This window comes from Myxocyprinus asiaticus, chromosome 34 (assembly GCF_019703515.2).
Source record: "Myxocyprinus asiaticus isolate MX2 ecotype Aquarium Trade chromosome 34, UBuf_Myxa_2, whole genome shotgun sequence".
In the NCBI taxonomy this organism is placed as follows: Eukaryota; Metazoa; Chordata; class Actinopteri; order Cypriniformes; family Catostomidae; genus Myxocyprinus; species Myxocyprinus asiaticus.
The window spans coordinates 20,340,445-20,484,623 of NC_059377.1; positions in this window are offsets into that span (position 1 = coordinate 20,340,445).

The following is a 144,179-nucleotide window of genomic DNA, read 5'->3' on the forward strand; positions in this document are numbered from 1 at the left end:
TTCATAACTAAAAAGGTTTGACTATCTTCCACAAGCGACAAAATTGGCCAAAAAAGTTATTGATATTTAGATAGAAATGTACATAGTATTGCTAGCTAATGTTTATTTGGCAAGTTTCACAGAAATTTGCTCAAAAATAGAGGCTAGCTGCCTGTCCGATGAACGACGATGGTCATGTCATTTTTTCCAGAAAAAACTAGCATTACTCCTACAAATAAATGCTTCGTAACTAAAACGTTTTGACTTTCAATAGACAATACTGACAACACATGTTAATAACTTGTCTTACCTCGAAAGATCACCTCTGTTTTCAGTTTGAAGCAATAAGTCCAACACTGGAGGTAATCTCCCGGGATATCCTCTCTGGCTCTGCCCAGGCAAATGGAGGATGTCGCGGATGACGATACATTTATTATTCATGCCCAGTAACCCCTTAACCAATCATATGTGCTTTTAGCTTATATTGTCATGAGTATCTGGCAGTTTTCAGAAATAAAATCGGTGATTGGACGGAGAAGATACTGAGACAGGAACCATGGGAATAATTGTTCCCAAATTTGAATGCTCTGGCTGGAAAAGGTTAATACATTTTATTTGTATTTAAAAACCACAAAAGACATCTGGTGGCTGTGAACATTCATTTTGCTATATTAAGATTATCATACTAAATCCTAAGTAAAGTCCATAATATACTTTTGGAGAAGTTCTTCTTCGTTCTTTCTTCAGGGGTAAAAAGAAGTTCTAAACAGCTGAGTAATGGTATACTGTTTGCGAACATTCAGACACCCACCACACCGCTGTAGGAGGCATTTGGAAGTACATTTACAAATGAGGACGCTACATGTAAAACCTTAAAAATGTGTTATGAATGAGTAGAAGTCACGGTCAGTAAAATAAGTTGTTTTAACTGCTCGATGATGATTTAAAGTAATATAGGTATTTCATTTGTCTTGTTTATATTCTGTTTACATGACGCTATTGTCCTAACATGCTATACACTGTCATAATATCTGCCAATTACACTCGTTTGTTGTAATTTATGATGACACTGATACTATTGCAAAGATGGATGTATAAAAGACGAGTGTTATTGTTTATAATACAGACAAAAGAATTGTGATAGAGGCATATCTTACTTTGGGCAAATGTTTTAATGGCTTTCGCTGCAGATGGCATGACTGAATGGGCACTTGAGAGTATTTGAGTAGATTTGATTCCTTTTGTAGACTAATAAAAAAAAATTGCATGACATGCTCTTGGAAAATTTTTATATGCGAACAATCGTACTGATGTAGGTACATTTGCACGTTAATAACTTCGCACGCCAGTGTGTTCATGTTGAATGCTGACTGAACAATGTAAACAAAGTAGTAGGTGGAGCTTTAGGTCACACCTACCGATGATGTGGACCAATGTCAGTAAGAAGGTGTTTAGCAATCAGTTCCTAAAAGTTTGCCCAGGCGAGCTGGTACGAACCACCGAAACAAATGCAAAAATACCTTCTTTTTGGCCAGATTTTGTTCTAAATTATGTCATACCTGTTCAGTTTTTGATTTCGTATAAAGTATATATTAACTCATACTTACCCAGGACCCAGCCTTTTAATTCTCAAGTTCATTCATACATACACACATATTTGTATACTATAAATATACTGTATATACACCGATAAGCCACAACATTAAAACCACCTGCCTAATATTGTATAGGTCCCCCTCGTGCTGCCAAAACAGCGCCAGCCCGCATCTCAGAATAGCATTCTGAGATGCTATTCTTCTCACCACAATTGTACAGGGCGGTTATCTGAGTTACCATAGACTTTGTCAGTTCAAACCAATCTGGCCATTCTCTGTTAACCTCTCTCATTAACAAGGCATTTCCATCCGCAGAACTGCCACTTACTGGATGTTTTTTGTTTTTGGCACCATTTGGAGTTAATTCTAGAGACTGTTGTGTGTGAAAATCCCAGGAGATCAGCAGTTACAGAAATACTCAAACCAGCCCATCTGGCACCAACAAACATCCATGCGATTATCTAATCAGCCAATCGTGTGGCAGCAGTGCATAAAATCATGCATAATGGGGAAAAATGTGATCTCAGTGATTTGGACCGTGGCATGATTGTTGATGCCAGATGGGCTGGTTAGAGTATTTCTGTAACTGCTGATCTCTTGGGATTTTCACACACAACAGCCTCTAGAATTTACTCAGAATGGTGCCAAAAACATCTTGTGAGTGGCAGTTCTGTGGATAGAAATGCCTGGTTGATGAGAGAGGTCAACAGAGAATGCCCAGACTGTTTCGAACTGACAGAGTCTACGGTAACTCAGATAACCGCTTTGTACAATTGTGGTGAGAAAAATAGCATCTCAGAATGCTGTTCTGAGATGTGGGTTGGCGCTGTTTTGGTAGCACGAGGGGGACCTACACAATATTAGGCAGGTGATTTTAATGTTGTGGCTGATCGCTGTATACATAGTATACAAATATGTGCGTATGCATGGTTTTAAGGTGTAAATGATGTAGCTACTACATTCAATAGGAATGCTTATTTTATTAACTATATGGCTTAACACATACCAACTGGTGCAAAGATGTCTGATTAGAGATGGTGCTTGTTAGAAACTTGGAAGAACATTTGATAGCAACATGTTAAGTACCTGTGTGATCATGTTAAATGAGACCTAGTGTTTCAAATAATGATAGTGACATTTGTTGAATGTTAGATGCCTGGTCAAATCTTCACCCTGCAGCTATTTTGGTGTTCTGGTGCTTCTACTGACATTTTAAAGGTACAGAAATTTCATAAACTGTGCCTCTCTGTGTGCTTGACTCTCTCATATGTTTCTAGTTTGGAATAATGAGAGCATTGGATAAACCTGCAGAGAGAAGAACAAGAGACAGACAGACAGAGAAAGAGAGACAATATTATTTGTTTTTTTATGTCATTAATTTTTCTTACATACTTTTTTTTTTTTTTTTTTTTGGCTTGGCTTGGCAAGATACAATTAACACTGAAGAGTTGATGTAAAATGAACACACCTTGGAAAATGATAATCAAAATGAAAAAAGATAGAACAAAAACCCTACATTTCCAAAAATTCAATTTGCAAATGTTTTATGTTGTTACATTTGTTTCTCTCTCTTTTATTTTTAATCTCCAATCTTGTCATCTCTTGCTGTGCAATTAAATATGACAGGTAAAGGTAACAGATTATTGCAGTGACACAGGCTGCTCAGCTGTGCGATACAATATTACAATATTGATCCAAACTCTCATCAGATTCACAGATGGAGCTAAGGGTCAGAATGAAATAAATGTCTGCTCTTCAATCTCAGTTATTATCACTTTGCATGAATACATGCCTTAAAAAGCCACAGATGTAAAGATGTCTATATATGATGGACCTTGCAATAAAATAATAATAATAAACTGACCCAATCAATTAACCAAAACGGCTCCCAATGTCTTCTTATAAGAGATACTCAAATGTCTGAAAAATTATGCTAGATTACTAAACAAACTCATTTGTAAATAAACTCATAAATAATACTCAATAATGCCAAAAGTATGTGGACACCCTTCTATTTAACAGATCTGGCTATTAATTCCACTGTAGACAATTCCTAATGCTGCAGCACACAGTGGAGTTCTAGAGAATTGTGGGCTACCATCTTTGTGGCAACAGTTACACTTGGCTCTTTCTGTTCCAGAATGACAATGCCCCTGTGCACAAAGCGAGATTCATAAAGAAATGGTTTGCCATGTATGGTGTAAAATAACTTGACTGGCCTACAGAACATCCAGACCTGTGCCTTTGGGATGAATTGGAATGCTGACTGAGGGTCAAAATCATTGCCTGATCTCAATGATGCTCTTGAGTCTAAATGGGAATAAATCTCCACAAACAATTTCTAACAAATAGTGGCAAGCCTTACCAGAAAAGTGTAACCTGGTAGGGAGAACTAACTAATACCACATGTGATGTTTGGGCATCCACAAATAACTCACAAATTACAGGACTCCTACCCCCAACCCTGTGGTGGACCAACAACTGGCTGACGACCTGAATGTGTTCTACTGCAGATTTGAAAGGCCCAATCTCACACCCCACACCCACTCTGACCTTCACTTCACACAAACACCAACACCTCCTGCAACCCCCCTCCTCCCCCCTCCTGCTACTCAACCTGCACTTAAGATCTGTGAAGATGATGTGAGCCATGTCTTTTGGAAACAAAAGACGAGGAAAGCTTCAGGCCCAGATGGCGTCTCACCTGCGTCTCACCAGCGTGTCTTCGATCCTGTGCTAACCAGCTGGCCCCCACCTTCACACAGACCTTCAATAGATCACTGGAGCAGTGAGAAGTCCCATGCTGCTTCAAACGCTCAATCATTATTCCTGTCCCAAAGAAACCAAAAATCACAGGACTTAAATCATTAAATCATTAAATTGTGGTCATGAAATCATTTGAGAGACTGGTGTTGGCCCACCTGAAGAACTTCAGTGGACCCTTTCTAGACCCCCTTCAATTTGCTTATCAAGCAAACAGGTCTGTGGATGATGCAGTCAACATGGGATTGCATCATATCCTGCAACATCTGGACAGACCTGGGACATATGCAAGGATCCTTTTTGTGGATTTCAGTTCAGCTTTCAACACCATCATCCCAGCTATACTCCAGAATAAATTACACAAACTCTGTTCCCATGTCTATCTGTCAGTGTATTACCAGCTTTCTGACGGACAGGCAGCAGCTTGTGAGACAGGGGAAACTCACTTCCAGCACCTGTACAATCAACACTGGTGCCTCCCAAGGATGTGTGCTCTTCCCACTACTCTTCTCCCTCTACACCAATGACTGCATCGCCAAGGACCCCTCTGTCAAGCTCCTGAAGTTTGCAGATGACACCACTGTCATCGGCCTCATTCGAGATGACAATGAGTCTGCATACAGAAGGGAGGTTGAACAGCTGGCTGTCTGGTGCAGTCAAAACAACCTTGAGCTGAACATGCTCAAAACAGTGGAGATGATTGTGGACTTTAGGAGGAACACCCCAACACTGATCCCCTCACCATTCTAAACAGCACTGTGGCAGCAGTGAAGTCATTCAGGTTCCTGGGCACTACTATCTCACAGGACCTGAAGTGGGAGACACACATTGACTCCATTGTGAAAAAGGCCCAGCAGAGGTTGTACTTCCTTCTCCAGCTGAGGAAGTTCAACCTGCCACAGGTGCTGCTGATACAGTTCTACTCAGCGGTCATTGAGTGTCTCCTCTGCACTTCAATAACTGTCTAGTTTGGTTCAGCTATGAAATCAGACATCAGAAGACTACAAAGGACAATTCGGCCTGCTGAGAGGATTATTGGTTAGCCGCCCCCCCCCCCAGAGTGAGGAAAAAGGCTGGAAAAATCACTCTGGACCCCACTCAACCTGCCCACTACCTTTCTGAACTGTTGCCTTCTGGCCGATGCTTCAGAGCTCTGAGCACCAGAACCATCAGGCACAGGAACAGTTTTTTCCCTCAGGCTATCCATCTCATGAACAGTTAAATTGCCCCATTGAGCAATAACTATGTGCAATACACAGTTTAGTCTTTTTTATATTTATCCAACACTTCCAACCTCTTCTGCCATTCTGAGAAAAAAAACAAAACAAACAAAACAAACATTTGCACTGTACATAACAGATTTGTATTTGCACTGTACATAACAGATAACAGATTTGTATTAGATTGCATTACGTATGTGTATGTGTGCATGTGCGTATGTGTGTATCTGTGTGTGTATGTACGTATGTGTATAACTGTTTTTTATTTTTTATTATTATCTATGTCTTGCTGCTGTTTTTGTATTGTTTTTGTATTGTTGTACACTGGAAGCTCCTGTCACCAAGACAAATTCCTTGTATGTGTAAGCATACTTGGCAATAAAGCTGATTCTGATTCTGAAATGGGCATGTGGTATATTTATAAATGTCCTCAGGGTCCTATGTTATTTATTTATTCTTAATGAGTGTGACATGTTGTGTTATCAGCATGTGTTTTTCTCACACATGGAAAGAGGACACATATCAAGACCTGGGGCAAATGACAAGCAGCCATTTTGCCCATGCCTCTGCCATGTACAACCTCTCATAACGCATAGCACATTCTTAGCTGATTGGCACGGTGCACACATGAAAGCTGCAGGGACATTCTTCTTATGATCAGACATGTCTAATGCCAATAGCCTTCTACATCACGTGCCATGCAGTGGCACACATACACGTGTCTCTGGCAAGTCTCTTTGAGTTAGAAACACCCTGAGGATCCTTTACACAAAACAGCTCAGTCCATTTTCACTGCATGACAGGCTATGGCAGTTATCCAGTCCATGACCCAAGGAAGTAATGAGTTCTTAGAAGTGGTTTGAATGGGTGTATTGTCTTAACAACTGCAAAGACTGAAGAGACCTCCCATCTTCCATGCAAATGCATGCAATAGCTTTGAAATGTTAAAGGAATTTGTTTTGCTTTTTTATGGCTTAAAGCAAAGTACAGTATTATTTTGAGTTCCTGACCTAATACCCAGGGGACTTGAGCTATTTTATTATGATAGACGCAACACCTGACTATACAAAAACAAAGATGATACAAGAGGTCTGAATAGCAATAATGACCACAGATACTCCTATATATTTAATTATTATTTAATCAAATATGTATTACAAACATGGCTATCATTTAAACTAATATTCGTAATAAGTTGGAGGCATTCTAGATTGATACCATACCTGACTACAGGTATGGCTACAATGCAAATCAACAAGAGCCTGATTATTGTAATCTGGTGTGTTAGTCAGAACCAAGAAAAGTATTCAAAGGGCTGTCTATAAAACACAAAATAGCTGTTTGTACAATGAGTGCTTGGTATAGTAAACATCAAATTGTATGTAGATGGTTGGTGGAGGAGTAAAGGTGTTGTGTCAGAGGTTTGGGATGGAGGTAAAATTTCACCTGAGGTGAAATTCATACACCACGAGCTTGTATGTGTGACATAATATCATAACATCAATCAGCTTGCGGCCAGGACCTGGGCTACACATGCCTGAGGTATAGGTGCAATAATGGAGTAGGCCATAACCACAATCACTCAATTACTTGGTGGTATTGTTTTACCAAAAATAACATGAGTGCATGCCTCAATGTGAACCAAACCCCAAACCCTTGCACTCTCTGCTATAATGGCACCCATAAAGAGAGCCATTTCAGTTGAGCAAGCTTTACGATGAATTACATCAGACAGACTCTCTGTCAAGGCTAAAACAAAATGGATTTGGTTTTGGACCATGTTATTAGATTCTGTGAGAACTGGTTGGTTGTTCATCCCATTGAACAGGGATTTCCTTCCTTTAACTACATGCAACTCTACGGCTGAGTCTTATCTCACTCCCCAGTTCCTTATGACATGAACCAGTATATCATGAACACAAATTGGGCACTAGCAAGGGTGTTGATCCACTAAACATTGGAACACCGATGACTCTATTATCTGCGACACAATTACAAAGTCAGCTGTTCAAGCTACTCAAAAAATTTAGCTAGCTAAGCAATACTTTAGAGAAAGTAGCTAGTTACACTACAAGCTAAACAACAAAAGTAACTTGCTAAAATTTTTCAAAACATTTTCAAGACAATTAGAAAATAATAGAATAGAACATATTCTAATATATTTTGATGTTTTATTTTTCATGTATCATAGAGATGATGCAACAAATCTAGTACAGCATTCATTACTTCCACACTGAAATTTTATGAGACACAATTGGCTGTCAAACACATATTGAGCTACACATGAGCTACACATAAGCTACACGTGTTTTCTCAGGCAATTTTTGAGTCTAAATAGAGGTACAAATTACATAATTTCAGTAGTACACCCAAATGATAGTAACCAGATCATACTGTTCACTTACTATACTTACACCTTGTTTTATCTTCTTTTTTTTTTTCTGTCAAATAGCAATGTCAAATGTAAATCAAGTCAATCACTGAAACAACAGTGCCACCTTGAGTAAGAAATAGCATGCATAAAAATGTATGTGTTTACACACATATGGGATACTGATAATTCACCATTGTTGCACAGAAAATCAAAGTAATATAATATTTATTTGTATGAACATAGTACTTGTTTTGTAATTTTTTTTTATTATTATTATTATTATTTTTTTTAATAAACAAAGAAATATATATTATGTACGGAAGCCCTGAACCGCAAGGTGAAAAAAAAAAATAAAAAAAATAAAAAAAAAATAAATAGTGTCTCAGTTCCTTCCTGAGCCTAAGTCTTAATTTTTTTTCTCTCTTCCTAAAATTTGTTTTTCTCTCTTCAAAAAAATTTTTTTTTTCTCTCTTCAAAATTTGTTTTTCTTAAGGTTTACAAACCCTTAAATAATAAATTTATTATTCAGCTATATAGCAACAGAGAAAGCATTAAAAGCATAAGATTACATGTTTACTGATAGTGGCACCTGGAGGCCAAGGTTGGTACCACATAATTTTTTTTGAAGAGAGAAAAAAAAAATAAAAAATTTTAAAGAGAGAAAAAAAAAATAAAAAAAATTGGAAGAGAGAAAAACAAATTTTTTTGAAGAGAGAAAACACATTTTTTTGAAGAGAGAAAAAAAAATTGAAGAGAGAAACATTTTTTTTTTGAAGAGAGAATTTTTTTTTTTTTTAGCATACCTTCGCAGTCAAAGCATCTAAAAGACTTACTCACATGATGTTTATCAAGGCCATACTACACTATAGTACAATATATTGCAATACAGTACATAAGTGTACAGTATGGTGCATGTAAATTCATATTTATGCATACTACTTATATAAACCCATGTGTTCAATAAGAAAAAGCACTTTTTATATTTTATTTTTCATATTTATACTATTACCTGTACTAACCCATACCACTGCACATCATTTCCTTTGCACATTTCAGTAAATAGTAACTCTATTTACATATAAATTGCATATTATCATACAGTACTTTAAAGAATACCATGGTACTACCATGGTACTTTGATATATGGTTACAATATTCATATACTATTGTATTTACAGTACATAATGCTTCAATGTAATGGTACATGTCCAAAAAACATGGTAATGCCTTTACCTGCAGTTGTCATTAACAAGCTGCACATGTGTTAAACTTAATACAGACATTCTTCATCACTGGCAAGAGATGTGAAAATTAGCAAAGCTACCACCTCACTACTGAGAATAAGCTTATAGCTTCGCTCTTTGTTGCGAAGGATGAAATGGAAGATAATTACAAACAACATCTCTTTTAAAAAGAAATGAAGGCTTTGAAATCATACATCTATACTTGTGTAAATCTTCTAAAAACTTGAGAGACTTAAGAAAAAATGGACAGTGCCCTTAATACTGATCTAGGGAGCTGATTGAAGTGCAACGTATGACTTTCTTGTAGTGCTCCTGGAGGGCTTTTACAGCTTTGAATTGGAATTTGAAGAATCTTATGAATTTTTAGGTGCAATATGGAAGCTATGTTTCATCTGAATATCTATGAGTCAGGTATTGCATACAGTATTTGTTGTATAATTAATACCACATAGTTGCGAAAGAGAGACTACTAACTCTTCTGAATTAGCTTGACTGAGTTTGCTAAGCAGCTTTTCAAGTAAACTAGAATGCCAAATTATTTGTTCTGCATCAGAGTTACTTTGAAGCTCTTGGATTCTAGCACGCCAAATGGAAAACTGTAAATGCCTTGTATATTTCAATACATTCAAAAGGCATTTTAGCATCTCACAGGCAAATACACACAAGTAATGTAGCTCACATTTCATTCCTCGTATGTCATTCTGTTTTTATTATTGCTACTATAGCTTGCACAAACCAAAAGGTAATTGGTAAACACTCAAAATTGATTATATACTTAATTTCATTTACTAAAGCATACCAATCTGTCAAATCTAATGCATGTCTGACTGAGCATGCTTGTTGGTCTGCTCAAGATAAATGATTTTAATGACCCCCCACCCCACTGTGTGTGTGTGTGTGTGTGTGTGTGTGTGTGTGTATGCGTAAAGGTTATATCTTTTATTTCTGTCTTCTTTCAGATAGGTGGCTGAAATGGTTCTGATATGAGTAGAGCTGTTTAGCATTGGTGTTTGCATTTGTGGTCAATCTAATTCCGGCAATGTCTACAGCTCCAGGACCATTTCTTAGAAGGCAAAACCCAATCCTTCCCAGCTTCTACAAATATAAAATCTCAGTATAGAGATTATCTTGTCTTGCTGCATCACTTTGTGGTATGGAAACTGCTCCACCTTTAACAGAAAGCCCCTGCAGCGGATGGTGAAAATGTCCCAGTTCATCGCTGATACCAGTCTTCCTGTTATCAGGGATATCTCTAATGAGAGTTGTATAAATTCACACCAATATTATCTGAAAAAGGGCTAAGTAGCTTTCAGGACTGTTCATTTTTCCCACAAGCTGTCAGAGCACTTCAACAATCTTGCCTGTGAGTGTTTCTTCTTGTGTGAATTAACTGCTCTGCAGAACTTCAATGCTGTTCAAACCTACAACTTCTACAAACTTTCTCAGCCTTTTTTACATTGCTCTATAAATATATATTTTGTATAGTATTTGTTTTATTTATTTCCCTTTTTATTCAATGTTTGTTGTTTAATTTATGGTCAGATACTACTGATGTTAGCTGCATGGTCAGTCCTCCTCCACAACAAAATACAAATGAGAGAGTGTTGACTGGACTGATAGTAGTTTTCACTGTGCTAATGATTTACAGTCATTCCAGTATTCAGCATCAGTCTTCAGCAGCCTGGGTTATCAGTGAAAGGCCAGCTCTGTAAGGTTAGGAGCAGACAGGAGGGGATGTGCACCACAGCGAGAGGGTAGAGGAGAAGAGGCAGGCAAAGGGTCTCTGTTAGCATTTTCAGTCAGTTTCACTAATGGAACAAGTTACAAAATAAACACATTTTTATTTTTTCCTCACCCTGCTGGGCCCTTTGTGGAATACAACAAACAACAGAAGAACTATGTAAATCTAGACATTGTTCTTCTATTACCCAGGATACCTCAAAAATAATAATATGTATGAATTAATCTCTCAGCAGTGTATTTACATCACTGGTTAAAGTGAGGGTGAAACTGATGCTTTGTTGACTAGTTGGGGGGTGCTACCTGAAAGCGTTTTAGGATTTCTGGAGTTCCACACAGAAAAAAAAAAAAAAAAAGGAATTATTCACAGTAGTAGCTACTCTTTAAAAAGTGTGACAACAAATTCTAGATTATTTTTAATTTACTTGACCGGACACAAAGTGATCAAGTGGTAGAAGATAAAATCTATGTCTTCCATGTAAACTGAGTTTTTGTCCTAACCAGCTTAGCACAGTTGCAACTGTGGTGAGTGATAGGACATTTTATTGGTCACTTGGTTTTCATTTCTGGTGAGTCATGCTGGGTAGCCCCACCCATATTTTAATTGCCACATAGAAAAAATAAAAACATTTCTAATTAATTAAATTTTTGGTTACTTTTAAAAATCCCTACTAACACTTTTCACAGAAAAGATTTAGTTTTTCAGCAACAAAAATGTAAATGTCTGTATCGTCCTCATCCATTGGCATACATAAGTCATACATTCTCCCTTTAAATTACTTATCAGGGGGCACACACCCTTCAGTGGTCAAAGAAATAAATAGATGTATGTATGAACGTAATTCATGTTTTACATTAGTTCTCCATAAAATTTTATTTTAGGAATATGTGTAACCAAAGTAATGAATAGAGCAATTGAAAGTCAGTAACTGATTACAAGAGTTTAAAATGTAATCTACCACACTACTTTTGACTTAAGGTAACTGGATTACAATAACTCATTACTTTGTAATCAGTTTACATTCAACTGGATTTGTTGTGTTTGTGTCATGCTGTGCAGCAGTTTCGATTCAGTGTGGACAAATAATTGCTTGTCACTGGAAACTTGATGCATCATGTCTGGTTAGAACATCGTGTTAGTTGTTGCACACCTGCTTATATGCTAAAGCTATAATATTTGTTCCTTCTAAATATTTTAAAGAATTGCACAAATCCAGTGTATTCACCCATGCATTGAATGCACCTTGTCATATCACTGGGTGTGTGACGAGACTAGTTTGCAAATCTACGTATTTACACAATATGTTTTGCTTTTCATTTTGCTTGGCCCCTGCAGATGCAGTCAGATGTGTGCACACATTTCTGTGGGTTATAGCACTCAGAATCACCATTCATACTCTAGCTCAATTTACCGTGAAATGGGCAAACAGCAAGGAGTCGGCTCTGTTACAGTTTTTGCATTGACTGAAACTAGACGTGTGATACAAAGACCATTGACATCACTGGCACCCATCAAGAATTCTTCTCAGGCTGGTGCAGAGGAGCTTATATTTACACAGTAAAAATGGACCCATCATACTCTGCCAAAGGGCTTTCACTGTGTTTCAATGTTTCAGTGAGAGGAATTTTAAGGCAGCTTTTGCAAGTGAGAAGAATAAATTGATGCACTGACCTTGGGTTTATAAATGCATCTTTAAAAGCTGATGTTTGCCACATTATCCATTTTACTAACATTCCTTTGCTTAGTGAGTTATCCTCATTAAGACCTGGAGAACATGTTGACAGACCAGCACAACCTGGGAAGTGCCATCATTATACAATTCATACACATTCATCTAGAAAATTTAATATAATAAGTATTTATATATATAACTTTGTAGTTTATAAGTCACAGTCACAGTGTTCATGGTCTTCAGAGGCATTGCGATATATATATATATATATATATATATATATATATATATATATATATATATATATATATATATATATATGGTATTATCATGCGCAATAAAAATGGAGAAGCAGGTTGAAGTGCTTTTATATTAAACTCAGAACAAGCCTCAGGCAAGTGAAATGTTAATCCTACCAGATTTGGTTACACCTCACTGACCAGCCTATTATTTATCTAAAGAACTCCAATTCCATCATTTTAGCCTCTTGGAAGTAAAGGTCAGATTCCCTGCATTTTCATTTTAAGACATACTTTATTGTTATGCTTAAACCTGGATTGTGCATCTGTCTAAAATTAACTGTGCACAATTATGTGTTAGTCCTCTAGTCCTGCTAGTACTCAAACAGAACAAAATGTCATGAATTTCACTGGGCCCTAAGGTGTGTCCCTTATTAAATGACAGATGGACGAGCTCATCTAAGTGCAGCTGAGCAAGATGTATTCAGAAGATGTACATTAAATTACAATGAACACTTTGGCTGAAACTGCAATAACTGTTAGGGCCATTAATCTTGCCTAGTTGGCATGAATACAAATGGAACATACACAGCTCAAGTCTTTGGACATGCTGAAAAATTTTAACTCCAACAGAAAGTTATAAAGTTGACCAAACGTCATGAAACCACATTGCAAGAACCAGTGAGGTCAAGAAGTTTGGTCATAGGACATACAAGTACTAATATGGTTTGATGTTATCTACGTAGATATACGTAGATTTAATGATATCTTAATGAACCCGGATTTCAGCACTTTTTATGTAGTTTCTTAATGATTTGAGTTTATTTGAGAGAGAATCACGACATATTAGTTTGTTCATAATACAAAGTGATTGTATGACTCCAGTAGACTTGGTATGTGACACACAAGCCACATGGACTACTGTTATGACTGTCATTGTATTGAATTCAGCCGACGGGACATTCATTAAATTATTTTATTTTGTGTTTCGCAAACAATTGATTTGGAACAACATGAGGGAAAGTATGCAAATGATGACACAATTTTAATTTTTGGATGAATTATTCCTGTAAGCCTTTAATAGGATGAACATCATCATTTGCAGAACAAATAAGACAAAGAATCAGTATAGAACAGGTAAAGAGTAAAGATAGCAAAGATCTCTTCAAAACATCAGATCTAAAGAAATTGGATTTGATCAAGAAGAGGAAATAATTCCATCAGAGTTATTAGTACTTTGTATGGTATTGAAATATACACGACATAATTACAAAGTAGTTGAAGATCATTCACAGTGGACTCTAGAAACTGCAACAAGCTTGGTAGAGATGAGTAAAGATACTGCATCCTTCACTACAAACCTTGATCAATAACTATATACAATACTCTATAATGTGAGATACAGTACTCAGCAAAACTGCTTTCTGCTGAGAGGAAGAGCACACTGTCATATTCCCTAGCTGAGAAGTTTAACAAAAGGTAAATAACCATTTGTTTGGGGCCCGAGGCATTGATGCTGTCTTGTACAATTTCCTGTGAGACCAGAAGCAGTAATATGGTTCCTCTTGGATTCCTCATGAGCCATACAAGCCCTTGTTTTCCACCTCCATGCTAAGGATTTACTTGCAGAGCAGCACCTGTGAGGCAGTGTAAATCTGCATTGAACTCGGCCTTATGGTTTGATAACCAGGCGTTTCTTTAAGCACCCCAGACAGCCTTTATCCTTCAGCTTAATGTCCTTGCAACTGAATGTAATGTGAGGAGATGGATGACTCCAGCCCTCTACCCACACCACGCAGGGATGTGAGATTGCATGCCTGATACCATCAGGCATTGTTCTGATCAATACGACTCCCTGATATGCCATCCGTCAAGCCAGGGAGTTGAGCAATATTTCCAAAGACTACGGAGACAGGCAGGGATAAGGGCAGGAGAGGTCTCTACAACAACCTTCTCACTCTCGCTCAATCTATCCCAAGATTGCTGCTTGTGAAGGAGGGAACTCTGTTTTTCTCTGTCCTTTTCCACTCTTTCCTAAACTGTCCCCACCCATCTGACAGTTTGTGATCTACTGGGTGCTTTTGGAGTTCAAGCGGTGACCTGGACTCTGCGAGAACCCCTCTTTATCTCTGGCTCCTTCATTTCTCTTCACCTCTGAGGGAAGAGCTACTTCTACATTCCCTCTCATCATGAAATCAACAGCTCTCACAAAACATCCCATTACATTTTAGGAAGAGCCTAGAGGGGAAGGCGAAAGAACAACAGAATTTTTTGGCCGCTGGCAATCTTTAAACTCAGAATATGGCTGCGGATGTAAATGAGAATTTTTGACTCACATGAATGGTCTCTGAGTAAAATGACTGTTCCTTTCACCTTAAGGGTAACAGTCCTGTTCATGTAGCAATAAAGTAATGTCAATAAATCAAGCACAAGATAATGTGACAGGAGAAAGTGGTGAAATGTGGAATTAAATAACCCCAAATACTCGCGCATTCTCGTCTTTTAGCATGACAAGAATGTAAAAGAATCTGTGCTAATGGTTTCGACCTTATCCCTAAATTACAATACAGGAATTGCTGCTTAGTTAGTCTGTCTGCTTCTCCCTAGGCAATACATTATGCAAAAGCACAATTAGATCTTTAAGGCTACAGGTGATAGTGGGTTCATGGAATGTCCTGCTTTGAAAACAAGCATTGTTTTAATGTAAGAAGTGTGCTGAATTTATTGCAAGCTGAAAAAGCACATTGACTGACATGACACAATGAACATAGAAATATTCAGATTTCTTCAAATGAGCTAACAGTTAACACAAAATGTGAACATCGTAAATACAGCTTTTGGCTTTTTTTTTTTTTTCTATAAAATTTTTAAGATGTGGAAATTAATAATATACATTACATATCACTTATTGACTATACCTGGTGAAAAAACCTGCTAACACTGGCCTTCGGTGTTTAGCTGGCCTTCCAGCTTATAAGCAGTTTGTTCAAACTCGTCTGCTTTGATTGATTTAGAGGGGTCTTGGGCACTTATCAGCAGGCTGACTAGCTAAACCAACTAAACACCAGCTAGGCCAGGCTGGAAACCAGCTAAGGCCAGAAAAAAAAAAAAAAAAAAAAAACCTTTGTCTTGATGTTTTAATTTATTTATGCATTAATTATTTAATTTATTTATTTATTTATTTTCAGCAGGCAAGTCAAAAGCAAAAGGAAGTTTGAACAAATAAAACCTAAATAACAAAACAGGGCATCCTGAGGTGTCAGTATTTTTATTGCCTCTACCTTTGTTGACCTGTTAAACAAGAAATAATAAAGCCTATTGCTGTTTACGACAAGACAAAACGATTCTGCGGTGGGCTGAATATGCACTAGTGGGTTTTTACTGGGTATCTCATCACATATGGTTTCAGAAATTACAGTTCATTTTTGGCCTCTAGGTGAGCTAAATAAGAGGAGGAAAAGCTCAAGGGGTGATGCTGATAATGTCAACCGCAGAGCGTGTTGTGAAAAAGAGATATTTCTTGTAAATCTCCAGCAGATGGGAGGCCGATAAAAATTACAAACACAATCACCAGCATCTTTATTACAGCCTACACATCTGTTCCTGGTGCTAGCCTACCTCTCCATCTCCACAACTCACAATGGAGCTGTGTAATATTTCATATTTTTAATACCGCTGGATAGCTTTGCTAGGATTCCTGTAGCTCTATGGTTGCAAAAATCCAATCCTAATCATGATTAAAGCACTATTCCACTGTATCTCCCTCAGAAGTTGCATAACTGTGAAACCCATTAAGATAGCACATACAAATGAAGCATTTTTTTTTTTTTAAAGCTGAAGTTGAACTTTTCCAGTGTTAAAATTCCTTACTCCTATCCCAGCTTAATATGCAGAGACAGCTATTAATAACACACTGTCTACACCGGACGCGAACGGTGTGTTGCAGCGCGTCCAAAGCATAATCAATAATGCTGTCTACACTGGAACACAAATAAACGGTTTTGAAAGTTCGTGTCGACATGCCTGGTGTAGACAGGGTGTAAACCATTTGTAGGTTGTACTGCTGCCATTTTCTCAAAAACTGTAAACACTGTACATTTATGGCACTATTAAAATTCCTATTTTTTAAACAGAAACGAAGATAGGTGTGGGTGAGAAACAGAACAATATTTAAGTCCTTTTTTACTCTAAATCACCACTTTCACATTTTGAAAGTGGAGGTGAAAGTGGAGTTGTATGGTAAAAAATAAATTAAAAAAACTTAAATATTAATCTGTTTCTCACCCACACCTATTATATAGCTTCTGCAGATATAGAGTTGTTTGTATTACTTTTATGTGTCCTTTATGTGCATTTTGGAGCTTCAAATATCTGGCCACAATTTACTTGCATTGAACTGAGATGTTCTCCTAAAAATCTTTGTGTTCTGCAGGAGAAAAAAAAATCATACACATCTGGGATGGCATGAGGGTGAGTAAATGATGAGAGAATTTTTATTATCGGGTCAACTATTCCTTTAAGTTGGGATAGGAAAAAAAACATTTTAACATAAAAAAATGACTCATATCGGCTTTAAGGATTAAAGCTTAATCTTGTTTTCCCTCAATCAAAGTAGGCAGAAAGGAACTGCGTTAGCTGTATCTTTCATCAATATTCAAATAAATAAAAACAGAATAAGAAGCTATTTATACTTACACAAGATGTAGCTTTCAACAGTTTTGACATAAGCAGCAGGGAGTTATGACTTTAATTGTTTCCATTTCCTGTGACCCTGAGGAGGAAGCAACAGCTTAGGCAAGGTGATGCGTCAGAGGCAAAGCTAGGAGTGAAGGAATGTGGTAAGTGGAGAGGATGTTAAACCACTGCAGACAAATGGAAGCCTGCTGCCGATGAAGGTAAGCCTGTGCCATCTGCAGCTCTCTGTTGAGCTGACAGCAATTTCTCACCCCACTGATGCATAGCTCCTCTTTTTTATCTGTTTTTATGTCCCCTACTGCACCTCCCCCTGACCCCACTCACCATCCACAACTGTCTCAGTCTCTGCTGACATAAACATATTCTGCTTTAATGAAATTAACGTATTTTTGCCTGCGATGCTGCTCTGTGTTAAAGTAATGTTCCAGGGTCAATACAAATTTAGCTCAATCGACAGCATTTGTGGCATATTTCCAAAAAATAATAATAATAATAATAATTTGTTTGTTTAAAAAAATTGCAATATTTTAAAATACACATTGTTTCAAAAGTATAGCCACAAGATTTAAACATACGTTTTAACCTGTTTTAGTGTGATAAAATAGCTAACTAACCTTATATGTGTACAGTATCACATTAAAATAATGTTAACACATATAATGTTTATGCCTTGTGGCTATACTTTTAAAACAATGTGTATTTTAATGTTTACACACTAGCCTTATTTACATCCATTGTCAGTGTCTTACCAAGATAGTAACCACGATTATTGCTTTCTGTTGTAATCTTTTTCTGCTGTTATCTTTTGAAGCATCAGCTAATGATTACATTGTCACTTCCAGCGCTAAAAGCAGAACAAAACGTTCTGTGCAGTGATTTTCATGTGGAGTTCAAAGTGACGCTTAACACTGGAATGTGTTAAGCGTGGGTAGTCACATCTGATAAATATTGTGGAGGATGAGAGTTTAAGAGATTTAAGATTCTGTAAGTGATTTTAGCCGTTCTGGAACTTCCACGAGACTGAGCCATTCAATTAGACACGCCCCTTCTTTCCAAAATGCCGGCCTTTCAAAAATAGCACTGAGACGGAGTCTTCTAACTGTCGTCACACAACAGTAGCTAAATAAAGCCCTCTGCTGGCAACTGTTATGAATCTGAAAGACAGAAAGCACATCAAAGCCTTCTGATTGGCTGATCAATGAATGTGTCCACGGCCCATGGTCATATTTTTGTTTGCTGTTTAAACAGTCTAGTGCTGATATCCACTTACACTCATTTCATAGATATCTTTCAAGGAGAAGAAACATTTTCTGCACATACCATTCCATAAATTTTTTAAAAAAAAATCAAGTACAGCACCTTTAATGCCCATTGCAACGAATACCCATCCTCTCGGGACTAGCTCTTTCTTTTAGTCAACCTCTTATTTAAGAGTAAACAAATAAAATAAGAGTTTAATTGTCCTGAAAATAGTCACAATGCAAAAAGATGTTAAGGGTCCTAATGCTAGACTTTCTTTTCTTTTCACTCTCTGCTGAAAAACATATATTCTGCTGACCACAAATGAACATATTCTTGCCTATTCATGCCATGCTGAGTTATTCCTCGCACAGTTATTCATGGGCAACAGTGCAAATGCAGGAACATGCTTACTGCTGCATTTGGGAAGCAGGGACATAAACCGGAGGTAGGTCAAAGTCATATGCTAGCAGGTTAGTGTAATGACCTGCCTGGGGGAATGTATGTCCAATCTCCACTACATATAGTAGAACTGTGACACTGAGTTAAAGTGAATGACCCACTCTAAGAAATGTAGCTTGTTGAAGTCTGATAAACATCCAGTAAGGCAGAAAGAGTGCTTCTCAGAGGGAGATTTTATCAAGAGAATAAAACTGTCGAGGGGATGATTAGACTTTCTTCTACACTGCTACATTTACCACAGGCATCTCTCTCATCCAATGCCTGTGTTAAACATCTTTCAGTTAAGATCAGCATGTACCACATGCATTTTTAGTTTGTAAACATCTTGCGTATTATGACCGTTGGCTCAGAAGGAATTGTTCCATATAGCTTTTTTTTAATTTTTATAATTATTATTTAAAAATAGATCCTGAGTGAAACCGTTCCCTTACATTTCCTAGCTTTGGAACAGTAGTCAGATTAAGGGTGAGATGTTTTGCTCTTGATACCATGCTGCACGCATTCTCAAGAACTATCCATGGATGTGAAAATGAAATTTTATAAATTGAGTGGCATTTTTGTTACTTCACAAGTGTATACTTCAAAAAAGTAAGATTATGTTTTTTAGAGCCCTATAGCAGCTGTGCCAGCAAGACGACAGGTCATTCAAACCTTATCAATTCTTCAAGTTTTGCTCACGGAATTGAAAGATTGAAAATCTAGCAAAGCATTCCTTGCCACAACATAGCTTTATTGAAATGGTTTTGATTCAAAATTGAAATCCAACCTGACACAAACAATTTTACTGTGTGAAGTGGCTCTGAACACTATCTAAAGAGATAAAGAGATTTAACATTGAATAGCCTTACAGCAATCTATGCAAACAAGCCAAATGTGGACATAGCTGAAATGCTGAGGGGTGCTGTGGAATACATTTCAGAGGATTGTTTGGTTCCTAACATCTAGAGGTATCATATCTTACACTTTTACCTACTTTATCTGAAATGATAAAATCATGAAAATATAATGATTGTAACAATATGATAGAAGCTGATTAGAGTGATATTCTGTAATGGCTGGCATTTTATCTTATAGATTCTATCTTATATCTACCTGACTCTGGGTCTATTTTGCAGTTGCAGATCTTCAAGGTTATTGAGAAAACCTTTTTTTTATTGGTGTGTTGCATAATTGACTCTCTGATGAAGGATAACTATGATTTACTGAGACTGTCCATACATATTCTTTCATATCTCAACTGTGATTAACAGCACGGTATACTCAGACTGATGGGTGTATCATACATCATGCAAAGTAGTCAGTCATGACCAGGCCATTAGTCAGTATGAAACCTGACAGGACAGTCAAGGAGAAAAATCTTCGCTACTGTAGATCTTTTGCATCCACTACAAAAGTGGATGAACTACATAAACTGGGCTCCTTCAAATCATGCAACCCAATATACAGTACAAAGTATCTTCATGTATTTTTAAAGTACATTGGTATTCCACTCACAAGGGAAACAATCTATCTATAACAGCCTGTAGACTAAAATATTTATGCTGATCAGTATTATTAAGCATTATTAGTATTTATAATCATTTAGTAGCATTATTGATCATTTGTATTACATTATTAAACTTATGTCTTTATGTTATGTTGTGTAATATGCATGCCTAAAGCCTAGTGTAAGTCAAGGTTGCATATGTAAGCTTTGTATAAGTTGTGTATGAGTTGCCTTATATGAGTTGCATGTGTGCATGTGTAAGTTGAAATGTGTGTGTGGCAGCGGGGGCGTGGTCAAGCATCTCTCCGGAGAGAGAAAAAGCGGTAAGGGCGCTTACACCTGAGCTAAATTATGTATAACACCTGTCTCTAATTTCAGTGAGCACGGGGAGAGCGGCATAAATAGAGACACACCGCAAATAGGAGAGAGAGAGCCTGGGCACGACAGACCCGAGCAAGAAGCAAAGAGTTTTTTATTACAAATGATGAGAGTTTATTTTTGTGAAGCGGTGTGTGATTGATGATTAACTTTGTGCATAACGCAAAGACTGGGAGACTGTAATTTGTGCTGCAGAGAGAGAGAAAATAAACCCTTACCTGAACCAGGAAAACTGCTTCTCGCCTCCTCTTTACACTGGTGCCGAAACCCGGGAACTGAAGTTTTGGGTCGAAGATGGATGGAGGTCATCCCGTAGAGTCCTCCCAGTTGGCGGAGATCCTCCAAGCCCTCGCCAGCCTACATCGGAACCACCAACAAACGCTGCTTGAGCTCCGGCAAGATCAAGACCGCCGGTTTGTCGAGCTCATGCATGCTCAAGCCGAGGACCGGCAGGTGATCCGGAGCCTCCTCAGCCAGGGGGCATCCTCAGCCGTGACCCCGAACACAAAAAGAAAATTGTTCGGGAGGAATTGGATGCGATGCTTGATATGGGGGTAATAGAAGAATCCCACAGTGATTGGTCCAGCCAAGTTGTTCTAGTGCCTAAGAGCGACGGGTCTGTGCGATTCTGTGTGGATTATAGAAAAGTCAACGCGGTGTCTAAATTTGATGCATATCCAATGCCTCGCGTTGATGAGTTGCTTGATCGGTTGGGCACTGCTCGTTTTTATTCGACATTGGATTTGACGAAGGGTTATTGGCAGATCCCCTTGACACCAATTTCCCGTGAGAAAACCGCCTTCTCCACACCGTTTGGATTACACCAATTTGTCACACTTCCGTTCGGTTTGTTTGGGGCCCCGGCTACGTTTCAGCGTCTCATGGACCGAATCCTCAGGCCGCATTCAGCTTACGCCGCTGCCTATTTAGATGACATCATCATTTATAGCAATGATTGGCAGCAGCATATGCAACATCTGAGGGCGGTTCTGAGATCGCTGCGCCGAGCGGGACTCACAGCGAACCCGAAGAAGTGTGCGATTGGGCGGGTGGAGGTACGGTATCTGGGGTTCCACTTGGGCCACGGGCAGGTGCGGCCCCAAATTGACAAGACAGCGGCGATTGCGACCTGCCCGAGACCCAAGACCAAAAAGGGAGTGAGGCAGTTCCTGGGGCTGGCTGGCTACTATAGGAGGTTTGTGCCTAACTATTCGGACGTCACCAGCCCGCTGACTGATCTCACTAAAAAGGGAGTTCCAGACCCGGTCCAGTGGACAGAGCAGTGTCAACAGGCGTTCACGCAAGTTAAAGCCGCACTTTGCGGGGGGCCGCTGTTACATTCACCTGACTTCTCTCTCCCTTTTGTTTTACAGACAGATGCTTCAGACAGGGGGCTGGGGGCCGTACTCTCGCAGGTGGTGGGGGGGGGAGGAGCGCCCGGTGCTGTACATTAGCCGTAAGCTCTCGTTAAGGGAAACTAAGTACAGCACCGTGGAGAAGGAGTGTCTCGCCATCAAGTGGGCGGTCCTCACTCTCCGATACTACCTGTTGGGGCGGGCCTTCACCCTCTGCTCGGATCACGCCCCACTCCAGTGGCTCCACCGCATGAAAGATACTAACGCCCGAATCACCCGTTGGTATCTGGCTCTTCAGCCGTTTAAGTTCAAGGTGGTCCACAGACTGGGGGCGCAGATGGCTGTCGCCGACTTCCTTTCCAGGAATGGGGGGGGAGTGGTAGGCAGGCCGGATGTCGCCCCGGCCTGAGTCGGGCGGTGGGGATATGTGGCAGCGGGGGCGTGGTCAAGCATCTCTCCGGAGAGAGAAAAAGTGGTAAGGGCGCTTACACCTGAGCTAAATTATGTATAACACCTGTCTCTAATTTCAGTGAGCACGGGGAGAGCGGCATAAATAGAGACACACCGCAAATAGGAGAGAGAGAGCCTGGGCACGACAGACAACAAATGATGAGAGTTTATTTTTGTGAAGCGGTGTGTGATTGATGATTAACTTTGTGCATAACGCAAAGACTGGGAGACTGTAATTTGTGCTGCAGAGAGAGAGAAAATAAACCCTTACCTGAACCAGGAAAACTGCTTCTCGCCTCCTCTTTACAGTGTGTTTTACATTATGAGGGGAGGGGAAGTAATTTTAAACTGCTAGGTTATGCTTAAATACAACATGCAAATGTATTTTGTTCAGAGAAAGACTAAGAAATCCCCAGCACAACTGAGGGACGATTGAAAAACCATTTACCACTCTTCAAATAAAAATTTAGCTGTCTGATAATGAAAAGAATGAAGAAATTTGTTATTTCTTGGCAAGTAACTGATGTATGGCTCCGTGATTTCACAACAGGGAAAAAGACATACATTTAAAGTCTTCACAGCCCCTGTTTAACTCTCAGCTATACAGTTTTAATTATGCACATTGTAATTTTTGTTCATCTATTTTTTGACATTTAGATACAGAATATGTTTTCCTCTATTATTTGCCAACTTAACCTTTCTCTCTGGGACTGTTCCAGCTAGTACAGTAACTGCAGAACAGCAGATGCAGAGGTCATTTTTCATTTGCATTCCATGCGTTTCTGCTCCATACTGATGGAAAATATCATAATTAATTGCTTAGTTAAAAAAAAAAAAAGAGTCAATCAGTAAAGCAGTAAAACAGATGAGCACTGTGGATTACAGAAGACACAATATTAGTATTGAACAAAATGATGCATCACTGTCAGAAAAAAGGGTATGGTCGGGGTCCATTTGTGATCACATAGGGTACAGCTTATGTGGTTGTACCCTCACTGGGTCAAAGTTACACCTTAAGGTACTAATATGTGTCACAGTTATTCACCGTTCTGTTCGTAGGACTTTTTTTTAATTTTTAAGTTTTACCCTGGACTACACTTCCCATAATGCACTGCCCTCATCACTGTCATCTGTTCCCAATATTCCTCACCTGTCCTCCATTTCGTCATCAGCACCTTGTTGTATAAATATCCTTTATTTCCTTGTTTTGCCCATTCCTTGTCTGTTCTTGAATTATCACGTTGAGTTAAGATTTTGTGTTTGGTCCACTCCAATGATTATAATTAAAAGATTCCACTCCTGCGTCTCCTCTCTTCCTCATCCACTCCAAGACACCAATGTTACGGAAGGACTGACCTACAAATGGCCTGAGCACCCCCAGCTTTCACCTGAATCATGGAGTTTACTGGCTTATTTATGGACTTATTTAAACAAAACTTTCCTCTCCCGGAATACACTGTCAAGTTGTCAACTCTCCACTTCCACCTCTGTCTCAGACACCTATCTCTGTGCCATCTACGAATGGGCTTGAACTTTTATCGACCCACTGCTCTTCCGCAAATGGAGAATCTTCCCTCTTCAGAATACGTATGCACCACCCTACCCATACGTCATCCCTCGCTCGTCATCTTCCAAGACAAACCCATGCTCCATTCTCCACACCTTCCATGGCCCCTGTCACCAAGGTAACTCCACTCCTTATTTCTTCCCCTCACACTGTGAATTATGGCGGGAACCCCGGGCCAGTATCCATGCCTGCCACGGTTAACGAGCCAGAGCCCATGCCTGTAGCCTTGACCATCCCCTGTTACCACACTCCCTGCTGGCCGGAACAGCAGAAGGAGGACACCGTCTCTCCAGTCTCTGCCCATATTCACGACCATGGAGGTCATTCCCCAGTCACTGCCCTTGCTCTCAACCACAGAGGTTGATCCCTAGTCTCCACCTGTACTCCCTACCACAGGAGTCACTTCCCAGTCATCTAGTAATGTCAGTTATTCACCATTCTGTTCCTAGGACTCTTTTGAAGTTTTACCCTGGACTACACTTCCCATAATGCACTGCAATCTGTTCCCAATCTTCATCACCTGTCCTCCATTTTGTCATCAGCACCTTGTTGTATAAATTAAAATATCCTTTTAGTTTTGCTCATTCCTTGTTAGTTCTTGAATTGTCACATGGAAGTGTTATGTTGTGCTTTAAGTTTTCGAATTTGTTCCACTCCAGCATATTGTTCTACTCCAATGATTATAATTAAAAGATTTAAAGATTCCACTCCTGTGTCTCTTCCTCATCCACTCCTAGACACTAGCGTTACAATATCTACCCTTTAGGGATAGAAAAGATACAAATACATTTCTGTCCATCATAGGGTCCGTGTACGTACCATTTGTACCTCTTGGGTGAAAATACAGTGATATTTGCCTGGTGGGGGATGGGGTAGTTAAAGGCTGTCAAAGCCAAACCCTTCAAGTGCATGAAGTTCACTTCATTGTCCCATATGTGATCTCAACAATTCAATAAACATGCAGTTGAAAGTCACCCAACATAAACTTAAAATAAATGATAAAAATAATGTTATACAGTAAAATAATTCATGCTCTCAATACAACAGGTTAAAAAAAATCCATATCTGACCTCTGGATTTAGTGTTTATTTAGTGTCGCGGTTATCTTGTAATTTTATTTTTTATACATAAAACATTCATTAAATGACAAATGATTTTAGAAACTTATGCCATTTTATCCCATATAAAAAGCTGTTTCTTTAAAATAATTGAACTTTGGATCTTTTGGACTTTTAATTAATTCAAAGACTGCAAACTTATGCACGATTAATACAAACTTTTTAAACAAGAAAAACTGAAGAGCTGCAAGTGCGACAGGTAATTTCACAGTGTAGGGCTTTATTCAGATTTGTCCAATGGTATTGATTCACTGCACGTGCCATGCGCGGGAAGTTTGGGACCAACGCTCGCAACATGATGATGGATCTCTGACTGTCAACAGAGGATCTTAAGTTAAAAGAGCCTGGAAGTCACTGAAGCGTCACATAAATTCAGAGATACATTTAAACTTAAGTGTTGTTATAATTGGTATTTCGCGTATTTGTCCGCTTGTTATGTGTTTGTAGGTAGTAATTTTCGTTGATAGCTGTTGACATGTTTGCATGCTAACCATATTTGCTATCCCACCAAAATACTTTTTAATTATACAGGCTTGAGAAAGCCAACATATTGTTTTCTTCAGTTTAGTACAGAATAACTGACGAGGGACCGTTGAATTATTTACAATTATTGTACACCCCGTATTGGTAATCGCGTTGCGACCGTTACACCTCAGGTTTGCATTCATTTTCAATAACTCAATGTTTGAGAAAATCATTCCGCTTATACCAAAGCTACTACACCTCAAGATGTTTTTGTCATGTTTTCTTCATTTCAATCGCTCAACGCCGCTTACCACACCAGAGAGCTGGTGCTTTGGGCTGGTGTACAGCAAGTGTGTATCAGCTATGATTGTTTTCCATCAACAAGCAATAATATAATTTTCAATATGCGCAAGTACAGTTGGAAAGATGCCAGCATTAATTCCGAATGCCCAAAGTATTAAAAAACATTGTTGATTTATTACACTTTTGCTTCCCCAACCACAGTATTGTCACAATAAATCCAAGTATTATGACATTTATTGCCTGTAATCCTTGATCATGCTTATGTTTCTCTGTTTTTGTTAGCATACTTGGCACCAATCTCTTGGAGCATGTCCCTTTGATTCTTGAGGAGGAGAGGAGTAAGGAGAAATTTGGACACAGTCATACAGTCTGAAGATTCTGAAAAGAGCCTGTCACAGGTCTGTGTCAGGGGTGAGTGGATTGCTGTAGTATAACACATTAGCTAGCCAAGTGCACAATAATGTTTTAAAGGACATATATTTGAAGTCTTCATTTTTATTTGTATAGTGCTTTTCACAATACATATAGCTTCTAATCATTAATAGCATTAATACTCTTTATAACTGAAGAGTAAAAGAGTATCTTGAGTGGTTGCAAAATTTAAGTTCAGATTGGAAAACGTTTTGTACATTTGAGATTGAACAAATATTTTCCTCTGCACTTTTTATTTGGCTCCCACAGGAGTTTGCTGTCATTGATGAGGATGCACCTTTGAGGGACATGTAAATATTTTGCATGAACTGTATGGCAAGATGCTACCAGATACCTTGTTTGTTAAAAACCGGATGCAGCAAACTTTTTGTAAGTAACAAAAGTGTAAGTAATATCACAGATAATTTTGTCAATTATCAACTTAAAATACATTTTTGATTTCAATGTTGCACATGGAACACTAGGTTAGAACTACACTGTAAAGACAAGGGGGACATGAAAATGAGAGGGGCACAGAATTTTTCTGTTACTTGGGCATTTTAATATTTTTATATTGCTGAAAAGTTGTTGAATAGTTTATCCAAAAAGGAGAATTCAGTCTTTTACTCACCCTAATGTAATTTCAAACCAATATGACTCTTTTCTTCTTTGTAACACAAAATGTGATTTTCTGGTGGCAGGACATAAACCACAATAAAATAATTTGAAATAAAAGGTGCGATGTATTCCAAGTTTTCTGTAGCGATATGGTCACTTTGATGAACAGAACATAATTTAAGTTGTTATTTACTATCAAATTAAAGCAATAAAGCTCTGAAAACCTCACTGGTTCTTACTGCATCCTGTGAACAAACTTGGAATATAGTTTAAGTAGCATTGATTAATTTTGCTGTGGTTTTATGGTATTTTTCCCCTTTTTGAGCTTTTTGTAAGTCACCATCCACTTATATTATGGTGAATAAACACTATGAAGATTTCAAACATTCACCTTTTGTGTTCCACAGAAGAAAAAACATACAGGTTTGGAGTGACATAAGGGTGAGTTTGGACATAATTTTCATTTTTGGATGAACTACAGTTGCAATTGAAATTATTCAACCCCCCCCAAAAGAGTAAGGATTTACAAAGGTAAGCTTTTCTGATGACCCAGAATTTTTTAACTTTACATCTATATCAGTTGAGTGACACATTCAAAGTCATAGATAGAATATATAACTGGATTTTTTTAAAATACAGCTATGTCATAATTATTCAACCCCTACTGCATGTAGCTGTTCCTTAAATATGTAAGGCTACACAAGTAATTGTTTTAAAACAAAATTAAGTCATCAATCTGCAATGGCACTTATTTAAGTTTTAAAATTTAAGTTTAGCGTTGTAAGCAAAAATGTATTTCTATGCAAAAAATGCAATTAAAAATAAGCTGTCTCAAAAGCTAATGAGATTATTTCATTACACAAGAAAGGTCATGGTTAAAAGTACATTTCCAAGGCACTTCAATTTCCAATAGACAAAGTTGACAGCATCATTCATACATGTTTTAAATATGGTACAACAGCAACCTTCTTGGGGTGTGGAAGAAAGCAAAACTTCACCAAGGGAAATGTTGATTTGAATATTCAAGAAGTAATAGGAAAGAAGCAGGAAAGGCCTGTGGAGTCCTGGAAGAAGGTTTTATAGATGTATGACACTAAACTGAAAATGGGTTTTAGACCCGTGTGCCAGCAGTACGTCTGGAGTAAGATGACAAGGTGATGACAAGAACGACACTGTGGGGAAACAGTATGTGTGAGCTTGGAATTAAATTAAACTGTCCTTATTCTACATTATTATGTAAGGAAATTTATAATGGAATTAGTCACGTTCAACAACCATTATCAGAAAGATAAATGACAAATAACTAGATTTTTGACTGAATAAAATTCTCCACCATTAAAATCATAATACAATGTCTGGTTGTATCCGCTCACAATTTCTATTGTAAGGAATTAGCTTTAATAAGGGAATTATGATTAATTCACTTATTGGAGTAATATTATTCTCATGGCTTACTGAAAATAATATCACACATATTTAGGTATAGCTTTGAAGCAAAATCTTTTAAAAACAGGGATGAGATTATTTATCAAAATATACCACAATGAAAATATCTTTGAATACAGACAAGCTTTATTGCTATTCTAAACATAAAACTAATCTAACACATACAACATGAAACAGGTTGGTGAGTATTGACAGAATGTGAAATAAATGATCAATACAGAGAAAATGAACTTTATAGAGTCTGTTGACAATGCCTTAAGAACCATTTTTCCTTCTTTGAGTCCAAATCGATTTGCAATCGCATTACACAAAGTATTTAACTAATACACCAGCACTTTGAGCAAAAGTCTAGAGATGTACTTGCGTGCCATTGCATTTCCTTGCATTGCGTTTCCTTGTGTTGCTTGGTTCTTTGGCGTTTGTAGAAAGTTCGTTCCGTCGATGTCTTGGACTCTGTAATGATCGCAGATAGTTATTGTCTGGATGGCTGATAAAGTGGGCTTTGAAGTGAGGCCTTTGACAAGGAGGACTTGTGACTCCTGTTGGGTGTGTGAAGCATAGAGCAGAGAGTGAGAGGCTTCCTCTTGACTTTTGTGTCCCGAGTTTTCCTTGGACTCTACATGGCACGGAGGATTAGGGAGAAGCAAGAGAGCCGAAGAGAGGAGACCAAGCGACGGTTCCAAGAGAGGATTCAAGAGGGAGTTTTAAGAGGCAGTTTTAAGAGAGCATTCTTCTTTGGAAGGAAAGTTTTGAACTGAAATTGGCCACACCCCAAAGGTGTCCTGAGCCAATCAGAAGTGGCTTTTCAGAGTCACATGGTCAACTGGTCTGTCCTTTTCAAAGTTGATTTACAATCCTTTGTGTGGAGGATTCTTACACATTCCCGCTCAAAATATTGCATGTTTAATCATGAACTTTTATATCTTGAAAACGGTGCAAGAGACATGACATTCGTTGTCATCAACATCCTCTACGTAAACGAGCAAGCATTTACATACTAAATATGACATTCTTTCATGAATATTATACGTGAAAGTAACAAAACATGAAAATCCCTGATTACAAATCATACTGGTTAATTCAAAGGTTTTACAACATGGATAAAACATTACATGTTATGAAAAACCTGATTATCAGGGTATATTATCAGGTTAAGCCTTGAATAGTTATCATTCTTAGTAGAATGAGATGAATAATACAAGATTTAGTTGGGACGGTTTTATTTGTCCACAATATCGTGGCAAATCACGGATAAATGTCTAATTTGCATGAGGCTTTCTGAACGCTCAATGAATTCATGGTAGCTTGTGAACGAAAATCATAAGGAGTCAATCCTGATATAATGCCATTGACTTTCTTGCTGGTTAATTGGATTAGCTTTAGCATTTTGCCTATTGAGTGTGTCCTATCATAATGTGTGGGTAAGTTACATAACCAGTGTTGAGTGGTTGTAAGTCCTTATGTCCTTGTATGGACTTAGTGTAGGGTAGCTAGGGTTTGAGTACCTTAAAGTACTGTTGGGTGCTTTATCTATGAGAAAACAGTTTGATATTTCTATATAATGTTTTGGTGTGTTAAAGGTGTGTTGTAAGAACAGTTCGAACTATGTCAGACTATTTTAGCTGTATGCTAGACTATTGTAAACTGTGTCAGACTGTTTCAACCTTTGTCAGACTGTTTCAAGATCCCCCCTTTTCTGGTCTTGGAGCTCTTTTCTGTCGACTTGGTTTCGGTGGACCCATTTGAAGATTGGTGCTTTGTGTCTTGGCTAATCTGGATCCTCTAGGTGACTGTGGGTGCTGATGAAGCCACAGTTCATAGAAGTCTTTCACACAGTTCTTGATGTCTGTATATGACTCGTCATGAGCTGCTGTATGACTGAGTTTCTGTCATGTTGAATTAGGATGTGGTTGAGGCTAATGGCTGAGTTTTCAGTCCATAAGCCACTGCCGTGTCGGTCACTGTTCCTGTCACCTGTATTCCTGTCATTTTTCGTGACAGAAGTATGAAATGTCTTTATGGTCGGCCTCGGGTAGATTCTGTTTGAAGTATGCTGTGAGTAGCTTCAGCGGTTCTGGTGAGTTTTCTGCAGTTGCCTTATCTGGTTCGTGTGCAGGCTTAGTTATGTGTTCATGTGCAGGCTCAGTTCTGTGTCTGTCTGCACAGTGTTGCAATGGTTTTGTCATCGGTTGCTTTTAAGTGTCCATCTGGGTTCCCATGTCGTCCTTTCTTTTGAATTGCTGCAGGGATGTAGTTTGTTCCACAGTTTCTCCCAGTGGCTGGACATGCATATGGGTCTGGCACTAACGTGGGGGTCACGCTCTTGAACGCCATGTAGTTTACTTCACTCTGTGCTGAAGAACCTGGCTTTGCTGTGATGCCACATATCTTCTGATGCCAGCCCTTGGTTTTGAGAGGTAAGACTTGAGACTGACAATGCCTTATGGGCCTTTCTCAAGGACATTCTTTGTTTAACATAAACCTTGTATGCTAAGTCACGCAGTTGTTGAGCTGTCATCATGTGAGGACAGGCTGTGACTCCTAGATGATATCTCATTGTGGGATGCAGGTTTCTGAGGAAAATGGTTTTGAAGTTGAATTCTTCTTCCATCTCAGGTTCGTTCCGAGACTGGAAGTAGTCTTGCCATAGTCTATGGTAGTAAGCTTGTATGGTTTCTTTCTGTCCCTGTTTGGTGTTCAGGGTGGTAAACAGTTCTTGCTCAGACTCTGGGTCTGAAAATTCTTTAATCAGGGCCTCTCTCAGAAGTTGGTAGTTAGAATTTGTGTGGTTTGACTGTCTGTCAAGAAAACTTTGTACCTCACAACTGGATGTTATCCATAGTAGGTATAAAGTGTCTCTGTTAGTCATCGGAGGCCTCATATTCAGGTGGAAGTCTATGTCACCCAGGTAAGCATGGATCTTGTGACCCTCAGCAGGATTTGGTGTGAACTTGTCAATGTTCCTTGCCAGCTTGTCAAGGTCCTTAACACTCTGGGGTCTGAGGGTGTTTTGGGCCCTGGAGACGTTTTGACATGCCTTGATATTTGTGCTTTTTTTCAGTTGCTTAAAAACATATTAATGGCAAAAGTCTGATAACACCGTATTCAGCACAAACTGGGCTACAATAATATGTAAGCAACATGTATGTACATGTTTGTATTTTTGAGAAAATAACGTTTATGCGTGGTTTAAAAAAAAAAATGTAAGTAATTGAAATAAGGCCATATAACACATACTAAACATTTGTTCACAAGACTTTTGAGAACTGGATCTTGTAGCCTAGAGTTTTTGCTACAAAATGATGTGAAAACTATCCTGATCACTCATTCATACAAAACAATATAGTCATTTAACTTTTGTAAGACACTTTTAGTGTTAGAAAGGCCATATGCGAGGAGGTGTGGATGATCATGAATATTGATGTGATTCACACCTGAAGAGACAAAAACCCCTTCCCTGAGAGAGAATGAATGTGAGGAGACTTAATGATTGAATGTATTGTTTGTAGTTTATTCACAAAATCAAGTTTAAGTTAAAATAAGTAATCTGACTATACATTTCCTTTACATAAAGACTTTACTTAAAAACTTTAGACCTACACTACCATTTAAAAGTTTTAGATCAGTAAGATTTTTTAATGTTTTTAAAAGAAGTCTCTTCTGCTCACCAAGGCTGCATTTATTTGATCCAAAATACAGCAAAAACAGTGATATTGTGAAATATTTTTACAATTTAAATTAACTTGATATTGTAAAATGCAATTTATTCCTGTGATCAAAGCTGAATTTTCAGCATCATTACTGCAGTCTTCAGTGTCACATGATCCTTCAGAAATCATTCTGATATGCTGATTTTCTAATATGGGCATATTTACAGCACATTTTACACATTTACACCTGAAAGATATTTGCAAGCACAAGCTTCGTTGATGATAATGAGGCAGCATAAACACTAGTTAAAATATAATCTAAACATTCATATTATTTTTATATCATATTATATACCATATTTATATCATACAGCTGTAAGGGGCAAGTCACCCACTGGTCCAAGGATGGTATCCAATGGTGTGGCTGAAGGTCTCCTGCGTGTTCTATCTTACTGTGCACAATATTAAATAATACTTTGATTATTTGATTTGAGTTCCATGTTTTATTAATCTTATCATTAATTATTTTCTTTATTTCATCTGACTCCAATTATGAAAAACCTTGTTGATGTATCTATGCTCTGAATTTTAGTAATTCTCTCTTCTAGACTGCATTTGTTATTTCAATGTTATTTGGGTCCTGTGTCAGCCGGACACAGGTCCTTTAACTACAAATTCATCAGTTTTAGATATTAGTAAGTTTTAGACTAAGCCCTTATAGGTTCTCGGCTTTATCCGTTTAGTCTTATTTGGCTAAGTTCATATAGATTCTTGGTTTACCGTTTAGCCCCTGTCAATTAAGTTCTGTTTTACAGATTCTCAGTCCTACCCTTAGTATTCCCATTTAATTCTACTTGGCTAAGTTCTATGATAGATTCTCAGTTTACCATTTAGCCCCAGTCAATTAAGTTCTGTTTTACAGATTATCGGTCCTACCCTTAGTATTCCCGTTTAATTCTACTTGGCTAAGTTCTATTAAAGATTCTCGGTTTACCGTTTATCCTTTTACATACTTAACTAATGGGTTACTTTTGAAGTAGCTTAATTAAGCCAACGCTGACCATAGATTTGTAGTTAATAAGAAATATACTAGAAAACAGCCCTTCAGATTGAAACATAATAACAATTTATTTACCAGGTAATAGCAATATATTCAAACAATCCAATTAAAATAACATATCAAACTCAAAGCTATCAGTGAACCAAGCATAATAATATAATTAAAGTTGCATTCCATTCAAACATTTACCAAACATAAGAAATACAAATTGTAAATACTTGGTAGAGAAAAAACTACACACAATGTTTACATTGTGGATCTTCTGGCTACAGAGAAACTTTGATAAATATAAACTACATGCAGCGGTACAGCATGGGAGATCTGCTTACAGATACCTTCAAACATTTATCAATAATAAGAAATACCTGGAAGAGAAAAAACTACATGCAAACGACGAAGCATGGGAGATCTGGCTTACAGATTCCCTGAGCTTCTCTGCCATCCTTCCTTAAGTACCAAACGATTCTATTGTTGTTTCAGATGTGTATGTTTGATATTATTTAGGATTTGGTTTACAATTTAGGGAGTTGTAAGTCGACCTTTGATTGAGTAGGTTGTTTGATGTTTACAAAGAATGCACCTAATCTGCATACAGCATCTGGTCTCTGTGTGAGACTTGGGAGGGGCATGCCCCGGATAGAATACAGTATTTTACTAAGTTCTTAAATCTTACTTGCGATTTGACTTTGCTGAAAGGGAATGAGACCGTTTTACCAGTTGCACTGTTACATCTTGAATGATACCAAACATGTATGATCAAAAAACATTTTACATTACAGAACAAGATAAGTCATAACTTAGTTTTTAGTGTCCTTAAAGTGACCTGAGGTGAGAGAGAGAGCAGATGTGAGTGTGATTTGCGTTTTATGGTCCTCAATCAGTGGGGTGTGTTTTCTCAGGTGGAGATGCTCCTCTGTGTGAGAGTTTTATGACGTTGGTTCTCGCAGAGTTCTTTGACTTTCCCGGAAGTGATGCAGACAATTTTTGTGACAGTCTTACACGGCATACAATTTAAATACCTGCTTGTGGCAGCGGGGGTGTGGTTGAGCGTCCGTTCGGAGAGAGAGAAAGTGGTAAGGGCGCTTGCACCTAAGCTAGATTATGTGTAACACCTGTCTCTAATTCCAGTGAGCATGGGGAGAGTGGCACATAAGCAGCCACACCACCAGCAGAGAGTGAGAGAGTCTGGCACCAGGAAGGCCATGGTGCTTCTGAAGCTGCTACGTTTAATCTGTTATGTTTGTGAAGCTGATGTGTTTAAGTTACTAGTTCCTGTGAAGCTAATGAGTTTAAGTCTACGTGCCTGTGAAGCTAACGAGTTTGTGAAGTTGTAAAACACTGAAGTGGCCGATTAAAAGTCCTACCTGAGCCTGGAAAAACCTGCTTCCCTGTGTTCTCCTTCCCTTCTTCTGTGAAGTTATGTTACACTGCTTTATCCAAAACAACATTTAAATGTAACTAAAACTTGCCTATTAGGACATATTTCAAATTTCAATACTTTGAATACTGACTGGGAAGTCTGGAAATAGTAAAATATGTATGTTTATATAAAATAGCATGTCAACTAATGTACTGTAAGTAAAGGCTTACTCATCCGAAATTGTATCCTCGGCTGGATCAAGTCACTCTTCAAACGTTCATCGTCGAAGTCCCGCTCTTCTTCATCTGAAGAGCTTCCTCACCTGTGTAGTGTGCCATCTTCCAAATGTGCAGGAAAGTGAATGAAACTGATGATGAACTTGATGCTTTTTAAAGCATTTTTGGGGGCGTTTACCATTTGCATTGCCTCAGCACATTACCGTATGAATAGCGCCCTCTGCGCATGGGTGGGATCACATTAGGGATAATTAGCTGAGCCAGGAGAAACTGTACATCGCTTTGTTTCATACAGATTACATTGCAGGAGAATATTTGTTTTAAATTTGAATTGTTTTATTTAAAAGTAGACATTAAGCTTTCTTTAGACATATATTTCATGTTTGTCAAGTTTTTGTTGTTATTGTGAGTGTACACAAATAAAAGTAGACCTTTTATAGTCTCTAATGATGTCTTACACTTTTCTGTATGCCCCAAAATGAGTATTTTAAGTTGTTTCCGCTCTTATGAGGAAAAAATCCAGCAGGACGCGCCTGCGGTCCGTCGACCCCTGAGGGTTAAGATCCATTCCATGTGCTGCTTCAGGGTTCGTTGGGATGTTTACCCTTTCATTGCTGTTGGAGAGGGGTTCTTGGAAGAGGGCCACTGAGGTTTTGTGCTGCGGGCCTTCAGGTCTCTCATCATGTGGAAGCTTTTGGTTGTAGGATGCTGCTTTGTTGACCAGGGGTGCTGCTATGGGATGCCTGTCCATCTTAAACTGTCGTCTTAACTCGTAAGAGTGTTTCAGTTCATCTCTGACCATGTCAAGCTCATCTTTGGTGAGGTCAAGTTGCTGGGTAAGGGTTTCAATTTCAGTTCTGGACATTTCCAGAAGGCCTTTCAAGGCCTTGTTTTGAGAGTTCATGTCTTTCAAATCAAACATGGCCTTTTCCAGTTGTGCTTCGGTGTGCTGGAGTTTCTTTTCCAGGCCCTCTTGGGAGGCTTTAGCCTGCTGCTCTCTGTGCTTGGTAGCTGGCAGGGCTTCCTGTTGGCATTCGATTTATCTCATTGACACTTGTTCCAGTTGTTTGGACACCTTGCATAGTTCTTGGGCTTCAGCTTCTAGATTGTCTGTGTGGCACATGGCATGCATTAGCACCTTTTGGGTCTTTGTGGACTGCCGCTTTAGGTTGTTTACTTCCTGTGTAAGATGGGGGGCATTCTTGTTGCTCGGTTTCATCTGGCCTATGAGGTTGTGGGCCAGGTAGTTGGTGAATTTTTCCAGCATGTCACTCGGTATCGCCTTCAAGTCTTTCCAGTGGGCCGTGGGGTCAGTCTTCAGCCACATGTTGGCACACTGTAGTGGAGGTTAAGGGCCTAGGTGTAGTGTTACAGCTAGATGTTGTCTTCAATGTGTGGGGACACAAGTGAAAAGTAGTAACAACTAAGTGTTGTTTTCAGTGAATGTGAACAACTAGTGAAGTGTAATTAAATATTTATTTATTTTTCAATCTGTTAGGATTGACACCATACACCTGTTTATGTGGTACAGTTGAACTGCTTATCACAGATGCCTCAAGGGCACGCTCGGGGGCGGTGATGATTACCTGGTGCTTCTCTCTGCAATTTATTTCCGGATGTGGCTGTGTTTGGATGCCGGGATTTGGATTGCATTGATAAACACAAAGAAAGTTGCATGAGGTTAGACTAGGGAGAACACACAAAATTTGGTTAATGATTTGACATTTCAGGATGACTCATATTGAAATATTTTATCCAGAATTATCTGTGGTTCCATAGGCTTTGTCTCTAGACAGTAAACAGTAGAGAGAGAAAAGTTAGAGGAGACAAGAGAATTAAAAATGAAATGGAAAACAAACAAAGACTAAATCAACAAAATACACCAATAAATATTCTGTTGTTATGCTTAATAGCAATAACAGGGATTCTGATTGAGGCTTGGTGCTCGTTGATCATGATTGTGTAACAGAATTTTATTGGAGGGATTGTATCAATTTAAAATTCCACAATGGGGAAATCTTATTCTGTATGGCCGGGAGATTGTCAAGTGGGGGCCCTCCACATAGAACAGAATCAGTTCAGTGCCCAACACACAAGTATAATAAAATAAAAACAGCCGATAAGTAATTAAAAATAAGCTGGAAACTGATGGGTGGCAGACAATAACAAGAATGAGAGGCAGCCGTAAGTTTTCTGTAAACTTACACTGTTACAGACTTATTATCATCAAATAGTTCAACTTTGATAAGAAATTGATAAGTGGAAAAAAATTAAATGTGATAAGATCAATTTTAATCAGCTCTCCAAACTCAGCTTAAATTAACTACAACTCAATTGCTCATTGAGAGATAATAATTTGTGTTATGAGATAAATTATTCACTGAGAAAAACTGAATAAAATGCATAAGCAAAAAAAGTGTGTTTAAAGTTTGAGAAGTTAAAGGGTTAAATCGCTTAAAGTTTGTTCAAACCCAACCTGCATTTAACTGTAACAAGCCACTGGATGCTAACTGCTAGCTTTTGATGCTAGGGTTTAATATAGGCTTTCAATGAAAGACCGCTAACTTGTTAGTTTAGCTGTGCTATGCTATTAGCTTAGCTGTGCTGTGTTATTAGCTTAGCTTAGCTGTGCTATGTTGACATTATGCCATCAGTAGGTTGCGCATGCGCGGTAAGTTGCCCCGGAAGAGTTTCTTTAGGACTTCCCATGAACTCTTGTCGTCATAGCAACCAACACCAGTGATTCATGATCTTTCTCTAGCACTAATGAAAACACAGTTTCATCGATTCACATGAACGTCAGCGCATTCCACAATGCATAAATCACAGCCGTCACGTCCAGCTCGTAGCTCAATATGGCACTTGTGATCTCAATGCATTCAAGGCGAATCTTAATGAACAAATAAAGTAACATGCTTAGCCATTTGCAGTGTGGTTTTATCACTCTAGTTCTTTTAAAGAGCAGTTCTTCAGCAATGCAAGTTACAGACAACTCACGTAATGGCTTTACAGAGTGGAGCTTATACTTTCAACTCGTTTGGAGTGAAATTAATCTATTTAAGTGGCAGGTTCTCTGCAGATGTTTCAATACAATGTAATTTGATCAGAGCGGATTTTGTGTCAGTTTCTGGATATGCAACAGGGTCTGTCCACTGAAGTTAAACAGATTTACTGCAAATCTCTAGCATGATCAAACATTTACACTCCCGTTCAAAATTACACTCGGACAATGATGCACATTACACGAGTTACTTTCAATTCGCTCAGCAAGCAGGCACAAAAATGCGAACATCTACTTCAATGATTAAACCACAGACAGTAAAGATAGGCTAGTTGAATGCACTACAACATCACAATGTCATCAATCTAGCTATTAAATAAGGCCATTTAGAAAGAGATAGAGGAACATCGCTCGAATCTTTTCCTTCCACACTGCGAGGAGATTTCTTCGTCCTGGCAGGGGGAAATTCGTGGAGTTTTTAGTTTAACTGGAACTTTATTCCATAAAGTGTGTCTGGGTTTGTTTCATCAGATAGTTCAGTTCAATTTCTGTGTTCTTTTCATGAGCGCTGATGTCGGCGTTCAGCCTTTAACTTATAACGGAGGTAAATATGAGTTCTAGCTTCCTCGTTGTCATGACAACAAACCGGCACGTAATATATACGTCACAGATGCAATACTTTAGACTAGTTTCTCTGTTCTGTTTCTGGATTCAAAGAAATGAATGACTGTGTATAAAACAACAAATAACTCTGTCCTTATTCTACATTATTATGTAAGGAAATTTATAATGGAATTAGTCGCGTTCGACAAACATTATCAGAAAGATAAATTACAAATAACTAGATTATTTGTCTGAATAAAATTCTCCACCATTAAAATCGTAATACAATGTCTGGTTGTATCTGCTCACAATTTCTATTGTAAGGAATTAGCTTTAATAAGGGAATTATGATTAATTCACTATTGGAGTAATATTATTCTCATGGCTTATTGAAAATAATATCACACATATTTAGGTATAGCTTTGAAGTGAAATCTTTTAAAAACAGGGATGAGATTATTTATCAAAATATACCACAATGAAATTATCTTTGAATACAGACAAACTTTATTGCTATTCTAAACATAAAACGAATCTAACACATACAACATGAAACAGGTTGGTACTGACAGAATGTGAAATAAATGATCAATACAGAGAAAATGAACTTTATAGAGTCTGTTGACAATGCCTTAAGAACCATTTATCCTTCTTTGAGTCTAAATGGATTTGCAATCAGATTACCCAAAGCATTTAACTAATACACCAGCACTTTGAGCAAAAGTCTAGAGATGTACTTGCGTGCCATTGCATTTCCTTGCGTTGCGTTTCCTTGTGTTGCTTGGTTCTTTGGCATTTGTATAAAGTTTGTTCCGTCGATGTCTTGGACTCTGTAATGATCGCAGATAGTTATTGTCTGGATGGATGATAAAGTGGGCTTTGAAGTGAGGCCTTCGACAAGGAGGACTCGCGACTCCCGTTGGGTGTGTGAACCATAGAGCAGAGAGTGAGAGGCTTCCTCGGGACTTTAGTGTCCCGAGTTTTCCTTGGACTCTACATGGCATGGAGGATTCGGAAGAAGCAAGAGAGCCGAAGAGAGGAGACCAAGCGACAGTTCCAAGAGAGGATTCAAGAGGGAGTTCTAAGAGAGCGTTCTTCCTTGGTAGGAAAGTTTTGAACTGAAATTGGCCGCACCCCAAAGGTGTCCTTTGAAGTGGCTTTTCAGAGTCACATGGTCGACTGGTCTGTCCATTTCAAAGTTGATTTACGATCCTTTGTGTGGAGGATTCTTACAAATTCCTGCTCAAAATATTGCATGTTTAATCATGAACTTTTATATCTTGAAAACGATGCAAGAGACATGACATTCGTTGTCATCAGCATTCTCTATGTAAACAAGCAAGCATATACATACTAAATATGACATTCTTTCATGAATATTATACGTGTAAGTAACAAAACATGAAAATCCCTGATTACAAATCATACTGGTTAATTCATTGGTTTTACAACATGGATAATACATTACACGTTATGAGAAACCTGATTATCAGGGTATATTATCAGGTTAAGCCTTGAATAGTTATCATTCTTAGTAGAATGTGATGAATAATACAAGATTAATGATTATACTTATTGATTTGTTAGTTTGAAGTGATTACAAATCACTACACATTTTAAAAGGTACATCGGCTAAAATCATTAATTTGTCAGTTATAAAAGTGATCACAGGTCATAAAGTCATTTTCAGGATAATCTAGCAAGGCTAGCTTTTGTATACATTGTGGGTCCATGCGGTCTCTGCTGAGCTAAGAGAGAATGTCTTTGGAATGTGCAGATGGGGAGAGGAGGTGTCCCGGTGGAGGAACAAATGTCAATGTGTTAGGTCTATGTTGATTTCGGGCCTTGGGACTGTCTTCACGTGTCTCCATTTCCTAATATGGCCGTGGATTTATGCATTAAGGTCACAAGGTGTTACTTGGCCATTTGGTCTTACAGAGGGTTTAAGTTTGTGGAACAAAGAAGGGTCATCTTTATTGGTCAGCTCTGTCATTACAAATCCTAGTTTGAGATTAAGCAGGCATATCCTTCAGCGATTTAGGCGCCATGGATTCGTTTTTATGACTCTCTGATGGTTCGGTGGGGGATCTCTCTGATCTGGGGAACATGGTGTTGTGTATATTTGATGGCTTCATTCATGGATAATCCTACAACACCATCCCCACAGTCAAGCATGGAGGTGGGTCAGTCCTGTTATGGGGGTGTTTTGCGGCTGCAGGAAATGGCTATCCTGACTATGTGACTGACACCATGGATTCTTTCAGGTATCAGGCCATTTTGGCATGAAAAATGTGATGCCTTCAGTGTGTAAATTGAAGCTCGGTAATTAATGTACTTTCCAGCAAGAAAATAACACCAAGGATACATCCAAGTTGTCCAAAATCTGGTTCAGGGATAGGTCGTGGAATGTCCTTAAATGGCCCTTGCAGTCCATCATTAAAATCCCATTGCAAACCTTTGTTGGGATTTCAAGGAAGCAGTGGCAGCACAGAAACCAAAGAATGTCAATGAGCTGGAAGATTTTGCTCATGAGTAATGTGTAAAAATTCTAATAGAGAGGTGTCCAAAGCCTGAGAACACTTACCTGAAACATTTATTTGCTTTTATTAAGGATAAAGGATGCTCCACAAATGATTGACTTTGGGGGTTGAATATTTTTGACATGACAGTTGTGGAGAGAATCAGTTATTTTAAAATTTGGGTAAACTGAACTCTTGTTCTCAACATCACTCAAATGTGTATTAAAAACTTACTTTGACTGTTTACTGAGGTTTTAGTTGATGTGTTTTAATTCACATCACCAGAATGTATTGCTGGTCAGGGGGGGTTGAATCATTTTGATTGCAACTGTATTTCTATTAAGACTGGTGTGACAACTTTAATATCAATTTAATGTTAATGATTAACTTTCCATTACTATAATTATTATTATTTTTATTTTTTCAGTTAGGTGATGAAATTTACTGAATCCATTCATCAACTGTCCAGTGCTTCAAAGATGGCTTCACTAGTAGTGTGCATGAGCTTGCACCAAGAAAAATCTTTTTGGCCAAAATATACATTGAAGCAAGAGAGTAGATGCTTGCAGAAGATCTTCCAGGTATTTACTGTGGCATTACTGCGGATTATATGAGAAGTAAACATTGTCAAACAAATGTTTTTGTATCATCAGAATGATGTAATACTGTAAATTTTGTCATAGCAAATTAAGTAAAGCTTGGAAGGTTGTTTTTGCAGATGTTGCATGGCTTCAATACTGTTCTAACATTATGTTTTCCTCTTACAGTGTGATGCTGATACACCATATGAAAATGGCTTTCACCAGGATGGTTCAAATCCTGATCAAATGGATAGTGTGCAGGGGAATAAGGATCAAAGATATGAGTCAAGAATCAATCAAAGTTGTCCTGTGTTCCAGAAGAGATTATTAACACCGAAAAATAAAAATGGTCATATTAAACTCATGATGTTTCAAACCTGGATGACTTTATTTTCTTATGTGGGGACAGAAAAGAGATATCATAGCCTGCCCTTTCAATGCAATGGCAGTGGACAGAGGCTCAATTTAAAGATTAGAGGATCCAAAAGATGTCATAAAAGTAGTCCATGTGACTTGTGCACCTAAATTCAAGTCGTCTGAAGGCATACAATAATTTATTTTTGTGAGAAACAACCTGAAATGAGAGAAGCTCCTTTGAAGTGGTTTGTGTGTTCACATGTTCGTTTTGTTCTCTTTTGTTTTTAAGGTATAGAGTGAGGTACTGTCAACTGCCGTTGTGTTGAAAAGATAGCCTGTGATGTTCATTAAAACTTCTCCTTTTATGTGCTCCTGAAATTTATTTGTATTAAAGTGAGTATTAAAGGGTATTTAAGTTAAAATGAAATGTGTAGTAACATTTTTTTTAAGTGAAATGGCTAAAACAACATGTGGCATACTGTATTTGATGACAAATTGCGATTCTGAGATGTTTAAAGTGTTAATTCTGTGACATTGTGAACAAATATGAGAAAAATGTGAAATTATTGAATGTTTCATGTTATTAAACATGATTAAACATCAAGTTGGCAGTTTTTAATATGCTTTGAGTATAAATTTGCCATTCATAAGGTACAAAGTGCTTGTCACTGGGGCAGTACCCTTAAAAGGCCAAATTTGCACCTTTTCCAAGGGTACATTTTAGTATCATATCACTGAGGTCCAAGTTAGTCACCAAGGGTACATATTTGCCTCTTAAAAGGTACAAGCTGTAAGGGTACAAAAATGTACCCACGTTTAAGGGTACACGAATGTACCTTTGAGGGTACTGCCCCAGAGACAAGCCATTGTACCTGTAAAGGTACAAATTGTGCACTTATTTTCTGACAGTGATGGAAAGTGGGCTGGTGTCTTTTTGCATAATATTGTAGTCATGTCTTTTTTTTTTTTTTTTTTTTTACATATGCAGGAATGTGAATCCTAATAAATGTATTCAATATCTGAATGTCATGCCATAATGAAATGAGTACTCCTATGCCTTTATTAAACCGGTTAAATGTTTCTAAAATCTATCCACTTTTTAAATGTTGCAGAGGTTAATGAGGGTACTGTAAACCTCACTAATGATGGGCATATGAATGAAAAAAAAAAAAGCATAAATGTATTTTACTTTTAAAATGAGCTAATAGCTTAAATGTGAAGTGTGTAACTTAAAGCTTCAAATGTCTTATTTACAGTTGTCTGCATATTAAATGGCATAGGAGTAGTATTTGAATAAATAAATTACACATTTCACCTTTACAGGTGAAAAACTGGCATAAGTTTTGGTTTTAACAACTTTTGCCATGCAAATAATTTAAATATTCAAACATGACTGCTGCAGATTATCAACAAAACATCCAATGAATTATGGAACCAATACAAGAAACAGCCTAACCAAATACTAAACCTCTTACAGATGCTTTCCCTCCATGTGGTAATATTACTGGAGCAGCGTACAATGTAGCAGCTGTCTGTGGTCAATGCAAGCCTGTAGTGAAATATTTCAGAGTGAGACGGAGTAAAAATGAAAGCAGGGCCACTGACCCCACTTGGGGGGAAACGGGAAACACAGTGAGCAACAGAGTGACAGAGCAAAATACACATCTGTCATCAGCCCAGCAGAGGTGAAAGACTGATCTTGACATTATCACATCCAGAAAAAAAGAGAGAGGCTCTTTCTTGTGTTTTCTTTCTGTTTGTTCTTTGAACTCAAACAATGTTTTCTCATACCAGGGAAATTCATGGAGATGCTTCTTCGTGTGCCAATTATGGAGATGGAACCCTGTGAGTCACTTCAACAAACTGTTGTTTATAAGCAGTAATGATGTGTGTATCAGGCTGGAAAAATAAGGTAACGACACCAGTAAACAAATACTTGTAGAAGTATGATACAGTTTCACAATGTATATGTAAGCTATACATAATGTGAATTAGTGAGACATATTCAAGAGGACAGCATTCAATACTTAAAATAAATCTCAAACTTAACCATAGCTTTTGCAAAATTTGGTACTTATAGCCCTTTTAAATTACATACCACTTTTTTGGCATAGCCACAAATTGTATTTCTCATTTTTTTGATCCTTCACATGATTGCAATCTGAGTAATTGCTAGACTGCAATGAATCTCATCCTGTAGATTAATATTTTATACTGAAATCTACTTAAAACAGTTATTAAGTTAAACCAGTCTATAATTTTATGGAATGTTTATAAACATCAACCCAACAGACCAATGTAAGGCAAATGTTAAATCATTAGAAATCTTTCAAAATGTTAATTTTATAGCAATTTATACAACAGTCAGTTCCAGTCCAGTCTCTAATTTGATTCAACAAGCAGCGTTCTAAGATGCATGCTGATATTTAGTTGTTCCAATGATTTAAATAAATAGAAAAGGCATGTTTAACCTTGCTCTCAACACTGGCTAATGCTATTCAAACATGCATTTGTCTCACATTTTTTATTCATATCTCTGTGTTGCTATATGCATAATGATCCAGAGTCAGGACAAAAGAGCTAGGGGTTCAGTACAGGAACACATTTGTTTCCATTTATTTTTCTAGAAACAACAGTAAATTAAAAGTAAATCTGTGCTCATCCTTTCATCTTCATTATTTGCGTTATACATTCAGTTGTTTCACTAACCATAGCTGCAACAGAATTACAAAACCAGAAGAACAACAATCCTAGCATGTTAGCCTATTATATTTAATGAGAACAAATAGTGAACTTTTAAATTGATTAATTTATAATTTTAATACATTGGCTAATTTACATCCATTTATCCATCTTTTGTGAATGAGGAGCATCTGTTTATGACTTCCTTAGTTTTGTAATTTAAGTTTTACAGCCCATTAGAGCCAAGAATTGAGACCAATGGCCAACATAACACAATCAAGGAAAAGCAATTAAATCATTTGTTTACAAAAATAATTGAAGAATGCATGCAAATGCAGTGTGTTTGCACACGAGTAATTAAAGGGAGCTCTTCAAACTAATCTATATATTGTGCGTTTTGATTGAAAGTTCATGAATATTCATGAAGATGGTGAGACTGTGTCTCTATAGATGGTCTTATAAATATGGATCTGATTCCTCTGGGCACCCCTATATACATAGGGTCTTGTCAATCAGATTAGTCCTGTTGGGTAGATAACTTATTAATTCACTCTCAATTGCACATGTAAGGAAGGTGACAAAATGTCTAATAAATGTGTGTACAATGAAGACTACTTATCCACCTAAATGTGTGTGTTTTATAGGAACTGAAGCAATAGGAAAATGTAATAGATCCTACATAAAATCCACCACAGAATGAACAGTGCACTTAACGGTAATCATTTTGATAAAGATAAAAGAGATTATGATATGGAGAATAATATGTTTTAACCATTCTCAGCTGATGTGACTATTAAATTAAAATGGCTATATTCTGTGGACAAACACATCTAATAATCCATGTCCTATGCTGTACATTGACACTCATTTGGAACATTTCAAAGGGGCAAATCTAATTTATATTTAAGTTTATAACTGCTTTTCTGTTACTGAAATGTTGAACTATGCAATGAATTTCTATGTTTTCTGGGATTTGGACCTAACGTGCTAATGGGAAACTGAAATACAATGTCAAATGGAATTATCTGGCTGCAACAGTTATCAGTCCATTAAAGTCAGCATGAACTGATGTTAGCCATAAACAAGCACAATTTTTACAGCAGCCAAATCCACAAATTATTAATCATATCAGAGGAAAGAATTGGGTTTTGTATTCTCCTTTGTATAAACAAAATATGTATTCATGGTAGTAAAGCATTACATTGCTAGGAAAATAGTCGGTCACAAGGTGTTCATGGTAAAATAGCACAAAACAATGCCAGGTGTATGTGATTGCAGAGCAGATGGATTAAATAAATTGGCATCACAGAATATTTAAAATTGTTTTAGGCAAACACCTAAAATAACTAAAATATTGAAAATGAAAATGGATGTCTTCAATAGACAAGAGTATACCTCCTCAAAAGAAAGATTATGACTTGAATACATCATTTATAAAATATAACTGGTAAATATTTGTAGCCAGGTGTAATGTGGGAAGTAAAATACACCAGACAAAAAAATGTCTTTTTGGGGCTTTTTACTGACTGCTGCTTATTTTAAGTGACAGCGGTCAATGGGAACTATAATTATATAAAGTGTCTCCATGACTTTCAGAAGAAATTTAATTACAATTCAGTAGGTCCAACACACAGCTGATCACCATGAAACAAAGCAAAAAAATAAATAAAAATAAAGAAATAAATAGCTGTATTGAAATGTAGTATTTGAAATACGGCAGTGGCTAATATACAAAGGAAATACAAATATACATTAGTCTACCCTATTTGTCTCTGAGTTTTCACATGTATAACCATGAGTTCCAAAGAAGTTTTATTTAACACATAACTCAGGTATCATTACAAAATATTGCTTCTCAATTAAATAATTGACACAAAAATACACAAAATAACCAAGTAAACACTGGGTTACAACATTTGGTATGAAATAACGTGAATTTCACATACCCAGTCCCCACTCTGGTTCACCACGAAATCTACACATCACACGTGCGATCCAAGCACATCTAACAAAATTACACACCATCCATATTTTTAGGATTAACAGGTGAACACATTTATGCATATACCAGATATAAATTGAACATTTTCAAAGAAAGATGATATTTACCACATGTTAGGATGAAATCACGCAGCACTCCACAACATGAAGCTCTCTCATGTCACGAGCTGGCTTCTCTGTCAGCGCAGGTGCACCAAAAGGCCAGAGAACAGTAATGCAAGAGGAGAGAGAGAACCTCTTAAAGGGGTCACATCTAAATTTATGTGTCACAGAAATTATCTCTCTTTCTGCCACCTGGTCACATTCTCCCCTGCTAGAGGTCATTGTCCTCAATGACTTAATACAAATTCTAAACTTCCTTCTCTGAAAAAACACACTACCAAGGCTTGTCAAAACCTGGGAGAAAACTTCAGGACTAAGTGAAAAAGAATTATACGCTGATCTTGGCTCACAAAAAGGGTTTGAGTGAATACCAGCATTTGCTCTCTTGGTTCGTCTTGGTGCTGGCACAAGCCTCCTAACCTCTGGTTCTTCTACCCTAGGGGCTGTGTCAGGTACCACCCTTTCTGGTTCAGAACTTTATTATTCCACACTATCTAAGACAAGATCAGGTTCAACAGCGAAGATTTAATCAGCTGACCTGGAGACTTCAGCGTCCACATACTTTGTCTCTTCCAGACAGGGATGTGTGACTTCTTCCAGCACCACAAACTCAGGATCAGAGGGTTCAACTTCCACTTGCTCAGACAAAGACCTAGATAGTGGAGATGACAAACAGTTCCCTGTCACCACTGGCTCAAGAACAGGGTTCACGTAAGGATGCAAGTCGACCCTGTGGACTATCTTAATAGGACCACCCTCCAGGGCTCAATAGTGTGTGTAGTACCCTGTATCTCTATGACCTTATATACAGTAGGAGCCCATGCATCCTCTATTTTGTTTCTACCAAAAGGTCTGTGATGTAAATACACCATCTGACCAACATCAGTGGTAGGACAATAAACGTTGTCATTTAAGGGGCAAGTCTTTCAGTAGCCTTGTGCTCTGCAAATTCTCTTGCTTTTTCATGAGCTTCTCTGAGCCTGTCCTGGTGAATCATTAACCAGTCATGTCTTTTGTCCACAGCCTGCTCCTGACCTAGAAGTGCATCTACTGGAAGACGTGGTTCCCTATCTGTCACTCACTCGATGTTGTGTCGATGTAGTGACACTAGAGGTCACTCCTGGGAGCCCGAGACACCTCTGGTCTTTGATTAAAGGCCAATGAAAATTGGCGAGTGGTATTTGCATGCCACTCCCCCGGACATACAGGTATAAAAGGAGCTGGTATGCAACCACTCATTCAGATTTTCTCTTCGGAGCCGAACGGTCATGCTCACTGAGCTGAATTCTCACGACTGTTCATTCACCTCTGCTTGATCTGACGGCGCATTTCAGCGGCTTCTCCCTCCTCTGCACTGGTGCACTGCAGAGAACGCCTCTGGGCGCTTCGGTAGAAAAAAGAGAGTATATTTTCCTGAAAGAGTATATTTCTCTAAAAGAGCGGCACACACGGAACGTCTTTTTAAAGATGCCTTTCCAATTGTACGTTATTCCAGGATGCGGTCATTACCTCTCAACTTCAGATGGTCACGATCGCTGTCTTTCATGTCTGGGCGCGACCCACACAGAAGCAGCGCTCGTGGATGGTTCATGTTCTCACTGCGAGAACATGACCATGGCAACGTTGCAGTCGCGGATTGCTTTCGTAAGAAAGCAAGCCACCCCAGCGGCTCCCCGCCTCGGTCCTTCTACCTACGGGTTTGAGGCCAGCGCGGCTAGCACTGGGGGCGATTTGGGGACCCCAACTGGACCGCCTCCACCGGGTATCCCCCCGCGGACCTCCCATTCCCCAACATGCTCGTCTGCCCTGATCAGGCTTCCGGATGAGTCCGCCGGCTGGTCTCACGGCGAGTTCAACCTCTTGTTCAGAGCCCGCGAAGCTGATGAGCTCTCGAGCGCAGCATCAGACTTGGGCTTGTCCAGACAGATGCAGAAGCCTCAGCTGGGCTACCCCCTTCGGTGACGATTGCCCAGTCACAGGCTGATGCAGAGATGATGGACATGCTTTCCTGGGCGGCCGCCCAGTGACCACTCAAAGCAGCCGAGCCCCGCTCCAGTGCCTTTCTTCCCGGAAGTGCATGAGGAGCTGACAAAATCGTGGGAGGCACCTTTTACTGCCCGGTCCCGATTTCTCAGTTCCCCCGCCCTCACTACCCTCGATGGTGGGGCGGCCAGGGGCTATACAGCGATTCCCTCGGTGGATAAGGCACTCGTGGTGCACCTATGCCTGCAGAGCTCCGCCACCTGGTACGGACACCCAAAGCTCCCGTCCAAACCCTGTAGGTTCACGTCGTCCCTGACAGCCAAAGCCTACAGCACTGCTGGACAAGCCGTCTCTGCCCTGCACGCCATGGCTCTCCTGCAGGTCCACCAAGCCAAGGTGCTAAAAGAACTGCATGAGGGTAGTTCCACCCCAGATCTGATGCAGGAACTGCGCTCGGAAACCGACCTCACTTTCCGAGCGACGAAGGTCACAGCGTGGTCTCTCGGGCGGACGATGTTCACATTAGTGGTCCAGGAGTGCCACCTTTGGCTCAGCCTGGTCGAGATGGGTGAGGCCAACAAGACACGGTTCCTTGCTGCCCCCATCTCCCAGGCTGGCCTATTCGGCGACACCGTTGAGGACTTTGCCCAGCAGTTCTCGACGGTGAAGCAGCAGACAGAGGCTATCCGGCATATCCTGCCCCGGCGTGGCTCAAGATCCTGCACCCCATCTGCTCATTGCTAAGGGCGTCCCCCTGCGGTGACTTCACCGGCTCCACCGCAGCCTGCCTCTTCGGCCTGGCCCCGGCGTGGAGCCCACCACAGGAAGCAGATGTCACCCATCTCACGGCTGGCCGCCAAGAACCCACGAAGATCGTCAAAATCGCCCCTGAGATGGGCGACCAAGGGTCGACGAAACCCACTGCATTGGAGCTGGTAGTAAGACCACTCCATCCCCCGGTGGAGGGCCAGGTGGAGAATCTTTTGTTGCCTTTTCATTTGATTTTGCCACATACCCAAGTGGCTGCGGTACCCAACAGTTCAGCAAAAGAGCAGTGTAAGGGGGTTTAGAGGAAAGGAGGAGGCGAGAACCGGCTTGACAACTTAAATAATAATTTATTAAACAAAAACCCAACCAAAAACACACAACTAAAAGCACAGCACAGCTGTCTGTAATTCTCTCTCTCTCGAACTGTCGTCCCCGGCCGCCTTTATCCCTCGCGTGCCCCATCAGGCTGATTGGGGACCGGGTGTGTCTCATTCCAACCCGGCCCCGCCCTCCTCGGCTCCACACTCCTCCCGGCGTTGCCTCAGGCCGGGGAGCCCCCGGCATGACGTACATCCCCCCTCACCCTTCCTCTCCGGGTGGGGGGGCGTGCCTTATGCCCCGACTGCCGGCGGGTCCTCCCCGCCTTCCTCGACCTGGGAGGAGACAGGAGGGGAAAAAAAAACAACAACACAAAATGGCGAGGGAAAGGCCAACACGGAGCGGCAGAGAGAGAGAGAGAGGAGAGAGAGAAAAAGAAACTCACCGGTTCTCTGATGCGCCGTCGCGTGGTCCTCGATCACTACTCCACCCTCTCAGGCGGACTGCAGCCGCTCCTCCCCGGGCGGACCGGAGTCAGACCTCCGACCCCCAGCGGACAGAACGCCCCTCCGCGTTCCCGGCGTCCCGTGGAGACTCTCCTCCGCCCCTGGCAGTGGCCCTACCACTCCAGGCGGTCGGGGAGTCACTTCCCTCCTCCCCCCGCGGACAGCGGTCTTCTCTCGACCCCTCCGCGTTCCCGGGGGACGGCAGGGCACTCCTCCGCCCCCGGCAGCGGCTCCCTCGCTCCAGGCGGTCGTGGAGTCCCGTCCCCACTCACCTCGCGGACGGCGGCCGTTCCCCGCGTCCGGGTAGTCGGGCTACTCCGTCCCCCGTCGGACGGCAGCGGCGCTCCCCTGGGTGGACGGCAGTGTCGAGGACTCTGCGATGGGAATCCCTCCTCCTTCCCGGGTTTCGGCACCAGTGTAAGGGGGTTTAGAGGAAAGGAGGAGGCGAGAACCGGCTTGACAACTTAAATAATAATTTATTAAACAAAAACCCAACCAAAAACACACAACTAAAAGCACAGCACAGCTGTCTGTAATTCTCTCTCTCTCGAACTGTCGTCCCCGACCGCCTTTATCCCTCGCGCGCCCCATCAGGCTGATTGGGGACCGGGTGTGTCTCATTCCAACCCGGCCCCGCCCTCCTCGGCTCTACAAGCGGTTTCCTCCTTCCCTGGGTCACATACCCGGTGTGCACGGTTATCATCATGACCACCGTCCACCTTTATTCCCTTGCAGGATTGACGCTCCAGCGGCGGTCTCCCCGCCCCTGCGCACCCAGCTGTGGCACACATCCGCCCCTGATGTGACAGTCTCCGCAGATTGCGAGGACAGGCCTCTTCCTCCCCTGTCCCAGGCTGTTCCGGGGGTGGTCACAAGGAGCAAGGTAAGTGCTTCAATGTCCCTTGATTCAGCACGGCCACAACATGGTGTGGCACCTCGAGCTCCGCCCCGCCGCGAGGCCCCAACTGCCGGTACGTCCAACGACGTTGTCCCTTTGGTCCCCCTCTTGGATGCGTGGCTTGCGCTTTCCAATCCGTCATGATGGCTGGTCCGGACCATCCGACACGGCTACGTGATTCAGTTCCCCAGGCATCCGGCCAGGTTCAGCGGTATCCACTTCACCTTGGTGAAGGACGAAAATGCTGCTACCTTGCGCGTGGAGATCACCACCCTCCTACGGAAGGGTGCGATAGAACCTGTCCCTCTGGCCGAGATGAGGAAGGGGTTTTACAGCCCCTACTTCATCGTACCGAAAAAGGTGGTGGGTTTTGGCCAATCTTGGACCTGCGAGTACTGAACCGGGCTTTACACAGACTCCCGTTCATGATGCTGATGCAAAAACGCATTCTGGCGAGTGTACGGCATTTTGGTTCACGGCGGTAGACCTGAAGGATGCGTACTTTCACGTCTCAGTTGTACCTCGACACAGACCCTTCCTGTGGTTTGCATTCAATGGTCAGGCGTATCAGTACAAGGTCCTTCCTTTCGGCCTGTCCTTGTCCCCTTGCGTCTTCACGAAGGTCGCAGAGGCAGCTCTTGCCCCGTTAAGGGAAATAGGCATTCGCATTCTCAACTATCTCGACGATTGGCTAATCCTAGCTCACTCTCGGGACATGTTGTGTGCACACAGGGACTTGGTGCTCTCGCACCTCAGCCAATTAGGGCTTCGGGTCAACTGGGAAAAGAGCAAGCTCCTCCCGGTTCAGAGCATCTCTTTTCTCGGTTTGGAGTTGGACTCAGTCTCATTGACTGCGCGCCTCACGAACGAGCATGCGCAGTCGGTGCTGACCTGTTTGAAGGCGTTCAAACAGAAAACAGCGGTTCCACTGAAACTCTTTCAGAAGCTCCTGGGGCATATGGCATCCTCAGCGGTGGCATATGAGACCACTTCAGCACTGGCTTGAATCCTGAGATGGGCATGGCGCTGTGGGAAACATCGTGTGGCCATCACGCCGGCATGTCACGTCTCTTCAGGACCGACCTCTCATTTCTACAGGCAGGTGTTCCCCTAGAGCAGGTCTCCAGGTGCGTCGTGGTCATGACAGACACCTCCAAAATGGGGACGGTTTGCAACAGGCATGCAGCTGCTGGCTTATGGACGGGCTCGTGGCTGCATTGGCACATCAACTGCCTCGAGTTGTTGGCAATTCTGCTCACTCTGCGGAGGTTCCGGCCATTGATCTAGGGCAAGCACGCATTAGTTCGGACAGACAACACGGCAATGGTAGCATATGTCAACCGCCAAGGCGGTCTGCACTCTCGTTGTATGTCACAACTCACCCTAGCACTTCAATTCGCTGTGAGCCACTCACATCCTGTGCGACCTCAACACTGCAGTGGACGCACTGTCATGGCAGGTTACCCTCAGGGGAGATTGTAGACTCCACCCTCAGGTAGTCCAGCTGATTTGGAGTCGATTGGGACAGGCACAGATAGACCTGTTCGCCTCCCAAGAATCCTCCCACTGTCCGCTCTGGTACACCCTGACCGAGGCACCTCTCGGCATAGATGTGCTGACACACAGCTGGCCTCCTGGCCTATGCAAATATGCATTTCCTCCAGTGAGCCTACTTGCACAGACTCTGTGCAAGGTCAGGGAGGACGAGGAGCAGGTCGTCCTGGTAGCACCCTACTGGCCCACCCAGATGTGGTTCTCGGACCTCACATTCCTTGCGACAGCCCCCCCACCCCCGGCGAATTCCCCACCCGCGGTGGTAGACATGATCACTCAGGCTAGGGCCCCCTCTACGAGGCGCCTGTATGCCTTTAAGTGGCATCTGTTCGTTAAGTGGTGTTCTTCCGAACAGGAAGACCCCCAGAGATGCGCAGTCAGATCGGTGCTTTCCTTCCTGCAGGAGAAGTTGGAAGGGCGGCTGTCCCCTTCCATTTTGAAGGTGTATGTTGCTGCTATAGCAGCACACCACGACACAGTGGACAGTAAGTCCTTAGGGAAGCATGACCTGATCATCAGGTTCCTGAGAGGCGCCAGGAGGCTGAACCCTTCCAGACCGTGCCTCGTTCCCTCATGGGACCTCTCTTTAGTTCTTCAGGGTCTACAGAGAGCCCCCTTTGAGCCTTTGCAGTCAGCTGAGCTTAAGACACTCTCCTTGAAGACTCCCCTCCTGACTGCGCTCACTTCCATCAAGAGGGTAGGAGACCTGCAAGCGTTCTCTGTCAGCGAAACATGCCTGGAGTTCTGTCCGGGCTACTCTCACGTGATATTGAGACCCCGACCGGGCTATGTGCCCAAGATTCCCACGACCCCATTTAGGGACCAGGTGGTAAACCTGCGAGCGCTCTCCCAGGAGGAGGCAGACACAGCCCTGTCGTTGATGTGTCCAGTGCACGCTTTATGCATCTATTTGGATTGCACATAGAGCTTTAGGATCTCTGAGCAGCTTTTTGTCTGCTTTGGTGCACAGCGGAAAGGAAGCGCTGTCTCCAAGCAGAGGATCGCCCACTGGCTCATTAATGCCATAGCTATGGCATATCACACCCAGGATGTGCCGCCCCCGGTAGGGCTACGAGCCCATTCTACCAGGGGTGTAGCGGCCTCCTGGGCCCTGGCCAGGGGTGCCTCTCTAACAGACATTTGCAGAGCAGCGGGCTGGGCAACACCCAACACCTTTGCAAGGTTCTACAACCTCCAGGTGGAACTGGTTTCGTCCCAGGTAGTGGCACGCAATACAAGTGGTTAAGCCCGGGATAGCCTGCCAGGTGTATCGCTTGCACATAGCACCTTTCACCTCCTCTGAACTGAAGACGTGCACCATTAATTCCCAGTAGTGTTCACAAACTATGTTCCCTGGTTGACTTCCTCCGAGCCCTGTGGCAGTCGAGTTTTCGGAGAGACTCGCTGCTGGTCCAGTACACATGCTAACTAAGATCCCTGTTCTGGGGTAGGTGCTCCGCATGTGGTGGTTCCCTGTAAGGTAACCCCATGCGATGTATATCCTCCGCTAATTTGTATCCCTGTTGGCAAACTGCATCTTCCTTGGGAAGAGCCCCTTCTGCCACAGTCTCCATGTTTGTAGTAACTCCTCCCCCGTTGGGTAGGATCTACCATGAGATTTCTCCACATGGTCGGCAAGTGACCATGTGACATATTTTCCATTTAAATATCCCCCCCTCTCTTTGGGCAAGGTGTGGTCTCCGTGGTTCGGAAAGTTGTTTTGTCCTCTGCTTTTTCTTTTCAGGGGGTAGTGTTCATAACAGATTGTGGAGCATTCTGTTGAATCGCTCACACTGAGCATTACCCTGAGGCCGGTAGGGAGTTGTGCATGTTTTCCTTACCCCATACAGTCTACACAGCTCAGCTATCACTTTACTTTCGAAGTTTCTTCCCTGATCAGAATGTAACCTTTCTGGTATGCCATACTTCATGAACCATTCTTTCAGTAGAAATTTGGCATGTCAGCCTTTTGATCTCTGGTGGGGAAAGCCTGTGTGAATTTTGTGAATACATCAGTTACAATTAACACTTTTTCACGGCCATCAGAGGAAGGTTTGAACACTGTTAAATCCACTGCCACTACTTCAAGAGGCCTTGAAGCTAAGAACGGCTTCATAGGAGGATGTATCCTTGGCTGTGGCATCTTGGTTAAGATACACCGCTGACACTTTTTAATTCATTGCTCTACATCATCATACATGCCAACCCAGAAGCATCTCTGCCTCAACAGGTTGAGCATGAGTTCAATTCCCTGATGTCCCATGTTGTCATGGACACTTTCAAGGACTTGTTTGTTTAAACAAGCAGTTAAGAGCAGCTGTTGGCACTCACCATGACATGGATCATCCACAATTCGATTTAGCAACCCCTCTGACTCTCTAATGTATTTCCACTGCTTTAACAGGGACATACAGGCTTAGATAGGCTGGGTCTTTCATGCTGGGTCTTTCATTATCACATTGCAATACATCATATTCAATGTCCTCATTGCCATGGAAATTCTCCACCTGGAATTCACACGAGTGAGTGTTCCAAACACACACAGGGCACAGGACTTTTCCTCAGTGCTTTATTCATACCACCGCGCCAGGGGGAGAAGCTCCTGTGTCTTCTCCCCAAACACACACATATGGCAGGCTTATATAGGTTGTTCACAAGTTATTTGTTATGTGATTTGACCTCAGCAAAATGTTTGTTAGGGATATATTGTACAGTATATCCTTGAGCAAACAAGTTGTCATATGATCGGACTTCAGCAGTATGTTCGTTATAACAAGGAGATATTGTCTTTTGCTTAAAAACAGATTGGTCATCCATTTCAACTCATAGGGCTGCTCTCATACTGCATTTTCTAGCTTAAAGTATGTTATACATAAATAATAATGTTCTAATATACCTAACTATTATAATTGCTCCCCCCTTTAATTAATTTTGTTAATCACAATTAAATAGCATATGCTGTTTGTTTGTTTGTTTTTTTTTTTTGTTTTTTTTTTTTTTTGCTAATATATTTGATCAAATATTTAGGGTTTGTTTCATTTTATATAATCATGTGTAAATAAGATCTTACCCTCCTTCATGCATGCCTCATGTTTAACAAGCAGTTTGCTCTAAAAACATTTTTTTTTACCAGGGTAGAGATGCTGGACTCCTATTGATATTCCAACCCCTCGCCTCTGGACTAGCTCCCCACAAGGAATATTGAGCATAGCACTAGTTCTCGAAGTCATACAGTATTTATTTCTGTTCCTCTGCAAATGGCGGTTGCCATTCTTCTTCCTTTTCATCATCCTCATTATTCACCTGTTGGTATTGTATAAGAGAAAATAGCCCAGCAACTATTCCACCTACCCATCTATGTATCATTGCTTTAGCACAGGCTAGGGCACATGTGCAGAAACACAGGAAAAGGCCCAATACCACAATCATAGGCAGGAAGACCTGCGCTATTAACGGCCCCCAAGGCCCAAAGTGTTCTATTAGCCACATATTAAAGCTAAATCCTGCAGATTCAGATGGGCCAAATGCATCCCTAATTTTCTCTAGGGCTGTTATCACATTCGTGATATTATCTGAATTGTCTAGTATCAGAGTTAAACATGAATTCTTTTATGGTTTCATTAGTGAATTCTGACATAGTGTAGGTGATTGTCTATGTGGTCAGCGAGGAATGTTACTCCATACCACAGAAAAATCCCTAATCCCTATTTTCCCCCTAAAGATATTTGCCAATAGAACGACTCCATATTCCTATTTTGTTTAACTCTTTCGCCCCTCAGCATCATTATATTGTGTAGTTTAAACTTTATAAAATAACAACATCCACTCCAATCAGTTTAGTAGTATATAGAATGTCTGATTTCCACACTGCCAATAATTGGAGTACATAAACCCTATACCTAGGTTTACATGGTTTCTGAGGCTATTGCCATGACTGTTTTGCTATCAATTGTCATAGTTATATTCTTATCTGTGTGGCTAGTTATAGCCATAGACACCCCACCTTTATAATAGGATAGGCTCATTATCCCTGTTAAGTACTCTCGGCAGGTGGACATCCCCACAAATTGCCATGGCCCATTAATACAGACACATCTCAGATGTTCTGATTTCTTTATCCCTGTTGGTCTTTGTATTGGTGTAACGTTCTCTACCTTTTCTATTAGTTGTGGGTTAAAACTGTCATTACAAAGCATTACAAAGCCAACATTCAATGGTCTCTAGTGGGGTATTATTATTGTATATGGCATCCAAAAATGCTTTGGCCGCCCTTCTGCACCCATCCTTGGTCTTCACCCCACTAGGTGAGTTTGCCCTCTTGGTGTTGATGTGTGTCGCAAACTGTATTGCTTCTCTTTGGTCACTAACGAGTTGGTCACTAACAGCACCTGGTAGGGCCTGGTCCACCTAGGCTTCCTCCAATTTCTCCTTTTGCAGTCCTTCACCACCACCCAGTCTCCTGGCTCCAGATCATGCAATTTCCCTTTCGCCTCCCTGGGTAGTGTTGCTTTCACCTGTCTATGAATATCGCAAAGCACAGCAGAGAGGTTTGCACAATAACCCAATGTTTCATCCCCACACTGGTCAGTATCAGGCAACTGCCTTTTTTTGTGGTCCATTTCCCATGTTAAGGGGCCTGACAAACAAAATTTCAAATGGGCTCAAACCATTTTGTTTCCTGAGCCTTGCCCGCATCTGCGTTAACACCAGTGGTAATGCTTGAACCCAATTTAATCCAGTTTCAACCGAACATTTGATCAGTTTGTTTCTTAGGGTACTAGGTGCAGTGTGTTGTCACATCAATTCCCAAATACTGACTGGTGTGACATAGGACTTGATTCACAAAGTGGCTTACATTGTCACTGCTACTTTTCCCTGGAATGCTCCTTCTGGGGTTTTTTTTTTCCTTACGTTAGAATTTTTGCCACTGCAATTGCATCTGCCTTTCTGTGGGGTACTCTACCCACTTGGAGAACATGTCTACAATCACCAGGTAATACTTTTTGCCTTCTTGCAGACTCAGTTCAATAAAGTCCATTTGAAGGTGGTCAAATGGCTTTTTAGGTGGCAGATATGCACTCATAGGCATCTGTTGCCCTCTTCCTACATTTAAATTTGGCACATATTACATATTTTTTAGGGCATAAATGGAAAACCCCTTTGTGAACCAGTACCTATATTTTTGTGAACCAGTACCTATGTATTTCACTCAACATCCCTCATTTTGACACATGGTCTACACAGTGTGTCAATTTGGCATAATGTGGAAATAAATAATGTGGCAGGCATGGTTTACCACTTGGACCGACCCAAATACGGTCTTGATTTGAACAGTCAGTGTTCTTCCAGGCAGCTTTCTCCTCCGCTGTGGCTCTGCTCTCTAAATCAATTAAATCTCCATTTTGTGCATGTGTATGTCAGTTTGCAGAACAGAAACAAAACTAGCAAATGGCTGTTATTTAAGCAACACAGTTATGTGATTCACCATCTGCTGTGGGGAGAAGAGTGGCAGGGTTAAGAACTGTACATCTTTTAACAGTAATGTTTGGCATTTCCAATAATACAGCATTGTATCTTAACCATTGTGCTGCAGATAGGTGAGCTGTTTTAGTTTTTTGTTCTAACAGTATGATGGATACTGCATGTGGGACCAATAGGGTCAAATGTTGATAACCCAACAAATCTCTGGAAAAGAGTACTGCTTTTTCTGCAGCAGCAACAGCTCTAAGGTATTTGGGCAGCCCAGCTGCCACTGTGTCTAATTTAGATGAGAAATAAGCTACTGGCCTTAATTTCCCCCATGGTCTTGTGACAGAACAGAAGTCATGTAACCTCCTTTTTCATCCACAGTCTGCACAAAAGGCTTAGTCATGTCAGGCAGTCCCAATGTGGGTGTTGATTGTAAAGCCACCTTCAGAGAAGAGAAGGCTTCGTATCCGAATTCAGTCCAAACTACTTTGTCATGTGCTGTCAGGCTTATACCATGTATCATTGCAGACAGTGGAGCCTCAATTTCTGCATAATTAGGTTTCCACTGCCTGTAATATGATGTCATGCCTAAAAAACTAATCACTTCTTTCTTTGTGATAGGTCATGGAATGTTTTATATGGCCAAAAAGTGATTTTTGGGGTGATCACAACCGGTTCAGCACCTTTTCATTAATCATATTTTCTTTGGGCCCAAAGAGAACTTGGTATTTCAGAGAGCTAATTTCCCTAATTAAGAATCACAGTGGAATTTCTGTTGTGGTCCCAGACCGGCTATTCTGACCCTGGTCTTTCCTCAACTAAATAACAATTGTAAAAATTATCATCTATTGAGAATCACAGTGGAATTTTCTTTTTGAGGTGACCCCGTCCTCAGGCTTCAGGTTCTGGCTTCTCACCCTCTTTTATAGGGGATTTTCAGGTTTCTTAGGGACTCTAACCCCAACTCAGGGACTCTAACCCCGACTGGGATAAGGTTTCTCAGGGACTCTAACCCCGACTCAGGGACTCTAACCCTGACTGTGATCACAGCTTAATCCTTCAGCACTGAGTCTGTTGTCAAGTCAGCCGACCATCCTGTAAACGTTTCTTAAGTTTTTCTATTTGGTTCAGGCTAAAACTACAATTTTCTGGAAACTCATTTTCTTCCCATAATTGTAATTGTGCACATGTCCAATCTCCATGCTCATCACACATAATTTCAGCACATCCTCCATACTCATTTCTTTTACTTTTACTATTGCTTTTATCCATCCTTGCCTTGTATTTTAGCTTCAGTTTAAACGACCAGTAATCACATACCCCACACATACTGTTATATATAATTATTATTTCAATCTATGGGGTCCCAGACCGCAACTCGAGTTTTGCTGTTCCAAACAGCCAGTTAGATAATTACTATTTCAGTCTATGTGGTCCCAGACTGGAACTTGAGTTTTGCTGTTCCAAACAGCCAGTCGACTTTTACCTTATACTGTCCCAGACAGTCACTCGACCAATGTGTCCTGGACCATCATTTGTAGCTTGTCAGCTCACACAATATTTCCCTATTGCTGGACTGTGTGCTCACCTGTGCCAGAATTCTTTTGTCCTCTGGATGACATATCAGGAACCCCATGATCTACACATTACAGGCATCCGTCTCCACAAACCCCTTCGACTACATCGGGGTGTGACTCAGACCCAGTCCCTGGCTGTGCAGCTTTACCTGTCATTATAGATCAGAGCGAACCTGAGTTAGCATCCCATTCTCGTCGGCAAATTGTTATGGAAATTCTCCACCTGGAATTCACACAAGTGAGAGTGTTCCAAACACACACAGGACACAGCGCAATCTTTTCCTTAGCGGTTTATTCATACCACCCGGCCAGGGGGAGGAGTTCCTGTGTCTTCTTCCCAAACACACACACATATGGCAGGCTTATATAGGTTGTTAACAAGTTACATGTGATTTGCCCTCAGCAGATTTCTCATGTGATATAAAACTCAGCAAATTTTTGTTAGGGATGTATTGTATATCCTTGAGCAAACAAGTTGTCATATGATTGGACTTCAGCAGTATGTTCATTATAACAATGAGATATTGTCTTTTGCTTAAAAAACAGATTGGTCATCCATTTCAACTCATAGGGCTGCTCTCAAACAGCACTTTCTAGCTTAAAGTATGTTATACATAAATAATAATGTTCTAATATACCTAACTATTATAATTTCTTTCACACTCAGGACCAGCAGGCTCCCCTGCTAATGGCTGTCTTGAGAGAGCATCAGCAGCTGCATTATGCCATCCTGGACGGTACACCTCACCTCAAAATCAAAGACAGCTAATTGAGCCATCCATCTTTGTTTGATTCACATAATTTAGCAGTTCTAAGGTGACACAGAGGATTGTTATCTGTGAAGACCACAAATTTAGAACCTAGCAAATAGCCGCAGAATTTTTCAGAAACTGCCCATTTGAGGGTCAGTAGCTTGATCTTCATGCTACTATAATTCCAGTCATTCCTTTCATTGTTATGTAGCCTCCTACTGGCATATGCTATAACCCTCTTACAGTCACCTTGCTGTTGGTATAGGACTGTACCTAGACCTTCACTACCCGCATCTGTCTCCAAGGTGAAAGGAAGGGAGAAATCTGCATAGCCTAATACAGGGGCAGAGGTAAGATTCTCTTTCAACAACTCAAAAGCTGACTGACACTCTGCTGACCACATTGAACCAAACTCATGCTTCCTTGCATGAGAGGACCAGCAATGTTAGAAAAACCCTCAATAAACCTTCTGTAGCAGCTACAGAAGCCTAAGAAAGATTTTAACTCCTTCACTGTGCTGGAAATCTTCCACTGCCTTACTGCCTCAATTTTGCCAGGGTCAGTACCAAATACCTTGAGCTGAGATCTGATTACCTAAGAAAGTTACTTTTTCCTGTAGGAAATTACACTTTTCAAGATACACCTTAAGACCTGTTTCTTTTAGTCGGCTGAACACTATCTTTAGTCTATGAAGGTGCTCATGGAAGGTAGGTGAGTATGTGAGTATTTCATCAAGATAGACCAACATGATCTGAAAAAGTAAATCACCCATGGTGGTCTGCATTAGATACTGAAAAGTAGACAGTCCATTTCAGACCCCAAAGGGCATCCGAGAGTAGTCAAATATCCCAAATGGAGTTGTGAATGTAGTCTTATGTATGTCTTGCTCACGTACAGCAACCTCATGATAACCTCTTGCCAAATCATTTGTAGAAAAGAACTTTGCTCCCTGAAGTGCATCAAAGCTCTCATCTATTCTAGGCAAAGGGAATGCATCTCATTTGGTCTCTGAGTTCAGCTGTCTGTAATCAACACAGAGTCTGAGACTACCATATGTCTTTCTTACAAGCACAATGGGCTATGCATAGGCACTGGTGCTTTCTTTGATCACCCCTTTCTTAAGGAGCTTGGTAATATGTTCCCTGACCTCCCCGTACTGAGTTGGTGGGATACATCTATAGGGCTGGGCAATGGGAACATCTTCTACCAAATGAATCTCATGTTGAACTCTGTCAGTATAACCCAGGTCTTCATTCTCCAGTGCAAACACATCAGAATACCTCACTAGCAAAGCACTTAGATCTGCCTGTTGCTCAGAAGTACCGCCTATGTGTAGCTTCTTAAGGAGGCCTTTTGAGGTATTCTCCAATACTTGTCTGTCTTTTGTGTTCATGATTATCTCCTCAACACTCGCCGAAATCCTCTGGAACTTCACTTCGCAATGCTTATCTGGTTTAACCGACTCAACAGGAGAAAGAGTACCAAGCCTGGTACAGGGCTGCAACCATATATCTTCTGCAGAGAGATTTACAACCCGGACAGGACACAAAAGAAAGAATAACAGCCAGGCCATCCGGTGAAGGTGAATTCACCAGCTCTAACAGCAGGCTTTGTGAACCGTCAATGACAAACCCTTTATTCCTTTGGCCATTACCATTGCAACTGATGAAGCAGGTATGGGCACCATGTCTTTTCGAGCTTCTCACACAACTGTCAACTTCTCAAGACTATTGGCACTCTGCATCTTCTGGAAGGCCTCTCTCCAGACAGACTGCAACTCCCCACCTAGGGTGGTATCGAACTCAGCATGAACCAGCTGTCTACATCTGCTTATGATGTTAATGCTGATGAAAGCTGGTACAGCAGAAAAGCATTTTGCATCACTGACTACTAGAAAACCACAATCTGGTAGGGTAATACCCATTGTTTCAACATCCAAGTCAAGATAGCCAAGGTAAGGTATGTCTAATCCATTGACAGCAGTGATCTTAAGCCAACCTGCTGTGGAGAGCACATTTCCATCTTCGCCTGCTAGGTGTTCCTTGAAAACTTTCTCAATAATTGTACTGACTTGGCTTCCTGTGTCAAGTAAATAAGAGGCATTAACTCCACATATCTTTAAATCAACTATAGGACATTTCCCTACGGCACGCTTGAGTAGTCGGTCACGACTAGACGTTGGTTGCGCCAGTAGACTGTCCTCGCATCGCCTGGCTCACAGGAGGGGGGGGGGGGGTGTTGTACGTCCTACCGAGGCAACGCAGGGAGGAGCGTAGCGCCGAGGAGGGCTGGGCCGGGCAGGAATGATGCACGCCCGGACCCCAATCAGCCTGATGATGTGAGCAAGGGATAAAGGCAACCGGAGACGGCAGTTCGAGAGAGAGAGAGAACTACAGGCAGCTGCCCTGTATGTGTTGATGTTTGTGTGTTTTTGTTTAAGTTGATCTTTTTGGGGTTTATTTCTGATGCTGTTTATTTTAAGGGACAGCGGTCAATGGGAGCCAAATAAAATAATTGTATTCCAAAAAAAAAAAAAAAAAAAAATTGTCTGTGTCTTTCTTTCAGAAGAAATTGAATTACAATTCAATGAATCTTAGGTCCAACACACAGACGATCACCATGAAAAAAACAAAAACAAACAAACAAACAAACAAGAAAATAGCTGTATTGAAATGTGGTATTTGAAATACGGCAGTGGCTAATGTACAAAGCAAATAAAAATATACATTAGTCTACCCTCTTTGTCTCTGGTTTTTCACATGTAATAACCATGGATTCCCAAAAAGTTGTATTTAACACATAACTCAGGTATCATTACAAAATACTGCTTCTCAATGAAATCACTGACACAAAATACACAAAATAACCAAATAAACATTGGGTTACAACATTTGGTATGAAATAACATGAATTTCACATACCCAGTCCCCTCTCTGGTCCATCACGAGGTCTACACACCACACGTGTGATCCAAGCACATCTAACAAAATTACACACCATCAGAGGTGTCTCTATATTAGGGACAAGGGGGCTAAGCCCCACCAGAGGTGGTGCTGTTGTGCAAATTGCATGGCATCATTATACATTTATTTTAAGAAATAATATATTTTCCTCAACTTAAACTTGTTTCATGTCCATTATACATGAAAAAGGTAGATGTTCTTTTGAGAAATTCTATTATTATTAAGGTATGTTGCGTAAAAGCCATTTAATCATTCTAATTTGCTATGCATGGGGCTAGACCTTCATTCTCAATGTTAATCAATGGAGATCTAGAGAATGTCAAGCTTATGTGTAACGAGTGTTCATGATGGCCTGAGGGGCTCCTTTGCCCCTGAGCCAATCAAAAGCTTTCATCATATGTATGTCATCCTGCTGACATTAGCCATTAGCAGTTACCACTCTTGAGTGCAGAGTAGACCTGAGTAGTGAACTTCATTGGTAAGTTTTAAAAGCTAATTTTATTCTAATGTGCAGATGGTTGGATTAATTACAGTGCACCATTCATCATTTCAATGAATTACATGCCATTGCTTTGAGGTGTTGTGTTGTTGTTGCATTGGTTTGTATTAGAGTGTTTTGTGCTGATTTTAAATTATTTGTGAAGTTTGTGTGGCATCATGTTCAGAGGATGCGCTAGAAAAAAGTATTTATTCGTCACTCTCTGTAAAATTTCTGTCATGGTCTATTTTTATCAGTCATACTTGTTTTCATATTTTTTTCTCCCCCAAGTACTAGGGCACTGAGGCATAGCATCCATTATAATAGCACATACATGACAGTAGATTTTTGACTCGCCTTGTTTGAAACCTATGAGTTCTAGTGTGAAACTTCTACCTGTCAATCAACCGCTGCGCTAAAACAAGGTTTTTAAACTTTGCCGGTTAAGGTGCATACATGCATGCACAAGTTCACAGAACTTCAATGTCGCTGATGTGAACATTAAGTGTAACATGAGAAGCACATCTGTGAAGCTTAACACAGTTACTCCACTAAAACACTGGACAATTTTGCTCTAAACATCATGTTTGTGCCTATATAAAATGCATGCATAATTGGCTGAAATGATGCGCTGCTTTTTTGTTTTCTTTTTCTTATTATGCAGTTTGCGCTTTATTATCATGCATTAACACACTGAAGTAATGATTGATGTATGCAGTCATGAAATCAGATACTAGGGCTGAAACAATTAGTCAACGTTATCAACAATATTGTCGACAAAAATTTTCGTTGTCGACTAGTCGTTTGACCTCATTTAACGTAACATGAGATCACATTAAACTCTAATGATGATGCGTGAGAACAGCACTGCAGCACAGGAGGGGAAGAAAACACAGCTCACAGTCCAGACGCACTCCAAACCTTCCAAAAAGCTTAATGTGATGTAGATCGCAAATTATGAGGGAATTATAATGCAAAAATACAAAATAAGTAAATACAGAAGCACTCTTGTTGTGGAATAAGTGGAGCTGGAGCTGCCACTCTGCTGAAGTGTTACTGTAACGTTAGCTGGCAGGCTGGCAAGCAGACGATGATGATAAAGTGTAGAACCCAAGTGCAGTTTATTCATAAACGTGAACGAGAACAATACATAAACATGAACTTGACTTGACTTGACTTGACTTGACTTGACTTGAAAATGACATTACACCAACATTCAATACCTCAACAAGACACAATGGAAAACATGAGGCTTAAGTACATAGACATGGGAAACATCAACCAATGAACAGACAGAACTATAAACAAGATAACAAGACAATGACCATGAACCAATGACATAACAGAACTAATAACAAGACTAAGAACCAATAGGTACAAGACACGTGAACATGAGGGAAACAGGATAAATCACATGACTTGACATAGAAACAGGAAATCACATGACATGGTAGGGAAACAGGAAATAACATGACATGGAACTACTTTTCAAAATAAAAGACATAAATACAAAACATGAACATGAACACATCTAGACATGACAGTTACATCTTTAATGCAGTTATTTTTAATGTGTTATAGCTTTAATAAAGTTAAAATAAGACAGAAGCAGGTCATGTAAATAACTACAAACTCTGAAACTGCCATTTCTCTGTGCAGTCAGCACCGCTTCTATGAGTCGTGTGAAGTGACCTGACCTAAAGGGGAGAGATTAAAACTGCACCAGTCTGATGCACACTCTGTCACTTGCTGCAGCTAGATTATAACGTGATGCTCGCAATTTACTGAATCATAATATATGTGTCACTGTGCATTTCTTATTGTGAAGAAAATTGGCAATATGCAGCTTTATTAATATGAAAGATTTTTTTTTTTTTTTTTTGTGAGTTATGCACTGCATCATTTATACACTGTTTTTGATTTGTTTTTGTTTTGGCTTGTTTTCCAATATAAATATCTAAAACTCTTTTAAAACAATGTACATTTTCTGTAGCAGCTATACCACAGAAGAATTTATTTATTTTTTTTAATCTGAGAATTTTGAATATGTTATTAAAAATACAAATATTTTAAAATATCTAAAAATCCTTTAAAAAAGATGCATTGACCTGAGAAGCAGCATATAAGATATTTAGACTTGCTTTTAGAGAATAGATCTTGAATATAAGTGTAGCGAATTTATATGTAAATAATTAATTAATTTGTTTACGAATTTTGGCCGCATTCGGCCACCAATATATGTTGGAAATTTGGTAGTTTAAATGTACACGGGATGGGTTAAAGTGCCCGCGTACCCCCACCATTATATGTAGGGAAACAGTATGTGTGAGCTAGGAATTAAATTAAATTGTCCCTATTCTACATTATTATGTAAGGAAATTTATAATGGAATTAGTTACATTCGACAACCATTATAAATGAGATAAATGACAAATAACTAGATTATTTGTCTTTATAAAATTCTCCATCATTAAAATCGTAATACAACGTCTCATTGTATCCGCTCACAATTTCTATTGTAAGGAATTAGCTTTAATAAGGGAATTATGATTAATTCACTTATTGGAGTAATATTATTCTCATGGCTTATTGAAAATAATATTACACATATTTAGGTACAGCTTTGAAGTGAAATCTTTTAAAAACAGGGATGAGATTATTTATCAAAATATACCACAGTCAAATCATCTTTGAATACAGACAAAATGTATTGCTATTCTAAACATAAAACTAATCTAACACATAAAACATGAAACAGGTTGGTGAGTAGTGACAGAATGTGAAATAAATGATCAATACAGAGAAAATGAACTTTATGGAGTCTGGAGACAATGCCTTAAGAACCATTTATCCGTCTTTGAGTCTACATCGATTTGCAATTGGATTACCCAAAGTATTTAATTAATACACCAGCACTTTGAGCAAAAGTCTGGAGATGTACTTGCATGTCGTTGCGTTTCCTTGCGTTGCGTTCTTTGTGTTGCTTGGTTCTTTGGCTCTTTGTAGAAAGTCCGTTCCATCGATGTTTTGGACTTCTGTTATGATCGGATAGTTATTGTCTGGATGAAGTGAGGTCTTCTGCAAGAAGGACTCGTGACTCCCATTGGATGTCTGAACCATAGAACAGAGAACAGAGAACATAGAACTTTTGTGTCCCGAGTTTTCCTTGGACTCTACATGGCACGGAGGATTAGGAAGAAGCAAGAGCGCCGAAAAGAGGAGACCAAGTGACGGTTCCAAGAGAGCAGAGCAAGAGAGAAGAAGCCCGTTCTTCCTGTTTTGGAAACATTTGAACTGAAATTGGCCGCACCCCAAAAGGTGTCCTGAGCCAATCAGAAATGACTTTTCAGAGTCACATCGTCGACTGGTCTGTCCTTTTCAGAGTTGATTTACAATCCTTTGTGTGCAAAATTCCCACTCAAAAATAGTGAATGTTTAATCATGATCTTTTATATTTTGAAAGCATTGCAAGAGTCATGATATTCGTTGTCATCAACATTCTCTATGTAAACAAGCAAGCATTTACATACTAAATGTGACATACTTTCATAAATATTACATGTGTAAGTAACAAAACATGAAAATCCCTGATTACCAATCATACTGGTCAATTCATTGGTTTTACAACATTGATAATATATTACACATTATGAGAAACCTGATTGTTGGGGTATTTTAACAGGTGAAGCCTTGAATAGTACAAGATTTAAAGATTATAATAATCGATTTGTTAGTTAGAAGTGATTACAAATCACTACAAATTTTAAAATGTACATCGTCTATAATCATTAATTTGTCAGTTATAAAAGTAATCACAGGTAATTTTCAGAATTATCTAGCAAGGCTAGGTATTGTGTACATTGTGGATCTAAATGCATTCTGTACATTTTACAGTGTTGACTCGGTGAAAGTACAACGTTCATGGATTCCTTCACAAGTCTCCGTTTCCTGATATGGGCATGGATTTATGCATTTAAGGTCACAAGGTCTTACTTGGCCATTTGGTCTTACAGAGGGTTTAAGTTTGTGGAACAAAGAAGGGTTGTCCATATGGGTTAGCTCTGTCATTACAAACCCTAGTTTGAGATCAAGCAGGAATGGTAGAGACGGTCTCAATTCAGTGAATGTCATTTAGAGGTATTCTTAAAAGATGATTTTGTACACCTTTTTTGTAGGTAAGCACATTTAATACAACCTTTTAAGACAGGGCACAAGCTGAATAATCGGTTAAGAGCTAATGATTAATTGTTGCAATAATTGCTGAATAGTCGAATGATCGTTCTAATAATCGTTAGATTAATCGATTATCAAAATAATAGTTAGTTGCAGCCCTATCAGATACCCTCTACTCAAAATCCAAACACAAAAGAGACGCATATTACTAGGTGTAAATGATGATGGTGCCAAAGTGTGAATTCAAAACTGATGCACCAGGTTAATTTTTTTTTTCTTTTTTTTTTTATCTGTCAAAATGATGGACAGAATTTAGAATTATCCATCATAGATCGGTCAAATAATTGATTTTTAAGTGATTGTTTGTGCCCCACACTTAATAATGACCCTGAGACACCACTGCATACCATCCATATTTTTAGATTAACAGGTGAACACATATATGCCTATACCAGATATAAATTGAAAATTTTCAAAGAAAGATGATATTGACCATATTTTTGGATGAAATCATGCAGCACTCTACAAAGCTCTCTCATGTCATGAACTGGAGGGGTAGGAAAATAATAGATACCGAGGCTTTGGGAATCGAGTCCAAAGCTGGAGTCGATTCCTTTCGGGAAAACCAGTTGACATTTTTGCACTATGTTTATTTCCTCGACCACTGAACTACTACATATTTCAGAAGCCTAACAGCACTAAAACAATTGACAAAATAATTATAAAATGACTGCATCTTAACGATCATCAACCTGATTATGAGTCTTTTGTAGTCCGACATCATCTGAAAATCTGCTCCGTTGTTTCATCTGTGTGAAGCAATCACACAATTCAACATATTTGCTTTCCAGGCATATATTGTTTGCTGGTAATTTACTTTGGATTAAAATCAAATAACATGCCAAATTTGTGACAGTAAATTGGCATACAAAAACAAACAACTTCCCCAGTGTTACAACAACAACACAAGTCTGCAACAAGGAGATGGCAGAGTTGAGTTAGCTTCCCAGTTCACATCAGTAAATCTGTATGTTAAAGTTTAAATGATCAATGTGCTGCACTTATAAAAGCAAGAATCTAACGCTTCTCTACTTGTTCTCGACATTTTTAGAGTTTCAAAACCTTTAAACACACACACACACACACACACACACACACACACGTGTATATATATATATATATATATATATATATTATTATTATTATTATTATTTTTAAGTAGCCTACACATTTTTAAATACACGTTAAAACATATATTTTTTTTTTAACTGTATGAAATAAACCAGCACAACAACCTGGATTGTTATATAAAACTGAAGTGTATTGTTTGGACATTTTATTCAGTGTGCAGAAGATAGTGGACAATTTCTGTACATTCTAATATAAACCTCTTTCTAAATAAGAACTCATGAGTGGTAACAGACTATTTCAATGTAAGTTAAATGGTGCTTTTAAGATTATTTGTGTGCATTTACTGAAACTTCCCTCAAATTTATCTCATAGGATTGAAGCATTGTGCTTTGGTATGTGCATATAGGCCCTGATTTAATTTTAGAATGACTAGTAGTAAATGTCATTCATGCTATAATAAATAGTGCAACGAATGCTTAGTAGTGAGCTGTTTATTATGAGATGTAACTTTACCTCCCGTTATTTTCTGAATCGAAAAAGAATTAAAAAAATGAGTCGATTCCATCGATTCCAAAGCCAGTAATTTTTACATATATGTTAATTTTATGTTTTAGTTGTTGTTGTTGTTATTCTCTGTTTCACATACTCTGAACTGTACCACAATGCCTTATATTTGCCTTGTACTTTTTGCATTGTACTTGTCTGTAATTGAACTAAATTAAAAAAATAAAATAAAGGAGGCTGTACTGTACCAACTACCTCAGGGGGTACTAAATGCCACTAGGTGGAACAAACTGTAATTTGCACAACCGTCTGTTCAAAATAAATGAAAAGAAACCTAGCATTTGGGATTTGTTGCTTTTTCCTGTTGTACTGAACTCGTATCGAACTGTGACACCAAAACTGAGGTATATACCGAACCGTGACTTATGTGTACCGTTACACCCCTATTATGTAGTCATGGTTTATTTGTCAGAAAGTTAAACAAGGCATGATGTTCTCATTTGCAGTTCGTTTCATTTACATTTATGAATTTGGAAGATGCTTTTTTTCAAAGAAACTTATAATACATTCAAGGTATGTATTTAATCAGTATATGTGTTTCCTGGGAATTGAACCCACGATGTTGTCATTGCTAGCGCCAAACTCTAATAGTTGAGCTACAGGAATGTTTTTGCGAGTTATATTTTTCTAGCCTGGCCAGCAAAGGTTTCTCAAAGCTTCGGTGATTTAGCTATAGGCAGTGAAACATTAACGAATAAAGAGCCTTAGCCCTGTTTTATATAAACAAGCCTTTAAATGACTGTATTTGTGTATAGTCCACCTTTGTAAAACAAAATGATATGTAATGCATCATCCTTTCAGTGTAGTGTATGAAAGATACAAATATTGTTTTAAATAATCTTGACACTGGTATATTTGTTTATTCTTTTTTATTATTTTCCCACAGTTTTATTACACTTTAAAGCCATTGGCTTACCCAGAGCTACATAATAAGAGAATGTTCCTGAGGCATCCTCTCCATCATAGTAGCCAGTGTGATTCTGCATTTTTCAAAGTCCACAGTAAACAAAATAAAATATATGTAATAGTGAGATGCTGGCAGGTGAGAAAATGACATTACATTTTTATGTCTACAGAGAAAGCTAATCCTTTTTCCCTGTGTGGATGCTAATATTGCAGGGCAAAGATGTAGAAAGAATGTACTGTTGGAGCTCATTAGTCTAGCTGTGACTAAATGAGAATAACGAGCTCACAAAGACACCTCTAAACTCAATCCCCACCAACGGTGAGCCTCAAACTTAAGCTTAAGTTTCTCAGAAGAACAACTACCATGAGTCAAGTTGGAACAACACTGAATACTACATTGTCATTGCTATTGTTTTTTGAGAAACTGAAGCTAGGCTGATAAATTGCTGTTTGGCTCTATCTTGGCAGTTGGGTGTATTCGCACCAAACAAGCCTCCAGCAGTACACCATTTCTGGCGTCGATATTCTGGTCGACAATTGGATTGTTTTCAGGGGTTTGTCTTGCACAAACTTTGGGTTACTTTGTACCATTCTGATGTCACCAAGGGAATAGCTTCTCAGCCTTGTTTGGTATATGCTTTAATTATGTAGAAGTTCTAAATATTAACCTGAATAACATCAAGTGTCTGTGTCAGGTAGATATGATCTGAACATGCAATAAAGGAATAGTTAACCCAAAAATGAAAATTCTGTCATTGTTTATCCACCCACATGTTGTTTAAAACCTGTATGCTATTATTTTTTAATTGTAACACAAAAGAAGAATCTTCATGCAACTGTTTGCCATAAACAGTACAATGAGTTTATAGTGACCAGTGGGGGTGTAAAAATGCATTATGGTGCATCGATCTAACAAAGAAATTATTAAATAATTAAGTAAAAAATAGATTATCATGACTATATTAATACCCAGTGTGATTCAGGTGTTGTCTCAGATTACACAAGCCTTCCCCAAGATTGAAGGGAAAAAGCGCACTTTGAAAGTAGGAAAGTTCATGCTGCCGAGTTCACTCCCTGTGAACTATAGAATAAGGGGGTAAATGGATGGATGGATGCTGCTGAATTCAGCTTTCTGTGTCATTATTCATAACATTTTGAACCCACTTGACCATAGTAAGTTAATTATTGTTGCTTTCTTCCCCAATTACAATAAATTCTGTTTATATTGCTTTATATGTACATAAAATTTGTTTTTTCTCCATATAACAGCTTAAACACAAATAAAACACAGCAAAAATTATTGGTGGGCAGACATGTGGCTGTGAACAGAAACACTCACTTATTAATTCTCTCTATAGTGAATACCACAGAATATAGGGAATAGGGAGCATTTTCAGATGGTTCTGAAGGGAACTAACCAGTTAGCTAAATGTCTGTTGTGATTGGTCAATGACATGTGGCAGCCACGAAACGATCAAAATATTTATATTGCATAGTGACTCGTAAACGTAACTGCCACCTCCATTCAACAGCCTCTTTCCCTATCCCAAAATGAATAAGGAACTTGCGGTTACCACATCCCATGTAAAACTTTACAGGTTACTAATAGATATTTTTTTCAAATCTATTACCCTGCTCGATTTAAACATATTCAAATCTATTATGCTTATTCCACAGTTTACATATCCTCTGTTTGTGTTTTCGCATCAAGTCATTATGTTGCATCAGACATTATGTTATCCTTTATTCATATTGGATATCTGCAATGGATGTAACATATTTATATGTACCACATCATGTATATATGGAACATATTCATATCCATATCATATGGATATGATACACCATATCATATGTTCATCAACACACTGAACAAGGAAATCAGAGTGGCTAAAAGAAGATACTCTGAGAAGCTGAGAAACAAGTTTTCAGCTAACGATCCTGCATCAGTGTGGAGTGGCATGAAACAACTCACAAATTACAGGAATTCTACCCTCAACCCTGTGGTGGACCAACAACTGGCTGACGACCTGAATGTGTTCTACTGCAGATTTGAAAGGCCCAATCTCACACCCCACACCCACTCTGATCTTCACTTCACACAAACACCAACACCTGCAACCCCCCTCCTCCCCCCTCCTGCTACTCAACCTGCACTTAAGATCTGTGAAGATGATGTGAGCCGCGTCTTTCGGAAACAAAAGTCGAGGAAAGCTTCAGGCCCAGATGGCGTCTCACCAACGTGTCTTCGATCCTGTGCTAACCAGCTGGCCCCCATCTTCACACAGATCTTCAATAGGTCACTGGAGCAGTGTGAAGTCCCATGCTGCATCAAATGCTCAGTCATTATTCCTGTCCCAAAGAAACCAAAAATCACAGGACTTAATGACTACAGACCTGTCACCCTGACGTCTGTGGTCATGAAATCATTTGAGAGACTGGTGTTGGCCCACCTGAAGAACATCACTGGACCCTTTCTAGACCCCCTTCAATTTGCTTATCGAGCAAACAGGTCTGTGGATGATACAGTCAACATGGGATTGCATCATATCCTGCAACATCTGGACAGACCAGGGACATATGCAAGGATCCTTTTTGTGGACTTCAGTTCGGCTTTCAACACCATCATCCCAGCTATACTCCAGAATAAATTACACCAACTCTCTGTTCCCACGTCTGTCTATCAGTGGATTACCAGCTTTCTGACAGACTGGCAGCAGCTTGTGAGACAGGGGAAACTCACTTCCAGCACCTTTACTATCAGCAATGGTGCCCCCCAGGGATGTGTGCTCTCCCCACTACTCTTCTCCCTCTACACCAATGACTGCATCGCCAAGGACCCCTCTGTCAAGCACCTGAAGTTTGCAGATGACACCACTGTCATCGGCCTCATCCGAGATGATGATGAGACTGCATACAGAAGGGAGGTTGAACAGCTGGCTGTCTGGTGCAGTCAAAACAACCTTGAGCTGAACACGCTCAAAACGGTGGAGATGATTGTGGACTTCAGGAGGAACACCCCAACACTGACCCCCCTCACCATTCTAAACAGCACTGTGGCAGCAGTGGAGTCATTCAGGTTCCTGGGCACTACCATCTCACAGGACCTGAAGTGAGAGACACACATTGACTCCATTGTGAAAAAGGCCCAGCAGAGGTTGTACTTCCTTCGCCAGCTGAGGAAGTTCAACCTGCCACAGGCGCTGCTGATACAGTCCTACTCAGCAGTCACTGAGTCTGTCCTCTGCACTTCAATAACTGTCTGGTTTGGTTCAGCTACGAAATCAGATATCAGAAGACTACAAAGGACAGTTCGGACTGCTGAAAGGATTATTGGTTGCCCCCTGCCCCCCCCCCCCCACTCCACTCCCCCCCCCCCCCCCCCCCTCAAGAACTATACACTTCCAGAGTGAGGAAAAAGGCTGGAAGAATCACTCTGGACCCCACTCACCCTGTCCATTACCTTTTTGAACTGTTGCCTTCTGGCCGACGCTTCAGAGCTCTGAGCACCAGAACAGTCAGGCACAGGAACAGTTTTTTCCCTCAGGCTATCCATCTCATGAACAGTTAAATTGCCCCATTGAGCAATAACTATGTGCAATACACAATTTGGTCTTTTTTGTATATTTATCCAACACATCCAACCTCTTCTGCCATTTCATTCCTCTGAGAGGAAAAAATAAATAAATTTTGCACTGTACATTACAGATTTGTATTTGCACTGTACATAACAGATAACAGATTTGTATTAGATTGCACTTTGTATGTGTATGTGTGCATGTACAGTATATATGTGTGTGTCTGTGTGTGTATGTACACTATATTGCCAAAAGTATTCGCTCACCCATCCAAATAATTGAATTCAGGTGTTCCAATCACTTCCATGGCCACAGGTGTATAAAATGAAGCACCTAGGCATGCAGACTGCTTCTACAAACATCTGTGAAAGAATGGGCCGCTCTCAGGAGCTCAGTGAATTCCAGCATGGTACTGTGATAGGAAGCCACCTGTGCAACAAGTCCAGTCGTGAAATTTCCTCACTACTAAATATTCCACAGTCAACTGTCAGTGGTATTATAACAATGTGGAAGCGATTGGGAATGACAGCAACTCAGCCACGAAGTGGAAGGCCACGTAAAATGACAGAGCGGGGTCAGCGGATGCTGAGGTGCATAGTGCGCAGAGGTCGCCAACTTTCTGCAGAGTCAATCGCTACAGACCTCCAAAGTTCATGTGGCCTTCAGATTAGCTCAAGAACAGTGCATAGAGAGCTTCATGGAATGGGTTTCCATGGTCGAGCAGCTGCATCCAAGCCATACATCACCAAGTGCAATGCAAAGCGTCGGATGCAGTGGTGTAAAGCACGCCGCCACTGGACTCTAGAGCAGTGGAGACGCATTCTCTGGAGTGACGAATCGCGCTTCTCCATCTGGCAATCTGATGGACGAGTCTGGGTTTGGCGGTTGCCAGGAGAACGGTACTTGTCTGACTGCATTGTGCCAGCTGTGAAGTTTGGTGGAGGGGGGATTATGGTGTGGGGTTGTTTTTCAGGAGCTGGGCTTGGCCCCTTAGTTCCAGTGAAAGGAACTCTGAATGCTTCAGCATACCAAGAGATTTTGGACAATTCTATGCTCCCAATTTTGTGGGAACAGTTTGGGGATGGCCCCTTCCTGTTCCAACATGACTGCGCACCAGTGCACAAAGCAAGGTCCATAAAGACATGGATGAGCGAGTTTGGTGTGGAAGAACTTGACTGGCCTGCACAGAGTCCTGACCTCAACCCGATAGAGCACCTTTGGGATGAATTAGAGTGAAGACTGTGAGCCAGGTCTTCTCGTCCAACATCAGTGTCTGACCTCACAAATGCGCTTCTGGAAGAATGGTCAAAAATTCCCATAAACACACTCCTAAACCTTGTGGAAAGCCTTCCCAGAAGAGTTGAAGCTGTTATAGCTGCAAAGGGTGGGCCGACGTCATATTAAACCCTATGGATTAAGAATGGGATGTCACTTAAGTTCATATGCGTCTAAAGGCAGATGAGCGAATACTTTTGGCAATATAGTGTACGTATGTGTATAACTATTTTTTATTTTTTATTATTATCTATGTCTTGCTGCTGTTTTTGTATTGTTTTTGTATTGTTGTACACTGGAAGCTCCTGTCACCAAGACAAATTCCTTGTATATGTAAGCATACTTGGCAATAAAGCTGATCCTGATTCTGATTCTGATAATGCATGCAACATTATTTTTCTGTTTATAGTATATGCAGCCACACATACATATAAGCCAAACCATCTGTGACTCTAGTGCTCAAGTCTGGTGCATGTCTGTGGTGTCTAAATTAAGAGTGTTTAGTAAAAACATTTAATCTTTTTTTGGCATATATTTATTTTATTTTTTAAATAATTAATCATTCCAAAATAATTGAATCGTGAATTTGAGATGTCACAATGCATCGTAATTATTAGGTAAAGAATCATAACTGAATCGAAGTCAGAGCAAATATTTACACCCCTAGTGACCAAGTCTGTAAAACACTAAAAAGGACAGAAGTGTACCAAAGAGTAAGGGATAACCCACAATTTATTTATTTATGTATTTTTTTATATTTTAATGCACGACTTGGAGATGAAGAACCACATGACGCAAAGCAGAGATCCAAAAATAATGTGTGTGTGTGTGTGTGTGTGTGTGTGTGTGTGTATATATATATATATATATATATATATATATATATATATATATATATATATATAATGCACAATCCAGTAATAATAGCAACATAATGTAAAAGGGTTGGTGCTCCCAAGAACATGTAATATAGTAAAATTTCTTTTACATTTCACATTAATGTGGAAAAACATCATTACGGATGTGACATTTATCTATTTACGTGACAGAAAGCAGCATTTACATGATGAGGGAAAACCATCCAAAACCCTTTGAAACCTGCAGACTTTGACCTCTAATACATCGGTATGGTATCCATTAAGTCTGCACGATTGATTGAATAAATGAATTATTACAAAACAGCAAAAGGCTGCGTTTGAAAATATAGTGTACTTTGACTGCTTCAGTCAGCGCTTTGTGAGCTTTTTCCACTTTTCAGTCATAATTCAATTGAAAGATATCATTGCATGACTTGAAGTCTTCATGACTTATGATGTTGTGTTTTGTGATGTGACAGTTAATCCTGGATCTGACACTCAGCAGACTTGCAACACTTGTTGTGTCTGGAGGTAGTTTGAACAGAGGCATAAAACTCTTCCACTTCCTACAGCACTATCTAGTGCTCTACGCATGGATCAAGCACTAGGAAGTTTAATCAATCTTGAAATCCTGATCGTGCCTAGAGACTGCAATGGCAAGATGTACAGTGAAAAATAAGTTACATTTTGGTCGGTCCTCACCCGAAACCTGTAATTTGTATCTGTATCTTTTTATGCTGACTTTATCTCCTTTTTGGAGCTTCAGAGGCCTGACAACCATTTACTTGCATTGTATGGACCTACAGAGCTGAGATATTTGGCATGAGGGTGAGTAAATGATGAGAGAATTTTCATTTTTGGGTGAACTATCCCTTTAATAGGTTCCAGCCAATCAGAATCGAACACTCAAACGGACCTTGGTATGAATATAATAAAAATAGTTCATACAACTTACATGCTAAATTCCAAAATGTTTGAAGCCATATCATAGCTTTGTATGAGTAACATACCAAAATTTAAGTCATTATTCATGTATGAAGCCCAAAAACTTTTTTACACACTTTTGGGACATCAGCCTATCAATATCTGTCTCTGCACTGGGAAAGGGTAAATGATTCATCTAAAGATTTAACTGTTAATGGGTATTCCAACCCAACATCGCTTGCTCGTATTAGCTGAAGCAATTGGTTTGAGTCTACAAAAGTTTTCAGTTTTGTCTGATTGTGTCACGAAATCAAGGACTCCTCCTGTTCACCACCAGAGGTCCGTCTCGCCCGAGTTCTGAGGGCATCTCAAACTACACTTCCCAGCATGCCAACCTGGACTGATTACACTCACACCTGTTCCCTATTTCATAGACTATTGAAGCGCTGTTCAAACAGTAATCATTGTGAATTCTTGTTTTGCTCCTGCTAACATTTCTGCCTTTTTCCCACCATCTGATACTCTGCTGCTTGCCTTGTTCACCCATTGTTTACCTGGACTCTTACTGTGATTGTTTGCTGCCTGCCCTGACCATTGCCTGTTTATTACTACGTCTCTCATCTGCCTACGCTGTTCCATTACTGGTGATTTACCCTGCCTGTCTGTTTATGAGTTGCACATTTACTATTAAACCGCATATGGATCTAAACCTCTGTTCTCCGGAATCTGTGTTACAGAAGACTTCTCCAACTACAGATCCAGCAGCACTCCAGCAATTGTCTACTGAAGTTTTCGCTCAAGCTAATGTGTTGACTGCCCACCAACAGCAACTCACCCGGCTGACTGCTTCTACGGAGGAATTAGTAAAGATCTTGCAAAACCTCCGCATTCATGCATCGGACCAACCGCCACACGCATCTCAACCCATTCCAGTGAATAACCCTCCTTCTCCGAACACCTTCACCGCCAACCCACGTCTTGCTTTTCCAGAGAAGTTTGATGGCACATCAGCTAGGTGCAAGGGGTTTTTGAATCAGTGTTTGATGTTTGTGAAGCAGCAATCCATGGTATATCCCAATGATGACAGCCACATCTCTTTTGTCTGCTCCTTATTAACTGGAAGGGCTCTGGACTGGGCTACTGCTATACGGTCTTGTGAGGGTACGAGGTTCACCACCTTTGATTTTCTCCAACGATTCCGAGAAGTATTTGAACATCCCGAGGGAGGAAAGAATGCTGATGAGCTATTACTCTCACTCCAACAGGGGAAGGACACCACTCCAGAGTATGTGCTTACCTTCCGCACTCTCGCCGCTCAGACTGTATGGGTAGAGGACACACTTAAGTTGCTTTTCCGAAGGGGACTCATCCCCTCATCCCCTGGAATTGCAATCCGAACTGGCATGCCACGATGAAGGGAGAACCCTGGGCCAGTTTATTGACCTAGCCATTCACCTCGATAATCTCATCCGCTTTCGAAGACCGGTCCACTTCTCTACTGTCACTTCACAGACCACAGACAGCAATGATGGAACTGAATCCATGCAGATTGGGCACGCTCATCTGATGTCGGAGGAGAGAGAATGCCGCATGAAGCTCCAGCTGTGTTTATACTGTGGTCAGGCTGGACATCTACAAGCCATCTATCCCTTACGGCCCGTCCAATCATCTAAACTGCCAGTGAGTGACATCTTGACTCCTCTTTTCACTTCTTCCTGTATTAAAGTACCCGTCACTATAACTGGTTGTCAGAAAATAATCACCACCCAAGCCATGATCGATTCTGGTGCCGTAGGCAGTTTTATTGATGAGGGCTTAGCCAAGAGGTTCGTGATACCACTAATCCCCTGTGAATCTCCTTTGGCAGTGGCAGCGTTAGATGGGTGCCCCCTGGGAACCGGCCATGTTCACTTCACCACTACGGACATCACCCTCCAAGTTGGCACTATTCACACTGAAAGAACACACCTCTATATCATTCATTCCTCTCACAACCCTGTAATACTTGGATTACCGTGGCTTCAACAACACAATCCTCAAATCTCTTCCGTGAAGGACAGATTTCCCAGTGGGACTCAACTTGCTTCTCCAGTTGCCTAAAGCCCATTTCACCTGTTTCCATCGGATCCACTACTGTCACGGAGTTTCCCTCTTCAGTGCTCTAACTACCCTCTGAGTATAATGACCTCGTTGAAGCCTTTAGTAAGGCCAAAGCTTCTCAACTTACTCCTCACCGTTCCAGTGACTGTGCTATTGAACTGTTGTCCGGCACTACATTACCACGAGGTAGGATCTTTCCTTTGTCTGAACCTGAGTCTGAGGCAATGAAAAACTACATTGAGGAAGAACTGGCAAAGGGCTTCATCCGGCCATCCACCTCACCCATGGCAGCCGGGTTCTTCTTCGTTGGCAAGAAGGATGGCAGGCTCCATCCTTGCATTGATTACGTGCTCTCAATGACATTACGGTAAAGTTCCGTTATCCTTTACCTCTGGTCCCAGCAGCACTTGAACAGTTACACACCACAAGATACTTCACCAAGTTCGACCTTCGCAGTGCATACAGCCTCATACGCATCTGGGAGGGGGATGAATGGAAGACAGCATTCTCCACCAGCAGTGGCCACTACGAATATCTTGTCATGCCTTTCGGATTGGCCAACAGTCCTTCAGTCTTCCAGTCATTAGTGATGTCTTCAGAGACATGCTTAACCGGTGGGTTATTTTCTACATCGATTTCCTCATTTATTCAAACTCTCTGGAAGAACACATCACCCATGTTCCAGCAGTCCTTCAGCGTCTGATCCACAACCAACTCTACGCCAAAGCTGAGAAATGTGAGTTCCATCAGACCTCTGTGTCTTTCCGTGGCTACCTCATCAGCCCAGAGGGGGTTGCCATGGACGACAGCAAGGTACGTGCGGTACTAAACTGGCCTCAACCTACTTCGGTGAAGGAGTTGCAATGCTTCCTGGGGTTCGCCAATTTCTACAGGCGATTTATTCAAAAGTTCAGTTCAGTCACTGCTCCACTGACGTCCATGTTAAGGGGAGGGGGCTCCAAACTGTGTTGGTCTGCAACGACCCTCCAAGCCTTCAAGAACCTGAAGTCTCGCTTCACCTCCGCTCCCATACTGCACCATCCTGATCCCAACACTCCTTTCACGGTTGAAGTGGACACCTCTAACACGGGAATCGGAGCCATTCTCTCAACATCATGGAATGCCCTGAAACTCTACCCTTGCGCATTCTTTTCCCGTAAGCAATCTCCTGCTGAGCAAAAATATGATGTGGGCAACCGAGAATTGCTGGCTATGAAAGCGGCGCTAGAGAAATGGCGACATTGGCTGGAGGGGGCGAAACATCCTTTCCTTGTGTTAACAGACCATTGTAACCTCAAATATTTACGCTCTACTAAAAGAATGAATCCTAGGCAGGCTAGGTGGGCATTGTTCTTTACTCGATTCAGTTTCACCATTACCTATCATCCAGGTTCCAAAAATTCCAAAGCCGATGCTCTCTTTCATCTGTTTGAGTCTGACACTCAGAAACAGACATCTGAACCCATCATCCCCACGTCTCTAATCTTGGCTCCGGTTCAGTGGGATATTATGAACGAGATTGCCCAAGCTCAGATTCAGGACCTGACTCCTGACTGCCCTCCTGAGAAAACCTACATTCCATGACTCCTTCAGGAAAAGACCTTACAATGAGTCCATACTACCACCAGTTCCAGACACCCAGGTATCGCAGCCACACTACAACTGCTTCGGAACCGTTTCTGGTGGAACACCATGCAGGCGGAGACCATTGCTTACATCAACAACTGTCCCACCTGTGCAGCAAACAAATCCTCCAGGCAACTTCCTGCAGGACTCCTCCAACCTTTGCCTATTCCCCATTGTCCTTGGTCTCACATTGCTATTGACTTCATCACTGATCTCCTTGTCTCTCAAGGTAACACCGTCATTCTTACTGTCATTGATCGATTCACTAAATCATTCTTAGGCGTTCTTTCAACAACTCAACATCAACATCAGTCTCACTTCAGGTTACCAGCCTCAATCAAATGGCCAGACCGAGCGCTTACTGTAAACCAGGAGATCACGCGCTTCTTCAGAATGTATTGTCATCAGAACCAGGCTGACTGGAATCGTTATCTGCTTTGGGCCAAGTACGCCCAGAACTCCCTTCAGAAGCCATCCACGAGCATGACCCCCTTTCAATGTGTGTGCTGGGATTTCAACCCCCTCTCTTCCCCTGCTCTGGAGAACCCACAGAGCTACCAGCCATGAATGACTGGCTTCAGTGGAGCCGAAGGTATGGGAGGTGTGGGACCATGCTCATGTGCACCTCCAAAGAGCTGTTAGAAGGCACAAGGATCAGGCCGATCGTTATCGATGCCCCAATCCTATCTACACTCCCGGCCAATGGGTTTGGCTGTCCACATGTGACCTTCGTCTCCGTCTGCCTTGCAAGAAACTCAGTCCCAGGTATGTGGGTCCTTTCAAAGTTCTTGGACAAATTATTCTGATGTCTACTCGGTGTCTGTCACGAACTCAAGGACTCCTCCTGCTCACCACCAGAGGTCCCTCTCGCCCGAGTTCTGAGGGCACCTCGAACTACACTTCCCAGCATGCCAACCTGGACTGATTACACTCACACCTGTTCCCTATTTCACAGACTATTTAAGCACTGTTCAAACAGTAATCATTGTGAAGTCTTGTTTTGTTCCTAACATTTCTGAGCATTTACCACTGTTTATACTGCCTGCCTGTGTTCGACTTCTGCCTGTTTCCCACCGTCTGATACTCTGCTTCCTGCCTTATTTACCTGGACTCTTACTGTGATTGTTTGCTGCCTGCACTGACCATTGCCTGTTTATTACTATGTCTCATCTGCCTACGCTGTTCCATTACTGGTGATTTACCCTGCCTGTCTATGAGTTGCACATTTACTATTAAACTGCATATGGATCTTAACCTCTGTTCTCCGGAGTCTGTGTTACAGATTGTCTGTTTAAGAGCCATCAGTTCCATTAATATTTATAACTTATAAAACATTAATATGGCAAATTAAAACATTGTTAAAACATTGCTTTAAAGGCTGTGATGTTGCTTTGAACATCATACAATTAGCATAAAATAGGAGAGCAGATTTATGAACTTTCAATGAGTGGCATCCCAATCCTTTCTCCATATCTCTATCCAGTATCTTTTTTTTTTTGTTGTTGTTGTTTTTTTTGCCAAAGTGTACATTAAGTGATCTTGGGAATCAGCTATTCTATATACTACACTAAATAAAGAAAAAAAAAAAAAAAAAAACTCTTTAGTATGACTAGCCATCTGTGTCAAAAAAATTTATAAAAAAAATAATAATGTTGCATGTTACAAAGATTTTTCTAGTCTTCCTACACATTTGTTGTCTACTCTTACAATTTATTCAGAATTTTCAGTAATATGTATACTGTGCACAGTATGAAAATTGTCTATATGCATGGAATGCCTACTACATTTTCCAAAATGTACAGTATAAAAAGAATACTGCATGGAAAATTGTATCCCAGAATAATGCACTCGACTTGATCTTTCATTGTGTGATGAATAATGCACCAGAGTAATTACAACCAATTTTTTACATCAGTTTTTTTATTGATTATTTGGCTTTCAAAAGTTGTCAGTTTTCACACAAAACTTAATTAAAATGCAAAAGAACTGTTAATTCCAAGATGAAAACTGGATGTCACACATAGTATGTAATGTGATAAGGTGACAACAATACTGCATAGAATGCTACTGTATGAAACGTTTATCAGGAAATAATGTCTACAATTTCACTTGTTATTATTTCACTATGAAAACGTTTTATTTGAACTTTTTAAAAATAATTTATCCAGTGTATACTCTGCAGTATTTAATAAGTTGTATTTCATTTCAAACATAGCCACATTTGTTGTGCAATGTTGGTATCATCTTGTCACAAACATACTCATTGCTTGGCTGACTTAAATTCATCCCCTCCCTATGACAATTTCAGATCTCAAAAAAAGCACCATATGCCATGTCTGCATGAACAGAAGATCTGCAGCCTTTCAACAGTGTTTCATAGTGAATGATGTAGTGATAATCACATGGCCACCCAATTAAGTAGTGGACCTCACACAAGACACCAAAGGATGTGGTGTATGTTTGTGTGTTTATACAGTGCATCCGGAAAGTATTCACAGCGCTTCACTTTTTCCACATTTTGTTATGTTACAGCCTTATTCCAAAATGGATTAAATTCATTATTTTCCTCAAAATTCTTCAAACAATACCCCATAATGACAACATGGAAGAAGTTTGTTTGAAATATTTGCAAATTTATTAAAAATAAAAAAATGAAAAAATACAAGAAAATCACATGTACATAAGTATTCACAGCCTTTGCTCAATACTTTGTTGAAGCACCTTTGGCATCAATTACAGCCTCAAGTCTTTTTGAGTATGATGCTACAAGCTTGGCACACCTATTTTTGGGCAGTTTATCCCATTCTTCTTTGCAGGACCTCTCAAGCTCCATCAGGTTGGATGGGGAGCGTCGGTGCTTAGCCATTTTCAGATCTCTCCAGAGATGTTCAATCGGGTTCAAGTCTGGGCTCTGGCTGGGCCACTCAAGGACATTCACAGAGTTGTCCCGGAGCCACTCCTTTGTTATTTTGTGTGCTTAGGGTCGTTGTCCTGTTGGAAGATGAACCTTCGCCCCAGTCTGAGGTCCAGAGCGCTCTGGAGCAGGTTTTCATCAAGGATGTCTCTGTACATTGCTGCATTCATCTTTCCCTTAATCCTGACTAGTCTTCCAGTTCCTGCCGCTGAAAAACATCCCCACAGCATGATGCTGCCACCACCATGCTTCACTGTAGGGATGGTATTGGCCAGGTGATGAGCGGTGCCTGGTTTCCTCCAGACATGACGCTTGCCATTCAGGCCAAAGAGTTCAATCTTTGTTTCTCATTGTCTGAGAGTCCTTCAGGTGCCTTTTGGCAAACTCCAGGTGGGCTGTCATGTGCCTTTTACTGAGGAGTGGCTTCCGTCTGGCCACTCTACCATACAGGCCTAATTGGTGGAGTGCTGCAGAGATGGTTGTTCTTGTGGAAGGTTCACCTCTTTCCACAGAGAAATGCTGGAGCTCTGTCAGAGTGACCATCGGGTTCTCGGTCACCTCCCTGACTAAGGCCCTTCTCCCCCGATCACTCAGTTTGGCCAGGCGGCCAGCTCTAGGAAAAGTCCTGGTGGTTCTAAACTTCTTTTTATGGATGATGGAGGCCACTGTGCTCATTGGGACCTTCAATGCTGCAGACATTTTTCTGTACCCTTCCCCAGATCTGTGCCTTGATATAACCCTGTCTTGGAGGTCTACAGACAATTCCTTGGACTTCATGGCTTGGTTTGTGCTCTGACATGCACTGTTAACTGTGGGACCTTATATAGACAGGTGTGTGCCTTTCCAAATGTAGGGCTTTACTGGTTGTTAAGATCAGTGTTACTATCAGAAATAATTAATAATTATTTCTGTAGTTATTAATTAATATTTAAATTAATCAATTGAATCTAACTCATTAAAACCTCATATGGGGCTCCAGTAAATGTAGTGTGCTACGTTTAGGAGCAAGTTTGGTTATTAGCAATAATTAATAATTATCAAAGATAGTTATTAATTATTAAAATCAATAGAACATTGATGAGAATCAATGTTAGCTTTTTTTAATCCTTTAAATCAACAGTTATCAAAGATAATCGTTAATTGTTAACATCGATGAAACATTAATTAAAATTAATACTAGCTTATTGATCATTCAAATTCAATCATCAAAGATAATTATCAATTATCAAAATAGAATATCAATAGAATATTAATAAGGATTAACATTGACGGGGCACCACCCTGAAATCAGGGACTAATAACCGAATAGTAAAACAGTCTCAATATTAGATTGTTTTCTTAGGAAAATCGGCATCCGAAGAATATCGATTTCCGGGAAAAAAAACAATGAATGAAGGTTTGAATCCGAGCACTGACATCCCGTCAGCATGACACAGGTGTATGCAAAACAAACCAAAACACTTCTCTTTGTAATATAAACAAAGTTTATTTATGCAGTAATATCAATTAATAATTAATACAGTGCAGTCAATAAACTTCCGACTTACAACTACAAACTAAACAGTAATATGATTAGATATGGAAATAAAATAATCCTATAACACATAAGGTGTGTGTGTGACAGTGTGTGTGTGTGTGTGTGTGTGTGTGTGTGTTATTAGTAAGAGAGAGAGAGAGAGAGAGAGAGAGAGATGATTAAGTGACAGCCCTAAAGCTGATTTCGTGATCGTGGGAGAGAAAGCAGCTGTTTAGTTTATCGCTCAGAGATGCGGTGGACGGCTCGTAAACAGTCCCGTGTTATTTAACTCTTTAATGGATGAACTCAGTTGCTGTCTCACCCGCGATGGTGAAATTTCACAACAATCCAATTTGTTTGGACCACAATACAGCAAAACAAATTTGTAATAATTAATACCCTGAGTATTAATAATGAGCGTACATGGCGGTCCGTAAACTGTACAAGCAAAAACCTTGAAACACAAGAATAACACGCTATAATATTCTATCTCTGCCCAGACGTAACCTCTTACTTGAATCGCATGAGGACACAGGTAGAATGTGTTTTCCTCCGTCCTTTAACTTTGACCTGGTTCCTTGAGGCTCGTGTGATGATGGGAGGCCGTTTCCTCGCTCTGTCGGCGGGCGGTACGGCTGTTGATTGTCAGCGGGTGGTACGGCTGTTGATTCTCAGCGGGCTGGCGGAGAACTCAGAAATGTCGACTTGATTGAAGATGGAAGAGAAATCTTTAATCTCTTCACTCTGTAGGCAAACGGATGAAGATGAGAATTGCTAGGCGGTCTCCTTCGGATCCGTTAGAGTGTTCGGTTGAACACAGAGTAATCTCAACTCGTCCAGCGAGATGGAGATTGTATGGCTACAGTTTCAAGTCAGACATTACTTCCTTGTGCCACGAGGTTGCACCGGAGAGCAGCAAAAAAACTACATCTATATTCGGTGAACAAAGTTGCTGGAAGCGAAATCTTTAAGCATTTCAGAATTATTTCAACTCCTGATGATGTCATGTTCGAGGGACGTTCTGTTGTGTGCCTCATCCAATAGGAGTTGAGAGCTCGATCCTTTAGTGAGCAAGGCTTCATGGATTTGTAGTCTGTTTTGGACTCCCTTTGTTTGATTTTGGCGCAATTTTTACCAGTAAAATTTACAACTTTGAAGGTGGGGGCTTGAGTTATGTTTTTACGACTGTGTTAGGCCTGCCTTTGTCTTCTATCTGAATACATGAGGCCCAACACAAATCATGTCCAATCAACTGAATTTACCACAAGTGGACTCCAATCAAGTTGTAGAAACATCTCAAGGATGATCAGTGGAAACAGGATGCACCTGAGCTCAATTTTGATTGTCATGGCAAAGGCTGTGAATACTTATGTACATGTGATTTTTTTCGTTTTTTATTTTTAATAAATTTGCAAAGATTTCAAACAAACTTCTTTCACGTTGTCATTATGGGGTATTGTTTGTAGAATTTTGAGGAAAATAATTAATTTAATCCATTTTGGAATAAGGCTGTAACACAACAAAATGTGGAAAAAGTGAAGCGCTGTGAATACTTTCCAGATGCACTGTAAATGTCTCTATAATAAATGTCTCTGTATATAAAAATACACATAAGATACACATAAACTACACATAAGTTACACATACATTACACATGTGTAAATTATGTGTTATGTGTAGCTCAATATGTGTTTGATAGCCAGTTGCATCTCATAAAATTTTAGAGCGAAAGTAATGAATCCGGTTCTTGATTTCTCCTGATTTTCTCTTTAACTTATAAAAAAAAAAAAATTATAACATTATAAAAATGTATCAAAATATATTTCATTTTATTGTTTTCTAATTGTCTATCTGGGCAATTTGTACATCCATTTTTGATAGATATAAGTGCCAGGTCTCTAAACACTCGAATATCTAAGAGTGTTTGGAAAAATGACCATGCATTTAATGTTTAAAAAATTACTCAAAGATTATTGTCTAGACGTGCTCTCGGTTATGCAATTTCTAAGGAATATTAGATAGATAATCATACACTGATTTTACAAACCAAAGCCAAGGTCTCTGGAAAGAGATTTGGGTAGTGATATTTACGTTCCGCTTGAAGTAATGAACTCGGGGGTGGCGACATCTTCCACTGGTTATGCTGGGGTGCATTGCAGTGGGAAAAGAGCTGAATTCTGTTTCAGCAGCCTTGAACACAAAGCCCTGAGGAATGCTGATCTCCTGGAGGGTCCTTGCAATCTGGAACAAAAAGATGAAGCCCTGATGTTGGCGCAGAAGTTCCTTTATTTGGAATGCGCAGATGCAGGAAACTTCAAAAGAAGGTTTGCTCAAAAGAGCTACACTTCATTGCTGGTTGTGTCTGTTATTTTCTCTCAGGAGTGGAGACTCAGAATGATAAGTGATCTGTTGGTTTCTCCCACCACTCAGGCCGGAGACTCAGAACTTGGGCAATCATTAATGTCTGCCTCTTTTCTGTGGAGTGGAGACTCTGAACATGGTTGTTACTGCAGTCTCCTTCCTCTTTGCATTGAAGTCTCTCTGACAATCACTGAATTTGGAGTGTCTGTTGAAAGTGTCCTTTGATGAGGAGGAGATTCCAATTCCTTGGAACCTTAACCTTCCTTCTAAGTGTGGAACTCAATTGCATAGTCTAAAGTTCACAGTTAGAATAGTGTCTTTAAGGTTTTACCTATGCATTGTTCACTATCCAAAACACTTCCAAAATAATTTTTGCAATCTGTTTAGTCCAAATATGATGCTGAAAGGTTGAACTATCACCCTGGCTTTCATTTATACCATAATAGTTACATTTTTGTAAACTGTTGTATCACAAATAGTTGTTATTAAGCTATTTCTCTGAGAGTCAAGGGTGAACAAAAGGGTGATCCAGTGGAGGTCAACTTCTCTCCAGGCCCCTTTGTCTCCCAAAAGGTGCCTGGAAATTGTCTTTTGAGTCTAAAGCCCAAAGTATAATTCAATTTTGATGCAAATGCTTAGTGTCTGCATACAGTCGAACGCTAGCCTGTCAAAGTATTCTTCATTTGACTGCACGCATACACAGGCGGTTGACACATACTGTCAGAGGGTGAGGGGAGACAAAGGGACCCAAACACAGAGGGAAACAGTCAATGAGTTTATTAACAACAACGTTTGCAAACAAGGACAGGCGCACCTGGCACCAGCTGCAGTGATGTGCAGTCAAAGGCTATAGCTGCTCAGCGGGCTAAGGAATGAGTGTGTTAGTATGATGAGTGCGTGCATCGTGGAAGTCAGGAGCAAGAGACAGAGGAATCCTCCAAGGGAACTGGGCGACAATACAGGTGAAGGTGATAGTGAACAGGAAGGTAACCACACCTCAAGAGACAAGCAGCCAACAGACACATGATTAACACTTGATAGCAAACAACAAACTGGCAAAGAAAGAGGGAAAACACAAGGAATATGTAGGGAGTGCAATCAGTTAGAAGCAGGTGGAATGGGTGAGTAAGTCATTACCATGATCAGCGCCTCCTGGGAACGATCAGCATTCCCATGGAAATGCTGATCATGCGTGCCAGCTCCACCTGTGAGACACGAGAGAGAGAGAAAACCAAACAACAGTATGAGCCGGCACAAATGCCAGAACCATGACATATACGCACTACGACTGCTATGAGAGACTGAACTATTTATATTCAAGAGTTTAGACCCAAAGATGTCTTTATATTCCTTCAGACTCAAGTTATACAAATACAGGTATCTCCTGGCTGCCTCACACGCGCATTCTTGACATGCACATCCATTGTTGTTGTTTCCACATTCATCTCCTGTTGTTTAGCAGTGATTACATCTTCTTCTAGCACTTCTTCATAACAGCAATGGCTCAAATGTGGGTGTTGCCACCTTGTGGACCCACTAATTAGTACAAATACTTTTAAGCGCATGACTATACTGCATGGTTAGAAAAATCGGGAAGCATGTCTTCAGTGTTCAAGCACTGCTAATGATGAAATTTACGTCACGGTTCCTGTATGCAGATGCTCAGCATTCGCAACTGACCAAAGTATACTTTGGGCTTTATCTGATGGTAAATGTAATTTTTTTTTTTTTTTTTTTTTTTTTTTGTGTTAGGCCACAGAAACCTGATCGCATCAATGTAATCACATCAACATGAAGTTTCATCCTTTGTAGTGGATTAAAAAGCTTTGGAAAGCCTTTGCCTATTTGCTAAAATGAGACTGGGACCCAAATAGTCTCATTATTTTTAATAGAGGCTTACTGTTAAGGGTAACATAACAAAAAACTCTTAACAAAATACGCTTAATAAAAACACTCTTATTTCTCACCCTCCCTGTGGTATGGCAATGCCACAAAAAGTAAATGTGTGTTTTAAGTTGTTTTATTGATCCTTTAAGAACTGCATATTTAAAGGATGTAAAAATGGTTAGAATACAGTTGTGACTACCGAATGAACATAAAGGTCTAAATAATATAGGTCCCATTTTATAAAATATGACTTTTTGAATGAGAACTTTTACATGATGGTTTATGATTATAGTTACAGTGGTCTTTTTTTTACCCCTAAAGTCCTTAAGTCTGCAATTACACTTGTTTCACACAAATAATGATTCATGTTCCTTAGACTGATAACAAAAAAAGTTGTGTGGCTTTTGCATTGTACATTGTCTATTGTGGAAACAGCATGGTATATTATCAATTCTGCTTTTGAAGCAATTATCAGAAAAAAAAGAAAAAACAAATACATTGGAAAAATATGTATTGCTGATTAACAGGACACAAGTCTTTAAACTACTTTCACAGACAGAGCCATCCATTTCTGTTTCTAGGTCAGGCTTGCTTTTGAGTCATTCTGCAGATGGTAGTTAGTCCCCAATATTACTTTTTCCTCCAATAACTACAGGCTAAATTGTATCATTGATCTAGAATCATCATTCAAGGCCAAAACTTGCATTTACATAGACATCTTATATATATATATATATATATATATATGACAATTAAAAGCACACAAGAAAAAAGATAATAATAATAATAAAAAAGATAAATGAAAAATTTAAAGAACCATTCCTGCCAAATGTTACTGTAATTCAAATCAGTGTTTTAAGAAATTCTTTGTCGGTCAGATCCAGTGGCATATGTTTCATTTGTTAAAGGGATAGTTCACAAAAAATGTTTAATTCTGTCATTAATTACTCCCCCTTATGTTGTTCTAAACCTGTATCTCAGATTCAACAACCTGAACCTCCGATTCAAATGTATTTCTATGTAACAGATATTTTTTTAGTAAAAGATTTTCCACCAGTCTGAGCAAGTAAAGTTTGAATTAGACATTCACATCTGATATAATTTAATAATTATTTTTCTGTATGATTATACAGCAGTTAGTTCCAGTCATCTTATTTGATTGGACAAGAGTTGCTGATATTTCATTTTACAGAATTGGGACATTTTTATATGTCTGTTCCCATACAGAAATTTAGCATATTGCAATGTATGTAAAACACATATACAGTATATTATACATGTTAAATTTATGGTTCCCACTGATATAAAAATAGGACATACATTTCAAATACTTGTACATACTGTATATGCAGCATAAATTGATAAAATACTACATAAATATACATATTTTCATACATATCACATGCATGGATACATATATTAGATTGTATAGAAAGTGAAAAAAAAAACATGTTCTCCACTTTATGTTTGTACTTTAGAATATATGCCACAAACAAATAGTGGAATTGGAAATATGTACATGTATGCCCACATACATGAGCTTCTTTTAATATGTATATGGCCATAAATCAGATTTCCGTATGGATTTGTCTCTGTGTGTGTGTGTGTGGCATTCATTTCTCTGCTACACAACGATTGATTGATTTTCAATGACAGAGAAAAACAAAAACAAACAAACTGATATATATATATATATATATATATATATATATATATATATATATATATATATTTTTTTTTTTTTTTTTTAAGAAACGTAAGTTACTCTATAATAACTTCTTATTTATAGAACTGTTGTGGAAAAGCAACATCACTCTCATGGTGTAATTTCAACACTCTTGCTAATCTGATATTGTTAAAATGTAAAATTGTAAAAATCAGGTTTAACTATAAGGTCGTGCAGGTTTGTCATAAGTTTATATGTATTATGAACTTTTTAGCTTCTTGAAACCCACTGGCATTTCATTCACCTACTTTTTTTTTTTAAAATAAGGTCCTTGGCAGGTACAATAGAGAATGTTCGCTGTTCAAACTGTGGTGCCCTACTGAGATTTTGGTTTGTGAGTCTGGTCATTAAAGGTGCACTAATGGACCCGATCGACAATTTTGCTCTAGTGGACAGCCCGCACAATGGTCCATTATTCTGCCAATAAAGGGGAAACCAGGCAGCACACCCGCTGTGATGAGGTGTGAAATCTGATCTGATGGAGGAGTTTATCACTAGATTTACATTTCGCACTTGCGCAATAATGGCCCATAAATCAGCCATTATGTCCAAAGAGGAATACAGTAAATGAATGAGACTTGTGGTTGAGTAAAGTTGTTAGGAAGAAAGTGTTAGACCTATAAATTTGAAGATCCAGCCTCAAGGCTGGTTGTCTTTCCTGACATTGCCTTGAATTACACGAGCATGTAAATCATTTACATCTATATGTTTTTTTTATTATTTATTTTATTTTATTTTTTTTATTTAATGTAAAATAACAGAAGAAACCTAATTTTTCTTTTCCTATTTAGCACATGAAAAAAATAATAATAATAGACTGGATTGAGGGGAAAATGTGTCTCTTCATCACTTATGAAGGTTAATAGCTCACACCCATCAAGAGCAGCACAAGGACACAATTCTCATTATTAGTAATGTGATGATGCAATTTGTAATTCATAGGCAAATGATGCTCTTAAAAAACACACTTCTCTATAGCTCCCAAACTTAATTGTCCACTTTCCAATGCTATATTAGTGTACCCTTCCCATTTGCTCATATTGTGTCTATAAAATTCTATAGAATATTTTTTTTTTTTCTTCTCATACAGCTTCCAGTGTCTAACCTCTGAATGTCCAAACCCTTTCCCCAAAAACTAAACATGCAGACTCTGTATACCTATGGCAAAGTTCACTGGTGATTGATTGATTTGTCATCAACAGGGAGACACATTGCTTCCTTGTAACCCTTCCCTGTGTAAAGTCTTGATGCCCTTGTGGCATGACCTACTGGCCTGCTTATCAATCTCCACCTCATTCAACTTTTCAACTCAGACAGTGTTAAATGAATGCTGTTTCCTAGTAAACATATGCTGAACTCAAATCCGCACGTTAGATCGCCAGAGAGAGGGAGGTGTTTTTCTTATTTTTTTTATCTCCTGAGATCTAATTACATTTATGAAGGTTGCAAATGGAGTATCTGGAATTATCTGACTTTATTCAAATGAGGTATAGATTTGTTATTAAAATGTATTCTTCCTTGAAAATGTGTGCTTGATTAACTGATACACCTTTATAAGTAATGAAAAGATTAATGGTGATTATAATAAAAATAAAATAGTTAAAAAGTATTTTTTATAAAACTATTTATATTTTTGTTTCATTCAAACATGACTCAGAGAGACTGGACTCAAATAAGATAAAGTAAAAATTAACATTTCATAGACCGCTCAAAGATCAAAGTAATAATGTTAATTCAGCTCTAAAAAAAGAATGTATACTGTTAAACTATATAATATATAAATATATATATATATATATATATATATATATATATTTATATATAAACTACCACCTTACTTAACCTGGTCGAGATGGGTGAGGCCGACAAGGCATGGTTCCTTGCTGCCCATATCTCCCAGGTTGGCCTATTCGGCGACACCGTCGAGGACTTTACCCAGCAGTTCTCGACGATGAAGCCGCAGATGGAGGCTATCCGGCATATCCTGCCCCAGTGCGGCTCAAGATCCCGCACCCTGCCTGCTCGTCGCCAAGGGCGTCTGCACCGCGTGACTGCACCGGCTCCGCCGCAGCCCGTCCCTTCGGCCCGGCGCAGGAAGCAGACGCCACCCGTCTCACAGCTGGCTGCCAAGAACCCACGAAAGGCTTCAAAGCGCCCCTGAGACAGGCGACCCAGGGACGACAAAACCCACTGCCTTGTAGCTGGTAAGAAGACCACTCCATCCCCCGGTGGAGGGCCGGGGGGAGAATCTTTTGTTGCCTTTTCATTTGATTTCGCCGCATGCCCAGGTGGCTGCAGTACCCAACAGTTCAGCAAAAGAGCGGTTTCCTCGTTCCCTGGTTCACATACCCGGTGTGCACGGCCGTCATCACGACCACCATCCACCATTCCATTTTTGCAGGTTTGGCGCTCCAGCGGCGGCACAAATCCGCCCCCGTCCCAGGCTGTTCCAGGGGTGGTCACAAGGAGCCAGGTAAGTGCTTCGATGTCCCTAGAATCAGCACGGCCACGACATGCTGTGGCACCTTGAGCTCCGCCCCGCCGCGAGGCCCCACCTGCCTGTATGTCCGATGAGATTGTCCCATTGGTCCCCCTCAGACGGAGCTTGGATGCATGGCTTGCGCTTTCCAATCCGTCACGATGGCTGATCCGGACCGTCCAATTCGGCTACGTGATTCAGTTCGCCAGGCACCCGCCCAGGTTCAGCAGTATCCACTTCACCTTGGTGAAGGACGAAAACGCTGCTACCTTTCGCACGGAGATCGCCACCCTCCTACGGAAGGGTGCGATAGAACCTGTCCCTCAGGCCGAGAAGAAGAAAGGGTTTTACAGCCCCTACTTCATCGTACCGAAAAAAGGCAGTGCATTGCGGCCAATCTTGGACCTGCAAGTATGAACCGAGCTTTACACAGACTCCCGTTCAAGATGCTGATGCAATAATGCGGTGGTAGACCTGAAGGACACGTACTTTCACTTTTCGATTCTACCTCTACACAGACCCTTCCTGTGGTTTGCATTCGAGGGTCGGGCGTATCAGTACAAGGTCCTCTCTTTTGGTCTGTCCTTGTCCCCTCGCGTCGTCACGAAAGTCGCAAAGGCAGCTCTTGCCCCGTTAAGGGAAGTGGGCATTCGCATTCTCAATTATCTCAATGATTGGCTAATCCTAGCTCACTCTCGGGACATGTTGTGTGCACACAGGGACTTGGTGCTCTCACACCTCAGCCAATTAGGGCTTCGGGTCAACTGGGAAAAAAGCAAGCTCCTCCTGGTTCACAGCATCTCTTTTCTCGGTTTGGAGTTGGACTCAGTCTCGTTGACAACGTCCCTCACAAATGAGCGTGCATAGTCTTTGCTTACCTGATTGAACAGTGGTTCACTGAAACTCTTTCAGAGGCTCCTGGGGCATATGGAATCCTCAGCGGTGGCCACCTGCGGTGGTAGACACGATCACTCAGGTTAGGGCCCCCTCTACGAGGCGTCTGTATGCTTTTAAGTGGCGTCTGTTCCCCAGAGATGCGCAGTCAGATCGGTGCTTTCCTTCCTGCAGGAGAGGTTGGAAGGCAGCTGTCCCCTTCCACCTTGAAGGTGTACGTAGCCACTATATCAGCACACCACGACACAGTGGATGGTAAGTCCTTAGGGAAGCACGACCTGATCATCAGGTTCCTGAGAGGTGCCAGGAGGCTGAACCCTCCAGACCGCACCTCGTTCCCTCATTGGACCGCTCTGTAGTTCTTCAGGGTCTACAGAGAGCCCACTTTGAGCCTTTGCTGTCAGCTGAGCTTAAGGCACTCTCCTTGAAGACTGCCCTCCTGAATGCGTTCACTTCCATCAAGAGGGTAGGAGACCTGCAAGCATTCTCTGTCAGCGAAACGTGCCTGGAGTTCAGTCCAGGCTACTCTCACGTGATCCTGAGACCCCGACCGGGCTATCTGCCCAAGGTTCCCACAACCCCTTTTAGGGACTAGGTGGTGAACCTGCGAGCGCTGCCCCAGGAGGAGGCAGACCCAGTCCTGTTGTTGCTGTGTCCGGTGCATGCTTTACACATCTATTTGGATCACATGCAGAGCTTTAGGATCTCTGAGCAGCTCTTTGTCTGCTTTGGTGGACAGCGGAAAGGAAGAACTGTCTCCAAGCAGAGGATTGCCTACTGGCTCATTGATGCCATAGCTATGGCATATCACGCCCAGGACGTGCTGCCCCCATTAGGGCTATGAGCCCATTCTACCAGGGGTGTAGCGGCCTCCTGGGCCCTGGCCAGGGGTGTCTCTCTAACAGACATTTGCAGAGCAGCGGGCTGGGCAACACCCAACACCTTTGCAAGGTTCTACAACCTCCAGGTGGAACTGGTTTCATCCCGTGTAGTGGCACGCAATACAAGCAGATAAGTCTGGGATAGCCGGCCGGGTGTATCGCTTGCACATAGCGCCTTTCACCTCCCCTGAGCTGAAGACGTGCGCCATTAACTCCCAGAAGTGTTCACAAACTATGTTCCCTGGTTAACTTCCTCCGAGCCCTGTGGCAGTCGAGTTTTCGGAGAGACTCGCTGCCGGCCCAGTACACGTGCTAACTAAAAGCACTGTTCTGGGGTAGGTGCCCTGCATGTGGCGGTTCCCTGTAGGTAACCCCATGCTATGTATATCTTCCACTAATTCATTTCCCTGTTGGCAAACTGCGTCTTACTTGGGCAGAGGCACCTCTGCCCCAGTCTCCATGTTTGTAGTAACTCCTCCCCTGTTGGGTAGGACCTTCCATGAGACTTCCCCACATGACATACTTCTGACATAGCTCGGCAAGACCATGTGACATATTCCGACTTAAATATCCCCTCTCTCTGGGCGAGGTGTGGTCTCTGCGGTGTCCTCCCCTTGGGAGGGACACCCCCCGACTAGACCTGGTCGGCCCAGTCGGATAATCCCCCTTTTTTTTTAGGGAGTGGAAAAAAAGAAGGGGAAAAGAGGCCACAACTGGGCTAGCCTGTCTCTATCTTTTGGGTAGTCGACTTGTCCCCAAAAGGGCCGTTCGACACTCATAACTATGTTGGGGGAGGTTATGTGTCAGCCTGGTGCACTGGCTATGAGGCACACAGTTGTCTGCCCATCACACACCACCAGTTCACGTAACAGAGTTCAGCTAGTTGCGGCATTTTGTATAGGGACCCCTATTGTCAGTACATTGACACAACGTCGAGTGAGTGACAGATAGGGAACATCATGGTTACTTGCGTAACCTCCATTCCCTGATGGAGGGAACGAGACGTTGTGTCCCTCCTGCCACAATGCTGAACTACCCGTTGAAATGGCCGGACCTTGTCTCGGCTCCTCAGCATAAAACCTGAATGAGTGGTTGCACGCCAGCTCCTTTTATACCCATATGTCCAAGAGAGTGGCATGCAAATTCCACTCGCCAATTCTCATTGGCCTTTTCTCAAAGATCAGAGGTGTTTGGGGCTCCCAAGAGCGACCCTTAGTGTCACTACATCGACACAACGTCTCGTTCCCTCCATCAGGAAACGGAGGTTACGCAAGTAACCATGACTTTTTCCCCTCTCATATCTACATAAAACAAAGGCGCATTTAAGCCGTGTGCTCGCAGACGCGCAACTCGCGGGAGTGATCAAAACTTGTGAGTATCTTATTTCAAATTTTAGCGGTCACGGAAAGTCGGTTGAGCTGAAAGCTTGAGGGCGATATTACTCTGGTAAGTAGGAAATGTAAATTAATTTGTTGATTAATTTTTATGTTATTTTTATTTATTTTGACCTAACTCCTTGTCATTTATGACTTTCATGTTTATTTCAGGGGAGGGTAGAGTCACATGGGGTAACCTCCTCGAGGTTGCTATAATGTGGTTCCCGCTCTCGGTGGGGCACGTGGTGAGTTGTGTGTGGATGCCGCAGAGAATAGAGTGAAGCCTCCACACGCACCATGTCTCCACGGTAATGCGCTCAATGAGCCACGTGATAAGATGTGTGGATTGACTGTCTCAGACGCGGAGGCAACTGAGATTCGTCCTCCGCCACACGGATTGAGACGAGTTACTACGCCACCACGAGGACTTAGAGCGCATTGGGAATTGGGCATACCAAATTGGGGAGAAAAGGGGAGAAAAAAATAAATACATTCTGTTGTGGATTGACTAGTAATCCTGATACCAGGTTATGTTATAATTTAATTTTCTTTGCATCTAGAGAATATGGAAAAAACCTAACATGTTTCCAGCAGCACATCACAGCACTGAATTAAGCCAATTGCACTAATATAAAGAGATGAATCAAGCTCTGTTCAAGACTGTGAATATGTAAATTGTCCAAAGTTAAAGAGAGGAGGTGATGGAAATGTTTCAATTTCTCAACTTGTGAGAATGTGTTGTTTGTAGTTTTATTGTCATGTACAAACATATGATAATTGTGTATTTATTTTATTGAAGAAGGCATAATAATTTTAAAAGGGTTTTAGCAAAGACCTTCAACTAACTCAGAGCACTTCTGAAGTTCTGGCCACCAACATCATCAGAGCCATGAGAAGTGGAAGTCAAAGTATCAAGGATTTTGATTATATTATCAAAACAATAACATAAACATGTCATTAAAGATACATATTTTTCTATTATTTCTCATTATTTTGCATTACATCAAGGTTTTTATGAAACTAAATAATGGTTAATTTCTGTATGCAGTGGCTCTGGAGTGCAGCATTACTAGTTTGACCATCTTCATACAGATAAAACACAACACTCCTATTCATGTAAGTTTTAAGATACAATTTAGAGAAATACATATTACTTTGTTTTTAATTACTCTGCTTACTGATAACTGGTCTATTCAATGTTTAATTTGTTTAATTTGTATTCAAAAGATCTCACTAAGTTTGTCAGACCAGTGGCAACAAAATTATTCTGTATCTGCCCCAGTGCTAAAATTGTTTAGCAGCTTTTCATTGGTCATTTGTTTTTATTTATTTTTACTTAGTTTTTTACTTGTTTATTAATTTAACTTATGGTTATAATGTTAACTTTTAGTTAATGTTAAATGGGTAACACTTTATTTTACAGTGTCCTTGTTACACATATTACATGTATTGACTATAGTAATAACAGTCAATTATGCATAATTACAAGCAACTAATCCTAAACCAAACCCTAACCTATAGTTAGTACACATGTTGTTAATTAGTAATAAGAAGTAATTACTTGTGTAATCACACATTACAAAGTGTAACCAAATAATATTTCTACTAATTAGACATTTATTACAAACCTGTAGATTTATGAAGTCAGTTCTCATAACTATCGCATTTTGAATTGTGTTCATTATTGCTTGTGTTGTAAATACAAACTATTAAAAATACTTTACTTAATAATACTTAAATGTCTTTTATATGGCTATTTCACTTTCTTAGTGATATAGTATATGAACTATTCAGTTCGCTTATCCATTAAATGTTCTCCTGGTAATAAAACTAAAAATAAATTAAAAACTAAAAAAACAAATGTTATGGTTGCATGTTGGGAACCCCTAAACGGTTCTATATAGAACCTTCACACCTAGTTCAAAGAACCCTTTAGGACCTTAAAGGATAGGACCCTTAAAAAGGGTTCTAAGAACCATTTATAGGTTCCAAATATGAAGCAAGTGATATAACCCTTTAGGATTATATATGGAACCTTTTCTTCTAAGAGTGTATAATTCTGTATTGCCTTTATGCCAAACTTTTTAAGAAAAATTTATTACTAAATAAATAAATACAAATAAATCAAATCTGTCTTTAATGCTGCTAAACAGTCGATCAATGTCTTATCCCTATTCCACTTTTGAAAATATTGCATCTACTATGGAACGCATTACTCAGCATATTGTTTGCTTTTAATTTCTTCAAAAACATAAAAAGGAAAACCTTTATTTACATACAGATGTCTGAGCTATAGATGCTGCTGTTCATAATATTAGCTAAAATGGAGATTTTAGAATTCCAAAGTTCAGGAATAAGGTTCACAGTTGTTGTTGATTGATATTTATTTACTTTTAATCAACTGGATTGGAACAGCATAAAATATGCAAAAGGTGAATTAAAAATAAAGCATTTACACTGCAAAATTTTGGGTACATGCAGTAGCATATATACAATTTTTGATAAGTTAAATTTAAAGAACACTCAGAGTCTGGCTGGTTTATTCCAAACAGTTTACTGAAGAACAAAATTACCTCACAATTTAAAAATTAGCAGGAATAAAGGATAGTTTGTGGAGTGACTTGTCTTCAGAAATGAAGAAAAGTTTGATGGAAAACAGGTACAGACAAATATACAAAACTCGAGCAATCAAAGTAGATCACATCATTATATCTTCCATTCCCTATCTGTCACTCGCTCGACATTGAGTCGATGTAGTGACACTAGGGTTCGCTCTTGGGAGCCCCAAACACCTCTGATCTTTGAGAAAAGGCCAATGAGAATTGGCGAGTGGAATTTGCATGCCACTCCCCCGGACATACGGGTATAAAAGGAGCTGGCTCGCAACAACTCATTCAGATTTTTTCTTCGGAGCCGAATGGTTGATTCTCACGAGCTGAATTTCACTGCCGGTCCATTCACCTCTTAAGAAGCGTATGCTGTTGGATATATGGCGCATTTCAGCGGCTTTCTCTCCCTCTGCACGATCAGTGCAGAGTACGCCCCTGGGCGCTTTGACAGCCTTAAAAGAGTATATATTCTCAACAGAGAGTATATTTTCCTCTAAAAGAGCATGCATTGACGGACAGTGTCTTTTTAAAGATGTTTTTCCGTCTTTGCGTAATTCATGGGTGCAGTCGATATATCTCCACCTCCGACGTCCAAGATCGCTGCCTCACTTGCCTGGGCCGTAATAACGTTGAGGCAGCGTTCATGGATGGTTCATGTTCTCATTGTGAGAAGATGACCATGGCAATGTTGCGGTCGCGGATTTCCTTTTTCCGGGGGAAAGCCACTCTAGCCGCCCCCCGTGCTGGGCCTTCTAACTACGAGGCTGGGTCGGTTGGCACTGGAGGTGATTTGGGGCTCCAATGGGTATGGCTCCACTGGGTAATCCTCCACAGACCGCCCATTCCCCAGCACGCTCGTTTACACCTGTCCAGTTCTGGGATAAGACAGGCAGCTCACCTCAGTGCCAGCCTAATGTCTCTTTCGGAGCTCACGAGATGGATGAGATTTCGATAGCAGCATCGGAGAGCGCGTTGGTGATGTCGGACACTGCCACTTTCGGGTGTGCCCGCCCAGTCGGAGGCCGACGCGTAGCTGACCGACATGCTTGCCCGGGCTGCCGCGAGTGTCGGGCTGGAGTGGAACCCTCCACCCATCCCTGAGCCCTCGCGGCTTGACGATTGGTTCCTGGGTTCGGGGTGCCGCTCTCGGCTGTGCCGGAGGTGCATGACGAACTGACGAGGTCATGGGGGACACCTTTTTCTGTCCGAACCCAACTTTCCAGTTCATCCACTCTCACTACCCTCGATGGCGGGGCGGCCGAGGGATATACAGGGATTCCTCAGGTGGACAAGTCGGTTGCAGTGCACCTGTGCCCACAAAACGCCGCCACCTGGCAGAATCGTCCAGCACTCCCCTCCAGGGCCTGTAGGACTACATCGTCTCTGGCGGCCAAAGCCTACACTGCTTCTGGACAGGCCGCCTCCGCCCTGCATGCCATGGCCCTCCTGCAAGTACATCAGGCCAAGGCACTGAAAGAGCCGCATGAGGGTAGTCCTGATCCTGATGTGATGCAGGAGCTGTGCTCGGCGACCGACCTCAGGCAGGTGAGCACTAGGGCAGGCGATGTCCACCTTGGTGGTCCAGGAGCACCACCTATGGCTGAATCTGGTCGAGATGAGGGCCGCCGACAAGGTTAGTTTCCTGAACGTGCCCATCTTCCAGATCAGCCTATTTGGCGACACCGTCAAGGACTTTGCAGTTCTTCGCGGTGAAGAAGCAGACTGAGTCGATACAGCATATCTTGCCCCGGCATGAGCCAAGTCCTCGGCCCCAGCGTAGAGCCCCCCACAGGAAGCTGACGCCCGCCGCCTCACGGTCCGGTGCTTAGACCCAGAAGAAGGCGCCTAAGCACCCCTGAGACAGACAACCCGAGGAGGAAGATGTCCGCCGGAACCCTGGAGCTGGTGTCCAGACCACTCCGTCCCCCGGTGGAGGGTCGGGAGGAGAATCTTTTGTTCCCTTTTGTCTTGTGTTCACTGCACCCCGGACGGGCTTCAGTACCCACATTGTCAAAAAAAGAGCGGTTTCCTCTCTCCTTGGGTCACACAGCTGGTGTTCACGGCCGCCGTTATCATGGCGACCGGACACCAAGCATTTGCAGCCAGGGTGCTACGAACGTGGGCCCCCCGCCTTCGCGCGCCCAGCCACACAACATTCACTCCCCGGCCAGCCGGTTGTGATGAGTTACGAGGACGGCCAAAGAGGCCCTCCTCCTCTGTTGCCGACCTGCCCTATGCTGAGCGCATGGAGCAAGGTAAGTGCTTTGAGGTTCCCCTTGGAGTGGCCACGACCTTGGAATGAAGCGAGGCTCCTCGACGTGGCGTCTCCTGCTCCCCCCGCCACGAGGACCCACCTCCAGGTATGTCAAATGCAATTGTTCCCTTAGTGCCCCTCACCCGGAGTTTGGACGCATGGCTAGCGCTCTCCAACCCGTCGCGGTGGCTGGCCAGGACCATCTGATTTGGCTATGCGATTCAGTTCGCCAGGCGCCCACCCCAGTTCAGCAGCATCCGCTTCAACTTGGTGAAGGGCGAGAATGCCGCCACCCTGTGTGCGGAGATCACAGTCCTTTGGCAGAAGGACGCAATAGAGTCTGTCCCTCCATCTGAGATTTCATCGTGCCAAAGAAAGGTGGTGGGTTGCGGCCAATCTTGGACCTGTGAGTGCTGACTCCCGGGCCTTGCACAGACTCCTGTTCAAGATGCTGATGCAGAAATGCATCTTAGCGTGCGTCCGGCATCAAGATTGGTTCGTGGCGGTAGACCTGAAGGACGCGTACTTCCATGTCTCGGTTCTACCTCAACACAGACCCTTCCTACGGTTTGTTTTCGAGGGCTTGGCATATCAGTACAAGGTCCTCCCCTTTGGCTTGTTCCTGTCGCCTTGCGTCTTAACGAAAGTCGTGGAGGCAGCCCTTGCCCTGCTAAGGGAAGTGGGCATTCGCATCCTCAACTACCTCGATGACTGGCTGATTCTAGCTCACTCTTAAGACCTGTTGTGTGTGCACAGGGACCTGGCACTCAGACACCTCAGCTGTTTGGGGCTTCGGGTCAACTGGGAAAAGGGCAAGCTCTCCCTGGTTCAGAGCATCTCTTTTCTCGGCATGGAGTTAGACTCAGTCTCAATGACAGTTGGTGCAGAATTGGCTGAAGTCATTCAAGCGGAGAACAGCGGTTCCACTGAAACACTTTCAGAGGCTCCTGGGGCATATGGCATCCTCGGCAGCAGTCACGCCACTCCAGTCACGCCACTTGGATTGATGCATATGAGGCAGCTTCAGCACTGGTTTCAGTCTCGAGTCCCAAGATGGGCATGGTGCCTCAGCATACATCGCGTGGCCATCACGCCGATCTGCCGCCACTTGTTCAGCCCTTGGACAGACCTTGCAACCAGGGGTTCCCCTACAGCAAGTGTCCAGGCACATCATGGTCACAACAGACACCTCCAAACTAGGCTGGGGCACTATGTGCAACAGGCATGCAGCCGCCGGTTCCCAGACAGGGCCGTGACTGTGTTGGCATATCAACTGCCTCAAGTTGCTGGCAGTACTGCTCGCCCTGAGGAGGCTTTTGCCACTGATCCAGGGCAAGCACATGTTAGTCCTGATGGACAACGCAGCAACGGTAGCGTATATAAACCACCAAGGAAGTTTACGCTCACGTCGCAACTTGCCCGCCGACTCCTCCTCTGGAGTCACCCGTGCCCAGACCTCTGGAACCTCCATGTCTGGCCCTTGGACGGGATGCGGAAGACCTAAGTGGTAGACATGATCACTCAGGCCAGGGCTCCCTCTACGAGGCAACTATATGCCCTGAAGTGACATTTTTTCATGAATTGGTGTTCTTCCCGAGGCGAAGACCCCCAGAGATGCGCAGTCGGGTCAGTGCTTTCCTTCTTGCAGGAGAGGCTGGAGGGGCGGCTGTCCCCCTCCACCTTGAAGGTGTATGTGGTCACCATAGCAGCACACCACGATGCAGTGTCCCTAGGGAAGCACGACCTGATCATCAGGTTCCTGAGAGGCGCCAGGAGGCTGAATCCTCCTAGGCCGTGCCTCTTCCCCTCATGGGATCTCTCAGTGGTCCATCTGGGCCTTTGGAGAGCCCTGTTTGAGCCTCTAGAGTCAGTCGAGTTGAAAGCCCTCTCCTTGAAAATGGCCCTCCTGACCGAACTCACCTCCATCAAGAGTGTTGGGGACCTGCAGGCATTCTCTGTCAGAGACACCTGCCTGGAGTTCAGTCCGGAGGACTCTCACATGGTCCTGAGACCCTGACTGGGCTATGTGCCCAAGGTTCCCACAGCCCCTTTTAGCGATCAGGTTGTGAGCCTGCAAGCACTGCCCTGGGAGGAGGCGACCCAGCCTTATCATTGCTGTGTTTGGTGTGTGCTCTGCACACCGACTTGGATCGTCCGCAGAGCTTTAGACGCTCTGAGCAGCTCTTTGTCTGCTTTGGCGGACAGTGGAAAGGGAACACTGTCTCCAAACAAAGGCTTGCCCACTGGATCGTGGATGCCATCATGCTGGCATACCAGGCCCAGGTCATGCCCGCCCCTTTGGGAATATGAGCACACTCTACGAGGAGTCCTCATGGGCACTGGCCAATGGCACCTCTCTAGCAGACATCTGCAGGGCAGCGGGCTGGGCAACACCCAATACCTTTGTGAGATTTTATAATCCCTGGGTTGAGCCGGTTTCGTCCCGTGTATTGTCAGGTATGAACAGGCAAGTGCGCGGAACAGCTGGCCGGGTGTATCGCTTGCGTACAGCGCCTTTCCGCTCCATTAGACGAAGACGTGCACTTTTTTCTCCCATGCGAGTTCATGAGTCCGTGAACCCTGGATGTCTTTCCTCCCTAGCCCTGTGGCTGGCAAATTCAGTGGAGGAATTCCTAGCCAGACCCAGTACGTGTGCTAGCGTGCCCTGTACTGGGGTAGGTGCTCCACAGGCGGCGGTTACCTCCGGTAGCCTCCTGTGATGTATTTTCCGCGGTACGGTCTCCCTGTCGGTCGACCCGCGTCTCCCTTGGGCAGAGACGTCTCTGCCTCCAGTCGCTGTGTTTGTAGAGCTCCTCCCCTTCGGGCAGGACCTACCACTGCTCCTCTTGCTTGTGCGGCTGGTGAGCCCACATGACATATTTGCCACATGTTAACCTCCCCTTCGGGCAGGATGTGGTCTCCGCAGTGTCTTTTCCCCCTGAAAGAATAGGAAGGGAAAAGAACACCTTCCCTGGCGTGAATAATAGCGTTAAATGGCACCAGCCAAATCTAAATACTCTGTGGAGAGAAAAAACATAGAGAGAAAAGGTCAGCTCCCATACTAGTTATGTCTCTTCCCCCCCAGGGATGTGGGGAACTACACGATGTCTTTTGGGGTGCTGGGGGAGGCTACGTGCAGACTGGTGCACCTGCTATTACGCATGCAGCAGCTTGCTTGCACCTGCATCGGCAATCCACGTAACACAGTTCAGCTAGTTGTGCCATTTTGTATAAGGACCCCTAGTGTCACTACATCGACACAATGTCGAGTGAGTGACAGATAGAGAACGTCTTGGTTACTGTTGTAACCTCCGTTCCCTGATGGAGGGAATGAGACGTTGTGTCCCTCTTGCCACAATGCTGTATTACCTGCTGAAATGTCCGGGACCCTGTCTTGGCTCCTCAGCACAAAACCTGAATGAGTGGTTGCGAGCCAGCTCCTTTTATACCCATATGTCCGAGAGAGTGGCATGCAAATTCCACTCCCCAATTCTCATTGGCCTTTTCTCAAAGATCAGAGGTGTTTGGGGCTCCCAAGAGCGACCCTTAGTGTCACTACATCGACACAACTTCTCGTTCACTCCATCAAGGAACGGAGGTTACGACAGTAACCAAGACGATTCAACATTTAGCTAAAATTATATAATGTTCATGTAAATAATAAATAGTGGTAATACATAGGGAAGAAATAGCTCATATCTCAATTTTACCAGTGCAGAGTATCCAGAGAAAAAATATTGCTTTCAAAGTTCAGGTAACTTTAGTTATGTTTTATTTAAGTAACTTTTGTCTAAGACATTTCTTCTAAAATTCATTACTTGAATCAAATGAGAACATTTTTGACAAGCTGTACAGTGTAGAAAATCAATGTGAATAATAGGGCCGTGCATGGAGAGTCGTTATTCAGGTAACTTTTCTACATATTCGAATACCAAAATCACTATTCAGTTATTCTACACATGCAATAGAGGTACGCAATCCGACTCGAGCCAGACAGGACCTGAGAGACTGTCGGGTCTTGGGCCAGGTTCGGGTCAGTTTTTCAAGTATAGGGCAAGTTCGTCGATGTTCACACGTGTTTTTGCGTCTGCGCTGTTTTCCCAGTTGTTTTTCAATGTAAACAAGTGCTGGATGGATATCTTTGACTGTTGCCCTGCATCTCACTTTTTTTTTTCGCCAAATTTTTTAGACTCCGTTTCAAGTTAAAATGATTTTCAGTATTTGTAAATGCATCTCGAGACACCTGCGTTCTGTTTCATTTGTTGTGCTGCATGACTTCATGCGACTGATACACTGTTACACATGATTCCAGATTGTTTTACATCTGGCAAAGTTTCATTATTTGATAAACGGTAAAGTCAATGTTTTTTCCTTTTGCTCTGGTGTGCAGACAATAATTCCACAAGTTAAATAAACCATTGTAAAATCAAAGCATCCTGAAGAGGCTAATAAACTTCAGCAGTGTAAATTCATGCACATGACAATACAAGCGTTTGCTGCCTCACGGAAATGTGAAACTGCTCGAGCAGAGCACATATCAGGTTTAGCAAGCAATTGTTTGCTATGTTCCTCAATTGTAAGTCGTTTGGATAAACACGTCTGCTAAATGACGAAATGTAAATGTTGCTCTTAAATTACGTATTTACTGTTGATTAAGAATACTATGTTGCAGGCAGTGACAGTGTGATTATTTTTGTTTGATTTTAATATGAGAGATGTTATCATTTGAAGATTGTGCTATTATGCTTCGTTCATAAACCCTCGCAGTTACCGTACACATCCCTACTGGATTGCAGACTCTGACATTTTAGCAATTCTGAGCAGACACTGTTGAGATCACTTCTGAAACTATTGTGGTGAAACATGAGATTACTTGGTTTTTTGTTTTGTTTTGTTTTTGTTTTTTTGTGAAGAGAAAAATCTGAGCAGGAGACTTGAGCAAAGTTTTCCATTTGCACTAATCTAATTTCTGTCTAGGAGAAATAACAGATATTAAGAAGATCTCATTTTTGATTATTCCTTCCTTTGATTAGTTCAACTAGGCCTCTGTCTATGAAGAAGAGCTATATGATGGCTTTGGAGAGTACAGAAACACAAAATATACATAAGTAATTCTTAAAAGTAACACTCAAATTATTTCTTATATCTGTTATATAACAATTTAGAAATATATATATATATATATATATATATATATATATATATATATATATATATATATATATAGAAATTAAGAGACCACTGCAAAATGATAATTTTCACTGGATTTACTATTTATAGGTATGTGTTTGAGTAAAATGAACATTTTGTTTTATTCTATAAAGTAATGACAACATTTCTCCCAAATTCCAAATAAAAATATTGTCATTTAGAGCAATTATTTGCAGAAAATGACAACTGGTCAAAATAACAAAAAAGATGCAATGTTTTCAGACCTCGAATAATGCAAAGAAAACGAGTTCATATTCATTTTTAAACAACACAATACTAATGCTTTAACTAAGGAAGAGTTAAGAAATATATATTTGGTGGAATAACCCTGATTTTCAACCACAGCTTTCATTCATCTTGCACCAATACAGTAATAAAAAATGCAATATTTGAATTTTATTTTTTACATTCTTCAAACATATTATTCTTTTCTTTATGTGTAAAGCTTTTAAATTAGCTTTAAATGATAAAGTACCCCTTTAAAAACAGAATGTCCTAACTACATGTGTTTGTAGTAGTTTTTACATTTAACATCATTAATGATGATAGCCACTGACTGCCACAACCACCAATGTAACTGAGAAATCATACAGTACATAATCCTAGTACATTTTCTGGCACTGTATTTTCTATCAGATACAGCCATTGTCCTTTTACAATAAACTGTAACATGAGAAATGATAAGCATGATGGGTTCTCAGCCAGTTTTAAACTGTAGGACAGGATTAACAACCTGTACAGGTGTTCTCAAATGGCACCAATTTATTTCCCAAATTATGGTCTCCGATATAGGAACACTAGAGGGCTCATATGCATCATAAAACTACTTAGAGTGCTGGGCTTGGCAGCAGGATGAGATATTAATAATAGATTAGATTCATGACAGAATTTATGCTACTTTTCACATAGCTTGCATATCAGATGTAGTAGACAGTAAAAAGTATTTTAAAAAGACTCTGCATGGTATTTTACCAAAAGCGGATGGATTAACTGTAGACTTTGTGTGTGTTTTAATTGAGCATTTGCATTTACTTCATGTGGTGCATGAGCAGCTGGCCTACCAAGCAGGAGTCATTAGAACTGAGGCTCTACCTTTTGTCATACACAAGAGATTGTGCGGCTTAACCTGGAGTCTCACCACAGGCATAATCAGTAAGAAAAGTCTATACCTGGGCATCCCCTAACTTCAGTGGCTGTGTCTCATTCTACCAAAGTGGAGACAGAAAGTAGAGGGAACTCAGGGCTTATAACAACATATTTATAGGGCATGGGCTGAGAGGGGTTATTGGGTATGGAGTTCCATCTCTGCAGAAGGATCTCCACTTCTGCAAGACGGCAGTCATGGTCCACCATATCCCAAAAGGGCAAAACAAAAATCTCGCCCAGCACCTCCGTACTAAGCGGAGTGTCCAAGTCCGAAAGGAAGAGCTGTTTTAACTGGGTCTCATCAAAGTACCACCTATAGGGCTTGCTGGCCAGTCTTTCACATAGCACCTACATGGACAAGTCATATATCAAATGAAAGCTCTCATTCTCAGGAATGTGACTTTATAGTTTATTTTGTTACCCTTATTTTGTTGTTTTGTTAGTTTGAAAGATTTTCAAAAGTCACAAAGTGAAATATGATTTCTGTGAGTCATCAAATACAAATGTCTAATTTATGCACCGGTCATTGCTGCTGTAAGCCCCAAGTACCCAAAAATTATATATATATATATATATATATATATATATATATATATATATATATATATATATATATATATATATATTTTTTTTTTTTTTTTTACCTTAGACAGTTTTCTAAACAATAAGCCATTTTTTACTAGTCTGTGAGCTTGCTTGGATGAATAATCCAATGTGTAGGGCTTTACTGGTTGTTTAGATCAGTGTTACTATCAGAAATAATTAATAATTATTTCTTTAGTTATTAATTAATATTTTAATTAATTGAATCTAACTCATTAAAACCTCATATGGGGCTCCAGTAAATGTAGTGCACTAGGTTTAGGAGCGGGTTTGGTTATTAGCAATAATTAATAATTATCAAAGATAATTATTAATTATTAAAATCAATAGAATGTTGATGAGAATCAATGTTAGCTTTTTTTTAATCCTTTAAATCAACAATTATCAAAGATAATCACTAATCATTAACATTGATGAAACATTAATTAAAATTAACACTAGCTTATTGATCATTCATTTTCAACAATCATCAAAGATAATTATCAATTATCAAAAATCAATAGAATATTAATAAGGATTAACATTGACACGGCACCACCCTGGAATCAGGGACTAATAACCAGATAGTATAACAGTCTCAATATTAGATTGTTTTCTTAGGAAAATCGACATCCGAAGAATATTGATTTTTGGGAAAAAAACAATGAATGAAGGCTTGAATCCGAGCACTGACATCCCGTCAGCATGACACAGGTGTAGGCAAAACAAACCAAAACACTTCTCTTTGTAATATAAACAAAGTTTATTTATGCAGTAATATCAATTAATAATTAATACAATACAGTCAATAAACTTCCGACTTACAACTACAAACTAAACAGTGATATGATTAGATATCACATGAGGGTGTGTGGGTGTGAGAGAGCGTGTGTGTGTGTGTGTGTGTGTGTGTGTTTGTGTGTGTAAGGAGGGACGCGCACAAAATGGCAGACGTGACTCTCGTGGAGAGTATGTCACGCGGGACTTCCGGCCAGGGAATATGGCCGCGAATGTGGGCGGAGAGAAACCAGTCAATGGCGTCTATCAGTTACCGCTTGTATCCGCTTGTACGATAGCTTAGAGACAAAGCTGAGCTTTATCACGAAGCTATCTACTAGCCAAAAATGTGTCTGAGAATGTTTGTGAGGGATCGCACGTGCGCGCGTGTGTGGTTAGTACGAGAGAGAGAGAGAGAGAGAGAGAGAATTAAGTGATGGCCCCAAAGCCGATTTCGCGATCGTGGGAGAGAAAGCAGCTGTTAGTTTATCATTCAGAGACGCGGTGGATGGCTCGTAAACCGTCCTGCGTTCTTTGATTCTTTAATGGATTAACTCAGTTTGCCGGTCTCACCCGCAATGGTGGAAATGCACAACAGCCCAATGTGGTTGGACCACAATACAGCAAATCAAATTCATGATAATTAATACCCTGAGTATTAATAATGAGCGAACATGGCAGTCCGTAAACTGTAGAGCAAAAACCTTGGTACACAAGAATAACACACTATAATATTCTATCTCTGCCCAGACGTAAACCTCTTACTTGAATCGCATGAGGATGCAGAATGTGTGTTCATCTGTCCTTTAACTCAGACTCGGTTCCTCGAGGCTCGGGTGATGACGGGAGGCCGTTTCCTCGCTCTGTTGGCGGGCGGTACGGCTGCTGATTCTTGGCGGGCTGGCGGTGATGTCGACTTGCTTGAAGATTGAAGAGAAATCTTTTATCTCTTCACTTCTGCAGGCAAACGGATGAAGATGCGGATTGCTCGGCAGTCTCCTTTGGATCCGTTAGAGTGTTCGGTGGAACACAGAGTAATCTCAACTCGTCCAGCGAGTTGGAGATTGTATGGCCACAGTTTCAAGTTGGACGTTACTTCCTTGTGCCACGAGGCTGCACCTGAGAGCAGCGATGAGCTGCGTCTACACATGGTGAGCAAAGTTGCTGGAAGCAAATCCCGGAAGCATTTCAGAGGTATTTCTACTCCTGATGATGTCATAGTTGAGGGACGTTCTGTTGTGTGCCTCATCCAATAGGAGTTGAGAGTTCGATCCTTTAGTGAGCAAGGCTTCATGGGATTTGTAGTCTGTTTTGGACTCCCTTTGTTTGATTTTGGCGCGATTTTTATCAGTATAATTTATGACCTGGCATGTGGGGGCCTGAGTTAGGTTTTACGACTGTGTTAGGCCTGCCTTTGTCTTCTATCTGACTACATGAGGCCCAACAAATGTTATATCTTAGATGTCTAGAACAAAACATGCCATACAGCAGGAAAAGCATGTTAAACAATCATCAAAAAATACGTTTTCAAATGAGACAGATTGAGCTTCTAGTCCACTTAGAGGCTAAGATATTCAATGAAACAATGAGGGTTGTGCTTGAACTAAAAAATTAGACTGAATGTCAATGGACAAGCACATCTGTGAGGGCTGATATGCGTTAGAGCACCACCTACATTTCAGATATGTGTATTGTGATGGAATGTGATAGAAAAAAAATTCTAGTGCTTGCTGCCATCTAGTGGAATGAAATGAGACTTTTCAAAGTAAGGTAGTGTGAACAGAACCAGAATTTCATGGTTACAAATTTAGGACTTTAAAAAAATAAAATAAAATTATGTTCCGTTTATCGTAAGATTATAAACACATACAATATTATTTATGAATGATTGGAATCATCTTTTTATTTGGGAGGTTCTCTGAATTTTTTTTTCGCAATTAGTCAACAGTATGTGTGAATGGTAAGCATTTAAATATGAGTGTGAAAAATTGCTGGCAGCAGCCTAAAAATGCACCAAAGTATAAGGGGTTAATGTCAACAACAAAGATATAAGAAGCATTTTCTCCACTCTTTAAAAAGTTGACCAGCCTATTTATTTTGCTACAAAACTAAGGATTTCCACTGGGACCACTAAAGAACATTGTTTGAGGTCAGGGTAATTTAAGGTCTAGAAATGCAGAAATGAATGTTAATTCAAAGGATGGACATTCTCCTGCAGATAAAACCAGAGTGGAATTAATGACAGTGACCGCAACACAATTAACCTCATCGTTTGTCACTCCAACTGATGTCTATAGGGATTTTAAAATGGGCAAACCTGTCATCAGCGCTCACCCCAGAGCTATAATGAAAACGATGTCTTGGAATTAAAGGATGATGGTTAGGTAATCTCTACATAATTCACAGGGTCACTGGTGAACCATTGCCATAAGGAGTTTCTTGAAAGACCATGATATGAGATTCAAAGATTCTCTTAGCTATATTTATCTCTAGTAGACTGCAGGACGTTGCACCATCTCACGAATGAATGAAATCATTGATTTTCTCTGAAAGACTCAGGAAGAAATAGGAAGCCAGTCATTTATCAGTCATAATGGCCTAGCTATTAAAAGGACCAGTGTTCAAAACGCTGAGAATTAAACAATTATTATAAACAGGCAAAAACTAATGAACAACCTCTACACATTTAAGTCAACATGAAACGGCATTCACAACCTATTGTACTTTCATATTTTTATTTTGAATTACATTTTTAAACAATTTGATTTCCAGTTGACCTCCTGACAATAATTCCCATAGTTTTAGCTGTTGTGAGTGAGACTGATCAATGCAAAATTTATAAAATATATCTTTGAAATTATTAAAATCCTTAAAGTGATAGTTCACCCAAACATTTACATTTTCAATATTTACTCACCCTCAAGTCATATGTACAGTATTTGTAATGAGTAAATGGTGACATAATTTTAGTTTTATGTGGAACTAACCCTTTAAATGCATTTTAATAATAATAATAATAATAATAATAATAATAAAAATAAAAAAAAAGCATGACAAAACTGTAATGTAAATAACAGTGATCCAAATTACACAGATATGTGTTCAATACAGTGTCATTGCCACCAATGCAAAGGATTAATCTTAATCTCATCCTCCTAAAGCAGTCTGGTTCATAATGTATCCAAGCATAAACAAGCAAACAACATTGATCATTCATCATGACAACCAAATGAGCATATAATACAACATGCCATGATATCCACTAGCCTAGAAGAAATAGGCACTTATCAAGTTGTCCATCCTTTATGTAAAAGTATAATTCTGAAATATTAAACAAGCACTTTTTATGTTCAGAGAGAAATGAGAAAATTTGCATTTTATAGTTTTTGGGCAGACATTAAATTAATACTGCACTCAATATTACCTCTAAAGACATGACCTTGCATCTCAGCGATGAGTTCCATCAGCATTAGGTGAAGGTATAGGTTCCATTAAATCAGGACCCTTAAATTAATGTACAGTGATATGGCTGAAACTTGCCAGAATTCTTCATGAGTTGCAGGCTGTTCTTCCATTGTAGAACCCCGTTCCTTGAAGTCAATTCCACCATTCCACAAAATTTTCACAGAAATTTAATCTTTCTTAAGTGTTAGTTAAAACCATGTGAGGCAGGGTTACTGCACATTTTGAAGTAGGATGCAGGGAAACTAGCTTGTATTTCATGTTTTGCATATGAATTGAATTTACTTTGTGCTCAGTGCTCTTCTAAAATATAAACATCAAAGCACATACGTCTTCCTTTTAAACCATATTAGCCTAAAGAAATGAGGTGAATAGAGTTTAAAAATCAGCAATCCTGGTGATGGTCATTACATTTAGTTAAAAACATGTGAACCAGGATTACTGCAAATTTTGAGGTAGGATGCAGGAAAACTAGCTTGAATTTCATGTTTTGGATATGAATTATAGTTGGATATACTCTGTGTTCTGTGCTCTTCTAAAATATAAGCATCAAAGCACATGCGTCTTCTTTTTAAACCATATTAGCCTCAAGAAATGAGGTGAATAGAGTTTAAAAATCAAGGATTGCTGATTTTTAAACTCTATTCACCTCATTTCTTGAGGCTATATGGTTTAAAAGGAAGACGTATGTGCTTTGATGCTTATATTTTAGAAGAGCACAGAACAACTATGTACAACTATAATTCATATGCAAAACATGAAATACAAGCTAGTTTCCCCGCATCCTACCTCAAAATTTGCAATAATCCTGGTTCGCATCACATTTGTGGAAGTGTAGCATTTCCCAGAATGAAAAACTTTGGCTCACAGGGTGGCTACATATTGCTTGTTTATTTCCTGCAATTTCTGCAAAATATAATAGTGTGGCAACGCTCCATTTCAACATGTGAACTGTTCATGCAGAGTCTCTGGAATCTTTTCTGGAAACCTGAAACGTAGGGCAAAGTAATTTAAGATTTTCTCCATAACAGTTTTTTTTTTAGTGGCATACACCTGTGCAAAGCAAGTGTAGTGATCTATGATGACCAGAATATACTCAAATCCTTGTTTGCAGGTCTCTAGGTGTAAAAGGTCTATAGAAACCAACTCAAATGGGCATGTGGTGACAATGGGAATGAGATGGGCTCTGGTCACTTTGTATGGTTTCTTACGCATCAGGCACTCACCTTCATTGGCAATGAAGTGTTCTATATCTCTCTAAATACCGGCTCAATAAAACCTATCATGAATCAGACTTAATGTTCTTTCCACTCCCAAGTGTCCCATCTCTTTGTGGAGTACTTTAAACATTGTCTGGTGATACTCTTTTGGCAGAATGAGTTGATCTATTTCACCTGCTTTTCTGTACAGGATGCCCCCATCACTGATATGCAATATAGACCACTGTCTCAACAGAATCCTTACATCTGCTGGCTCTGTTTTGAGTGCTCATCTGGTCAGCTGCTGGTTATCGACTTTGAACTTTAGGACTCGACCAATGATTGGATTATTCTTTTGGCTTTCCTGGATCTGTTCTGGTGAGAGAGGCTTGTCTTCTGTGGGCACAGAAACACCATTAACAATTTGTAGAGCATGCATTTGTGCTGCAGTGACCCAGGCCAGTGGGTTGTCCTTTTTCACTAACACTCCCTGAACAGAAGTACTGATGACTTCTTGACTCACCCCTTCTGTGCACTGCTCCATGAACTGGTTAATGTTGAGTGGCATCCGAGAAAGGCCATCAGCATCAGTGTTGTTTTTACCAGGGTGGTATTTATGGAGAAATTGAAATCTGCCAGTTAAACCACCCACTTTTGACCTGTGGCGTTGAGCTTGGCTGTTGAAAGGACATAGGTCAGGGGGTTGTTATCGGTATATACTGTGAAGTGTGGAGCATGATAGAGATAATCACAGAAGTGCTCACATATAGCCCATTTTAGTGCTAGGAATTCTAGCTTCCCTGAGTGCATGTGCTAATATTATTCAGGAGAGGTTAGGGTTCTGGAGCCATATCCAGTCTAACCATCTTACCCTGTTGCCTTTGGTATAGCACTACACCTAACCCCTCTTGTGATGCATCACAGTGCAGAATGAAAGGTTGGGTGAGATCTGGGTAACCTAAGATTGGTGATGTAATCAGCTTGTCAATGAGAAAGTTCAGTGTCTCTTGATGGGTTTGATTCCACTGTATGTGCATGTTAGACTAGAGGTTACCTTTGCATCGGTCGGTGGCATTTTTCACTTTACCCTTTTTCTCTAAAGGTGCTTTATCAAATCGGGATGACAACACCTGGTATAGGGGCTTCGTCAGTCAGGAAAAGTCAGGTACATATGAACGGAAGTATGAGAGAAATCCAAGCATTTTCCTTAAGTCACCTACAGTAGTGGGAACTCTTTCTTTTAAGGCTTGCACTGGTGCCATTTCAGCAGGGTCCATTGTATATCCTTCACCTGACACCAAGCGCCCGAGAAATCTCACTTTTCTTTTGAAGACCTCACACTTACGTGGGCTGAGATTTACTCTGAGCTGTTGGCATCTCTGCAAGACTGCTCTGATGTGGTTGACATGGTCTTCAAAACTTGGGCTATGAACAAGGTTGTCATCGAGGTAGGGTTGGCATATTATGTCCCTAAGGCCTACCAGACACTCTTCCATACTCCGTTAAAATTCAGCAGGTGCTGAACTGAGGCCAAAGGGAATCCTGTTCCAATGGTATAAACCCCAAGGTGTTATGCAGGCAGTGAGAGGATTACTTTCCTCATATAGAAACCTTTTATGGTAGGCTTTTCCTTGATCCAACACCGAAAACCAGGAACTGCCTATGAGAGAGTCAAGCATATCTTGGATTCTTGGAATCAGATGTTGGTCCGGTACTGATTATCTGTTCAATTCTCTGTAATCAACACAGGCATAAGGTCCCATCTTTCTTTCTCACACAAACGACAGGTGATGCATAAGGTGATCGAGATTTAGTTATCCATCCTCGGTTTAACAAGTCCTGTAGATATTCTTTTACTTCTTGATGTAATGGTTTTGGGACTGACATGTATATTTTCTTCACAGGTGTGGTGTCGTGGAGTGTAATATGCAGGTTCAAGGAGGGGATACTGCCGACATCATCCTCATCAAAAGCAACAGCATGACACTCTTCCCTTAACAACTGCCTCACCGTTTCTCTCTGTGCACTACTCAGATGATCTAGGTTGACAGGAGGGTCCCATTGGTCAGGCTTTTGTGTCTTTGGGTTGTTGTTACTTCCCCTTTTCTCCAGTTCAGTCAGGTTTGTATCAGTTTGGTAACTGTGGTTCTTTTCATTATCACTGAGGGTCTGTTTAGTTGTCACAGGAAATGCGGACTTTATGATATGGAGATGACCCAGGACTGTGTGACGATCAAGGGTTACATCATACTTGTTAGTATTGACAACTGGTACTGGCACTGGCACATACAAGGATCTGTTTGCAGGAACAGTGACTAGTCCTTCATTGATGGTGACCCCCTCTGGGCAGCACAGGCTCGTCATTCAGGACAAATAAAAGGCTTTGGCACTTCAGCTGGGATCCTGTGTTCACTTTGACACAGGCAATGGTGATTTGTTGGGCTGCTAGATGAATTTTCTTTTTCCCTGCATGTATAATGCCCACTTCAATGTATCTGTGGACTGAATTAACTTAAGCATTGATTTGGCGGTTTTGAATGTCACAGAGAAAGCTCTGCTTATTTCACAGACTGTTTCTTTTTCTGACTCTTGTCCCCTCTTTCTATATAGTAACAACAGCTATGGAGTTTCCTACTCAAATGCAGCAACTAATTAGCTCACGCTACTGATCCATGTCTAACTATTTAGGTACTCCGTCTACGGTGTATATTACGTGTATAGAAACAGATATATGCATTTAACATCAAAACGATTTATATTTAGAACATTAGTGCAATAGTTTACACATTTTCACCAGCTTACCTTCAAACTATAATAGGAATGTCAGTATTTGTGGCAACGCTTCGTTTCAACATGTGAATTGTTCATGCAGAGTCTCACTTTTGAATTCTTGCCAGGCTTCACATAAGTACAGCCGCATGACTGACCCCTACTGGTGAACAATGTAATCGCAGTTAGGGAAAGAAAATTCATTATAAAGAACACATTTCTCCTGTATAAGATTTAACATTTTAAACAACAGTTTGAGCTTTTAAATTCTCTAAGTACCATAATAAAATACTTATGGTGCTACAGAAGCCTTTATATCACAAACAAAAGCAATAACTGCAGCACTTTACATTAATGTTCCCTTTGTTAAGGGTTTATAAAAGAGTAATGACCAAGGCCAAATATTTAACAAATGCATTATAAATAATTGATATGCGGTTATAACAACTTGTATAAAAGTTGACTTCAATGCAATACCTGCCAGATAGTCAGCCATTTTACCTCATGTTACAAATGCTTGATAACACTTATTCAACATTAATAGTATATGAGTGTATATGACAAATGTACCTTCTTGTAAAGCGGACACAGATGTAGAATTTATTAAGGAGCTGCCAACATTGCAAACCTATGTACATTCAGTTCAGTATGGTTTAATAGTCAATGGGCTGTATTATAGCATGTATGCTGTGAATGAGCATGAAGACCTGAAAAGTGTTTTTCTAGAGGACTTTAGGTAACTGCAGTAGGACTAAGTAAGTTGGGACAACATTGATAGCACTATTGTTTTGACATAAACGTGACAAGGAAAACTGACAACACAAGTGAATTGAGACATTACAGTAATTAATTTAAATTAATTTAATTTAATTAATTTAAACAAAGCGAACTGTTCTAAAACAAAATGACAATCCCTCCTTTTAATCTAACAATAACATTCTGTTTTTGCTGTATTGTGACTTAAATCATGAATAGGGCATATTACGGAATTTTTGAGTAATAAAAGTATGAAAGCATGTATTTATTAGGCATTTATAACAATCTAATTAAAATACTCACTATTTTGCAAGTAGTACATGGAAATTACCTTTTTTATTCATGTTATAACTGCATATCAATGATTTTTAATGCATTTGTAGTTGACTTTGTCATTAATGAAGCCTTTTTTAAACCCTTAAAGGGAACATTAATGTAAATTGTTAACACAACAACTTTGTAGTATAAAGTTATACCATTATATTGAGTATAGCTATATTGAATATGCTATTCAATATACTGAGGAACACTCAGAGAATCTTTCAGATGATTTCACAAGGCATCTCTCTCCCTCTCACCTATGAGAGCCCAAACTGCCATACTTGTTCTACTCTGTGCCTGATAAGATTGAGTGAATGCTCAATTTATATCTCAGTGGGAAAGAGTTTCCACATGTCACTGTATCTTTTTTGATGATCAAAAGCATATGGCCACTCAGATGTTGCATATTTCAGCAGTTTGTAAAGGAGGTTGCAATTCTCCAATTACATACCTTGATGAGCATGCTGAATGGCATTACATTAATAAAACCACTTTTAGGAGATATATATATATATATATATATATATATATATATATATATATATATATATATATAAATATAAACTTGTTAAACCAAAAAGGCTGGTAAATGGTATTCAAAAAAGTGGTAAATGACTGTCAAACCTAGCCATCTGAAAACAAATTATGGAGATTATTATATAATTGAAAAAGAGACCTAATAAATAAATAAATAAATAAAATAGTTATTTCAGTCTTTGAGTTCAGAGATAAATAGATTTCCTCATTTTCGCAGCAGATGGCCATGCTTTTCATTGGACCTCTAAAATATGCTATTAAACCAACTCTATCTCCAAGGACATCTTCAACATTTATAGAGAAGTGAGGAATCATCTCTTTGAAAGCATATCCTTGGTTGTAGTATTTGTCAAAACCACTGACAAACAGGTGACATCTTAAGACCTTGATCATCCAAGCAAGTGAGGTAAGGTAAGCCATGGTGTTTCAACAAAACAAGAAGACCATTAATCACAAAATATACAATCTGTTCCTGCCAGTGGTGCTAATTCTGAATGTAAGAGGCAGGAAAGGCCGGAAAGGAAATTACTTCAGGAAGGATGCATAATTTGGACGGGCTTGGAAATTACATTTTCCAGTGATTAAGCTATCATGCCTTGGCCTCAAAGTGCCACTGCAGGCAGATAAGATCGTAATTGTGTTAATCGTACAGAGCAACCTTGATTTAGATGGAGGCACTGATTAATGTTTAAAATGAAGGAGAGAACGTATACAAAAATCAGATTTTTACACTCCCTTGGAATGAGGTTTAGTCCACACTAATTATTTTGAGCGAATATCTGAAATCATACAGCATAACTGATTAATTTATTCTCTCAGACAGCATTTCCTAAAGAGTTTGAATTGGGTAAATACTAGTTATTAAGAATGAAGTTAGCTATGTGGTCTCATCAGCTATATATCTCCATTTCAGTCTTTCTCAGTGGCTTTTCCTTCTCATCTTAAGTAGCTATCTTCCACATCGAACTCCATTCTGTTAAAACTCGAGCTCTACAGGAGCAGACAGTTATGTGAGTTTACTAAAACTGTAGAATAAAATGCATTTTTATTCTGTCTGTGGTGATTCACTGTTTCTGAATGCACATATATAAAGAGGACCAGGAAGAGAGTGAAACAGTATAACTAGTGACTAGGGTCCCTTAATCACCAAGCTTCAAATTCATTTCAATGCCATTCAAATGCACATTAAAAACACATCAGGGCCAGTGGAAATCAGAACTTCCCCAGGATTCTTGGCATTTTTCATAATGCACAAATGGACAGGCTACTCATTTAACACCAATCATTTTAGTTATTCGTGTACTAATGCTAATCATTTAAGTTCTTCATGTACTATAACATGATGCCCTAAACTTAATAGCCTTAATTCATATTGGAACATTCTTTGAAACCTTTTAAAGAAAAATGAGAAAATGCAAAACATGATTCTAATGAAAAGATACTGTTTTATTTACAGCAGAACTGTTGTCAAAGTAACAATGTAGGCACCATATTTTGAGACATGTTCAGGATTCCATTGTAATTATTTTTGTTCAAATCTGAAACACATTCCTGAGCCATTGCCTTTGTGTTGCAGTAAATAAAAATAAAAATGGAAATGTTGTGACAATAACTATTTGATAGGTGAAATAGGGTTTAGACAGAATAGATTCACTCTAATAGAGTGCACAGCCAGGCCATGACCTGGCATCTCATCCCTCTATGTGATAAAAATGGGAGCCAATTACACCTGATCATAAGTATCATCCTGGTAACTGCTCAGCAACCAGATGGGGTTACCCTAGCAACAATGTATCAACATTTTACATGCAGAGGCATGGGGTAAAATAAATTATGTTTTGGCAAATGTGTGTGCTTGAGTTAGTCTCAAAAGAAAGAACATCTGAAATTAGTCATCAACAAGGTGGGTAACACCTGATATTCACCACAGGCCCTAGCAGACAAATACACACATCCTGCAAAGTCAGGAGAGAGAAAAAAAAACAAACAAAAACAAAAAAACCCGTGACCGATATCAGCAGGCATATACGCTGACAAATAGAATATGAAATGTATCCAGAATCTGTAAATTTGTCTAGAGAGGTAAATGACAGTTATTGTCACTAAAGGATTCAGTAGTTGTTTATACAGCATTTGTTTTTAACAACACAAATCTGTCCCAGAGAGTAAAATTTGTAAACATTTCACAATTTGAAAAGCTGAAGAACTGAATGAAGCATTGATATAGCAAAGTACAAGATCTTTTATAGGTGTAGTTCACCCCTAAATTAAAATTCTGAACTTAAATTAATAATTATTTACACACCCACATTTTGTTCTAACCTCCTGAGACCTGAGTGTGACTGCTGTTTGCATTTTCCATTTCCCTTTTTTATTTGTAACTAGTAGCACCTAATAAATAAATAAATAAATAAATAAATAATGAAAACAATAAAAATAAATAAATAAATAAAAATATTCTTGAGCAAATAGTTTTCCTAAAAACTGATGTCCATATATGTGGAGAGCGGGGCAAAGTTGTGAAATTTTAAATAATACCAAACTACAGAGGTGGGTAGTAATGCGCTACATTTACTCTGTTACATTTACTTTATAAAAAAATACTTTTAGAGTATGTTTAATAGTGGGTACTTTTTACTCTCACTCAAGTAAATTTCTAATGAAATTGTTTTACTTTAACTTTGTTACAGTGGGCGCCATTCCTGTCGTTACATTACTATGTTTAATTTTAATTAATGCATAATTTATTGAGATTATTGAATGGGACTTTTACGAGAGCTGAAGTTCACAGCTGTGCGTGCTGTTATAGACTGTCACTCAAGCCGAGTCCATCACTGCTGCAGCATCAAGCTCTTCAAAGTGAAACACTTTCTTCGCTCCGCACAGTGAAAAAAAGAATAGTTTCGTCATGCAATGCCTTCATTTAACACCAAGACAAGCTGATATTTCAAGATTAAAATTGAAGCTCCAACTTATGGCAGCACTCTGAGGTAAATTCTGGCTCTAATGATAATGCTGGCTTTTCTTTGACAAGGTGATGGTCATTTTCAGGGTGATTCTGTAACTGGGCTCTTATGACATCAGTTTTTAAATGTACATTTTTAAATCAGTGCAGCAATAATATATCAATGCGCTTTGTCCCACGTACCGCATGTCATGAGCAGTATTTACGCATTTACCCCGCGCCCTCGTGGGTATACTGGCAACTATAGCAGCTACTTCGGGCTGATTAGCTGAATAAACGTATGGCGAAGAGAGTGGCTATGTCCGAAATCGTTCACTCACACATCTAGTGAGTGCACTATATCTCAGCAGTGAGTGAACTAAATGATTGAGTGAAGTCGGACAGTGAAGTCAACTTTTAAAATACTTTGGCCTTCTTGTTATTCTTATTAAATAATATATTAATACAATAAATATTCATTCTGTTTGTCATTTTTTATATATAATCAGGGTTGGGAGGGTTACTTTTGAAATGTATTCCACTACAGATTACAGAACACATGCTGTAAAATGTAATTTGTAACGTATTTCATTAGATTACTCAAGATCAGTAACGTATTCTAAATACTTTGGATTACTTCTTCAGCACTGGTAGATTTTTTCACTTGTTTTTACTATAAAAACTCTGCCAATACAGTAAGACAAAATACACAAAACCTAAATATCTTATGCAGTGTTGTTTCTAAAACAAGATAAATCAAAATGATCTTGTTTTAAGGATTTTTAGATATTTTTAAAGGAAAACAATACAAAAATTATTTTTGCCCTAATATCAAAGGTCTTACTAGAAAAAAAGAAATGATGATCCAACGTGAATTTTCTTGATAAAAAAAATATGATCTTGCCTGGTAACGTGCATGTAAATTGGTTAGAAATGCATTTTACTTAGCGTAAAGCTGACAGTTTACACAAGGTTTATTTCTATTTCTTCTGCTCCAAACTTCAAACTAAGAAAGTGTTTCACCGCTGTTCAAATGCACTTTGGATCGCATCATTTATATGTATAAATGTTTTCCATCTGAAAGGACTAAATATTAAATGAAACAAATGACAATAAAATGCAAAGTAATCTCTTCAGTAATCGAAATACTTCTTGAATGTAACTATTCTAAATACCAATGATTTAAATTGTAACTGTAGTGGAATACAGTTACTTATATTTTGTATTTTAAATATGTATTCCCGTTACATGTATTTCGTTACTCCCCAACCCTGTATATAAGGTAATATAAAGAGTAAACACATTCTATCAAATTAACATTATTGTATTTATTTGTTATACTTTAGTATTTCTAAACTCCAATACAAGCTGCGTAGCGTTTCTGGATGCATAGCGCCCTCATCCAACCATAAACAGCACCAAAGTTATCATAACCTACATGTTATAAACAAATATTTCAATCATCCACAGAATTATAATTCCCACTGTGTGCAGTCTCCTGAGTTAAAATAATATCACCTCAGTGAATTATTTAGTAAATAAAGAATTCTTCAGCTTAATGGCAAAATTCTGTATAAATGTAAATAAAGAGTATAATTTAAAATGTATCTATATGTTTTGCCTCTCTATATGTTATTATGTTATTTTAATCAAGTAATGATTTGTCAAAAAGTAATTTAATACATTCAGCATGAAATAAAAAATTGCAGGGGTGAAGGAACCAGTAAACTCCCCACAGTGGATTATCGGCAGTTAACCGTCGTCGAGTGTACATCACATGTACACTCGAATTAGTGTGCATTGTGGGTAAGAATGACTGAACAAAAGTAGGGAACGAGTGGCTCACTCAGAATTCAGACACTCCAACAAAATGGCGTACATCCGAAATAGTGCAATATATAGTGTATAGGGGTGGTTTCAGACCCAGCGAGTGTTCCACGATTGGGGTTGAAATGTTTCCAAACCTCTCTTCTTATTGACAAATTCATCCAGACCTGACAAAAGCCCTTTAAGGGATAGTTCACCCAAAAATGCTAATTCTCTCATCATTTTCTCACCCTTGTGCCAGATGTGTATGACTTTCTTTCATCTGCTGATCTCAAATGAAGATTTTTAGAACTTCTCAGCTCTTTTGGTCCATACAATGCAAGTGAATGGGTACCAACATTTTAAAGCTAAAAATAAATATAAAAATAAAAAATAAAAAAAATAAAATAAAAAATCACATAAGGCAGCATAAAAGTAATCCATAAGACTCCAGTGGTTAAATCAATATCTTCAGAAGTTCTGTACAGATCTGTTTCTCATCCACATCAATCATATCACTTCTGAAGATATGGATTTAACTACTGTAGTATTATGGATTACTTTTATTATTCCTTTATGTGCTTTTTGGAGCATCAACATTTTGGCACCCATTCACTTGCATTGTATTGTACAGAGCTGAAATATTCTTCTAAAAATCATAATTTGCGTTCTGCAGAAGAAAGGAAGTCACACATATCTGGGATGGCATGAGGGTGAGTAAATGATGAGATAATTATCATTTTTGGGTGAACTATCCCTTTAAAGTGATAGCTCAGCCATAATTTAATATTCTGTCATCATTTCCCCATCCTCATAATGTTCCAAACCCATGTTACCTTCTGTATTCTGTGGAACACAGAATGTTAGAAACTGACAGTCTCAGTCACCATTCACTTTCAAAATATAGAGAAAAAAAAACAACACATTCACTGAAAGTAAATTGTGACTCAGGCAAACATTCTGTCTAAAATGTCCTTTTTGTGTTGCATGGAAGAAAGAAAGTTATACGGGTTTGGAACAGCATGATGGTAAATGATGAAAGAATTTTCATTAATAATAATAATAATAATAATAATTCTGTAATACATGTTCAATGTGCATTATGTAATGGAATATAGGGGAGTTAACGTCCATTATGTTATTTGTGAAAGTAACGAGTTACTCACTACTTGAGTACTCTTTTAATTGGATACTTTCTTACTCTTATTCAAGTAATTATTTATGTATTTAGTATGTTTTTTTTTTTTGTTTGTTTGTTTTTTTTTTTTTTTAAGTAATTGTACTTTTACTTGAGTACAAATTTTGGCTACTCTACCCATCTCTGCCAAGCTATAGAAAGTCAGATTTATTCATCATTTTTTTATATATATATATTTCCAGAAGTGTTGGTTATTCGTGTTTTTTAGATGTTTTATTCATGTTTTTATCAGAAATTAGCAAAGAAATAAGTACTGTATATATTAATTCTACCAAAGTCTTTCAAGCAAGTCAGTCCACTGGCGGACATCTTTGGAACACCCTCGGGCAGCTGTTTTTCTATGTAAACAAGCAGTAATCAAGAGCAGCTCCTATCTACTTGAATGGGGATCTCCGAAACGGTTGGTCAAGATTATGATCAAAGAACATATTTAAGATCAGCAGTAAAATCTGACAACACTGGTATCATAAATTGTGCCTCTTTACCTCAGATTATGCTAAAAAAAAAATAGCTAAAGCAATTTTCCCAGCTTGTATAGCTAAATCGCAAGCACATTCTTGAGATGATTGACAGGCGATGTCTGCATCTAAAAGGTGATTGGCTCTTTTACGTGCAAGACAGGACTTCCTTTCTACATCCATTGACCATTGGGAGTTCCAGTTTCTCCCATTCATTTTAATAGAAGGGGCCCACCTGTGCAAAATAGTCTCTGGTACTACTCATTCAAAAACTATCAGTGCCCTTTTTTATCCTTCTGCCCCTGCCGCTGCTAAGGTCTGTGTATGCCACTGCTGCAAACGGATGTAAAAAAGAGTTAAACAAAAAATAAAGATGCAAATACAAATCTGACTATACTTGATATAACATAAGGCACGTCAGACTCTGTGTGCAGCGATAGAGACATTGAGCAATTATGGGTCTCTCATCACTCTTTCATCTCAGTGCTATTTTGTAAAAAAAAACTATTTAAATCAGAAATGTTTGTAGCAATACCACTAATAACAACAATAACAGCTTAACCTTAAATAACGGCACACAGTCTTCACGCAGTTGCTTAATAATTAATTATTTGCGTTACAACAAAATGCCAAAGATGGTAAACAAATCAAACATCCTAATGATTTCTCACTTGAGTAATTTTGGAGTTTGTAATGGATACAGTAAATCTCTCTTGTTTCTGAACATACCTCTGCTGTGTGTGATGCTCTCATGGTGTTTCCTGGTTGCTAGTATGTCACATTGAACTTTGATAAAGACAAAAGAACTATATATAACTGTTTTCAATTTAAATAAATGTTAGCATTTCACAATTAATATAATTTGAATGTGCTTTTTACAGTGAATATGTTTATATGGACACCAGAAAGCAGCTTATTGAAAGAAAATGGCGTATTGCGAGAAAGTGGCATTCCCGTTTATGAGCACAGTATAAACGGCTTACTTTTTATTTCCGTATACATGCAGGTCAGTAAGCAGCTTTCTCCACAGCAATGTAATTTCCACGTGACCCTTGTGTGAGTAACAAACATGGTATCCAAGGAAGACATTGCTATTTTATTCCCCACTGCTACGTTTATTTCCAGATATTCCAGAGTTGTTGCTGTGTTTGTAACCATAACGTTCTATCGCAATCTGCAACGGAATTGCGCTTCAATAGTGGGGTTTCCCTTTCGTAGCAACTCGAACTGCGTAAATGCTACGGGACACGTCTGAATGTCACGTGGTCTGAAGTCTTTATACAATCAAGGCAATTTGTTGGCATCAGATTTTCTGTTCTTCAGTGCACGATTTTGTCTAAGCCCGTGTTTGCTTCTAGCAACTCATATCGAAGCGAGGGTTATTAATTCTCCCTTTTGACTGGTGAACACGTAAAAACATCGTTTATACAGTTAATTTCAGAGCAATTTTAATTGGGTTTTTCCAAACATTACAAGGGTCCGACAAGGACAGTGGCGCTCTTCGAGGATCGCAATTTCTCACCACATGGTGTTATCCCCACTTGTTCCAGTTCCACGGCCTTCAGATTTGGATCTCCGTGTGCAGGAGCCATTTGGGATTTTGGCTTTGTGTCTGAAAGAATTGGAGTACAAACGGACATTAGAATCTTCCTTGTGTTTGTCGCCCTCCCCCTGAGCGAAAGTGCAAGTCTTGTTAGACATGCTCTGAGGCCTAGCTCGGCAGCGAGGGTGTTTCGTGCTATCTGGGTACTACACGTTGTTCCCCCATTATATGTTGAGACCGGTTTAGTGTCTAACCCATTTTTCAGTACACCAGTTTAGCTCAGTTCCCCCGTAATTTACGCTGGTGAACGAGCGTAAATTACGCGTAATATAAGTCAATGTACAATAAAAATAGGTCTACACACGAGCCTGATGAGCTTACTGTGTAACGAAGGATGAGCCGAAATTCAGTGAATGAAATTGGACCGTATAAACATATCTGTTTCTCTCCTATTTGCCCTTTGGTCAGTATTGGGATGAGTTCACCATTGTACACACGTTGAACATCCGACTACCAAATTATGGTTCAGTTTTCCCCTGTAGCTTGCTAGGGAGCGAATTCAGCCTCTGTCTCCATTACCAAGGGTTTCGTGACATGCATAACAGAATTCAGTGTTCATCAAGTACAGGTGTACACAAAACACAGTGAACATAAGCACCACATGTTGTCCCCCCATAAAGAATGCTGGGGCATTTGTGGTGAACCAGTTTTTCTCAAATTCACCCCACTGTTCATATACTTTTCCCTGTTAAAAATATTAGGGAAAAGGTTTATTCTGTCAGCGTCCCTGCTGTGGATACATATCAGGGCACTTATTATTTATCCCTAAATACAATAATGGCAAAATATTATCAAACTCACTTCAACCAGCCAGAGTATTGGAGGAGCAAAGGCTTCCCTCTGCTGTGCCGCTGGTTCTGGGGCAGACGCCAAAAGTAAACCAAGAAACAAATAATGTCACAAGTGCAGCCGGGGGACTGGTTTGTGACAATAGATTTGAAGGAAGCTTATAAAAATGTACATATTTAGATTGTGCCAAAGCACAGATGTTTTCTCAGATTCGCTTTCTGGGGCAAAGCATACCAATTTTGCCTCCTTCCATTTGGACTTGCACTGGTACCATGCATTTTCACAAACTGCTTGGATGCAGCATTGATGCCCTTGAGCCTTCAAGGCATCCGCATTTTAAATTATGGTTGGTGTAAGCCCACACAGAGACTTTGGCTGCCCAGCATCGAGATGTCGTTCTCAGCCATTTGAGCAATCTAGGGCTGCATGTAAACATAGGCAAGCACGTCCTGTTGCCAGGGCAACAGACTCTGTTTATAGGTGTGGAGCTGGACTCGCAGGAAATGCAGGGGCGCCTGTCTCTAGCTCGCATTTCTGTCATTACGCCAGTGTCTACCAATGTTCAGAGTGGGACGTGTTCTCTCTGCGAGAAAATTTCACAGGCTTTTGGGGCTCATGATTGTGGCTTCCACTGTTATTCCACTGGGCGTGTTGTAAGCGAGACCTTTTCAGTGCTGGATGAACTCCACAAAGGGACTTCAACCACTGACGCATGCGTTCTGTCTCTTCGAAGTGACGCATGGGTGCTACCAAATTCTGTTACCATGGAAACGGACCCACCTTCTGATGTCAGGCATTCCGTTGGGACAGGTGTGTCGCCACAAGGTGATAACGACAGACGCCTCCTCTATGGGGACGCTGTATATGAGGGTCGTCCAGCCTATGGGGTTTGGATCGGCCAGCGGCAATATTGGCACATAAACTGTCTGGACATGTTCACGGTGCTGCTGGCATTACATTTTTTCCTCCCAGAGATTCAGGACAGCCATGCCTCATCCAGTCGGTCAACTGGATGGTGGTGTCCTACATCAATATTCAGGGAGGAGTGCACTCTCATGCCATGCTGAGGTTGGTAAGTCACATTCTTCTGTGGGCATGGGACAATGTGCTGTCTCTACGAGCCGTACATGTTCCAGACCGGTTGAATTTGGGGGCGGATCTCCTGTCCAGACAGGGTTTGGTGCCTGGAGAATGGAAATTACATCCTCAAATTTTGGAACAAATCTGGAGAAGGTTCGGCAGAGCAGAAATGGACATGTTCACTTCAAACGAGACGTCTCACTGTCCTCTATGGTTTTCCCTCTCGCCCCCCGGCATCACTGGGCATTGATGTGTTGGCACATCAGTGGCCAACAGCGCATCTTTACGCGTTTCTACCAATCAGTCTGCTGCACGGGGCAACATTTGGCACCCCCAGCCGGACTTGTTGAAGTTATGGGTATTGCCCCTTAACGGGGCACCCTTTTGAATGATGGGTTATCCCCCACTGTGGTTGATACCTTTCTAAATGCTAGAGCTCCATCAAATAGGAGGCTTTATTCATTCAGCTTGCGTACTTTTGTACAAGCATGAGTGAAAATACAGTTCACTGCCCTGTCGGTACAGTGCTGGAATTTTTGCAGGAGCGTCTAGGGGCTGGGTTGCCCCGGAAATGCTTAAAGTCTATGCTGCCGCTATTGCGGCTGAGCATGCGTTTATCAATAGAGTCTCTGTCAGAAGACATTCTCTTGCATTTCATTTTATGCATGGGGTACACAGGCTTAGACCGTTTCATCCAATCCATGTTCCCTTATGGTGTTTATCTGTTGCTTAAGAGGCTCTCTCAGGTGCTCCGTTCCCTTGGCAACAGTCACTGATAAGTTTTTGACTCTTAAAATGGCCCTGCTAGTGTCATTGTTATTGGTTAGAAGAGTTGCTGATTTGCATGCCCTGTTGATCAATCCCTTTTGTATGGATTTTGCGTCAGGGTGTTCAAGGAGTTAAGACCTCGTTTGGGCTATTTGCCCAAGGTTATTTCTACATAATTTCGCTCGCAGACTATTATTTTTCAGGCTTTCTCTCCTCCCGCATTTGAGTCGAAGGAGCATGAAAGGTTGCATATGCTTTGCCCAGTTTAGGTGCTGTGATTTTATGTTCACCATACTAGCCAGTGGCATAAGTCAGAACAGTTGTTTGTGTGCTTTGGTGGCCGCAACAGGGGTGTTTCGGTGTCCAAGCAAAGACTGTCTCATTGGCTTATTGATGCAATTTCAAGTGCTTACGAAGCACACAATTTACCTTCGCCTTCGGGTATACAAGCCCATTCTATGAGGAGCATGGCATCCTCATGGGCTTTGGCTAGAGGTGCGTGCTTGGAGGACATTTTTATGGTGGCAGGGTGGTCCTCTCCACATACATTTTACAGTGTGGACGAGGGTTTGACTCCTGCTTCCCAGGTTTTCTCTGTTTGAACAGGAGTAACCTCATTATTCCTTCTTCTTATTTGGATGCTTTAGCTCACTTGTGCGCCGCTATATGCTTGTCACACGGGCTTAGTTCACAGCTACTGTTCACATGGCGTGAATGTATATCGTTCCATAGCGATTACGCAGCTTGAGTTCCTACGTTCCTTACGTGGAATGTAACCCTGGTTCCCTGAGCGGGAATGAGACACTGCAAAGCTAGCCATACTCTCTAGCAGCTGCATAGACTCATGCCTTCCTACAGAAAATCTGACTTGATGGCATGAAAGTGAGTGCCTTTATGGGGCCTGTGATGTATCTCTCGGGGGGCGTCACTTAAGCGCCTTCAGCCAATAAATTGACATGATTGTATAAGGCCTTCAGACCATGTGACACTCAGACGTGTCCCATAGCGATTACGCAGCGTCTTGTTCCCACTCAGGGAACCAGGGTTACTTTCCACAAAACCATGATGTTTCCTCTTATGTAAAACTCTGGGATTCCCCCAATGTATGAGCACATATACACAAACATGAGGAACCGTCGATATTTTACATTGGTGTGTATAAATGGGTATAGTAGTGTATGCATGTGCTTTTCCCACTGTGCTCCCAGAAATGTTTAATTATTTTCGCTGTGTTGACTTGTTGTTGAGCTCCATCAGATGACGTTTATTATCTGGTCTGTTCACGCACATGCACACACCTCAAATTAATGCCGCTTATGTATTTACACGGCCACATTAAGCCACGTAATCTCTAAACTGCTTTCTCTTAATCCCTTAAACGGCGTAAGGAAATCAGCATTCTTGTTTACATGACGTTTCAGAATGCTGCTTACTGCAAAAACCCTGGAATAAACCGTTTTCTTAAGTGCATGTAAATGTTGTCATTATGAGGCATTAACATATACAGGTGCATCTCAATAAATTAGAATGTCGTGGAAAAGTTCATATATTTCAGTAATTCAACTCAAATTGTTAAACTTGTGTATTAAATAAATTCAATGCACACAGACTGAAGTAGTTTAAGTCTTTGGTTCTTTTAATTGTGATGATTTTGGCTCACATTTAACAAAAACCCACCAATTCACTATCTCAACAAATTAGAATATTTTGAAATGCCAATCAGCTAATCAACTCAAAACACCTGCAAAGGTTTCCTGAGCCTTCAAAATGGTCTCTCAGTTTGGTTCACTAGGCTACACAATCATGGGGAAGACTGCTGATCTGACAGTTGTCCATAAGACAATCATTGACACCCTTCACAAGGAGGGTAAGCCACAAACATTCATTGCCAAAGAAGCTGGCTGTTCACAGAGTGCTGTATCCAAGCATGTTAACAGAAAGTTGAGTGGAAGGAAAAAGTGTGGAAGAAAAAGATGCACAACCAACCGAGAGAACCGCAGCCTTATGAGGACTGTCAGGCAAAATCGATTCAAGAATTTGGGTGAACTTCACAAGGAATGGACTGAGGCTGGGGTCAAGGCATCAAGAGCCATCACACACAGACATGTCAAGGAATTTGGCTACAGTTGTCGTATTCCTCTTGTTAAGCCACTCCTGAACCACAGACAATGTCAGAGGCATCTTACCTGGGCTAAGAAGAAGAAGAACTGGACTGTTGCCCAGTGGTCCAAAGTCCTCTTTTCAGATGAGAGCAAGTTTTGTATTTCATTTGGAAACCAAGGTCCTAGAGTCTGGAGGAAGGGTGGAGAAGCTCATAGCCCAAGTTGCTTGAAGTCCAGTGTTAAGTTTCCACAGTCTGTGATGATTTGGGGTGCAATGTCATCTGCTGGTGTTGGTCCATTGTGTTTTTTGAGAACCAAAGTCACTGCACCCATTTACCAAGAAATTTTGGAGCACTTCATGCTTCCTTCTGCTGACCAGCTTTTTAAAGATGCTGATTTCATTTTCCAGCAGGATTTGGCACCTGCCCACACTGCCAAAAGCACCAAAAGTTGGTTAAATGACCATGGTGTTGGTGTGCTTGACTGGCCAGCAAACTCACCAGACCTGAACCCCATAGAGAATCTATGGGGTATTGTCAAGAGGAAAATGAGAAACAAGAGACCAAAAAATGCAGATGAGCTGAAGGCCACTGTCAAAGAAACCTGGGCTTCCATACCACCTCAGCAGTGCCACAAACTGATCACCTCCATGCCACGCCGAATTGAGGCAGTAATTAAAGCAAAAGGAGCCCCTACCAAGTATTGAGTACATATACAGTAAATGAACATACTTTCCAGAAGGCCAACAATTCACTAAAAATGTTTTTTTTATTGGTCTTATGATGTATTCTAATTTGTTGAGATAGTGAATTGGTGGGTTTTTGTTAAATGTGAGCCAAAATCATCACAATTAAAAGAACCAAAGACTTAAACTACTTCAGTCTGTGTGCATTGAATTTATTTAATACACGAGTTTCACAATTTGAGTTGAATTACTGAAATAAATGAACTTTTCCACGACATTCTAATTTATTGAGATGCACCTGTACCTGCAGCAAATTACTTGTAAAAGTAATATCGGTGATCAGATGGGTATTGGCCAATCTGTGTTAAAACATTGTTGATCTGTATCAGCCACAAATTTCCTGATCGGTGCATCACAAACAAACACAGATTAAAATGCCAATTTTCATGATTAAGAGTGTTTCCTTTCTTAAAAACATTTATTAATCATTTATATAGTTGTAATGGATTTCAGAAGCCTCAACCCACCCCACTCCTCATGGACACTCAGCTTATTTTATGAATAAATTCCATCTAACATGTTGCAGTCTATTTATGATTGTGGATTGGTGGAGCTTCTCCAGCCTCTACAAATGAGTTTTGTCTATAGGTAATTTTTGGAAATATGGAATTTTTTTATTTGTATTTATTATTATTATTATTATTATTATTATTATTATTATTATTATTATTATTTTACAAAAACTAAAGCTGGGTGTAGTTAATAAAAAAATAATAATAATAAAAAAAAAAAATAATAATAATATTGCTTTGAAAGGAATGATAATAGTGCCTAAATACTCAAATGAATACAGATGTCATTTTGAACAAATTAAGACTGTGGACTTCATAAATCAAACAAGAGCTATAATAAATTGTATCATGGACACTTCTTTTATAAATTAGCGGTTTTGGCAGGAAAAGATACAAGCATAATTAAATTATGGGAAAAGGCTTTGTTTATAGCTCTGCCATGTCATACAGAAGCAAAGAGGCACCAGTCTCCTGTGTTGAGGAAATTGTTTGTTGAGTCTTGTAGTAGGGAAGAGAAGGGGTAATTGTAATGCTCAATACGTGTGAGATTGGAAGTAGTACCTTAATGCATATGCTCTCACAGTGGCCATATTAGGCCTGTACATGCACTATTAAATCCAATACTGTCTCCTGAAATAGCAAACCATTTCAGTAATGATCAACAAGAAGTTGGAGACACAATTTCAAAGGTTTAGGCTAAACATTTTATCAGTAAATGAGCAAAAACCAAAAACTGTAACCAACTGTGTTTGCTCTACCCAGATGCTTTGGTGTATTTGTGAGTAGGAGTGTTTAGGGTACACTCCTGTTGAGCTGCAGCTATGTATCCTAGGTTGTTCTTTTTCTAACCTCTGTAATAGGCCATGGGCATTTGTTCTGATATTGGGTAGCCACTGTCCTTGGCCTTGAGTGGCCGTCCCTGCCACAGTGATGCATTCACAAATGAAATGAAATTTTAATAAAAATGAGCAAGATGAGATGAGTGTGGCAGCCTGTGGGAATTATACAGTCTTCATCACTGCCATCCCAGCCAGATAATAAGGTTAATGCTGGTTTAAAAAATATATAAAAATGAGCTAAGTCTAGAATAATGAACTAATGTGGTTGATTTCATTCATATGCTTAAACTATTTCTATGGTGGAGGTGGTGTAATTAATTAACACCTTTACAAAGTAGCCCTAAATGGATTATTATGTGTTTCAGCACAGCCGACAGTGTCGGTAAAGGACTCAGAGGCAATAAAAGTAAAGGACTTGGGACTTTCAAAGCCACCATTTATTTCTGTATTAAATTTAATTCATGTAATTTATAATGTAGGGCTGCACATTTTGGACAAAAAGTCATATTGCGATTATCTAGAAAAATACAACTGCTATTTGAACTGCGATATAATAAACAAAACAAAAAAACAAAACAAAAAAAAACTAGTAAGTGATTCCTTTTGATCAATATTAGGAAATGTTTTGCCCATGATTATTAGTTTTCCTATTGCAGACTGTGCTTAGCATCCACATATCCCTAAGAAACATGTCCACTAACATGTTTAATTATGATATGATATGACTATTTTATTATGCTGTTGCATAATAAGATAATTTGCAAGTAATCGTAAAACCGGTTAACTGCGATTTTTTTTCAGATGGTAAAAAATGTCTGTAATTTTAACTGTAAAAGTGCAGGGGAAAAAAAAGTTAATTGATTAATGAGTATTAACTGTAAAATATACAGTAAAATATATATTTTAAAAGGCAATACAGTAGTTTTTACAATAAAATGTTGTAAAAAGTATGATTTTCCTGTATAATTAATGGTACAAATTTACATTATGTTTAACAAGAAAGTACATGTACTTTTTACAGTAAATTATTGTTAAAAATACAGTAAAAAACAATAATTGGGCGTTCCCACAATTCCCTGCATGACCCATCATTTTTCTTTATATTTTATGGGAATAGTTATGTTTCTTCTTATTTTTAATATCAGTTACGTACATTGGGGTGTTCTGTTTTATATTTAATGTAGTTTAGTTAATGTTTACTGCATTATTTACATTTCACATGTGTTACCCTGATGGTGTTTAGTGTTTGCGTGAGTGACACTGAGCACCGTCTCTACATGTTTATTGGTCATTGCTCCTGGAAGAGCCTCTGTTAGTGAACTTCATGTCATCACGTGCAATTCTGTAATTTTTACGGTGATTAACAATACCTTATAAAGTAAAAAGCATATTTTTACAGTTTCAGAAGGTTAATATCAAGTTGATGACTTTTTTTACTGTAAATTTAACAGATTTTTTTTTTTTGTTTTTTTTTTTTACAGTGTACTAACCACCAAAATCTCACACCATGGCATCCCTAGTGAGGACTACCCAAAAACGTTTAACATATCCACATAAATGCAACAGCGTGATCAACAACACAGAATATGCTCTATAACTTTTATTCAAACGTGTTTCCTGAATGAATGCTTCCCTCAAGAACACACTATTTAGAACATACTCTACCACCCATGCAAACACACACAAGGGAACTGTCCCTGCTCACCCTTCAAATCTACTTTCCCAAGCACCCTGCCCAGACACCACTGCTGCAAGGGGTATCAGATAAGATAAGCAGTCCAGTCTTATCTTAGTTCAATATGAACTGGGCTGTCAGAATGGACAAGTTCACTGGTAGGCACAGTACTCATGCACAACAGCCAACTCTATGCACACGGTTCACTTGTTATACTGTAGAATAGTAGGGAAAACATGCTTTTCTATACACTGCATGTTGTCATTCCTGGAGATACTGAAAGGTTTCATTTGTTTCAAAATAACAAACATTATTATGAGTGCACAGAGGAGTGCACAGATGTTTAAATACAGTAAATATGTAGTGTAAAATTTGGGGCCTGAAAAAACACCAATTAAGAACCAACAAACTAGGTACAGCCTGCCTTTGCCATAAAATAAAATCTTATAACAAAGAATGCCACTTGTAATTGTACACCAGTATTTGCAACTATTACACCTACAGTGTACAGTATCAACATATTATTTCCTTATATACAGTATGCATTGTTTTCTCTCATTAATAGGAATGAAGATTAGGTGTCTGAGTTATAAACACTGAGCCGTTTAACTTTAATTTCTTGTGATGGTGGTCAAAGTCAATATAATGGCCAATGATCCATGTAGCCTGCAGGTTCATTGACCCTAATTACACTACATGCACCAGGTCTATGCATAAGTCTTGTCACAATTAAAATAATGCACTGCGGTTGAGGAAACAGTGATGAAAAAATATGTATGCAAGTGCAATTAAAAATGTAGCCTTGTCAGACACATAAAGGTCAAGGCAATGCATGCAGTTAAATTAAAGACAAGGCAGGAATTCATTTAATGTGCCAAACAAATCTTAATTTATTGTCACCAATGGCCATTTTTTTAATTTCCAATTAATAAAACTATTCCCATGTCTCATTTATTAAAGCTGAAGTGTAATAATTTCTCCTATCCCAATTTAGTATGCAGAGACAGCTAATGTATAAGTCAGCCATTTGTTTGTTTGAGCATCCTGACCAACCCCTAACATTAGCTCAACCAAAGGCATGAGTTTGGAGCGGGACTATCCGGCCAATGGCATACGGGGAAGTGTTTGTGAAACCTAAATAATCTTATAGTTGTTTCTGCAAATTAAACTGGGATTGGAGAAAGTATGTTAGCATCGAAAAACTAAACAGAAATGTTGATATCCATTTAAAAAATGGGTATTTTGGTCTAGTTGCATTTCTGATTCAAAGTGACTCTGTAGTCACAGTACTTTTAGATTAAATCACCCTTACTGTGTCAAATAACACAGCATTTGTTTTAAGTTGAGGCTTATTAAAATGGACTGATCAGTGATCAGTGTGATTATGTCATGCTGACGTTTTTTTACTACAATCAAACTTTAGTTCCTTTCACACGTTTATGTATTTATTATTATTATTATTATTATTATTATTATTATTATTATTATTATTATTTTGCATTCCACCTTGGAAAGATCTTTTCTGGCTATTGTGTTAATCTGTCTGAAACTGTTTGGAACAAAGGTTTAGTGGACTCATTCTATGGTTAACCAAGTTTATCAATAGTTCCTCTGCAGTCTTTTATCGATAAGTGTGTGATGTATCAGCACTGATCTAATGCTAATGCTGCTGGAATGTGGACAAGGCCAATTGAACATTAGTGGCATACCTGTTTAAATGGTCATGTAAAGATCAATTTCATCCTTGAGATGTAAAAGTGTGTTATATCTCATTACATCTTCATGCGTATGCATTTCATAGACGCATTTGCATTATCCTCGGCCTGCGGGTTCCGCACAGTCAATGCTGACGCATTTTCATTTGAGAGCTGAAACCATAAACCTTAATGAATGAGTATTTAATGTCATGCTCATGTAATGCATATAGAGTTTTATTTTATTTTGCTCATCAACTATTAGATTTTAATACTTAGCATAAAAAGATGATGGGAGATCCATCACAATCAAATATCTTCAATATTAAAATGCAGAAAGATTTTAAATGAGAAATTAAGAGAACACAACAGCATTTTCTACATTACACATTGGGCAGCAAACTACCCAGTACACAACAACTGTCAGTCTGTCAATAACTCTGAAAATCATTGACTTTCTCAGTACAACTGCATTCTTAAATCACCCCCGCAGTCCATCTCTTCTAAAACACATTCACTTGAATGGCTGCCCTTCAAAGTGCTCAGAAGGGGAAATAAGAACACCTGTATCCAGTGAGGTATCTGATCACAGCAAGAGAGGGAGGACTGTATTTGATTCAATAACAGGAGATAAACATTCACCTCCTGGCCTTCTCTGTGAGAGGTTTACGGAGTGAGTATCAAAGGCTTACTTTAATTTATTTTAAATTAAATTAGTATCAGGCTTTTGGCATGCTATTTAAGTGCACTAAGTAGTTACCACAGAATGGCTTTGGTATGTACACATCAGTAGATAATGGAAGTAGTCAAAATTGCACAATGGCCTTTGTAACTTTAAAGGAATAGTTAATTCAAAAATGAAGATATTCTCATCATTTACTCACCATAATGCCAACCCAGATGTGTATGACTTTCTTTTTTCTGCTCAACACAAACAAAGATTTGTGGGTCCTAGTTGACCAGAGGTCATTACAAAAAATCAGGACACAGCACATAGTATCTGACTCTTTTTTTAAATGTGAATTTAAATTATAAAATAATTAATAAAATAAGTATTAATTCATATAAAGCGCAGGTAAATTCATCAAAAGCAATTAATAAAATAACTGACGAGGTAATCAGAAATCATTAAGGGTCGGTAATCGAGGTCATCAATAAGGCTGAGCTAGCAGGTCATCAACCGGTCAAAAATGAGGTAATTCAAGATTTCACTGCTTTGGTAATCAATGAGGTCGACAAAGACATATTGCTGTTATTGATTGTAAAAAAAGAGGTCAGACTTAATTGTGAAACATTACCAAATAGGTATGCAAGAAGCAATTCAGAAATTATGAAGTTAAAATGAAGTCAACAGTGCTTTTATGTAATATGAGCTTAATGTGTCATTGGAGGTTTGAAGGCTGAAGACAGAAGTGTGGTCACTAGATGACAAATCAAAAAATTATTGAAGAGATAAATTCACGTATTAAGTTATTCCTTATGTTCACTTCTTGTTTAAAATTGCTAATTAGTTTCCCTGATTGAGTTTAAAAGTTAAGGTTTTTCTGCAATTTATCAGATACTTTGTTTTACTCTTTAAAGTAAAGCATGTAGTTAGCTGTAAACCGCTATCAAGATGTTATTGCTTTAATGTAATTCTAAAATTATCGTGCAATTTCATGCCTCCTCTGTCTGCTTGTCCCAACAGGCTGTGCTCTGCATTTGAAGAAAATATGACTCACAAATTAACGCTGCTTTAGCCTTTTGAGGAAAACAACTGGGCTTTAGCAGTGCTTCTGCTATCATAACATTGGCCATATGGCCAGAAGGCAGAGTCAACAGGATATGGTGAGCTCTCTGATGTCTTTGTATTTCCTACATCTTTTCAGTACTTTGTGAATCGAGGCCTCAGTGGCCTTTGAATATGAATGGTACAAACAACTTTGGCAAAATCTGTCATTTGTCTCTGGAGCTCAAGTCTTATTGGATGTGGTTGTCTAATTGTCTGCCATGGCTGGCGGCTGTTTTAAGCAAACTAATGTGGCACACCAATGGATAGCAGGCCACCAGAGGACACTCTCCAGCTGTTGTTTGGACCACTTCTATGAGGCGTGCTGCATGTCCATGCACTTCATTAACCTCAGTCTTAATGCTGCAGACTGAGGCCAAATTGGGTAAACACACTCCTCAAAAGTTTGAGAAAGACAAAAATCAAGCTGCTGTCTCAACTGAGGTATTTAATGATGTTTTAAAGTTCAGACATAAAGTTACAGCATAATTTGGGGTGTAACAAATTATTACAAATGTCAACATGAGAAATGGTTGTCTTTGTAATCAAAATGTAGTAACTTGCTTCACCTCTTAAACATGGGCGGGGATATGTTTTGACCACTCCCCTCCAATCACCTGTCTGCTGCTAACTGCTGAGACCACCACATAAAACTTGACTAGCAAACACAGATATGAAAAATAGGTCAATCTTTGACTGCTTCCCTCCAAACATTCTGTTCCCTATACCCAAACTATCCTGGTTGCAGGCCTTCTGACTATAATTTTTGCACTTTAAAGGAGAAGCAGTATCAGAGAGTTGCAGATGTGTTTGAGGCATTTCACTGCCAAATGCTTCCAAAATCTGATGCAAAATGAAATTTAAAGGAAGTTCTGTCCTTAAAGGTACACTCACTAACTTTTGTTTTTGTGTCATCTCGGACTTACACTGAAACCTAGTGGCTTGGATGCAGCATAATTTCAGATAAGTAGTTTTCAGTCACAGATGCCATTGTAGAAATTTTTTATTCACATTAAGCCATGATTACTTTAATCAATGAATGAAAGTGTAAAATAACAGGACGGTTACTGAGATTAAGCGAGGAGTATTCGGCTGGTCATGTGATTCTAACATGGCAGCCCCCATGTGCAGACCCTCTCCATGCAGAATAATACAGCTTTTATAAGGGTACTGAAATGACTGAGTTTTCATGATTCCATATTGCAAAATTACAATTCATGTGTTTGATGAGAAAAAATTACCGAGTGCACCTTTAAAGTCAACCTGATTTCAAAATGGACCTTTTTACTATGAAACTATTATTTTCAGACAATGCTACATATCCCTCTTACTTTTCAACCACTCCCCTCCAACCTCTGTCCCCATTCTGGTTTGGAAAGGCCCACTTTTCACGATCTAATCAATTCCTGATGGATACAATCAAATCCTGTCCTATATGTTTTAGTTGAATATCATGTTTTACTCTAAAACACACCAAATTATGGAAGTAAAATGTGTTGTTAACTGATGTTCAACTAACTTTTGTCATTGTCAGTTATTCTTACACTGACTTCACGTTTGTTATGCTTTGTGTATGTCACTGCAGAGAGTTGGCAAGATCTTGTCAGTCACATTATTCATAGAGCAACAGTGCAGTGTCGCTTGAGGCCGGAGAAGCAGCCAACTATGTACAAGCATCACTCCACAAGATTAATATGCTCATCCCACTCACTTTCAGCTGGCACCTAACAGCACAGAGACCTGCCCTAAACTGCTCTACATAAAGTAAAAATAAATGATACTAATACTACATGATAACAAATAAAAAAAAAAAAAATAAAAAAAAAAGAAATAAAAAAGATTCTAATAAACTAATACTTAACATAATAGCAAATATACTAAATTAACTCATAACTGGTAAAACTTCATCAATACTTCTTTTTAAATAAATGTGTGGAGGGCTTTGAAATGTTGAGCTGTAAACATTTGAAAGTAATAATTATTAACAATCAAATACTCACATTAATGCAAAAAGAGCATACAATCTTACATTTGAAGCACTTTAATTAGTTTAATGATTTAATTATTAATGGGGCCTTAGCACAGCCTGAAACTTTCACATTACGAAAATTCACATTAAGAAAAAGTTATTATTTAATAGTTCCAAAAAAATTTTGTCAGACAACAAAAAACAATGTACTCTATAGCAACTTTTAATTTTACTCACTGCTTTGAAACCCCTCAGAAGTTTCTTGTCCATTTTGTATGCTCTATGGATTCTCTCCTATGCATCTCCATCTTACATCTCTTTGTTCTTACAATGAAAATGAACTCACCAAGTATTATTAGCTGCTTTGAATGTGTGATCTATGGACGAACAACAGCACATTGAAGTGATTCAGCACATGATTAGTATGATTGTGCATTGGCTGGTTGGATGCAATACTGATACCATGCCACACTGGGTATTGGATGGTCCGATTCTGAAAGCTTTATTGGTAATACTGATGATGAATGCCAAGAACAGCTTTTGTTTGGAGCAACACTCTGGTCATTTGTAGTGGTGTGTGGTTGGAAATACTCAAAGTAACAATACAACCAGTGTTGGCTGCCAGACATGTTAAACCTATAAACAAACAAGTTTTTTTTTTTTTTTTTTTTTTTTTCAGACAAATTAATAATCCACCTGCTTCACACTCAAATAAATAATCATAAAATAAAATATAAAATATCACTCCTCAAAAGATCAGTCAATCAATCAGAAAATGTATTATAAATGAAACGTGTAATTTCTAAGCCACCAGAATTACCAAAATGGAATTGCAAAAATAATTATTTTCAATCATTTTTCATGATCACTCCCCCTGTCTGCCATTGGTTGAGAAACAGATAGACCCACCCCAAACTCAATGCCATTGGTTGAGCTAATGTTGCTGTGTTGGACTGGTTGGGATTCTCAACAAACAGAGCATTGTTTTGATAGCAACAGAGAGTCATAGGGTCTGTTCCAAAACCTAGTGAGCTGCCTTGCTGTCTCCTGCCTACATAGGCAGCTGTCTTCTATGGCAGCATCCTTACTAAAATTATGCCTCATAAGAGAGCGATTTGGAACACGCATCATTCAAATAGCGCTCCTCACGTGCAGCACATGCGAGATTCGACTTGTAACTGATTTCAATACAGGTGATGCAAGAAAAATGTAGCGATACTCTAATGAGCAGAAATACACATAGGACACATACATTTTGGATAGAATAATCCGTTTTCTATGATGTTAAACCATTTTTTACTATAGTTTCAGTAATGATTGGATTAGAAGTATATTTATAATACAAATTTCTCTCACTTCGACCACATCTTGGATTTATTTTTCCACCAAGTTCTTCACGGTGCATTCTGGGATCGCCTACCAACAGGAAATGATACATATGATGCTACCTTAGAATTTAGCAAAATATTTAGCTACATCTGAATATCCATAATTTTCTGCAGTAAGCGAGAAATACCCGGATGACCTAATATTTCCGGCAAAATTTTGAAGTGCGGATCAACTGGACACTTAGCGATCCCATGATCCCTTGGGAGATAATGGCGACATCACATTCAAAACACTGGATTGAAAAGAACAGTGGTGAACCGCGAGACGGATGCCTCTTCTCAACTGTAAGTGATATATACTGTATATACTAAGATAATTTTTCCTTGTGCCATAGCAGATAGTTTTAGCGGTTGTTTTTATTACATCATATATTTGGGTCACGAGACGATGCCAACGTCCCCGGATGAAGTATGTCTGAAATTTATTCATAATACTTGCATGCATACCTAAAAGAATGTACTGTTTTGCCGGCAGATAAGTGCGTCCTTTATTAACCCTTGTGCGTCAATAAAAATAAGTTACTCCGAGGCCCTTAGAGGACAAAAATGTCCACATCAAAAAATAAAATAAATACTGCCATAATAACATTACATATTAATATTATTTTCAACTTTTAATGAGTTAATTTTTTTAACCAACATCAGTCCTGATCATAACTACCAAATATTCATTAATTTTTACTGGTAATTACAAGGGTATTATGCTATAAATGTGGTTTATGAGGACATTTCTTGTGTCCCCATTATTCAAATTGCTTAAAAAAACATACTAAACAATGTTTTATTGAAAATGTAAAAATGCAGAACGTTTTTTGTGAGGGTTAGATTTAGGGGTAAGGTTAGGGTTAGGGGATAGAATCTATAGTTTGTACAGTATAAAAATAATTATGTCTGTGGAGAGTCCTCACAATGATAGCTGCACCAACATGTGTGTGTGTGTGTGTGTGTGTGTGTGTGTGTGTGTGTGCGTGTTTGGGGATTGTTTCAGAAAGCAAGGGAATGAAAGAGCCTATATTAAGCATTATGTTGGAAGCATTTCAACAGTCTGTCCTTTACCAAACATCCAGCCCACACTTGCATCTCAAATGAGGAAAATCTTTTTCAACAAAGTCCCAAGAGCAAACAACATTCAAACCAGCTTCTAAAGAGATGTTGTCTCTGGTTTGTCCTGTCACAGTATCAAACAGACTGGAACTGTGCTGCACATGCCTTTGTTGATCACCTTCAATTTGACTGCTTTCTGTTCGATTAAATTATTACCTGATTGACAGGAACAAAGACGGTTTATACCAGCCAATACAATATGAAGCTGAATATATGTGAAATATATTATTTGTGTGAAAATGAGCTTGGATATAAAGGAAGAGGAGATGGGGAAGATGCACCCTTTAAGAAAAATGTGCATTTACTGATAAATTGTAACATATTTATAAATTAGTTTAACACATACAGGATGATGATGCATCAATATGTTGACAAGGAAAATACATTGAAACGACCCTCATTGTTGAGGTTAGATCCCTGTGACATCCCTACACTGCAGGCAGCTCAATCATCTGAAATGACAAAATTATGTTGTTTTGTTTGAGATGACATAAGCACCCTTTTGAAAACAACAGGAGCTGTTTGTCCTCACTGAGGTATACACTGACCACCTGCACTTGAGGAAAACAGAAATACACTGGCAATCTTTAACATCCTCAGAAAATGTATCAAGGTTGACCAAAATATTCATGTAATATGCTAAGCCAGTGAATCCGGTGACAATTTTGTTTACTTGAAATGATTACAAGATGTCAGCCACTTATCCAT